At 36.8% G+C, this 124035-nt stretch overlaps 28 protein-coding genes, 2 non-coding genes and 3 pseudogenes across 55 annotated transcripts; 18 read left to right on the top strand and 15 right to left on the bottom strand.

Moving 5' to 3' along the window:
• Positions 1–362: 362 nt before the first annotated feature.
• On the top strand, positions 363–436 carry TRNAT-AGU (transfer RNA threonine (anticodon AGU)). Its single transcript has one exon. It is a non-coding gene; the product is annotated as a tRNA-Thr (tRNA).
• Positions 437–2984: 2548 nt separating this feature from the next.
• On the top strand, positions 2985–4615 carry LOC147933976 (uncharacterized). Its single transcript, XM_087472416.1, has 5 exons — positions 2985–3128; positions 3219–3806; positions 4017–4237; positions 4323–4401; positions 4478–4615. Exons 1-5 carry the CDS (start codon positions 2985–2987, stop codon positions 4613–4615), a joined length of 1170 nt encoding a protein of 389 aa, XP_087328542.1.
• Positions 4616–4791: 176 nt separating this feature from the next.
• On the top strand, positions 4792–5334 carry LOC104728003 (uncharacterized protein At4g04775 pseudogene; annotated as a pseudogene).
• A 3395-nt stretch (positions 5335–8729) lies between these two features.
• Positions 8730–10704, bottom strand: LOC104723472 (pentatricopeptide repeat-containing protein At4g16470). Of its 2 annotated transcripts, none has more exons than XM_010441848.3 (2): positions 10402–10704; positions 8730–10234 (listed from the first exon to the last, which is right to left on the bottom strand). In XM_010441848.3, the coding sequence occupies exons 1-2, from the start codon at positions 10605–10607 to the stop codon at positions 8923–8925; spliced, it is 1518 nt and encodes a 505-aa protein (XP_010440150.2). In that variant the 5' UTR covers positions 10608–10704; the 3' UTR covers positions 8730–8922. The 2 variants fall into 2 exon arrangements, with proteins under 2 accessions (XP_010440150.2, XP_087327124.1); XM_087470998.1 differs by having other exon boundaries at positions 8730–10227; positions 10402–10677.
• A 25-nt stretch (positions 10705–10729) lies between these two features.
• TRNAL-CAG (transfer RNA leucine (anticodon CAG)) lies at positions 10730–10810 on the top strand. The gene has a single exon. It is a non-coding gene; the product is annotated as a tRNA-Leu (tRNA).
• A 1609-nt stretch (positions 10811–12419) lies between these two features.
• LOC147933975 (inositol transporter 4-like) lies at positions 12420–15316 on the top strand. 3 transcript variants are annotated; one of them, XM_087473708.1, is made up of 3 exons: positions 12420–12551; positions 13288–13888; positions 13982–15316. In XM_087473708.1, the coding sequence occupies exons 2-3, from the start codon at positions 13346–13348 to the stop codon at positions 15185–15187; spliced, it is 1749 nt and encodes a 582-aa protein (XP_087329834.1). In that variant the 5' UTR covers positions 12420–12551; positions 13288–13345; the 3' UTR covers positions 15188–15316. The 3 variants fall into 3 exon arrangements, with proteins under 3 accessions (XP_087329834.1, XP_087329836.1, XP_087329835.1); XM_087473710.1 differs by having other exon boundaries at positions 12427–12605; XM_087473709.1 differs by lacking the exon at positions 12420–12551 and adding an exon at positions 12933–13028.
• A 341-nt stretch (positions 15317–15657) lies between these two features.
• On the bottom strand, positions 15658–18589 carry LOC104718722 (uncharacterized). 3 transcript variants are annotated; one of them, XM_087473712.1, is made up of 3 exons: positions 17497–18050; positions 16352–17429; positions 15658–16043 (listed from the first exon to the last, which is right to left on the bottom strand). In XM_087473712.1, exons 2-3 carry the CDS (start codon positions 17399–17401, stop codon positions 15981–15983), a joined length of 1113 nt encoding a protein of 370 aa, XP_087329838.1. In that variant the 5' UTR covers positions 17402–17429; positions 17497–18050; the 3' UTR covers positions 15658–15980. The 3 variants fall into 3 exon arrangements, with proteins under 3 accessions (XP_087329838.1, XP_087329837.1, XP_010434816.2); XM_087473711.1 differs by having other exon boundaries at positions 16352–17456; positions 17523–17913; XM_010436514.3 differs by having other exon boundaries at positions 16352–18589.
• A 2508-nt stretch (positions 18590–21097) lies between these two features.
• Positions 21098–22285, top strand: LOC147933974 (uncharacterized). Its single transcript, XM_087472415.1, has 3 exons — positions 21098–21451; positions 21563–21653; positions 21762–22285. Exons 1-3 carry the CDS (start codon positions 21098–21100, stop codon positions 22283–22285), a joined length of 969 nt encoding a protein of 322 aa, XP_087328541.1.
• Positions 22286–27607: 5322 nt separating this feature from the next.
• On the bottom strand, positions 27608–28246 carry LOC104723470 (cysteine proteinase inhibitor 4). The gene has a single exon (XM_010441845.3). The coding sequence runs from the start codon at positions 28120–28122 to the stop codon at positions 27775–27777; it is 348 nt and encodes a 115-aa protein (XP_010440147.1). The 5' UTR covers positions 28123–28246; the 3' UTR covers positions 27608–27774.
• Positions 28247–34952: 6706 nt separating this feature from the next.
• Positions 34953–35457, bottom strand: LOC104723469 (cysteine proteinase inhibitor 4). The gene has a single exon (XM_010441844.3). The coding sequence runs from the start codon at positions 35455–35457 to the stop codon at positions 35095–35097; it is 363 nt and encodes a 120-aa protein (XP_010440146.2). The 3' UTR covers positions 34953–35094.
• Positions 35458–35596: 139 nt separating this feature from the next.
• On the top strand, positions 35597–38395 carry LOC104723467 (uncharacterized). The gene is made up of 5 exons (XM_010441843.3): positions 35597–36348; positions 36547–36624; positions 36716–36800; positions 36893–36981; positions 38059–38395. Exons 1-5 carry the CDS (start codon positions 36040–36042, stop codon positions 38194–38196), a joined length of 699 nt encoding a protein of 232 aa, XP_010440145.2. The 5' UTR covers positions 35597–36039; the 3' UTR covers positions 38197–38395.
• Positions 38396–38528: 133 nt separating this feature from the next.
• Positions 38529–39020, bottom strand: LOC109127706 (protein GOLVEN 1 pseudogene; annotated as a pseudogene). The gene has a single exon (XR_015571730.1). The product of XR_015571730.1 is annotated as a protein GOLVEN 1 pseudogene (transcript).
• Positions 39021–39918: 898 nt separating this feature from the next.
• On the bottom strand, positions 39919–41964 carry LOC104723466 (autophagy-related protein 8f). Its single transcript, XM_010441842.3, has 6 exons — positions 41745–41964; positions 41277–41324; positions 41134–41189; positions 40551–40603; positions 40342–40460; positions 39919–40228 (listed from the first exon to the last, which is right to left on the bottom strand). Exons 2-6 carry the CDS (start codon positions 41311–41313, stop codon positions 40128–40130), a joined length of 366 nt encoding a protein of 121 aa, XP_010440144.1. The 5' UTR covers positions 41314–41324; positions 41745–41964; the 3' UTR covers positions 39919–40127.
• Positions 41965–42269: 305 nt separating this feature from the next.
• Positions 42270–42785, top strand: LOC147933973 (uncharacterized). The gene has a single exon (XM_087473706.1). It carries the CDS (start codon positions 42376–42378, stop codon positions 42550–42552), a length of 177 nt encoding a protein of 58 aa, XP_087329832.1. The 5' UTR covers positions 42270–42375; the 3' UTR covers positions 42553–42785.
• A 945-nt stretch (positions 42786–43730) lies between these two features.
• Positions 43731–45165, top strand: LOC104728001 (pentatricopeptide repeat-containing protein At3g60980, mitochondrial-like). The gene is made up of 3 exons (XM_087472414.1): positions 43731–44183; positions 44295–44462; positions 45046–45165. Exons 1-3 carry the CDS (start codon positions 43731–43733, stop codon positions 45163–45165), a joined length of 741 nt encoding a protein of 246 aa, XP_087328540.1.
• Positions 45166–46604: 1439 nt separating this feature from the next.
• On the top strand, positions 46605–48248 carry LOC104723465 (putative 57 kDa heat shock protein). The gene is made up of 5 exons (XM_010441841.2): positions 46605–46799; positions 46936–47280; positions 47389–47418; positions 47597–47647; positions 47755–48248. Exons 1-5 carry the CDS (start codon positions 46763–46765, stop codon positions 48078–48080), a joined length of 789 nt encoding a protein of 262 aa, XP_010440143.2. The 5' UTR covers positions 46605–46762; the 3' UTR covers positions 48081–48248.
• Positions 48249–49964: 1716 nt separating this feature from the next.
• Positions 49965–51672, top strand: LOC104723464 (putative 57 kDa heat shock protein). 2 transcript variants are annotated; one of them, XM_010441839.2, is made up of 5 exons: positions 49965–50157; positions 50304–50648; positions 50741–50770; positions 50961–51014; positions 51146–51672. In XM_010441839.2, exons 1-5 carry the CDS (start codon positions 50121–50123, stop codon positions 51418–51420), a joined length of 741 nt encoding a protein of 246 aa, XP_010440141.1. In that variant the 5' UTR covers positions 49965–50120; the 3' UTR covers positions 51421–51672. The 2 variants fall into 2 exon arrangements, with proteins under 2 accessions (XP_010440141.1, XP_087329831.1); XM_087473705.1 differs by having other exon boundaries at positions 50010–50157; positions 50307–50648.
• A 308-nt stretch (positions 51673–51980) lies between these two features.
• On the top strand, positions 51981–53433 carry LOC104728000 (putative 57 kDa heat shock protein). The gene is made up of 5 exons (XM_010447045.3): positions 51981–52085; positions 52184–52528; positions 52624–52653; positions 52760–52819; positions 52929–53433. The coding sequence occupies exons 1-5, from the start codon at positions 52043–52045 to the stop codon at positions 53252–53254; spliced, it is 804 nt and encodes a 267-aa protein (XP_010445347.1). The 5' UTR covers positions 51981–52042; the 3' UTR covers positions 53255–53433.
• Positions 53434–53461: 28 nt separating this feature from the next.
• Positions 53462–55879, bottom strand: LOC104723463 (uncharacterized). 2 transcript variants are annotated; one of them, XM_010441838.3, is made up of 2 exons: positions 54864–55879; positions 53462–53747 (listed from the first exon to the last, which is right to left on the bottom strand). In XM_010441838.3, exons 1-2 carry the CDS (start codon positions 55616–55618, stop codon positions 53741–53743), a joined length of 762 nt encoding a protein of 253 aa, XP_010440140.1. In that variant the 5' UTR covers positions 55619–55879; the 3' UTR covers positions 53462–53740. The 2 variants fall into 2 exon arrangements, with proteins under 2 accessions (XP_010440140.1, XP_019087072.1); XM_019231527.2 differs by lacking the exon at positions 53462–53747 and having other exon boundaries at positions 54860–55822.
• A 3264-nt stretch (positions 55880–59143) lies between these two features.
• Positions 59144–59791, bottom strand: LOC104723461 (pentatricopeptide repeat-containing protein At3g60980, mitochondrial-like). The gene has a single exon (XM_010441836.3). It carries the CDS (start codon positions 59789–59791, stop codon positions 59144–59146), a length of 648 nt encoding a protein of 215 aa, XP_010440138.1.
• A 1380-nt stretch (positions 59792–61171) lies between these two features.
• On the bottom strand, positions 61172–63628 carry LOC104723460 (cell division cycle 20.1, cofactor of APC complex-like). The gene is made up of 5 exons (XM_087473703.1): positions 63129–63628; positions 62624–62902; positions 62241–62510; positions 61566–62147; positions 61172–61462 (listed from the first exon to the last, which is right to left on the bottom strand). The coding sequence occupies exons 1-5, from the start codon at positions 63222–63224 to the stop codon at positions 61331–61333; spliced, it is 1359 nt and encodes a 452-aa protein (XP_087329829.1). The 5' UTR covers positions 63225–63628; the 3' UTR covers positions 61172–61330.
• Positions 63629–65733: 2105 nt separating this feature from the next.
• Positions 65734–67754, top strand: LOC104727999 (protein FAR1-RELATED SEQUENCE 5-like). Its single transcript, XM_087472413.1, has 2 exons — positions 65734–67459; positions 67629–67754. Exons 1-2 carry the CDS (start codon positions 65870–65872, stop codon positions 67752–67754), a joined length of 1716 nt encoding a protein of 571 aa, XP_087328539.1. The 5' UTR covers positions 65734–65869.
• Positions 67755–70678: 2924 nt separating this feature from the next.
• Positions 70679–71785, top strand: LOC147933972 (uncharacterized; annotated as a pseudogene).
• Positions 71786–74621: 2836 nt separating this feature from the next.
• On the top strand, positions 74622–75632 carry LOC147933971 (uncharacterized). The gene has a single exon (XM_087472412.1). The coding sequence runs from the start codon at positions 74622–74624 to the stop codon at positions 75630–75632; it is 1011 nt and encodes a 336-aa protein (XP_087328538.1).
• A 5474-nt stretch (positions 75633–81106) lies between these two features.
• On the top strand, positions 81107–84297 carry LOC104723457 (uncharacterized). Of its 13 annotated transcripts, none has more exons than XR_002034094.2 (8): positions 81126–81332; positions 81739–81824; positions 81954–82014; positions 82189–82241; positions 82328–82380; positions 82498–82584; positions 82693–82870; positions 83992–84297. XR_002034094.2 is itself a non-coding variant. In XM_087473701.1 (8 exons), exons 5-7 carry the CDS (start codon positions 82345–82347, stop codon positions 82791–82793), a joined length of 237 nt encoding a protein of 78 aa, XP_087329827.1. In that variant the 5' UTR covers positions 81199–81332; positions 81739–81824; positions 81954–82014; positions 82189–82241; positions 82328–82344; the 3' UTR covers positions 82794–82870; positions 83992–84297. The 13 variants fall into 13 exon arrangements, 7 of the variants coding, with proteins under 7 accessions (XP_087329826.1, XP_087329825.1, XP_087329823.1 ...); XR_015571727.1 differs by having other exon boundaries at positions 81137–81332; positions 82718–82870; XM_087473701.1 differs by having other exon boundaries at positions 81199–81332; positions 82498–82622; positions 82718–82870.
• Positions 84298–85083: 786 nt separating this feature from the next.
• LOC104723456 (uncharacterized) lies at positions 85084–91383 on the top strand. Of its 5 annotated transcripts, none has more exons than XR_015571725.1 (19): positions 85084–85399; positions 86024–86326; positions 86429–86620; positions 86696–86779; positions 87108–87167; positions 87350–87394; positions 87498–87697; positions 87892–88299; positions 88618–88734; positions 88820–89017; positions 89118–89207; positions 89542–89604; positions 89719–89793; positions 89877–89927; positions 90010–90087; positions 90318–90452; positions 90563–90670; positions 90847–90912; positions 91004–91383. XR_015571725.1 is itself a non-coding variant. In XM_010441832.3 (19 exons), exons 2-19 carry the CDS (start codon positions 86036–86038, stop codon positions 91070–91072), a joined length of 2337 nt encoding a protein of 778 aa, XP_010440134.2. In that variant the 5' UTR covers positions 85087–85399; positions 86024–86035; the 3' UTR covers positions 91073–91383. The 5 variants fall into 5 exon arrangements, 3 of the variants coding, with proteins under 3 accessions (XP_010440134.2, XP_010440135.2, XP_087329821.1); XM_010441832.3 differs by having other exon boundaries at positions 85087–85399; positions 88611–88734; XM_010441833.2 differs by having other exon boundaries at positions 85114–85395; positions 88611–88734.
• A 187-nt stretch (positions 91384–91570) lies between these two features.
• Positions 91571–93257, bottom strand: LOC104723455 (putative 57 kDa heat shock protein). Its single transcript, XM_010441831.3, has 5 exons — positions 93055–93257; positions 92548–92931; positions 92404–92430; positions 92237–92290; positions 91571–92106 (listed from the first exon to the last, which is right to left on the bottom strand). The coding sequence occupies exons 1-5, from the start codon at positions 93089–93091 to the stop codon at positions 91778–91780; spliced, it is 831 nt and encodes a 276-aa protein (XP_010440133.1). The 5' UTR covers positions 93092–93257; the 3' UTR covers positions 91571–91777.
• Positions 93258–95208: 1951 nt separating this feature from the next.
• LOC104723454 (putative 57 kDa heat shock protein) lies at positions 95209–97040 on the bottom strand. Its single transcript, XM_010441830.3, has 5 exons — positions 96768–97040; positions 96229–96603; positions 96097–96123; positions 95936–95989; positions 95209–95758 (listed from the first exon to the last, which is right to left on the bottom strand). Exons 1-5 carry the CDS (start codon positions 96802–96804, stop codon positions 95433–95435), a joined length of 819 nt encoding a protein of 272 aa, XP_010440132.1. The 5' UTR covers positions 96805–97040; the 3' UTR covers positions 95209–95432.
• Positions 97041–97219: 179 nt separating this feature from the next.
• On the bottom strand, positions 97220–99436 carry LOC104723453 (putative 57 kDa heat shock protein). Its single transcript, XM_019232503.2, has 8 exons — positions 99194–99436; positions 98713–99063; positions 98569–98607; positions 98407–98436; positions 98233–98256; positions 98087–98116; positions 97946–97969; positions 97220–97705 (listed from the first exon to the last, which is right to left on the bottom strand). Exons 1-8 carry the CDS (start codon positions 99234–99236, stop codon positions 97386–97388), a joined length of 861 nt encoding a protein of 286 aa, XP_019088048.1. The 5' UTR covers positions 99237–99436; the 3' UTR covers positions 97220–97385.
• Positions 99437–105198: 5762 nt separating this feature from the next.
• Positions 105199–107461, bottom strand: LOC109125164 (putative 57 kDa heat shock protein). Its single transcript, XM_019232504.2, has 8 exons — positions 107221–107461; positions 106759–107109; positions 106635–106667; positions 106484–106513; positions 106306–106326; positions 106138–106164; positions 105991–106014; positions 105199–105743 (listed from the first exon to the last, which is right to left on the bottom strand). Exons 1-8 carry the CDS (start codon positions 107261–107263, stop codon positions 105421–105423), a joined length of 852 nt encoding a protein of 283 aa, XP_019088049.1. The 5' UTR covers positions 107264–107461; the 3' UTR covers positions 105199–105420.
• A 1187-nt stretch (positions 107462–108648) lies between these two features.
• Positions 108649–110592, bottom strand: LOC104723452 (putative aspartyl protease At4g16563). The gene has a single exon (XM_010441829.3). The coding sequence runs from the start codon at positions 110406–110408 to the stop codon at positions 108894–108896; it is 1515 nt and encodes a 504-aa protein (XP_010440131.1). The 5' UTR covers positions 110409–110592; the 3' UTR covers positions 108649–108893.
• Positions 110593–114745: 4153 nt separating this feature from the next.
• On the bottom strand, positions 114746–116063 carry LOC104723451 (bifunctional adenosine 5'-phosphosulfate phosphorylase/adenylylsulfatase HINT4). The gene is made up of 6 exons (XM_019232348.2): positions 115931–116063; positions 115763–115809; positions 115499–115575; positions 115341–115404; positions 115118–115195; positions 114746–115012 (listed from the first exon to the last, which is right to left on the bottom strand). Exons 1-6 carry the CDS (start codon positions 116006–116008, stop codon positions 114913–114915), a joined length of 444 nt encoding a protein of 147 aa, XP_019087893.1. The 5' UTR covers positions 116009–116063; the 3' UTR covers positions 114746–114912.
• Positions 115859–120300, top strand: LOC104723449 (protein arginine N-methyltransferase 1.6). 2 transcript variants are annotated; one of them, XM_010441827.3, is made up of 15 exons: positions 115859–116102; positions 116230–116634; positions 116735–116942; positions 117028–117153; positions 117277–117441; positions 117522–117640; positions 117860–117939; positions 118101–118375; positions 118544–118774; positions 118946–119019; positions 119110–119203; positions 119283–119432; positions 119513–119590; positions 119688–119784; positions 120035–120300. In XM_010441827.3, exons 2-15 carry the CDS (start codon positions 116300–116302, stop codon positions 120175–120177), a joined length of 2175 nt encoding a protein of 724 aa, XP_010440129.1. In that variant the 5' UTR covers positions 115859–116102; positions 116230–116299; the 3' UTR covers positions 120178–120300. The 2 variants fall into 2 exon arrangements, 1 of the variants encoding a protein (XP_010440129.1); XR_015572584.1 differs by lacking the exon at positions 115859–116102 and having other exon boundaries at positions 116235–116634; positions 119115–119203.
• The last annotated feature ends 3735 nt before the right edge of the window (positions 120301–124035 follow it).

Here is a 124035-nt window from a genome sequence, read left to right as displayed (position 1 = left end):
TTTTTAAGTTGGGTTGTGTCTTACAGAGAAGAAAAAATAAGAAAAGTACAGATGTGAATTTTTTGTCAATGGCAATTTGATTTGGTTTTGCCGATCTATAAAATGAAAAAAAATGAGCGACTGTCGCTGCTTTAACTGGCGATTACAAATTTTTAAAATTTTGATCGCTGCGACAGAAAGTAGAGGAAATGAAAAAGAGATAAAAAAAATCTGAAAGTAATATTATGAAGAACAGTCACTGTCGCGGCAACTAACCTTCCGAACAGGGCCTATATAAAAAACGTATTTGGTAACAGGAATTCTATAAAAGAACTTTAAAAAAAAATGAACTTAATATCTTTTGGAATAACAACTATCGACTAGCTTTCATAGCTCAGTTGGTTAGAGCACCCGTTTAGTAAGCGGGAGGTCTTGAGTTCAACTCTCAATGAAAGCAACTGTCCTTTTTTTTATAAGTTGCATTTTAAAAAAAAATTCAGAGGTAAACAGAAACATTATTCCTCTAATTTTATTTGTTTCAATTTTTTTAAAAGTCCATATATATCCCTCTAATCAGCAGTTGAAATTATGTTTTAACTTTTTATAAAAAATGATCATAAATCAATTTTCACAAGATCACATATTACAGTTGTGTAGTTTTGATATATAAGAAAGTAAAATCATTTCTGCATATATTTCTAAGAGCATGATTTAAAATGTGTTATTTAATCATTTTTAAAAATTCATTTGTTTAGATTTCAAAATTTATGCGGTATAACTTGGATGATTTTAATAAATTTACTCATGAAACAGAATTTAATGAAGTATTTGAAATCCGACTTTATTAACACCAAATTTTAAATTTTATTAAGCATGGATTACAAATATCATATCCAATAATGTCATATTGTAAAGCATGATTTAGAATCATTAATTGAATAATAGACTGTAGTTGAATTTTAATTCTATTAAAATCCATGACTAAAGATAATTGCATCATATATTTAAGATCATTAAATAATTCATAGTTTCATTGATTAATTTTGCGGAGAATTTTAATTTATATCTACCCATTATATATAGGGAAAATTTTAAATAAAGGATCTTTTTCTAAAAATTTGGCCATATACATTTTTTTTATAAAAGTTTGGTTAATTAGGTTTTATTAATCGAAAATAGCCAATTATACCCTTAATTATTTTTTCAGATAAATTTTGTTGTTTTGGGGCTCTATCGAGTGGGCCTAATTTGTTGTTTTGGTTTTGACAAATTAAGGAAAATTTCACTATGTCTCGACAAAGTAAGAAACCAATAACGGTAAATTTTTTTTCTTCCAAAAGAGCTAATCGAGACAAAACCCTTCCGCCGTATCTCACCATCGTCACCATCTCACCATCGTCTCTCACCATCTCACCGTCGTCTCTCTCCATCTTGACCATCTCACCGTCGTCTCTCTCCATCTTGACCATCTCACCGTCGTCTTTCTCCATCATCACCATCTCTCTCCATCTTCACCATCTTCCGCCGATTCGATTTCTTCACCGTCTTCCGCCGTCTATCCATCTTCACTGTCTTCCGCCTTCTATCCATCTACTTCTTACTCGTTTTGGTGGTCTCCTCTTCACTATCTCAAACTCAATCCGGTTGAATTTCTCTTCTCCATTGCTCCTTGTCGATCGAATTGGGTATGTTAATTTGTGTTTTTTGTTTTGCATGTTTAAATTTTGTCCTTGTTTAATCTCGATTTCAATCTAGAATTGTCTAATGATAAGTAAATTATTAAATTTTCAGTTTGGATTTCTCTTAACCATGACTCCATGTTTATCGAATGTGGTATGTTTAATTGTGGAATTTTTTTGGGAATTTTTAACTTTTATCCTTTTGTAATCTCTTTTTCAATCCAGAATTCAAATGAACATCAAAGTTGTTTATAGAACATCATAGTTTTAGATTTGTTTAGCATATTGACCATATAATTCTTGATTTTTTTTGCATGTTGATTATTATTTTTTGTATTCTATTGACTTTAAAGAAAAAATTGTGTACCAGGGTTGATGAAACAAGATCGATAAAGCTAGTTAACAAGAACAAGAGTGATCCGTTTAGTATTCTATTTTTTTTTTCAAGTTTCTGTTAGCAGCTAAATGATTAGTAGTCATAGTTTTTTTGTTCTTAAATCATACTTTTAGTAATCTGTTTTTTTTTGTTTTGTAAAATTGAAGTCTCATATCTTTGTTGATTTATTTCAGTTTTGGCTAATTTATACTAATTCATTTTTTACTTTTTTCGGCAGGAATGGAAAAGAAGTACCCTAAACGGCTTATGGAAGATGGAAGCGAGCCACAAGTTGGACAGATAAATAACACTTGTCGAATGTCAATCTTACACAAAATCAAGAAGGAATTACCAGAAGAGTATGAGATTGTGAAGGGTGATCCAGTTTTCGCATCTGTATTTGCATTGTATGAGAATGGTCTTGGGTACTCAGCTCGGTTGATACACAGCATCATGTGTAGGCAGTTGGTGACTAAGAGAAGACATGAGCTGTGGTTTGTGTTTGGTAAGAAGCCGCTTAGATTCTCAATGCAAGAATTTCATGCAGTTACTGGTCTTAAGTACAATGCCGATTTCAGTCATGATTCAGAGAGTTGGACAGATGATAATGGGTTTTGGAGCAAATTGTTGAAGAGAGGTGGTATCATTACCATTCAAAACTTGATGAAGACCCACCTTGAAGCAGCTCCATCATGGAGAAAAAAAGAAGATAGAATTCGGTTTGTGTATGTTTGTGTGATTGCTGGGTTGGTAGTGGCTAAGGATGAGAAGAAAGCTATACCACATTCATACATCAAGCTGGTCATGGATCTAGAGAAGGTTAGGACTTATCCTTGGGGTCTTGTAGCATTTGACCATTTAGTTAGCTCTATAGTGGAAGCAAGAAAGAAACTGAAGAACCCCATTAGTTACATCCTCAATGGTTCTCATATGCTCTTCAAGTTTGGGTTATGAAAGCCATTCCTCTCATTGGACAACTTATGGGAGAGAAGATTGACACAGAGATTACAGTTAGCCGAATCTCTAATTGGAAAGGTGCTGCTAAAGTATCATATGATGAGCTCCTCCTTGTAGAGAAATCAATTGGAAATAAGGTCAGTTGACTTCTTCTTTTTTCTTTTAAGTTTAAATTTGAATACGTTGAGTTTTTTTTTGAATTGGTTTCTTTGTTATTGTTTTGTCAGGGTGTTGTTTATCCATGCATTTCCTCCACTGGAAACTTTGATGTATTGGAGTCCATTGAATATTTGAGGGGTGATGAAATTAAATATTGTGAAGTGGACAACTTGGAAGCTTTGATCAGATCTGGCTATGATTTTGGAGATCATATTTGGGAGAGTGGCGAAGGATATGGTGTGGAAGATGATAACATTGAGGATGTTGGTGTGGAACAATCTCAGACTGTTGGAGGGGACAATGAAGTTTCGGTTGGAGAGGAGAGTGGTGAGAAGCAAGCTAATATCCCAAAAGTGTCTAGCTTGAAGAAGAGGAAGAAGAAGCAAGTTGACCATGGAGCAGAGACACGGAAAATAATGGTGCTATCTCAGAGAGCATCAACTTCACATTGTTCATGTGGAGATGATATGAAGCGGTTCTATAAGGAGTTAATTGACTCTTCTTTCAAGAGTTTCACAGAGACCTTTGGGGAACAATTGCTAACAATAGAGAAAGATGTATCAGATATCAAGGCCTTGATATCCAGACCAGCAGAAGTGGATCCTAAGCCAGCAGTAGTGGATCCTAGTCCATCACGAGTGAAGCCCAAAACTTCGGTACGTAAGAAGTAGCTCAATGCCTTGTTCGATTGTAATATGTTGCGTGGTCTTTCCTTTTTGTTGTATCCTTGTTTGTATGTGTATGTTGTAAACATAAATTATTTGTTGTAACTTATGTGTTGTAACTTATGTGTCGTAAACTTATTTGTCATAATTTATGTGTTGTAACTTTAACTAAAGCCTTTCATAATTTTTTTTTTTTGACAGGTTGAACTGTTTGATTTAGATAATCTGTTGATAGACCTCAATGTAGATACACAAGACTATCTAAAGAACACAGTAGGACACTTATCTCAAAAGTCTGTTGTGACCGGATTTGATCCTACACTTAGTCCCAAAGACGCGCGTAAAGATGAACCGGATGCGGTGTTGACTTTCAGTTCTGATGATCTATGGAATGGTTTCGAAGAGTGGAGTAGGCATCTCGAGTACGTGATTCAAATATTTTTATATACATGGTATGATTTATCAAATTTTTTTTGTAATCTTACAATTGTTTTACGTTTACAAAAGCATTCAACTGGGTCCAACTTTACTTGATCAAGAATTGTTTAACCGACTCATGATGGGCTTCAAATGGCTTGAAAACGAGGTACGTGTCAATCTATTTAAATATTATATTTTATATTCTTAAAGTAAGACAGACCTGAGTCTTTAAATATTTACAGGAAATGGATGCAATGATGTATATTTTTCGGGAGCATACATCTTTAGGCCGCCTAGAGTTGGATCGTGTAGGTTTCATGAATTGTCAGTTTAGCGAGCACGTCAAGGCCGACTACAATAAGTTTAGATCGGCAGGATGAACCCACACTTGGAATCACCTTTTGTTAGAGTATGACAAAGGTGAACTGCCATCTCATGGAAAGACAGGAAAAAATTAGGGATCTTCTTTTCCAATAATTGATCTTCCTCTCCAATACTCTCTTCTTCTTCTTTCCCGATACTTTCTTCTTCTTCATCGTAAAAACTGATAGGAGCCATGAGCCAACGTTCTTCGGCTGGATCGTCAGGGTTACCGTCGAGAAGTTCTCAGGTTGGAGTTCCGTGTAGATGCTGGTGTGGTGGAGAGATTAGAACCTACACCTCAAAGACGGAAGAGAACCCCTGTAGGAGATTTTACAGATGTGTTGTTGGTGTGAAGGTAATTTACTTTTTTCAGTCCTTATTCATCACAATAGCTGAAATTTATTAAATATTGTTATCGAAACAATGATTTTAGGAGAAGAAGGAGAAACACATGTTCCGTTAGGTTGATGATGCTGTTCTAGAGGAGATTAGGATGGTTGAAAGCAAACAAAACCAACTCTTAGAGGACCTAAAAAAGATGGTAACAAACAATGTGGAGCTCCAAAAGGAGATGGTGAAGGAGATGGAAGAAAAGATGGAGAAGAATATGATTGAGATCATCAGGCAAGAGCTAATGGTTGCAAAAGAGAGTATGGAGAAGTCGAACAAGCAGAGGATTTGTGTACTAGTCGTATTGGCAGTTTCAATGGCCTGGCTTTATAAGAAGATGATATGATGTCTTTGCTTTCTGTATTTTGTTGTTATGCTTAACACTTTTTGTTAGTCTTGTTTTTTGTACTCTGGTTTTAATGAAAGTTTGATTGAAAGAAAACACCATCAAGGAATTTCAAAACACATGAGTATTATATTAGTCTTAAATCAACACCATCAACGAATTTCAAAACAAATGAGTCTATTAATCGAAAATAAAAACCATCAAACACCATCATTCATCACAAAGCAGCTGCCGTGAAATCAAAAATTCAAAAACAGGAATCTTAAGTTGATGCACAAACCATTGTTATATCACGATATCACAGGTCGTTCTGTTATGCCCTTCTTTGCCACACCGCGCACACTTATGTCTCTTTGACCCTTGTGATGATTTTATCTTGTCTTCAGCGGATTCATATCTTCTTTTTCTTCGCCGTCCTGGATGTCTTCTTGTTTCAGGTGGTCGAACTTTTGCATCTTCAACATACTGTGGGACTCGCCATTCTTCTTCAGGAACACCTATTGGATTAACAGTTTCCTCATATTGCGATCTCCATGCAGTAGTGGTATACACATCATCAGCATAAGGATATATATCCTTGCCTATATCAAAAGCTCCTTTTATAGCATGTCTACAAGGAAGAGGGACGTACCAGGATTCGCTTCTTGTAGCATGTGCAAGTATTTTGGAATCTTAGCATAACTTTTCTCAGGAATTCCTCTAACTTCGTTAACTGCATACTCCCGAGACTCCCAAGCTTGGTGATATGTTAGCTCGCAGTCGTACCTTGAACGAATAATATTAACTATATCATTCGGTTTAGGACCTTCCTTCACGCCCTCATAGCTTTGCTTAATGAGATGTCCAATTGTTCTTGCAGATGGAGTCCTACAAAATGAGTTTTTTTTTGAAGGGGCACATGTATGGTTACCCACAAACTTGTTGATTTTGAAATATGTAGACGCTTGTAAACACTCAGCCCGGAGACGCCAATTACAAGCACTATCAATGCAGCGTATACACCACCATCTCTTATCAGATTTTGTAATCCTATAGTCGCAGTTATATTTCATTGCATACATTTCCATAGTAGCCTGTAAAGCTTCCTTACTGCTGAAATATTCACCATTTTTTACCATTGAATCTTCCAACTTTAAACCAGCAGCATCACCAAAATTAGCATCAGTAGGCTTTTCTAATACATCATTAGTCGGCTTAGGTGAATTCCTTGAAATAATACCTACTGATTTTCCCACATCAACTTCCACATTACAACCATCGCTACTATCAACTGGCAACTTATTCAGATCGAACTGGACTTTACTCCTATCGCCATCAACTACTCTTTTGAATGTAACACACAACCGAATCATGTTTATCTTTTTCAGATATGCAAGAAAATTTTTCATACCTCTATCATTTGTCAATACAACAGGAGGACAATCAACTTTAACCTCTGTGGGTAGATAACTGAATTCCACATCAAACATATTTTGCTCTATTTCATAGTCTTCTGAAACCATCACCTTCAACTCTTCAAGAGATGTAGTGGGTTGCAAAGTCAGTAATCTAGCACGTTTTTCTTCATCATCAATAAATCTCCACTCCTTCTTGGCATCCAGTGTCCATACACCACAAGTAACATAAATTTGCATCATAAACAGGTAAGTGAAAGCTTTTGTGGAAGGTGGAAGAGATGGTGACCGATAACGTTAAGGTATAATGTCGATTTTTCTTAATTTGTTTAGCTTCTAAATAATTTAGAATATGTATTCTAAAATGTATTAGAACAAATCTAAACAATAATTACGAAATCTTAACCATAAATTAAGAATATTTAAAAAATATTTAAAAAATATTCACTTTCCTTATTTAATTTATTTTCTTTCTATTTTAAGGGTATTCTAAGGTTTACAGATTACAAATTCTAAAATTTCTATGATATATCTTCTACTTCTTTTAGTATATAGGGTAAAACGTAGAAAACGAATTCTGAATTGAAGTAGAATGAAGAAAAACGTAGAATTCATATTCTTAATTTTGTAGAACATACAAAATTCAGAATCTGAAATTTTTAGAACAAATTTTCCGTCTAAACTTCGTAAAACATGTACAAACTGTAGAATGAACAATCTAAATGTTTCAGAAAGAGAAAAAATCGTAGAAAGTCTATTCTAAACAATTTAGACCAAAAATCAGCAAATTACAAACTGATTTTTGACATCCAAAACATTTTTTTTTCAAATTTTTTTTTACACAGTTGTATACTAACATGGGTTTTCTGTTTGTTTATTGGTTCAAACTCCTAAAAACTTAACTATTTCTATTAGTAGGGTCATTTTCGTCATAGTTGACAATCTTAAAAAAAAGTATAGATGGCCAAATTTTTAGAAAAAGATCCTTTATTTATAATTTACCCGTATATATATGAACATAGAAGTTAAATGCATATGAAGGATTTAAGATCTATTCATGTTCATAAATTCCCATATTCTATTTTCACTTTTATACAATTCTTTGTTTTTATTTGCATACTTTTCATCCAAACTTGATAAAGAATTAAAACACTTTATTAGATCTTACAACTACAAGAACAACAACAACAAAAAGTGTTTAGTAGAACTTTCAATTATCTTCATCCAATACTTTAAATTATCCTTATATTAAAAAATTTAGTAGAACATTAAATCATTTCCTCCAAATATAGGAAGCAAAGGTGCATAATTGGAACATTAAATCATTTCTTTGGATTACTATTTATAGTTTTTTTTTATCGATGCTATTGTCTGATTTTCTTGCCTCATCTATCTCCAGAGAACAAGTCTTGGAGACAGAATGTTACATGAATCTGATATAGGTGAATACATTAGGTTGATGAATGTAGCATTTGCTACTAAGTTTAGACAGTGGATGATGATTTGCCCACCTCAAGAGGGGTGGTCTGATTTGAATTGCAAAAGTGGGACTACGTCGCTTCGTGGGTAGCTGGTAATCCTCAAAATACTTAAGCCTACTTCTAATCGAGGATGTTTATTGAACCTATGTCGTTGTGATTTTGTCTAGTTTTCTTAGATATTATAAATGACTATCTCGAAATCTACTTTGAAAGGTTTTGTCGTTGTCATGTTTTCTTAGATATTTTAAAATGAATTATAAGACTATCTCGAAATCTACTTAGAAAGGTTTTGAGAAGGTTTTGTCATCTGCTCAAAACCAAACTCTTAAAAAAGGTTTCGAAACTTGGTCTTCTACTAGCTCGCTAATGATTCTTATTGAATGTCGCTAACAAAGAGCCATTTCGGTCTCCTCCAAAGCTACTAATACCATTGTTAGTTGAGGAGTATAAGCTATCCATATCAACACGTATCTAGATATACTCTATTTTAAATGTAAAGATTGTACTTTTGTACGAGACATTAGAAGATCATACGTTTCATGCCTTTCAAAAGAACGGGTGAATCAAACCAAACATAGGTCGTACCGTACAACTACATTCATAGTAGTTTGGAAAATCCAACACCATCTTTGAATTCAAAATTCTTGTAGCTAATTGCAAGGTTGTTTTGGTCAAACAATGCAAGACAAGACGAGATATCATCAGTCGATGATTCAAACAGGACAGCAAGCGTCTAAGTCATCTGGATAGTAGTCAACATCCATAAAGAATGAGGTCATCTCATGGACCTTCTCATATATCTTTACAGAAAGTTTGTGAGACGTATCATCCTTCATGAATCTATGAACTTCCCCTTGTATTTCGATCTGGCTATACCCGGGATCTTTTTTAACTCCTGCATTCTCCATTCTCCGTCTAACCTTTGAGGCAGCATCCAGGAATCCACAACTCGCATATCCATTGGCAAACACCACGTAATTTCCCCCATTTGTTGGATCCAACTCCAACAACTTTGTAGCTGCGACTTCTAGCAGTTTCACATTCCCGTGAATCCTGCAAGCCCCAAGTAAGGAACCCCATACCGGAGCGTGCTCCTTGCAAGGTGACCTCATAACAAACTCGTACGCTTCTTGTATCCTACCAGCACGACCTAACGTATCAACCATAGCTGCATAGTGTTGTCCCTCGGGTTCAATCCCGTAATCCCTCTTCATGGAATTGAAATGCTCCCAAGCTTTATCAACAAAACCTCCATGGTTACACGCAGTGAGAACCACCAAAAATGTAACAGGATTTGGTCTACAACCATCTTCCTTCATCTTATCAAAGCACTTTAACACCTCTGAGACTTTTCCATGATAACCATACCCAGACATCAATGAAGTCCATGTAACGACGTTTCTGGTGGACAACTGATCAAATAATTTGTGGCCATCAGAGAAACTGCTGCATTTGAAGTACATATCAACAAGGGCACTATCGACTATAATGTTGGACTTGATATGGCACTTAATCATCACAGCGTGGGCTCTCATTCCGTGTTCCAGGGATGCTAACGCAGAACAAGCTCTAAACACTGAAGCAAAGGTATACTGGTCCGGAACTATTCTGTTGTGTCTCATATCATAGTATATATAAAGCCCATCTTGCTCCAGACCCTTTTGCACATACCCAGATATCATGGCGTTCCATGGAATCAAATCATCCTTACAATGCAAACAACGAAAGAGAATCCCAGCAGTTTGAAGTTCCCCAGATAAGGCGTAAAGTATCAACAACTTGACTTTCAAATACTCATTGGGAGCAAATCCTACAACAACCATCTGAGCATGTATCCGTTTCCCTTCTGTATACTCCTTCCTTTGCTTACATTCCTGCAACATCACAGCATAAGTCTCAGGCTGGACTTGCAACCACCCGCTACGCCACAATAACCCAACAGCTTCTTTCAACCTCCCAGTAACACACAGACCCTTTAGTGTCTTATCCAGCTTCTCTTTCTTTCTCTGACTCTCCACCTGAAAGCTAGAAACATGTTGCAGGTGACGAACCAAACTTAATCAAGGGAAAGATTCAGACTTTACAACATCATAGGAGATGATCATAGGGTGTGAATTAAAAACTAAGACCAGATTCATCAACGAAAAGGCAAATGATTATTCGAAATTGGGATAGGGTCTGAGAATATAAACCTGCTAATCCTCCTCTCGGCAAGCATCCGGCGTAGGATCGTGGTTGCGTTGCCGGAAAACATAGGACCACCACAAGACGAAGACTGAGACGCCTCTGTTTGTAACTCCCGAGTGTAAACAACCATGGCGAGCCTGTTCAGCGTGAAGCAGATAGAAGAAGAATAGGATTTGTGAGAAAGAGAAGACGAGATTTGTAGTGTTCTCATTCCAGTAAACGAACATTCCCATCAACGGAGATTGTTCCCATTCTTCAATTTGATTTCTCGATTTTAGGGTTCAAATAATCTGTTTATTATATTCAAGGTTATTGTACGCCATCTAGCAAAGAGTCAAGATGGCCGAGTTGGTCTAAGGCGCCAGCTTCAGGTGCTGGTCCGAAAGGGCGTGGGTTCAAATCCCACTCTTGACATTCACATTTTTTATTTTTATTTTATTTTACTTTTATAATAAACAACTTAACTCGTATCAGTTATCATCTGAGTTTAAAATATAAAAATAAATCTTTGCAAATAACAGTTTTATTAATTATTTGGAACAGTTAATTTCTATTATGTTACGTTATAAGTTTATAATTGCGATGATTTTGTTTTAAATCGATTTATAACGTCATTTGGTCGAAGATTAAGTGCTGTGTAGACAGCTATTAAAATTTGACATTGAACTGAAGAAGCAGTGTACTTCTTTTTTTACTAGTTTTTGTAATGGCACAGAACAGTTTCCATCTTTTGTTTCGATTTAAATAAATTCATTACACAAAAAACATGGTCGACAGCAAAAAAAAATATGGATAAAAATGATAATAGTTACATTTTTTTTTAAAAAAGAGTGATATATTGAGTCATTTACCTTGGCATTTCCATTGTGAAATGATTGTCTATTTATCTCGAATAAGAAATGATAGTCTGGTATAAACTTCCGAACATGATTCCTCTCTTTGTTCACAGATGTATATTATATTTATGTTTGGCACCCACAATAAGAACCAATTACATTATCCCATTTTAGGAAAATATGGGGATCGAATCCTTTTGGTGATAGAGGACTTGGTCAAGTGGAGAGGATCACTAGCCTAAATGCCTCGTCTTTCGAACATGATTCCTTGTCGTTTGAATCTACACGAAACAAAGTTAGGTTATCCACAAAAGAAAAAGACAAACAAAAAAAAAAAAGAAAAAGACCGAAGAAATAAGAAGGGTGAAAAACAAATTCTTCAATGAAAGAAAATTAAAATTGTTTTGATCGTTTTATTCATTATATATGGAATTGCTCGAGTTTGCCCGCATCATCAGGTTAAATAACACATAAGAATAACAACTTTTACATGTCACTGATTCTTAGTTTTATTAGCTACCAAAAAACAAAAGTTATAAAGAAGAACCATTAAAAAAGACTCATACGAATCCAACATATAAAGCATACAAACATTCAATGAAAGAAAAACTTGAATCCTATATAATGCAGTAATGCACATATATAATTATTAATTTCATGTTACTGAGAGATGTTTATCCAATTTCCAAACCAAAAATAAACAAAAAGTATAGGAGATAAGTAAAAGAGAGAAGATAATACTAGGAGAGAAGAAAAGAGACAGAGGAATAAAACTATTTCTATACTATTAGACAGGTAACTGTCGATGAAGTTCCTCGTACAAGTAAAAATTATTCCAACTCGAAACTTTGATAAACTTATGATGGTGTCATATTATACCAATAATAGCCAGATCCAACTGTTACAGTTATTAACTAACACAACTATAGGAGATGGGTTTTTCTTTTTTTTGACTAATGGGATTGTCAGAAGAAAACACAGCCACTAAAAAACTACATAACCATATTTTCCAGTGAATCATTCTTATCTCAAATATTGACCTAAAGTTAATCCTTAATTATTGGATATTAGACCACTTGTTTTAGCATATCACACTGTTATCTTTATCTTCTTATCTTCTTCTTCTAAATTTAGCATTTGAGTCCTGACTTTATTATCTATATATATATACAGTTTCACGTATCCTTAAGACTCACATTCTTGTGTTTGTTTCAAAGTATATTGTAAACTTCAATTCCGACGAGGAACAAAAAAACTATTTGTTTACCCAAGTATTGGCAGGAAAAACTCGTATTCAAGAGTGTTAACTTCCCTCCCAGGTAAGAAAAATTGCCCTGAAGATATCAACTCTTACAAATTCTTCCCTGCACAAGGTAAGTTTGTTAAGTTACCAAAACACAAGTTACACTTCTGGCATCCATGCATTAGGGTTGATATAGGCTCATGTTTTATGCTTTGGATTTTTTTTTTTTTACTTTAGATTAAATTACTGAGATTATTATCCACTGCAAAATAAATTTCGAGTTGTGTGCAAGGGTCAAAATGTATTTAGTTTCCAGATCAAAAAAAGGAGAAGATACTATCAAAATGTTTAACCGTTTGTAGATTTATTAATACGAAACGGTCAAAAAGATTAGGCAATGTAGGTCCCACTTATTAACTGTTGTATAATTAAGAGAATCTTATGCAAAATTCATCTCATCTTCTAATTCTATCCTCTCATCTCATCTCTTGTGTTCTAAGATTCCATTTTCATCTCATCGTACACTCAAACACCGTAACATTTTTCGTGACTGGTACGACTCAAAAAAAATCTCAAACGGATGACTTCTGTTTTTTTTTGTTTTAACTTATTATGTTTTTCCTCACTTGACTGTCTTATTCGATTTGGTCTGGTTTTAATTGTTTTGACTGTAAGATCTGTTTTAAATGGAAAGGAACAAAAAAACAAAATCTCAAAAGCTTGAATGATCATGGATTTTTTTTAATTTCCAATTTCGAATATATTCGTTGAAATCTCTTTCTCTATATTAATTTTGTTAATGGGAATCACAGGCTAACAGACTAATAATCTCTACCGAGAGAATCCATCCGGAGAGATCACAATACAACAATGGTGGAAGGAGGCATAGCTAAAGCAGACAAAACAGAGTTCACAGAGTGTTGGAGAACGACATGGAAGACACCTTACATCATGAGATTAGCTCTCTCCGCTGGTATCGGAGGTCTTCTCTTCGGTTACGATACGGGAGTCATCTCAGGAGCTCTTCTCTTCATCAGAGAAGATTTCGATGAAGTTGATAAGAAAACATGGCTTCAGTCTACTATTGTTAGTATGGCGGTGGCCGGAGCCATCGTCGGAGCTGCCGTCGGGGGTTGGATCAACGATAAGTTTGGTAGGAGGATGTCGATTCTTATCGCTGATGTTCTTTTCTTGATCGGTGCGATTGTTATGGCGCTTGCTCCTGCTCCGTGGGTTATCATCGTTGGAAGAATCTTTGTTGGGTTTGGTGTTGGTATGGCTTCGATGACGTCGCCGTTGTACATCTCTGAAGCTTCTCCGGCGAGGATTAGAGGTGCACTTGTTAGTACTAATGGTCTTCTCATCACTGGAGGACAGTTCTTCTCCTACCTTATCAATCTTGCTTTTGTCCATGTAAGTGAAAATGATTAGCTCTGTTTTATTAAACTCTGTTTTGTTTGTTATATCACCAAATGAGAAAAAGTCTCTAAATCTTGATTGAAACAGACTCCGGGAACATGGAGATGGATGTTGGGAGTTGCGGGAGTTCCGGCGATAGTTCAGTTTGTGCTTATGCTGTCTCTGCCTGAGTCTCCACGGTGGTTATACAGAAAGGATAGGATTGCGGAGTCGAGAGCAATTCTTGAGAAGATTTACCCGGCGGACGAAGTGGAGGCGGAGATGTTAGCTTTGAAAGAGTCTGTGGAGGCAGAGAAGGCGGACGAGGCGATCATCGGAGATAGCTTCAGCACTAAAATTAAAGGAGCTTTCGGGAATCCTGTTGTTAGACGTGGGCTCGCGGCTGGTATCACAGTGCAAGTGGCACAGCAGTTTGTGGGGATCAACACTGTCATGTACTACAGTCCTTCAATAGTTCAGTTCGCTGGTTACGCCTCCAACAAGACAGCTATGGCCTTGTCTCTCATTACTTCTGGCTTGAACGCGGTGGGTTCGATTGTGAGTATGATGTTTGTGGATAGGTACGGGAGAAGGAAGCTGATGATCATCTCTATGTTTGGGATCATTACATGTCTTATCATATTAGCCACTGTGTTCTCACAAGCGGCCATTCACGCCCCCAAGATTGATCCGATGGAGTCGAGGACGTTTGCTCCAAATGCTACTTGTCCAGCGTATGTCCCGCTAGCAGCCGAAAATGCTCCTCCTTCAAGGTGGAACTGCATGAAGTGTCTCAGGTCCGAATGTGGATTCTGTGCCAGCGGAGTACAGCCGTATGCACCAGGAGCATGTGTGGTGTTGTCGGATGATATGAAAGCAACTTGCGGCTCAAGAGGAAGAACATATTTCAAAGATGGATGCCCAAGCAAGTTTGGGTTCTTAGCAATAGTGTTTTTGGGTCTTTACATCATAGTGTATGCTCCAGGTATGGGCACTGTCCCGTGGATCGTCAACTCTGAGATCTATCCACTCAGATATAGAGGTGTTGGTGGAGGGATAGCTGCCGTCTCGAATTGGGTCTCCAATCTCATTGTGAGTGAGAGCTTCCTCTCACTCACCCACGCTCTCGGCTCCTCTGGGACCTTCCTTCTCTTTGCCGGCTTCTCCACAATCGGGCTCTTCTTCATTTGGCTGCTCGTTCCTGAAACCAAGGGGCTTCAGTTTGAGGAGGTTGAGAAGTTGCTTGAGGCCGGCTACAAGCCCAGTCTCTTGCGGCGGAGGAACAAGAAGGGCAAAGAGGTCGATACGGCTTAAGACGATGATGATCACTGACCTTTCTCTCTATATTTTTATTGTTATTCGCAACCAATTCCCATTTCAACATTGTATCGAAGACCTTTTAAAACTTCAAAGAAAACATGAATGAAAGCAAAGCTTCTCAAAGACCTTAAGAGCTCTTATACTAACGTGAATTTACCCCAAAAAAATGAGTTTGCAAGAGCATGCGACCAACTTAGGCAAACAGCTTTGTGTAGCCCAAAGCATCAGGTTAAATAATAAGTGAATTACTTACTTTTGAGACAAAGCCATAACTATCAATGTCAAAGTGGTGGGGCAAACAACTGTTTCAACGATAACCAATTACTATTGTAGGACAAGGCAACTAAGTGGTGCCAGATATGCTGACAAACAAATCATCTACAAAATCCACCGTCAGACTCAGACAGATCCACAGACAAGCTCGAAAGATCCAACAATAATTGATCCCAAATCGAGTAAAGCAATTGATCAAGAAATATCGATTAAAAATTGCTTAGTTCTTGAACAAACCTTTCTTTGCCTTAAAAAATCAGCATACTCCCCAAACCTCACAAACCAGAAGCCAAAACCTGAAAATGCTACACTTGCAATCCAAATAAGCACTCCCTTGAAACCCCCTCAAAAACTAGCTTAACCATCAATACATGAGAGATCAAAAAGTCAGTCAAGTTTCTGCTAATCATTTGATCTCTCTTTACAGTCTACATAAAGACAGCTATACAAAACCACCAAACATACAACTCAGTATATACATACTAGACTGATGAAACGTCCACATGGTTTCATTTCAAGGGCTTGTTGAACATCCCTCATTCCTTGGCTCCCGAAGATACCCCAGAAGTCTTTCTGCCTGCACAATACAAAACCATGTATCTTGATCAATTTCAAGCTTTTCATACATCCTACCAAACATTTGAACCAAACTGACCCTGCTAATCTATGGAATCCATATCACAATCCTCAAATGGGATCTACTAAATCTATGACTCTGGTTTCTTGGACTAGATCTGATTCGAGATCTCTTGAGAAATCACAGAACAGAGACACCACCACTGACACAATATTAAAACTCTAATCCGTAACAGAAGACTCTTTGTATCAAGCTAAAGGAACAAAGATGATGCAATGAGAAATCAGCAAAAATAGCACAGTTCTTACCTTGCGCTTAGCTCTAACACTAACAGAGCCGCTCTGAGATAGACCTACAAGCGGAGGAATCGCACCTTCCCTCACAAGCAACCCACGGTTTCTAACGCTATCAGAACAAAGCTGCAACAGCGTCAAGATCGCAAATTCTTTCCCTTTAACAGATCCATCTTCAATAGCCTCAACAAGCGCTGCGATGCCTCCTTCCTCTACAATAGCCTCTTTGCCTTCATCTATCGCTGCAAGGCTACTCAAAACCACCATCGCCTTCTCAGCCATTCCAGTTCCTTCCTCCGCTACAAGGTCCACCAACGGCTTCACCGCTCCAGCAGTAACCGCTCTCTCCTTGTTTTGCTGAAGTGTACACAGCTTGTAAAGCGTCGTCAGAGCATCCTTCTTCCCCCTGCAAGATCCGTTCAACAGAAGAGAAACCAGCGGCGGAATCGCACCGCACGCTCCGATTGAGCCTTTGTTCTCCTCCAATAGTGCCAAACTAAGCAACGCACATGCTGCGTTCTGTTTTGAAGTCTCCGTCCCCGTCTTGAGTACCCACACTAATGATTTAATCGCTCCCCCTGCGGCGATTACAGTTTTATTCTGGTCGTGTAAAGAGAGGTTCAAGAGCGCTGTGACCGCATGCTCCTGTGTCCATGGATCGTTACAACGAAGAAGCGGAATCAAAGCTTGAATAGCTCCAGATTCCCCAATCAACACACGATTGTCCGCTCGATTCTTCGCCAGGAGCCGCAGCTTCGCCGCAGCAGATCGCTTAATCGCCACCGAAGAAGAACGAAGTCCGTCGATGCATAGTTTCACAGTCGGCTGCAGATCCTCCGGCGAAATACACTCAATAATCTCCGTAGAGAAGTTCTCCCTCTGTAGAAACCCTAAACACGGCTCCGGATCCTGCTCCGCTTCGTTATCTCCGCCGTTCTCATACCTCTCAGCAGCGTCCGGCGACGGCAAGCAAGCGAGACGCTGTAGCTCCCCGGAGATATCGCTACTACAAGCGGAGAAATCACTGAAGGCCTGAGAAATGTCGAGAAACGCTTCCTCTTTCATCGAGGAAGCGGTTGAATTGAGAGAATTACTGTTTTTCAAAGCGAGCTCGCCGAGCCTCATGTCGATGACGGAAGCGGTTGAATTGAGAGAATTACTGTTTTTCAAAGCGAGCTCGCCGAGCCTCATGTCGATGACGGAATCGGAGAGGAACTCCGAGGCGTACTCAGATTTATCGCCGATTGAGCCGACGAAAGAGCAAGATTGATCACCGCTTTGGTAGAAATTAGATCTCACTGTCCTCATCGAACGGCCAGCTTGTCGGTGTAACCTCGCCGCCGACGGCGAAGAAGAACCGTAGAAGTCGGTTGATAACGGGAAGCGAGTAGAATTCGAATGAGATATCGGATCCTCCACTGAAACCATCTTCGTAAAGATCTATCTATCTGAGTGAACTCACGAATTTGTTAATTCTAATTTCTGAGAAGGCTCATTGGTAAGAGGAGGAGGCTTGAAGAAGAGAGGATGAGAAGGTTTTTAAAAGCTTGTAGCTGTTGGTATCTGGGCGACTCTTCACTCACGGGACCGTGACGAGTTTCTTTTATCACGGTTCCACGTGGCGAGATTTTGAGCTGGATGTGATTTAAATCGACGGTTTAGAAAGAGCAGCGTATTGGTTGCATGTCTGTGTTTTCACCAGCCATGTGACTGTGACTTTTAGGTGTACTACTGGGTCCAAAGGTTGTAAATTTTTAAAACTACGAAAAAGCCCCTGCAAACAGAAGAGTCGAGTTCAGAAGACACGTGGGGACAGTTGGCTTTTTTGGTAATTCCGATACACGGCTGTGTGCCGATCGGGTTTTATGAACGGCTTTGCAGGAGAGATGTTTTTACACCGTTGGATATATATCATCCAACGGTTGTTAGCGGTTTGAATGGTACACCTCGATGCCACGTGCAGTGCTTGTCGACATAGATACGCGCCCAATGACTTGGTTTTTACACTACTTCTTCAGTCTTCACCATTGGCAATGCCATCTTTGATTGATTTAGGTCGGTTTGGGTTTTCATAGCGTACCAACAAAACGAAGAATTGTGAGGTTATATTATTAGTGGTTTAAAACGTTAACATCTCACTTCTGTGGTGGATATGACTTTGATCACTCATTAAGAAAAGGATATAAAGAAAGATGTAAAACATGTTTTCTTACATCACATTATTCACTAGGATGCTGTATAATCACTCGTTATACCTATTTATCATTATCAGTTTCAATGAAAATATAAGGAAAATAATTATTCTCCTTGTACATCAACAAAAACAACAAAAAATAGTGTCCTTTAATTTAGAAAGTACTATAGAATCGGATAACTTCTCTGAAATCAAGTCTTGTACGCATGTGCATGTAATTACGTAAGTTCCAAATATTGAGTTACTCTTCTTTTCTTAACCAATCCGTTAATATATCAACTTGATGCAATAAGTAATAATACTATGTGATTTTATAGTCAACAACAAGAATAAGCTAGTGCACGTATACGATTAATAAATTAAACACGAACAATCATAAATCATGTTTAATGTTGTCTGTCAAAGGTTTTTTTTTTTTTTTTTTGTTAAATGTCTGTCAAAGGTTATATATATATAATCTCAATTTTTAGTGTTATAGCAAATTACTCCGTATTGCCTTCGAAGGCAAACCATGTCAGTGTGAACATTTAAAAAAATAATGTGATGTGTAATTATACAACATGGTGAGTTGTTCAACACCCCAACTAGAATCTAGAATGATTAATAATGCAATTAAATAAATGTGATTGTAAAGATTGTGTTTGTCCCCACCCTAACAATCGTTTTTAGACAGCCGTATAGAGAGAGTAGGTATATCCTTATTACGGCGACCAAAATAGGGGAAATACTACTATTTTATAAAGACTACGTAATCCATAATTAATTGATAAATATTCTCAAGTGTCTATTAATTAAACTATAAGTAGCCAATTTTTTGTCGTTTTTTCCAATTTAAAATTTTGATATTTGATGAATGTTTCCATCACTAAATGTCATTTTCTGCAAAGTTGGGTGTATGTATGTACATTAATCTTTACATAATTGTATGTCTACGCGTATATGCTATGTTTATTAATATTATATTCCCTCCGTTTTAAAATATAAGATATTTTAGTTTGTTTTATAATATAAGATGTTTTTAACTTTCTAAACAATTTTTAGATTAATTTTATAATATTTTATTAGTTGTTTTATATAGTTTTGTTTTTGATTGGTTAAAGTAGACATTCCTTATTATGTGTTTTTTAGCCAAAACATCTTATATTTTAAAATGAAAGAAGTATACTTTTATCTATTAATAAATGATTACTGCAAATGTTATCTAAGTAAAAAATGTTGAAGTTGACAAGCGAAAAAAAAAACAAAAGACAAATTGTTGATTGAGATATCTGGTTTAATTAATAAAAAAATTGTATCATAACCAGGAATTTGATTTTTTTTTTTTTTTTACATATTTGGTTAAATAGTTAGAAGTTTGAGATTTTTGGCAAAATTAAATGCACGAATGGGGATGACTGTTTTTAAAATAAAAATATTATGTTTGGATATCTTTGGTCAAATTCTTCAGGTGGTAGGATTCGAAAAAAATGGAGCAAGCGTTCGTGTGTTTTTAAGTCTGACTTTTGGAGAGCAATCAAAACAAATGTGTATAAAGAAAGATTAAGAAAGCTTGAAACTACAGTGAGCTACTCCTATCTTCTGAATGGTTTTGCGCAGGGTCTGATCCATCTTCAGAAAGAAATCCGGTAAGGTGACCCACTCTCCCCATATTTATTTATTCTGTGCAGTAAAGTCTTAACGGTCTCTATAAAAAAGCACAATTTGATCAATTTCTTACTGGGATCAAAGTTGGAAAGAACAGTCCAAGACTCACTCACCTCCTCTTTGTTGACGATACAATGTTCTTCTACAAGGCTGACCAACAAAACTGCTCCACTTTGACTGAGATCTTGAGAAAATATGAGGAAGCTTCGGGCCAAATGATAAATGCATCAAAATCAGCCATTATCTTCTCAGCAAAGATGTCTCCTGAAATCAAAAACAACATCAAAGAACAATTAGGGATCCAGAAGGAAGGAGGTTTGGGAAAATATCTAGGGCTCCCTGAACTTTTTGGCAGGAAAAAGAAAGACATCTTCACAACAATAGTGGATCGAATCAAACAGAGAGCCCGCAGTTGGTCTTCAAGGTTTCTATCCACCGCGGGAAAGACCACACTATTAAAATCAGTACTGGCTGCAATGCCAACATACTCTATGACCTGCTTCAAGCTCCCCTCCTCCCTGTACAAAAGAATCCAATCTGTGCATACACGATTCTGGTGGGACTCAAGTATGGAAAAGAAGAAAATGTGTTGGATCTCCTGGCAAAAACTCACACAATCCAAAGGAGAAGGAGGCTTAGGGTTCAGAGACTTACAACAATTCAATGACGCTCTTCTTGGAAAGATCAGTTGGAGAATCCTAACAAATCCAAACTGTTTGTTGGCAAAGGTCCTATTGGGAAAATACTGCCATACAACCTCCTTCCTTGATAGTGTGGCTCCTACAAACACATCACACGAATGGAGAGGAATATGCATTGGTAAGGACCTGCTCAAGTCTTAGTTGGGAAGGGTAATTGGAAATGGGACTAATACCAATCTCTAGAAAGATCCATGGATCTCCCTTACCTCTCCACTCACCCCAATGGAACCAGCTACAGAAACGACTCGGGAACTTATTGTCTCTCACCTTATCTCGCCTGTCACTTTGGACTGGGACAAAGAGAAAATCATGCAAACACTGCCAAATTATCTGGAGCAGATCCTGGAGATCAAGCTTACCAAGCTTGGTGGAAATGATGAATTTGCTTGGCTCCCCACAAACTCAGGAATATATTCTGCCAAATCTGGGTACTACGAAAGCATAACAAGGAACCAAGACTCCTCTCTGCAACAAGACATAAACAGAGACTTCAATTGGAACTCCCATATCTGGAAAGCATTGGTCTCGCCAAAAATAAAGTTCTTCATGTGGAAAATGATGAAAGGGGCATTACCAGTGGGAGAATAACTCAAAAGCAGAAACATCAATCAGGAAGCTCGCTGCCCTTTTTGTGGAGATATTGAAACCATTAACCACCTGTTTTTCACCTGTATCTTTGCGAGACAGGTATGGTACTTAACGCCTTTCAAGGATCCGATGGATCCAGATCAATTCACCACGACCAGAGCACATCTTGAAAGTCTCCATCACAGCATCTGTCTACCACCGATTGGAATTGGCTCCGGACCGCTTCATCCTTGGAATATGTGGAAGATCTGGACGGAATGAAATAGTCAAGTTTTCAACAAAAAACACGCGACACCAGGCAAAACACTTACTCAGACAATTACCTTAGCTCGTGAATGGCAGGCGACACAAATACACTCGACAGACCCCCAACCAATTCGAACCAAGCAAGTGCTCAAACCTCTGGAATCTAACGTAGTACTGTGCAAGTCAGACGCGGCGTGGGATGGGACATCGAAACTAGCTGGTCTAGGATGGATATTCTCCAATCACAGATCGAACTACCACCTTGTAGATTCAGGCAAAGCAGATCACGTTAGATCGCCTCTAATGGCTGATGGACTGGCTGCTCTCCATGCACTCAAACATGCATCAAGGCTTGGTTTCACAAAAATCTCTCTAGCTTCTGACTCAACTCAACTTATCGAAGCCATAAAATCGATGACTCCACAGAAGGAGCTCCATGGGATTCTCCAAGATATAATGATTATATCCTCTTCTTTTCTCTTTTGTGATTTTCGCTATGTTTGTCGAGAAGAAAACAGGGAAGCCGATGCGTTAGCAAAAACCTCCCTAATGAACTTTATCTATGTTCCCATTTAGGCCTTTAATGAAAAAGCTCACTTTAGCCCAAAAAAAAAGAAAGAAAGCTTGAAACTTCTTTTTTTAAAACATTCAACACTCGATCGACTCACAATTAAAACCATGTGACGAGCCTGAAAAATGAGAAGTTCTCAAAAAGGTGCAAAGATATATAACCGATACTTGTTTTTTTTTTCGTGCTAACCCTATTTTATTAAGCTTATGACATGAAACTCTTCTCTAAGGTGAGTTTTTCAGCGGTCGAGAAACTTACATGGAAAAGAAACAATACAAAAATCAATAGGTTCTTATTGAACAACAACATCCCAACATACCAAAAGGGACACAAACAAACCGATACTTGTTAAATATTTATAGGGAGATTTACTCAGATGCTATACATTTTAGGTAATATTACCAGAATCTATAAATCTTTTTTTATTACTAGGATATTTCAGGTATTTTCAAAATACCCAGCGTGCCCTTGTTTTATGTTACCGGAAAAACGTAATTACAAAAATGTCATTGCCACGTCAGACGCCACGTCAGAAATCGATGACGTGTATTAAATAACTCAGTCGTAACGCGTTACAAAGGTAATGACGGCTGAGTTATAGGTATGTTGCAGCTGATTTATGGAAAAAAAACTGAGTAAGAGCGGACGACTGACTTATAGCATAACTCAGTCAAGTGTTACAGCTGAGTTATTGAAATCTGGCTGAGCTGTCCTTACAGCTGAGTTTTCACCCGATGGTTAAGTTGTCAAAATTTTGGCTGAGTTATCACTACGACACGACTGAATTAACTTTTTCCGGCTGGCTAAGTTATGAAAACGGCTGACTTATGAGATGTACTTACGGCTGAGTTATGGTTAAAAACTATAACTCAGCCGTGATAGGCTGACTTATTGTACAACTCGGCCATTTTACGGCTGAATTAGTAGCAAAAGATTAATTATTATAATATTATTCAGTTACGACTGACTTATTAAACGATACGGCTGAGTTACATATTTTTAGTTGATGAAGCGGCTGAATTTGGCAGCCATTTTTTTGCTTTTTAATTATTGTAATGTTATTTATGTTGTGACTGAGTTATAATTTGTTTGATGGCTGAGTTATATTTAGGCTGAGTTATAATTTGTTTGATGGCGGACTTGCCACGTCGGACGCATCATCCATGTCAGCATTCCATGTCATCATCTTTCTTCTCCGAAAATACGAAACGTCGTTCTTTCGACTCTTGTTCTTCAACTGGTTAATAAGTGAACTATTTACATGGTTTTTACCTTCTTCTTCACCTTGTTCTTCTACTTCTTCTTCACTTTCTTCGTCACCTTTCTTCTACTTCTTCTTCACTTTCTTCTTCACCTTGTTATTCTACTTCTTCTTCACCTTGTTCTTCATTTTCTTTCATGGATCATGTTCTGGTAATTGTTGTTTCCGGTAATTAGGTAAAGAAACACAAATATGTATTTAACACCGACGATAGAGGGTGTAGAGTTTTGCAGATAGATGCAGAAACAACACACGACAAGCTTGTGAAGCTTGTTTTTGATGACTACGGATTGAACGCGTTAAGCCATGAGCTAAACACATGTTCTCGATGTAAAAAAGTTGGGCACAATGCGAAAACTTGTCCGATGTAGTATTATTGTAATACATTTGTTTTATTTTGTGCAATAACTCAAGCGCCAAACATTATAATTCAGCCGTCATATTAATCGACGAGACTTTTCGTTTTCCGCTTTCAGATTAATCCTTGTGATAACTCAGCCACAAAGCATTATAACTCAGCCGTCATATGAATCGAAGATACCTTTCGTTTTTCTGTAAATATTATAACTCAATCGTCAAGTAATATAAATCAACTGTTTGCTTTCAGATTATTTCTTGTGATAACTCAACCACAAAACATCATAACTCAGTCGTCATATGAATCGATGAGACCTTTCGTCTTCCTGTAAATACTATAACTCAGCCGTTAAGTTTTTTTTTTGTTGTAACGTGGATTATGAAAGATGACATGTATTATAATTTGCTGATGTGTATTTTTTATTATTTTTTAATCAAAATCGAAAAAGTAAATCTAAAAGGTAAATTATAATTACACCCAGAATACTAAACATTTGAGCAAATTTTTAAAAATTGTTATATATGAGTAATAAACCAACTATTGAATCCTTTCATATTTATAACTATTATTATGTACTGAGGAAGTATTCGTGTTTGTGTTGCAGTTTATTTGAATTCTAAATGGATATACATACGGTTGATACTATTGTGAAGAACTCGTAGGTGAGATTTAACAGATAACAGTAATGTCTCTCACTTCGTTTGACTACTCAGTACTCACTCCTTACGACCCTATGCCACATATGTTGGCTAGGTTAGGCAGAAGAAAAAGAAAAAAAAAAGACAATATGTATATAGGTGTTTCATGTAGCAAATTGTTTCTACCGATTGAACTATAAGTTAAAATCCTATAATAATTCCAAAAAACAATTATACAAACTTGGATGCAGTTTTGGTACTGATCATAGCGTTTTGATATATTATCAGTACGATGCATTATTAATCTAGTTTAGAGTTAGTTAACTAGTAATCATATCATAAAGTTAATGGTCCAAATCCAATAATAACAACAGGTACGCGTTACTCACTTTGTTCGAACCGTGTTGCTCACTTTCTTTGGACCAAAACAAAAAGCTTGGAATTCACAAAAGCAAGTCCACAATACTGTTAGAAAGAATCAATATCAATAGTTTTAGCTAGCAACTTTTTCTTTTAGTTGTTTTACTATCAAATATTTTTTAGAATCTTGTCTGTGCCTGTGATTGTGAAGCTTCCGTCCATGCTTTTGCTAAATAAGAGGATTATTTATTGGATCTCAATTCATACTACGTGTTCATCATATCCATGATTCAACTTTATGTTATATATTTTTAATTTGATAAACAAAAATTAATGTAAAAGAACTTTATATTATAGCATCAGTACTCATTTAATGGTTGGTAAAACAAGATGTCATGGAATTAGCGTTAGTCAATGAGAAGAACATTTGGCAGGACATCAACATTCCAAGTATCGGTTACGATAAGAAGTGATCCTAAAATGTTTTAATGCTCAACTATATGTGGAAGAAGTATGTAGTTCTGGATAAGTCTTTAGCTTTCATACGTAATGGTGGCGAAGAAGGAATAAAGGGACATCTCAACTTATTAGAAAGAATGGGATGGGAGTATACATTTATATGACATCATGCTTGACATCAAAGTGAGTTGGTTAAGAAAAGTTCAATAACTATTAATTAGTCAACTCTTTTTTTGTGGTCATCACATTACTAGTCACACGTGTAAATAATGTTTTATTGACCACAAGATTTTCGTATACATCTCAACATTAACACAACTAATATAATGCCACACAAACACACCACTCATGTAATGAGTAAACATGCCGCCAAATAAAATAGAAAAAAGATTATTGAAATGGAGGGAGTAAGTGGATCCAATCTTCTCATATTGAATGCATCATAATAATAATTACAAAGTTTGATTTAAACTACATGCGTGTCTTCGTTCGTTCGGACAGCCCAAAAAAGAATGTGCCGGTGTAAGGATTAATGGAATATTCATGATTAGCTTTTTTTAGTTGTTTTTTTTTTTTTACATTTCAAACGTTATCATTTTTTACCTTTTCGTTTTTTTACTTATCTGAGAATGAAGTTGAAATTCGCACGTGCGCCCTACATAAAACATATGCCGGATAGTGTACTACATTATGAAATAAAATAAGTTAAGTGGGTTTTGAAAAATAAAAGAAGACTTTAAAGTATAATAGGAAAATAAGGAAAGGAAGTGGAGATAGGAGGGCAAAGAAAGATTGACCAAATAAAGTGTATGCAAAAATTAAATATCGCAATAATGAAAGGGTCCATATACTATTCTTTTTTCCATATATCATCAGCCTTTCACTTCAAAATAAAGTCCTTCTGTTTTTGTTTTTTAACTTCTTGTTTTTGAAAAGGACAAAGTAAACTTTACGTGTGAAAACAACTCATCCTTTTATTTTTGTTTTTCCAATGAATTTACCATTTCAAGTTTTCAACAAAAGCAAGAAATAATATATACTAGATAGTTTCTAAGTTTTTTCTTTCTTTCAATTAAATTCTAGAATTTAATTAGATACTGACGTTTTGTTTTCTTTTTGATTTTCTTAAAATGCGAGTTTTTCTTAGTATTATTATAAGTTCGGAGAATACAAGAACAAGTTTTATAATTTGGATATTTTTCTGTAACTAAAAACGACATCCTCAAAAGTACCTCATAGTGGGGAAGAAAAGCTAAGTCAATTTAAAAGGTCCAATTGGCTTCCAACAAGAGCAAGAGTTTGAAATTTGGGTGGGTACGTCTATTATTAACAACTCTTACATCTACGACTCTCGCATTGCATATTTTGCGTCCAAATTACGCTTTTGTTAGAGCGCGAACAAGATTATAGTATGTATATTCGTTTTGCCAAAAACACAATAACATAATGTGTTCTTGAACCATTAGCTTAACATTGTGTAACCAAAAAATTTCTTGGAAGCTTAAGAGCCGCGGCGATCGAACACAAAATCGTCAAAACTTCTCCATTTACATATGTTAATTGCTTCAAGGATATTACAAAGTGATTCACTGGTCTTCAAAGCAAACAAGGAATGAGAGCGGAGAACATTTATTTTAAAAAACATAAAAATAATGATATAATCCCAAGTTATATGAGATTATGATATAATTTCATGTTAAACAATGATCCGTTTGAACTCTTAATTCTCTAATTATTTCCAATCTTTAATTATTTCTTCGAATCATAACATACTCACATGCAATTTGAATCTCGATCTGTGAGCAAGGTATCCAATTTTTGAATTGATGACCAGAATCCTAAATCAAAGTCATATAACTAAACGTCCGAAAACTTTTAGCATCTTATTGGAATTTCACAATGGATAATTAAGGAAGAGATCGTGCATCTTAGCTCTAAACAAAGGATTGATCTCTATAGCCAGTACAAAACAGTTCGACGCTAGACTAATTTGGTTTATTCCAAAATCTTTGCTGCAATTAATAAACTTGATTGGCTGCGTTTAGAACGTGGAACATCGCTCATTAATATGCACATCACAACAAGTTCATTATGTTCTATACTATTTAACTAGTAGCGACAGAAACAAAAAATCAAATGTGTCGTCAATACTCACGAACAACTCACGTGTCGTTGGCGTCTCCAACTGCATCAGATCGTGTCGGTTGATCTGATCCAATCCAACTCAAGAATGCATTTCAAAGTGTACACATCTCAAAAACATATATCTTATCTAATTTATTTATTCTTTCTATTCCGGCAGATATAGTACCAACAACAATAAGCAACATAAACGTCAAAATCTCAAATCATCAAACGATATAGATTGATTTAAATTATATCCGAGAGATCGATCTACGAAAATCCAAATTAAGATCTCTATACGGCCTTGAAAGACTCAAGGCTCTTTGAACGAAGCCACAGCTTTTCAACCACGACGGCCTCGTAGTTCTTGATCTGATCACCACCATTCTTGGCCGCAATTTTCAGATCGTACTTTGTACCGGAGACCACTTGCGTCGTTCCCTCGACAACCTTGACGAAAACAAGATTCTCCTTAGATTGTTTGTTATGCTCCTTGATGGCATACTTGGCGACCGCGACAACGTTCGGATCCGATAGATCCTTGATCGGATTCGCGCCACCGAGAAGACCACCTTCCACGACGGATACGAGAGGGAGGAGGATGAGAGAGAGACAAATCAACGACTTAATCATCATCATCATTTTTTTTTTGACTTTTCCTTTTCTTTTCAGGTCTTAACGGTATCGTCGGTTTGGTGTTTATTATATATATATATAGACAGAGAGACTTGTACTCGTAGAATTTGCTTTGCTTTCGCGAAATGTAAAGGCTCCACAAATATGCGGAGACGAGTGAATTGTAAATTGTTTTTTTTTTTTCCTTTAGCACCGTTAGATTTGACAACTGGATATTTTTTAACGTGGCGCAACATAATAATGTACGAACATATTAAGAGTCAACGAGGGCTGTCCCGTCACGTGAATTGGTCACAGACAGACTTGTAGTGAAGTGCCATGTTGGTTTGGGCCGATGTGGACTCGCGTCGGCAACTCGGTTTTAATATTATACGACGTCGCTTTTGTTGAAATTCCAGATGAAAGATTTAGGTGGAAAAAAAGTCAAAAGATTATAACGATCAACCTTTTTTTTTTAAACTAAATATTTGATAAATTTATAGTAATTAGGAGAAAATTTGAAAGAAGGTTGAATGCACAAAGAGGGCCTGCCTTACTTACACGTGTTGAAAAAATCTTCAAATAGAACCTTCAAAATTTACACAAGTCTTTTAGTAATCAGTATCATCATTTTCTACTTTACATCAACTTCACATATTGAATTTATATGATGGTAAACGAGGGTTCTTATAGTAACAATTGAGTCATATTAGTATTCAAGACGAATAAATACATGTCAATAATACTTTTTGTATATCAATTGAGGTCGACGCATAAGAAAATTTAAAAGTAATTAAAGTAGAGAAGACATGTAAAATAATACTTTTTGTATTTATTTTTTCTTTTTACATGTCAATCTATTTCTAAACATATGCATCTATTAATAAACATATTGCTAATATAATAAATTTGCACAAAATTTGGATGTGGATCATCTTCATCGTGTTAGATATGAAGGCCATTCAAGATGATTGTTGTTTTGTAATTATATCAATGTCATAAAGTTGAAATACGGGGATTTCAAAAAGAAAAAAAAATGGCATTGGGTAAAAGTTTTCTTGAAAATATGGTATTTTTGACAAAAATTCCTATTCCAAATCCTTTTAAAATATCGGTTCTATTCTCTATTTCTTAATACTTTATTCTTTTATTTCAGTGCTGTTACGAACCTTACTTTCCTCTTACCTACGAAGAGAGGCGGAGGTGGGAAGATAGAAAATTTGAGGAGTATCCTACGATCATAGCTAGTGTGAAATCAGCAGAGGCATATGTGTCTTCTCTTTTGGGATGTCTAAAGAATTACTTATGTGGAAGAAAGAGTTGGTAGAAGGCTGCTTCGACGAGTGTAATGGATATCCAGATCTTCCGCATTTACATGAGGACGTACAACACCAAATGTTTCATTGGATTACTATTAATTGTTATTGATTGATGCTACTATTCTCTCATTTTCTTGCTTTTTTTTTTTTGCTTTCTTAGATGGAGAAAATGCAGTGTCTTTTGTCGTTGGTTGCAAATTTTGGTGTGCTTCAAACCTGAAGTGAATCTTCTTATTAAAGATTCTTACGCTCGGTTGGTGGACCACTTTAATCATCTATACACTGCTTATCCTTCTCCCTTTCACATGGACCTTTGGAGCCACTTCATTGTACCAAGATATTCTCTCGCTGATGCCATGACTTGCCTTTTGAGAAATCTTCAACAATCAGATCTTCAAGACATAATGTTACATGGTTCTGACCTAAACCAGTACATTAAGTTGATGAATAAAGCATTTGCCTATGAGTTGAGAGAGTGGTGGAAGATTCGCCCACCTCAAGAGAGGCAGATCTGATTTCAATTGGAAAAGTGGGAATCATTTACTTCATGGGTTGCAGATCGTGGTCTTTGCGTAATCTGCAAACTCTTCCTTGACGACATTTGTAAGTTTTACAAATATAAATGGTTGATTACTGAATTCCAGATTGTTTTATACTATTATGTGCCGGTTGTTGTCAGGTATGAAGGAATGTACGACTGTTACGGGTAAGTGCTTTTATTTATTCTTTAAACTGTTAGTGTTTTCATAAACTGTACTTTTAGTTCTTCCATAAACTATGCCTTTAGTGCTTCCACAAACTGTTACAGTGCCATTCCTTAAACTGTTAGTGCTTCCTTAACTAAACACACTCGATCGATTGCAGGTGCTTGCAATCATATTTTTCATGTTCACTGCATCAGCCCATGGCTAGCAAATCATGATACCTGTCCTCTGGGTATTTCTCTTAATATCCAATATTTATTTGTCTTTTGTAGTTTTTTTGTTTATATTTTAATATTGAGTGACGTTTAGTATTTTCACAGATAAACATCAATGGCTGACGTGATAATAACCAGCAAATATGCGTCGCGCGAGGACGTTCTAACACGTCTCATCTAGGATGTTGATTGAACCTTTTTGTCGTTGTGATTTTGTTTGTATTTTCTTATATATTTTAAAATGAATTACTCGAAATCTACTTTAAAAGGTTTTGTCATCTGCTTAAAACCAAACTCTTAGAAAAGGTTTCGAAACTTTAAAAGGTTTCATCTATTGAAATTCTAGATGAAAGATTTAGGTGGGAAAAAGTCAAAGATTATATTGTTTTATTTACGATCAACTTTTGTTTAGACTAAGGTAGTGAATGGGAACTGCGTTATTACAAACACGGGACGATTTTCTATAGATTCCACTTTATTTCACCAATCAACATAATTTTGTAACTTGCAGTACGTATTTACTTTTGTTAATAAAATAGTAATTGTTCAAAGTGCGATCCAATTTTACAAAGAGAGATTGTGAAACGCATCTAACAGTAATTACGCTCCTATTTCTATGTGTTTTGGAAAAAATTTGCGGTTTTGTATGCATATGTAATTATGTATGTATTGAATGTTTATAATGTTTTTAATCAGAAATGGATTACAATCAATTATAACACAATTAAAAACATATTAAAATCAATTAATACAAGTTCAATAAAATCAACTATATTAAAATTATTTGATTCTACTTTATAATTATAAGTTTTTAAATTATTCTATTATAATATATACTCCTTTCGTTTCAAAATATAGGATTGTTTTAGTTAAAACACGCATGTTAGAAATATTTTTTTTTTTAAAGTTTAACCAATCATACCTAAGACTGCATAATATAAAATTAATCTTAAAATTGCATAAAAGTTTAACCAATTATACCCAAGACTGCATATATAAATTTATTAACATAGAACAAATGAAAATATATACTTATAATAGTTATTAATAAAAGAAAATGAAATCCGCACTGCCAATTATTTTTTCACCAATCAAACATTATTTTGTATCGTTTATTTTTGAATAACCGCACTTATCCCGCAAATACATTTGTCTCGCACGTACCGCTGTTGAACCGTACCGCACTAACAAATTTTTCGTCCCGCACTACTAAATCCGCGGTTACCATTCAGACCCTAAATATTCGATAACTTTATAGCAATTAGGAGAAAAATTGAAAGATGGTTGAATGCACAAAGTGGGTCTACCTTACTTACACATGTTGAATAAAATCTTCAAATAGAACCTTTAAAATTTACATAACTCTTTTTTTTTTTTTTTTCAACCAAACATTAATAAATTGAAAGAGAACTCCAAGATTGGTTGCCCAAACAGGAGGATAAGAGTTTACAAAAGTTGATTCAGAAGTTAAACATCTTGAAGACCGAGCAAGACAATTCGCCCTTACGTTGACGTCTCGAGGGATCATGACTAGGGTGAAGGAAGGGTAAGAAGATCGGAGCAATGCAAAATCCTCCAACAAATTGGAGAAAGCGGACCAATCGTCCGGCGTCTGCACCATCGCAACTAACTCTACACAATCCGTCTCAAAGGCCTGACAAACTACTCCAGCCTCCAGTAAAGAACCCATAGCCAAATCAGTGCTTGTAATTCTGCATGTAAGGGAGTAAGGCCTCTTCGGTGACTCCGTGCTCCCAAGAGGAGCGTTGAATCTTCTCCACTGCAACACCACCAGCCCATACCCTGAAAAGAATCCGTACTTTTCCATGAACCATCAATCTGACACCGGGGGAAGAAGCCCATGTCCTCATACTCGGCGCGTTATTCCCGAGTATGATTTGGCCTCCTCCCACAATAATTTATCATTAGCCGCTTGATTCAAGATTTCAGATGGCTCTACCTCGATACCTTAGAAAACATTTTTGTTCCTATCTTTCCAAATTGACCAGACAATCCAGGGGAGACGAATGGCTATATCCAAAGCCCCATATTGGGAAGAAGCCCGCCAGAATATGAAATCTAAATTTGCATAGATCGAGTCATATGGAAAACCTCACTGGTCTAGCACTACTGGGGACATCTCCCAAATGCACCGCGGCCGAGGGCACTCAAAGAGCGCATGGTTTATAGTCTCTACTGCAGAGTCACATCTTTTATACAGAGCATCACACCGGACACCCCGATACGCCAGCCGTTCTAACACTGGAAGAGTACGCGATCCAATCTGCCAGAAAAAGTGTTGAATCCTCGAGGGAACATCTAATTTCCATAACTGAGCCCACAAAAGCACACATATCGGCCAATACTCAACATCCGCAATTAGTTCTCGGGCCAACCGGTAACCTGATTTGACCGAATACTTCCCTGATTTAGTATAATGTCATACTAATCTTACATCATTTTATACTTTACATCAACTTCACATATTGAGTTTATATGATGGTAAACGAGGGTTCTTATAGTAACAATTGAGTCATATTAGTATTCAAGACGAATAAATACATGTCAATAATACTTTTGGTATAACAATTGAGGTTGACATGTAGAATACTACTTTTTGTATTTATTTTTTCTTTTTGCATGTCAATCTATTTCTAAATATGTGCATCTATTAGTAAACATATTGCTAATATATATTAAATTTGCATAAAATTTGGATGTGGATCATCTTCATGGTGTTAGATATGAAGATCATTCACGATGATTGTTGTTTCTTCTTCCTTTCAGCATATGATCATATTGAAATATCATCATTATATAAATCATTTTATAGTTTTAGTTCCAATAAACTCAAATATCAAAATGAAAATACCAAAATAAAAACATAAATTGGTTTATTCAGTATTAGTCCAACACATGTATCACTGTTTAGAATGTTTGTATTTACTATGTTTGAATGTATTATAACTGTTCTCATGCTAGACTTAGACTGTATAATTTGTTCAAATTTTAGCACTGAACCATCTATTGAGCTAATGGGAACATATATAGATGGATTAACAACCTAACTGAAGAATTTGATAAATCGGATAAGAAGGTAATTTGTATAAGTTCCGGAGTTGAATCTGCTAATATTATAAGTCAAATCAAGAAATCATAGTAAGCAATTTAACCTAATGCTAAAACCATCAAAATTTATTATTTTTGTTAAAAACAATGTATAATATTTTGAAGTACAAACTTGCAACATTGAAGAAAAAAACTATAACTGATTATTTAAGGTTAAAAATGCATGACTACTAACGTATGTTGTACTCTCACCATCTTGATAATTTCTTCGTTTTTTTATGCAAATGAATCCATTTTTAAAGTTGCTTTTTAATTATGACCAAGTCGAAATATAAATGTTACAAATGGTTCCATATAATTTTAGTGTCTAAAAAATCAAAATGGCGAATTGAAATCAACCCATAAGCAAGGATAGATTAGTCACTAAATGACACAGATTTATTTATTTGGGCCTACTAGAACTAAATAATCAATAATGACACTATACGACGCCGTTTGTTCGACGCGAAGACAACAAAATAAATCAACGGCTCAGATTATCCTGCTCCTTTCTTATCTACGGTAAACACGATTAAGAAGAAATCAAACCTACGGCGAAACAATACTTGCTGCGGCGAGCTGGCGACGATCAGAGAAGGCATGGAGGCGGCAGAGACGGAGCTTAAGAGACTCCAAATTGAAATCCTCAATAGAGTCTATGTTCTCGATATTAACTTATATATCATATAAGTTTATGGTTGTACATGAGAGTAGTTAAGTCTTCTTTAGCTTACTATTATGATATACTAATGTTTAGTATAAATACTCTTGTACCTCTACATTGATTCATTAATGAAAAATATTCTTTACATCAAAGTTAATGTGGTATGAGAGCCAGATTGAGGGCAATATCGGCTTGAGGGGGTATATTAACTTATATATCATATAAGTTTATGGTTCTATATGAGAGTAGTTAAGTCTCGTTTAGCTTACTATTCTGATATACTAATGTTTAGTATAAATACTCTTATACCTCTACATTGATTCATTAATGAGAAATATTATTTACATCAAAGTTAATACTCGAGGACCCTATTATCCCAGAGTTCCTCGGCCTTCTCTAGCGGATGGTGAATACGAAACGGTGGTTCGTCTATATCCCCATTTTCCGTTCCGGCGGCGTTAACAACTTTTGCATCAAATGAGTCGCTCTCCATTACTACGACTGGCCTCTCTAATCCCGCCGCGACGTCAAATATATTGGATTGCAGTGATCTAAACAACTCAAAATAGAAACTTTTGGCCAGTTTATTGGAATTTCACTATGGATTAGGAAAGAGATAACAAGGATTGATCTCTATACAAAACAGTTCGCAGCTAGACTAATTTGCTTTATTGCAAAATCGTTGCAGCGATAACTTGATCGTCTGCGTTTAGCACGTGGAAGTTTTACACATTCAGTATAATCACAACAATCTCTCGTATTATTACCGAGTAGCGACAAAAACAAAAATCAGATCGAGTCGGTCGGTCGGTCGATCCAACTCAAAATGCAAATCAGAGTGTAGAGATCTCAAAAACATATCTCCAATTTATTTGTTATTTCGAATAAACAACATAAAAAATGTCAAATTCTCAAATCATCAAACAGCCATTTATGTAAAATAGATTTAAATATTCCGAGAGATCGATCTACACCAAATTAATTAAGATCTATACGGCCTTGAAAGACTCGAGACTCTTGGAATGAAGCCACAGCTTTTCAACAACGACGGCCTCGTAGTTCTGGATCTTACCACCACCACCACTCTTGGCCGCAATTTTCAGATTGTACTTTGTACCGGAGACCACTTGCGTCGTTCCCTCGACAACCTTGACGAAAACAAGATTCCCCTTGGATTGTTTGTTATGCTCCCCGATGGCATACTTGGCGATCGCGATGACGTTCGGATCCGATAGATTCTTGATCGGCTTCTGGCTACCGTAACCACCACCGAGACGACCACCTTCCACGACGGAGACGAGAGGGATGAGGATGAGAGAGATACAGATCAACGACTTCATCATCATCATCATTTTTTATTTTGTTTTGTTTTTTCCTTAATTTTTAACCTTTTTTGTTTTTGTTTTCTGGGGGTCTTAACTGTATCGTAGGTTTGGTGTTTTATAAGCCAAGAGACTTGTGTAGATGTGTCTTTTGCTTTGGAATGTGGGCAGAGAGAGATAGGTGATAGTTCCAGAAATTAACGGAGATCCCAATCATCGTGTTACGCGGTGACGAGAGTGAGTTGTTTCTTTCACACCGTCGGATTTGACAACTGGATAATGTCCACGTGGCGCAACGACACGTTATAGAGTCAACGAGGGCTGTCCCGTCACGTGTATTTGTCACGAGACTCGTAGTGGAGTTATATTATTAGCAGAGCACTAAATGGGCCCATATAAGTTATATTGGGCCGATGTGGAATCGCGTCGGCAACTCATTATTATACGACGTCGCTTTGTAGTTTGTTGCATTGTTGATTTTGTTTAGATCAACGGCTCAGATTCTTTTGTTTCTGTTTTCTTTTCCGTAGTTATGATCACAGGTGATTACGAACGAAATTGACTTACGAGAACAATCCTTACTTTGCTGCGGCGGCGATCGGAATTTTCGAAATGGAAGACGGAGAAGGTATGAATGCTGCTGCGGCGGACCTTGAAAGACTCCAAACTGATATTCTCCGTAGAATCTCCCTTCTCGAGAGCAATGTTCTCCCACAGAGTTCCTCGGCGGCTCCGTCGCCTTCTCTACCGGTTGATGAAAACGAAACTGTGGCTCGCCTCTCCTCCATTCTCCGTTCCGGCGGCATTAACGACTTCTGCTTCAAGAGAGTCGCTCGAGATTACTACGACTGGCCTCTCGAATCTCGCCGCGACGTTCTCGGCGCTTCCTCTGTTGACCATCTCTGCAAAAGCATTGTTCTGGTACTCCTTATTCAGTGAGCTTCTTACGAATTTCGTATATTTTAGAGGTCTTCGAACAGTATTTTGATACGTGTATGTGATATGCGAAACTACACATTGACTCAAGAATCAGTGTAATCTCTATTGAAGATGCTAGTTTCGTGTTACAATCCTCTCTGCTAGTGTTTGTTTCCTGACTAAGTGCTCACAATATTACAGGTTAATACTCAAGCTTCATCGGATATTGTGGATTGCAGTGATCGAAACAACTCAAAATACTATGTGGTTGTGGTTCAGGTGGTCTTGATGGTTCTTGACTTGTTGAATTGCATTCTCACTTTTATTTCGTCTTTCATCGTATTGATCTGGTTGTTCTTTTTTATGGCAGTATACAGCCAGATTCAATGCCGAAGCAGTAAAGCAGTTTCTTTATTCACTAAATGAGGGAAAGATCCCAAAGAAAAGATTTAACTGTTAGTGCTTCTCATATTTTATGATCTATTAACTTATTTAAGTTTTTATGTTGCTTCTTTATGCTGAGGCTTGTGCTAATCTCTATGTATAGTGAGACTTGCTCCTGAGGAGACATCGATTAAACTGACAGGGTTTGAGCACAATGCGGTAACCTGTATAGGTATGAAGACAAACATACCGGTAAGTTTTGTTGTCCTCACCGTTATTTCTGTGATATAATTCAAATCTTTTGTTTGATTGAACGCTGACCGACTTTTCTACATCTTGCGTTATTTACATGTTCTGCCAATAATCTCTTGGTGTTTTGCTCATTGCTGCTCTTCACTATTAATTACATATAAGACATAGGAGTAGTATGAGAGGAACCTCTACCCACTTGTGTTTTCTTCTCCTAGACAAACCAATTTCGTGCTGTATTTTGTGTTCTGAAATACTTACAGAGAGTTTTCCCTTTCATACACATGTTCTTGCCAAGCGTTTTGCAGACACTACAGTATATTGTCCTGTCCTAGAGGCCCCGGAAGGTTTCAGTGCCCAATGGGTTACACAGCTAGGTTTTGTCTTGTTTGTTTTTCTAAGTCTGTACTGGGAGGTGTGGTGCATTATAACACAATTTGCATTAGTACGGAGCAGAAGTTAGAGTTTTCTTGTGAGCCAGCTGCTGATTGTCGTCCCACTCATTGTCTTTAGTACTTTCCCCATTGATAGTGAAAAAAATTATAACTTCCGATTTTTACAGTTCAATACCTTCTTTGCACTACCAGTACCAGAGTTAGTAATGGGTGTCAGGCAGAAAGCTAAATGACGTTATTTTTGGTCTGTGTATATATAATCTTAGGCACGTACCCTACTGCATTGATGTGTTTATCTTCCTTTCCTTATCCGGAAGTGCCCCACTTCAGACAACACACTATTTATTCTACTGTGACACATCAGTCTTTCAAAAACATCTTTACACCTTTGTATTAAGTAAATGGGCTTTCCCTTTAAGGTAATTAGTTATGTTGCTTAGGTTGCTCTCATAATGATTCCTCGATCTCAATTCGATGTGTGAAGAGTGACTTGTTATTTTTTAAGTATCCGTAGAGTTGGAAGTTTCAAACTTCAAGTTTGTATTAGTGGAGATATGGATCAAATGCATGTTTAGTATCATGTTTAGAGTATCCATTGCATATTTAGAACTTGGTTTTGAAATTGAAATGTACTTTCTATATATTGATACTGACGAGTTAGCTGGGCGGCTTTGGGAAATGTCAGGTGATATTGGATGAGGCCATAGCCAAACTTAAACCAGACTTCTTCTGGTTGGGTGGTGGAGAAATCGATCTGAAGCTCGGTGTCAGAACATCTGAATTCCTTGAATTTGTGAAACCGTTCATAGTTCCTTGTAGCTGAAATCAAGAATATTTGTAACACTATTTTTTTCTCCCTGTTATCAAATGTTACGCTTAGCTTAAGATTTTAGCTTCAATGAAGGTTTGTACCTCCCACACACATTGATATTCTTTGTAATGATACTTGAGCTACCTGCTAATTGGAGCTAAATGGCGGTAAGAGACCAAGTCTACATACCTATTAGAGTTTAGTTGCTTAATGACGGAGTATCACAGTTCTGTTACAATCTCAAATGTTGAAAAGTTCTTTTGTGCCACATCCACATGCAACAGATTATATAAAAGGATGCACCTTGTTTGTTGTATACGAGGAGAAATAAAGAACAAAAGAAGTTGGTCGTGAATATATATATAGATAGCACAAGAGTCATTACAACCACCAACACATGGTGAATGCATACATGCATATAAAAGTATGATATATAGAGAAAGGGGTATTGGATCGGGTAATTAAGACTTCTCATTGTGGATGGGAGGCTTACGATGAGGCTGAGGATAGTCCATGACCACTACTTCATCCCCTGTCTCGACTCCACCCAACACCCTCCTCCTTCCTCCACCATTGACGACGTTGTGTACCAAAGAAGCAACCCTGTGATGATGCTTATGTGACCCTAGACGACGAGCAGTGGCGCATCCAACATTGGAAGACAAAAGCAGAAGAATGAAACAGAACACCATCGCGAGTCCACTCCTCACAGAGCAAGACATGACTTCTCTTTGTCTTCTTCTTCTTCTTCGGATACTTGTATATATATTGTGTTTGTAGAAAAGACTAGAGCAGGACAAATACAGTTTGAAATGTGTTAATTGGTGTAAGAGAAGAGAAGAGGGAAGGAGTATTTGTAGGCAGAAGAGAGTAAAGAGAGTAAGACAAACAATGAATGCAGGTGGGGGAAGGGGGGTCCTTCATTATCATAACATGCTATTGTTCCTCTCTCTTTAATTTCCTTTCTTTCAATCGTCTCTCTTGTCTAATTATTCAAATATATTTTCATTCAGTTTCTGCATTTATACACATATCTATCGTATGTATATGGGTGTCTTGATCGGCCAAACCTTTTGTCTACTTGAGAGTCTTCGTGGGGTCATAATCTCATGCATTCTCATTTTCCTTTCTTCCACATTTGCTCACCTTATTCTTCGGTTCTTCCCCCTTTTCACCAGCGCCATTACTGTTTGATCGAACTATTACAAAACAGTTTGACGTGGTACTCTCCTAAGTCCTAAATAGATCACCACCTTATCATGACACTATTTGACATATCAGTCTTAGGACAAAACATAATTGTAAGTTATGAAGCCGCGTCTCTCATGTTCCACGTGACCGGTTGGGGGCTTTGATCGAGAGAATCTTTGAGGATCATAATTATTATGCATATCATCGATACTCGATAGCTAAAAACTGTGAACAAAATCAATACTTAAAAGTGTAAAATAAGAAGAAGAAGCAAGGCAGCATGGTCCGACCGTCTCTCTCCGTCAACGACAATGTGGGACCTTTACTAACATCACCGGCTACCCCTCAAACTTGTACCGACCGTGTCTGCCACGTGGCACAGTCCCCTTGTGCTTGCACTCCTATTGAGATTGGTCATATTACCTTCTCTCTATTCCTTGCAATTTGTAACCGTCATGGCCTACGACATGTGATGTCGGCTTATAGATTGAAGACAATAAAAGAACACACAACTAAGTCAAGGTAGGAGATGTGATAGATGGATTCATAAAAAAGTAGGTTATCATTGAGAGAAGTAGATAGTAGCAAAGGATATTATATACATTATTTTATGTTTACTGTACACATTAACAGCGCCCAACCAAAGGTCCTTAGAGAAGAAGTACATAGGTGGCTTGCTTAATGATTAATAAGAAGATGAAATATTCGGTGAAATAGAGATGGTTTAAATGAAATATCCAAGCAAGAGAGATCTATGGAGATCCAAATCCAAACGTGTTTTCTCCGCTGTAAGTAACATAGAGGAAACCATCATCATCCTTTTTCTCTTCGTACACGGAAGACATGAGGGCACCTGCGAAGTTATCAGATTCACCCATTTTGTAAAACGTGTATTAATCATTCATGCTCGCGTTGCTTGTATCAAGGATAGAACTCTTAGATAACACAGGAGATCTATCTGTTTACCTGTTGGAGGAAGAACATTGTCCACAAATATGAAGATAGCCTTTTCTGCACTCAGTTTGATTCTTTTGCGGATGACATACACAAATTGCCCCACTGTCAGATCAGCTGGGACTAAGTATCTGCAAATTTGAAATACAGAAGAAGCTTAGTCATCAATCACAAGTCAGGTCCGAAAGAAAAGGAAACCGATCCCCTATTAATAGACTTACTTTTTCTTGTCGATGGTTGGTATATCACTCTTCTCAGCCTTCTCAACAATCACCTGGATCCCACCAAAATACAAATGTGTGGCTATCATCACTAAAAGTCTAAAGTGTCGTTTAATTATACAAATCTATTTAATAAGCCGTAAGAATGACCAAACAAGCACTTAATAAGAATCGAGATTCAGAAAATCACATTCCAAAAAGAAAGAACTATCAAGTTCAAAGTCACAATGTTGTTATATAGACTGCAATTTAAACAACTCCATGTAGTAGTTGATACAGTGCAAACATATGTCACAAGCATGTAGCTAATCAGACAATGATAACCAGATAACCAACTGTTAGTTGGATGGACAGTTAAAGCTAATGCTATCTACAAAACAATAAGCAAAGAGACGATAAGTTCATAATCACCAAGCGAGAAACAAACAATATGAAAGGAAAGAGCCACAAAAGTGGAAACACAACAACTTAAACTCAGTGAAACACAAATGACTGGTCCGAGCAAAGAAAAGGGGACAATATGCTAATCACAGAAATCTTTGGATACGTGTAATGTGTCAATAACTCGGTATAGAGCTCTCACCGGAATTCTATCTGGATATTTCTCTCTAATCCGAGCAGCCTCTGCCCTTCTCTTCTCTGAAGGTTCAAAAAAAAACAGGATCATATTGGATCAAAGCAAGGTTTATCAAAGAACAAATCAAGAACAAAAATTAGGATCCAAACCTAAGTCATGCTCTTGCTTGAACGAGCTTTTTGCCATTCCTTCCACGCCTACACATACATAAGAAATAGGTGCCGCCAATCAGACAACCACCCCCAAAAAAAAAATCAACACTCAAAAACCGAATCATCCAGTCCCAAAAATAAACTCTGGAACTTAGATTTTAAGAATTCCCACAAACTCAGCAACCCTAAACGCAAGATTTCATCTTATCTATCAGTCGATCATGTTCCACCATGCCACTTTTTCCAAGAGTGCCGAGACTAATATCTAAATTCCCCCAAAAATACACGAAATCCAGCAGAACCCTTTTGGTATCAGACATAAAAAAGTCCACCTAAAGTCATACACAGACGAACCTAAGATCGATTGATCATCTTAAAAACCCAACCTTTTAAGTAATCTAAACGAAGTACGAGATCGCAATCAGACCAAAGAAAAAAAGAGAGGGTAAAACTCAATGATCAAACCTGTAGATTACAAAGAACGAAGCTTTCTCCCTAGAGCTCACAACGCTATCGTTGAAGATAACAACAACAACAACAACAACAATTTAACGAAAGAATATGAAAAGAAAAAGCAAATTAAGCAAGCAACCTAAAAAAAAATTCAGCGAAGCATTTAAAAATTGTATGTGATAAAGGCAAGATATTATCTACGGATGGTGCATGGTAAACACCTAAACACCTCAGCTTACGTGGTATTGCTTAATCTGTTAAGTGAAAATCTGACGGTAGATAATTAGCAATTTACTGGAGTAGAAATCCCAACCGTCCATAGATACTGACGATGTACGATAGACCTGTGCACATTAGAGTCGCGCCTCTAAAAGAGGATAAAGAAGAACCGGATATGCCGGGGATCACGTTTCTGCATACGATATGACGCATATACCCCCCCTTGAAACTGTTGGTACCTAGACTAACGAACGAAGGGTAACAAACAAGTGGAAAATTGAGCGTGTCGCTTTAAAGGCTTTAGTATAGGCCCATTTTGAATATCTTTGCAATAAACAAACCCACCCGATGAATCCGTCGACACTGAAAATCTGAAGAAGAAGAAGAAGAAGAAGAAGAACCGGGGAGTAGAGAGAGAGAGAGGATGGGCATAGGGAAGACCTTGTTCTTGTTCATGATTGGAACGGGTTATGGCGTATACGTTGCCCAAAATTACAACGTTCCCAATATTAAGAAGCTCACCAACACCGGTCTCGTCATCGTCAAGCACATCGAGGAGAATTATCGCAAACCCAATAACAACAAGGACGATGTCAATTGATCGTTCTCGATCGGGATTTTGTTGTAAAATTGATTGTGGTAGCTGATCAGGGCTTCTCTATTATTCTTTGTTTGGAAATTGAGGAAGACTAAAAAGAATTGGGGATTTTGATTAGGGTTTCTTGTTTTTCTTTTTTTTAATTAGAATTTGACAAATCTGTGGATCATTGAGTTGATTAATGGCTTCCTTCAAACTTTGTTCAAGGTTCAATGTTATGGTTTTAATTTCTATCATTTCACTCTTTATTCTAGGTTCTGTTTCTGTTGCTTTGACCATAAGACAATGGTAGCCATATTAGCAATTGTAGATCACATAATTAAGGAGTGTGTAATTCATAGCTTCTGTTGCAGTTCTCAATTGATTCCAAGGATTTGTGTCAAGTGTTTCTAGGCTCTGTGCCTACGGTTTCTCTAAGCATTATCTGTCACTGTCTTGAATGTGTTTGCATTGTGAACGTAATAAATATATCATCACATCACATTATTCAAATTTATCTCCAAGCGAACCTCATCACATATAAAAATATTTGATCAGTAATGCCTCTTCTAGTCTCGCCATTTCTTTAGAGGTCTCCAAAGAAGCAAAGAGCACAAAAACACATCTTACCACTGTTAACTGTTGTTGACGACTTGACTCACTTCATAAAGCAGATTTATTGGGCCCTATATCACGTAAATGGGCCTAAAAAGTTTAATAAGAGGCGCCGAATTACCTTTATATGTTTGCGTGTGGGAAAAGCAAGGTAATAATGTCTTCGCCGGCGATGTCAAGCAGCCGCCGGTTCATCCTCCAGAGGATGATGTTTTCATCAAAACCTTATCCGATTGGGAGGGATCTTCCTCTGAAGCAACGACCCGCCTTTAAGGGTCCATCATCACTGCTTACTCGAGTCAGGTTCCTGATCAATGACATTGAGGACCTCGACGTTGCAGCCGAGCACGCCCGTTTAGCTGCGAGGAAGAAGATGGACCCTGAAACAGCCACCTTAATCAGCAAAACCATCATCGGAGCCATGTGCAACGCTTGCTGCAATTTCGTCAGACATCGCTTTCTGCAATTTCGTCATCAAATCCCTCTGCGAGAAAGGCCGCCTTGATGACGCTCTTCGACTCTACTCCCACCTCCTCTCCAACAAACCTTCTCCGGACCACAACACGTACGACATCTTGACCAAAGCCATGGTCGATGCCGGGATGATGGACCAAGCTCTGGATCTCTTGTTGAAAGGAAGAGCTGAATTGTTCAATTTCCAAAAGCCAGGCATGTACATGAATCTTATTCGTGGCTACTTGGAACAGGGGAATCTCGACATGGCGTATCAGCTCCGGGACGACTTCAAGACTTGTTCCACACGCAATGAAATCGCAATCCTGGAATCACTATTCGTAGAGTATTTGTTCAAGCAAGGCAAGGATGAGGAGGCTATGGATCTATACAGGAGCTCAGTGACGATGAACAAGAACGGCTTGACAGAAAATGCAACTGTGGGCAATGTGTATTTAAAACTGTTGCTCAAGTACGGCAGAAAAACACAGGCCTGGCCATTGTTTGGGTATATGCTTGACAATCATTGCTGCTGGTTTCGGTTTGATGCGGATACTCTTAATTTGATGGTGAACGAGTGTTTCCAGGTGGGACGGTTCAGCGATGCGCTCAACATCTTCACCAAGGCCAAGACAAAGGTTGAGTACAACTAGCTGCCTGTGAGAGCATACCGGAACCTTATTACAAGGTTGTGTCAGAATGGGCGGCTGTCCGAGGCTGAGAGTTTGTTTGATGAATTGCTGAAAGAAGAGGTCTTGCCAGATGATGAAACTTATAAAGCAATGATTCGTGCATTTGCTGAGTCTGGAAGGGTCGAGGATGCCGTTCAAACTGCAGACAAGATGATGACTTCTAAACTCCACAGGGTTACTAAACTGTTACACTAGTTACTTCTGTTGACCTATATATAGGTTAGGTTTCTTTTGCTTTTACGTTGATTCTTTTGCTTTCATATTTCATTATGTATGTTACCTGATCGGTTTCATTAATTATATATATGTAGTTCGAGGTACATCAGTTTTTGTAAACAAACAATATAAAAGTGTCATCAATTGGAGGATGAATGAGAGAATGGAAGGTCATTCACATTTCTGTCATTAGCAACAGAGCTTCAGTGCCATTTTGTTTTGGCTTGGTCTGATCATTCTTCCACAATTTCGTTACACTTTCTTTCTTTTTTTTTTTTTTTTTTTTTTTTTTTGCTTAACTGTTAAAATGAGAAATGTTATGTGATGGCCAATTCTATATATACTTGTCGGATATGGTTTTTATTGGCGTTTGATTAATTACTTTGTTATGATGTCTTTCATTGAGGATTCTGCTGAATCTGGTTCGTGCTTCTCCTTGTTTATATCAGTTTGGTTCAAATCCTTTTACTTCTCACACACACACACATGTATATTGGAGTGAATTGTTGCAGATATGGACTCTATACCACATGTGTCACAGATGATATGTGTCCGTGGTGAGGATAATGGTGGATATAGAGATGATGAGGCTAAGAAGAAGAAGAAGGATGATGGTGGATATAGAGGTGAGAGAGGAATGGTTGAAGAGGGAGAGTACTGATGAGAAGGAAAGAGAGAGAGCCCTTTTCATGAAACATAGTCAGAAAGACGGTGGTTTTTCCCGAAGGTGAGTCTTTGATTATATTGGTGGTTCCGATTATACTCATATTTTCATAGCGTTTGCTGTTTAGTAGTTAACTGTTGCTTGATTCATGTCCCAAGTGTTGGTTTATTGCATAACGCTACTCGATGCTTGTACGTTATTAATGCTGATAGAACCACGGACCGTACATATATAGTTTGGAATGTGCTAGATTTCTGTAGATCAACAACTTACTAGGTTCTAGCCTTTTGTATATATATTACAGTTTACTGATGCATGGTTGTTTAATTTGTTAGTTTAAATGTTTGTTGGTAGCATATAGACCCTGAAAATTGGAACTATGTGGGTAATATTTACATGTTTCAATTAACATTGGGTTGTAGAACTGTTTTGGTTGCTGATAATTACGATTGTGAACCTGGCTATTCCATAGTACTTCATTTGTGCTGATAGAACCATGATAGATATAATTAAAGAGTTCGTTTTGCAGATATCGCACAGTCTATTATTGTCGTGTCCTACTAATTTTCATAGAGGCTCGGAAGGTTTTAGTGCCCAATGAGTTACACAGCTAGTCTTGTATTACTTGTTCTCTAAGCCTGCACTTGGAAGTGTGGTAGATTTCAACACAGTTTGCATTTGTTATGGACCCAATGTTAAAAGTCTTCTTGTATCAAGCTGCTGTTTGTCACAGTTTACTAAAACAAAAGGTTTAGGCTTATCGTTTTTTGTTCATACTTATATTGGACAGATCTTCACAGGTCCGACCATGTACAACTGAGTCAGTGGGTGTGATTACGTACAGAGGCATAGCATAAGCATTAGGCAAGGTCGCCATCGTCCCTAGCTAGAGGCTAAGCCATGCATGTAGACATGTAGTGTCGTCGATCCGTCTCATCATCCCTCCGTACTAATTAATACATCGCATCTCCATGCTTACGGAATTAATTAATTATCAATATTTAAAACAATGGACCATGTATATGTATCTGTTTGTCTTTTCTTTTGGATTTCTCAATATTCGAACTAATTAATATGGGCATTAATATTGCTGTAAAAGACAACTTATGTATTGAGAATTACTATATGTTTGAGGAATTACCGCTTATTACAAAAAGAAAAGAAAAAGGAGTTACTATTTCTTAAGAAACTTGCTATATACTTTGACATCAAGAAACTAGCTACTACTTGACTAGTAATTATGGCTTTATACACAATGTTACGTCAGAAGTTATTGATAACTATTAACTCCCCCATGGTTTTTGCTAATAAAGCAAAGTGAAAGACAGTTGTTTCAAAAAAGAAGAGGGCAACATGTGTCAAACTATTATTGGTGGGAAACCACAAATGAAAAAGAGACACGTGTCCCCGAGGTAGTGTTTGTCGCGTCTTCACCTGACAACTCCGTCTTGTTCCTTCCCTCTCCTAAAGATCCCAAAACCCAAAGAGAGACAGAGAGATCTATAAATGAGAAGAAACCCTAATCCCAAAGCATAGCTAGCTAGAAATCTCACCAAAAAAAGAAAACACATCATCACTCGCCGTCCGTTGAATCATGGTCGTCCCTCTTAGTTCTCTTCCTCCATCTCGTGGTTAGTAGATCTCTCAAACCAATCTCAAATTTTCACTTACATAGTTACATTTTACCCATCAAAGTTTTGTTTTTCTGGATAAAAATCTCATTTTTGTTTTTTTGTTGTTGTTGGTGTTGATGGGTTTTGTTGGCAGAAGGGTTTTACGCAATAAACAACCAGTTTCTAGCAAACGGACCAAAAGGGTTTATGGAGTTCAAGATGCTGGAGAACGAAGACATGTACGTTCGGATGGATTTTCCCGGCGTTCCAAAAGATGGTGTTAGGGTTTTTCTTGACCAGTCCAAGAAAGCTGTCTGTATCTTCGCCGACGCACCAAAGGAACACAAATACGACTACTCTTCCCGGAACTACGGTACCACTACCGGACTCGTCTGCCGATGCTGTGAAATCTCCGGCTTCATTTCCCTCATGTCCGACGGTGTTCTTAGGCTTCTCCTCACCAAGACCAACATCACTCCTCAACGCTCCTCCTGCATCTGTATGTTTTTACACTTTTCTTTCTTTATTTTAAATTACATTTATGTTGATAATAAACATTTTTTGGTTACTAACAAAAACTCTTGAATTAATTTTGTGTTTTCTGCAGCGTTTCTTGCTGGCCCAGATTTCCGAGAAGGTGTTTTTTAATTTTGTTCGATATGATCTGTCGTCTTCACCAAACTTTCTATTTTGATATATCGTCTCTGAGAACATTACAAAGTCTTCATTATTTTTGGTCAAAAAAAAGTCTTGATTTTTCCTTCACTAACGTTTGAAAATGTTGTCTTTTCTCTCTCTATCTGTGTGGGTCATAGATCTCCGTGGCGATGGTCCTCACAAATTCCCCCATGGCACAGATCCTCATGGTATATTCACATTTTTTACCCATACATATTTGTTGTATATATTGTAATAGTGTTAATTTGGCTGGTCTAAATAAGAATATTTGTTGTTGTTGTGATATGTGGAGCAGACCCGACGTTAACGGGTCGGATATTGATGCCACACCCATGTGTGAACTACGGATCTGATATGGCTTATGAGTCCAAACAGCTTCAAAACGGTGGTCTCTTCGTGCGTGTAGACATGCCGGGCGTTCCCAAAGAGAACTTCACCGTCTCAGTCGAGAATGGGAGAGTGAAGGTGACTGGTGAAGCTCCTGCTCTTAGCCACGACTCAAGTGGACGTTTCTACTCTGGTAACGTGGCTATGCTCTCCACTCCTATCGACATTCCCATCCGTAAGATCAAGACCATTGCCAAGAACGGTGTGATCCGTTTAATCATCCCTCCCGTTTGATTTCATTATATAATCATGATGATTAAGCTATATATGTTTTCTGTTTCTTTAAATTCGTGACCTTTTGTGGACTTTCTTTAGGGATTATGGTCATTATATTTTGAGCTAGCTTATGTTATCAACTCTGGATATGTTTTTAAAAAAAGACAAACTTTTTTTTGTGTCAAATATTTGGTAAACTTTGGGGTCTTCTTTAAATTGTTACCATTAAAGGTCTGTTGATTTGTAAAATGATACTAACAATTACTACAAAACTGAGTTGTCTAAGAATCAACAATAAGACAGTAACGTGTACACAAATACTACGCGATAAAGATAAAGTATGATTTAAAATAATTCTTCATGTGTGAAACCAAATAAGATTGGACGGCTGTGATTTCCGCAAGTGATAATATGTACCGTCGGATTCACTTTCAGGTTTTGAAACATTTCGTCAAAAGGTCAAAAGTCAAAAGTAAGCATGCCACGTCAGCTAAGAAGTTTAGATATTTTCCTTTGTTGCCTTTCTTCCAGAAACTACTAAACCCAAAAACCCTAAAGCACTGAAAAGCTTGATCTCTTGACTCTTTGTTGAACTCTCATCAGGGCCATGGCCGTTCCTCTAAGTCCTCAACCTCAATCTCCAGGTACGGAGGCATAGGCATTAAGGAAGGTCGCCATCTTCCCTAGCTAGAGGCAAATATCTATGCTTAGTGTCGTCCGTCTCATCATCCCTCCGTACTAATTAATTATAATTTATCGTATCTGCATGCTTACGGAATAAATTATCATATTTAAAACAATGGACCATATGCACCTGTTAGTCTTTTTCTTTGGACTTGCCAATATTTCAACTAATATGTAAGAAATAATTTCCTTTTGTGGTTTTATAGAAATTACAGTTATATATTTTCTATGGAATAATGTTATTTCCTAATAAATCTCTAGTTTGATGGAATTTGAGATTAATAAATACATGTCTTAGCTCATAATTAAAGACATCCCAAAAGAATCACACATTATATAAGTTTTAGATAGGGGAAAGAAATTTAATCTCCTAAACTAAAAAATCATGACTTGGGGAAACCGTTCATAAATAAATCTGATAAGATCATAACCGAACCAAACCAAAGAAGATGCTTAGTGGTTTCCTTAGTTTTAGGATATCAAGACCACGATTCCATATCCCATTTTATTAATTATGTTCCTTGTTTCTAGGGTTGGTTATCAATCTGTTTTGTTTCGTTTGTGTATTTAAAGACTTCAATGTCACGTTAATAGAATAGTCTTGAATTTGACAAAACAGAGTTTATCTCTTTGGTTTCTAGTTCATGTGTTAGACATAACACATCTCTTTGGCTTTGAAGAGGGACCATTCTATCAAAATCTCTGACTACAATTAGTGAAAGTAGTCGGTTAACTTCTTTTGTAATTCTATCATGTAATCAATTATGTTGCTTAAAATATCTTAGGGGTTCATGCATGTAGTACTTTAATAATATTGCTCATGCACTTACATAATATAGCTCTAAAAGACAACTTAATTATGTACTGAAAATTGTATGTTTGAGGAACTACTTCTTACAAATAAGAAAAGAAAAAAAGAGTTACAACAGTATATTCTTAAGAAACTTGCAACCTTCTTTTTTGTTTATTTTTGACATCAAGAAACTAGCTACTTTCAACTTGACTTAGTAGTTACTACTAGTAATTATGGCTGTATACACAATCTCACGTCATAGTTATCACAATGGTTAGCTAATAATAAATCACAGTGTAAGACAGTTGTTTCAAGAAAAGAGGACAACACGTGTCGAAATAATATTGGTGGAAATCACAAATGAAAAAGAGACACGTGTCTGCTAGGTAGTGTTTTGTCGTGTCTTCACCTGACAACTCCGTCTTGTTCCTTCCCTCCCATAAAGATCTCAAACCTCCCTAAATGCCAACAATTAGAGAGAGGGAAGTAGGGAACTATAGATAAGAAGAAACCCTAAATCCCGAAGCAGCTAGCTACAAATCTCACAGAACACACATCACTCGCTAGCTCGCCGTTGAACCATGGTCGTCCCTCTTAGTTCCGTTCCTCCATCTCGTGGTTAGATCTCTCAAACCAGTCTCAAATTTCGCTTACATAGTTACATTTACCACTCAAAGTTTCCTCTTTTTTTTTTGTTTTTTTTTTCTGGAAAAAAAAAATCTAATTTTGTTGTTGTTGTTGGTGTTGATGGTTGCTGCTGGCAGAAGGGTTTTACGCAATAAACAACCAGTTTCTAGTAAATGGGCCAAAAGGGTTCTATGAGTACAAGCAGCTGGAGAACGAAGACATGTTCGTTCGGATGGATCTTCCCGGCGTTCCAAAAGATGGTGTGAGGATCTCTTTTGACCAGTCCAAGAAAGCTGTTTGTATATTCGCCGACGCACCCAAGGAACACAAATACGACTACTCTCCCCGGAACTACGGTACCACCACCGGACTCGTCTGCAAATGCTGTGAAGTCTCCGGCTGCACTTCCCACATGTCCGACGGTGTTCTTAGGCTTCTCCTCACCAAGACCAAAATCACTCCTCAACGCTCCTCCTGCATCTGTATTATATATTTACCTTTTTCTCTTTTTTTTTTTTTTTTATATATATTGTTCAGTCTTTAATTCAGGGTTTTTTTTATGTGTTTTCTACAGCGTTTCTTGCTGACCCAGAATCCGGAGAAGGTATTTTTATTCGATCTGTCGTATTCACCAAACTTTCTATTTTGATATATCGTCTCTGTAACATTACAAAGTCTATTATCAAAAAAAAAACATTACAAAGTCTTCATTTTTTTTTTGGGTCAAAATTAAAAAGTCTTCATTTTTCCTTTACTAACGTTTGAAAATGTTGTCTTCTCTCTCTATCATCCAGTGGTCATAGTTCTCCGTGGCGATGGTCCTCGCACCCATGGCACAGATCCTCATGGTACGTATTCACATATTTAAACATCTATTATCTGTATACTTATTTGTTGTATACCATATAGTGTTTAGGCTGGTCTTAATAAGAACATTAATTTGTTGTTGTCGTTGTTGTGATATATATGTGGAGAGCAGATCCGAAGTTAACTGGTCGGATATTGATGCCACACCCATGTGTGAACTACGGATCTGAGATGGCTTATGAGTCCAAGCAGCTTCAAAACGGTGGTCTATACGTGCGTGTAGACATGCCAGGCGTCCCTAAAGAGAACTTCACCGTCTCAGTCGTGAATGGGAGAGTGAGAGTGACTGGTGAAGCTCCTGCTCTTAGCCATGACTCAAGTGGACGTTTCTACTCTGGTGACGTAGCTATGCTCTCAACTCCTGCCGTCAACATTCCCATCCGTTAGATCAAAACCATTGCCAAGAACGGTGTGATCCGTTTAATCATCCCCCTCCTGTTTGATATTTCATCATCATGATGATAGAAGCTATGTTTTCTGTTTCTTTAAATTCGTGACCATTTGTGGACTTTCTTTAAGGATTATGGTCATTATATTTTGAGCTAGCTTATGTTATCAACTTTGGATATGTTTTTTTAAAAAGACAATTTTTTTTTTTGTGTCAAATATTTGGTAAACTTTTGGGTCGGCTTCTTAAAATTGTTACCATTAAAGGTCTATTGATTTGTGAAATGATACTCCAACAATTACAAAATTGTTGTCAAAGAATCAACAATAAGACAGTAACGTGTACACAAATTCTATGCGAAAAAATAATTCATCAAGTGTGAAACCAAATAAGATTGGACGGCTGTGATTTCCGCAAGTGACAATAGGTACCGTCGGATTAACTTTCAGGTTTTTAAAACATTTCGTCAAAAGGTCAAAAGTAAGCATGCCACGTCAGCTAAGAAGTTTAGATATTTTCATTTGTTGCCTTCTTCTTCCATATAAAGTTCCAGAAACTACTACTAAACGCAAAAACCCTAAAGCACTGAAAAGCTTGACTACTCTTTGTTGAACTCTCATCATGGCCATGGCCGTTCCTCTTATTCCTCAACCTCAATCTCCAGGTATTATGATTCTTTTCTCAAATCTCATTCACATTTTTCACTTTTTTACGTCGCCGATTCGAACTGATTTGTTTTCTCTCTCGTTGAGAAAAAAGCAGAAGGCTTTTACGCAATCAACAACCAGTTTCTAACACATGGGCCAAAAGGGTTCTCTGAGTTCACGATGCTGGAGAACGCAGACTTGTTCGTGAGGATGGATTTGCCTGGAGTTCCTGAAGAAGGCGTGAGTGTTTCTCTTGAGCGGTCGAAGAAAGCTGTGGTTGTTTACGCCGAAGCACCAAAGGTTCAAAAACACGACTCCACAGACCGTCAATACGTTACTATGACTGGACTTGTCTGCAGATGCTGTGAGATCTCAAGGGTCACCACTCACATGTCCGATGGTGTTCTTAGACTTGTCCTCTCCAAGACTCCCATCTTTCCACAACGCTCTTCTTGCATCGGTAAATTACTCATTTCTTTTTTTTCCTCTATTTTGGTTTATTTTTATATGTTCAATAAGCTTCTGAATAAAAGTTGATGTTTTTGATTTTGACAGCATTTCTTCGTGGCCGGGGTCTCCCACAAGGTATTTTAATTTCCATTTTTATTCAGAAACTTTCTAAATCTAAAAGTCCGTCTTTTCCTACACAAACTTTTGGAAATTGGTTTACTCATGTTTATATGTTTGTTAGATCTCCGTGGCAGTGGCACTCACAGATTTCCCCATGGCCGCATTGGCACCGATCCAAATGGTATTCTCCTCTGCAACCTTATTGTTCTTATTGTTATTATATTAGTACTGAGATTGGGTGTTTAAAAACAGAGTATTTGTGTTGTATCGTGTATGTATGTGTGGATCAGACCCGGCGTTAACCGGTCCGGTATTGCAACCACATCCTTGGGTGATCCCAATATCGGTCATGGCTTATGAGTCGAAGCAGCTCCAAAACGGCAAACTGTACGTGCGCGTAGACATGCCGGGAGTTCCAAAAGAGAACTTCACTGTCTCTGTCACGAATGGGCGAGTGAAGGTGACTGGTGAAGCTCCTGCTGTTAGCCACGACTCAGGTGGCCGTTTCTACTCTGGTGACGTGGCTATGCTCTCTGCTCCTGTTGACATTCCCAGCCGTCGAGTCAAAACCATCGCCAAGAACGGTGTGATTCGCCTCCTCATCCCTCCAGTTTGATCATTTCCATGATGAATCTTCTGAGTTTGTGGATTTGTCTTTTCTAGAGTGGACCCTTTTTCTGGGATTGTGCCGTTTGTTTTGTAGATCATTTCCTTTTTATGTTTTATCAGTACTTTGGATGATGTCTCAACGACAAAACATATTTTGGTATGTTTCAACGACACAGCTTTTTGTCATATGCATTGTCCTTTATGATTCCTCTCATTTGTTTATCATTTTCCAAAGGTCTTTGTTGAATTGCAAAGCATTTTTACAAAACCTTTGCTATGGGTGTCGAATATAGGGGGCACAAATATAACTCTTTGAGCAGGAAACAATAATAAAGGTTCCACCATCAAACTCACTACACATTCTTTCTGCTTTTCTATCTGTAGAAACATCTCTATACACACCTATAGATAGACGACAAAAGGGGCTTTTGAGACGTGGAACCACCTTTAAAATCTTTGCATCAAGTCTTCTTTGTCATCCTTTTGATTTCCATCACCGCCTGCAGAAATTTCACAACTAATTTTAGCAATCATCTATGATACCCTTCTACTCAAAATTATCACTTTGGTGTGACTATTCAAAGTAGGAACCAACGGGATTTCAGCTACCAAAACAGTTCTTTAACTTCACTCTTAGTTCTGATATGTCATTGTAGCAGAAATATTAGTGTGCCTGAAGTGGTTATGAGCCTAAGGTTATATATGCACACACTCACCAAAAATAAGGCTATTTAAGTCTCTCTACCTCACACCCATTACTAATTCTGGTATTGGTAGTGCGAAGTAGATATTCAACTGTCGAAAAGAAGATTCTAGTTTTTACTATCAACGGGGGAGAGACCTATGAGTCTATGACATTGATACAAGAAAACTCTTAAAATTGGGTCCATATCAAATGCAATTTGTGTTTAAATCTACCACACTTCCTGCGTAACTCATTGGGCACTGAATCCTTCCGAGCCTCTGTTTCTATTAGGAAAGGACAATAGACTTTGATGTCTGCAAAACGAACTCTTAACTATCTACCATGATTCTATCAGCACAAATGAAGTTACTATGAAATAGACAGGTTCACAATCGTGTACTATTTAAACTACCTTTAAATCGCCTACACAATTTCACAAACTAATTACTAGATCATTCAATTAAATGCACTCTTTTCTGATGACCATAGGTTTTCTTTGCTTGTTCCACTTGGAACCAATGGGGAGCAGCAACCAAAACAGTTCTCCAACCCAATGTTGAAACAAAAATAATACCCACATAGTTCCAACTTTCAGGGTCTAAATGCTACCATCAAACATTCAAACTAACAAACAACCATGCTTCAATAAACTTTCATATATACAAAAGGCTATGACCTGGTAAACTATTGATTCATAGAACCCCAGTTATCTATCACACTCCAATCCAAACTATCTACCATGGTTCTATCAACACAAATGAAGTTACAAGCATCAAGTAGCACTACGCAATAAAACAACACTAAGGATAGGAATCAAGCAACAGTAAGTACTAATATGTACAAACACCACTACACAAATTAAGTATAAAATCATAGTAAGTATGAAACTGAAGTATGAAACCAGAACCACCAACGTAATCAAAAGACTCACCTCCGGGAAAAGCCACCGTCTCTCTGGCTCTGTTTCATGAAAAGGGCTCTCTCTCTTTCCTTCTCAACCCTCTCCCTCTTCAACCTTTCTTCTCTCAGCTCCATCAAGCTCTTCTTCCCACCACTCATCTTCTTCTTCTTAGCTTCATCACCTCTATATCCACCATCATCCTCACCACGAACACTATCATCTTCCTCATCATTACGTTTCTCAAGATACCAAGGACGCTTCACACCTTTACCAGCAACCCCATACCCCAATCTATACTTCTCCTCATCTGGATCACCCGCCCTCGCTGCAGCATCCTTAGCAGAAGCTCTCGCCGTCGCAGCCGCTTCTTTCCTCATTTTTTTCCTTCTCTGATCTTCCTCCTCCGCAGGCTTATCGTTCTTAGGGATCTCAATCGGATCAAAGATCCTAATCCCTACGAATAGATTAATATGACCAGTCTTAGGCTCCTCCGGTTCAACACTCTCCACAACAACAGCGGTGGTGGATTTAACAGCAGCAGCCACCACCGCCTCGTCTTTACCCTTCTCTGCCTCCGGAGAAGCTCGTTTGAGAGGCGCTAAGCCACGGACGTTACGGAGCACCTCGAGACGAGACTCAGCATCTCGTTTTCTAGCTTCCTCGCGTTTGATCTGCTCTTCTCTAGCGGCAGCTTCTTCGTCTTTTCGGACTTTTTCTCGGTTGTCGAAGTTGTAAACGTTCCATCGCTTCTGTGGAAGAATGTTCAAACCACCGTGACCTCCCATGGCTGGGCTAATTAATGGATAAATATCAAAAAGTTCCCACTTTCTTGCGAATTTGTGAATTCCGAAACCCCGATTTGATTTGTGAGCATCGAAAAGAAAAGATGGGGTGAGTAAGATCTTCAAATCGAATTGGAAATTTAGGGTTATCAACGCCGAGATAATTAACTTCTAAATTTTGGAATAAGTTAACTTTGAAGCCCATTACGTGATATTTTGAATCTTTGACAACTATAGGCCCAATTTAATCTCTCTGTCTCTCACGCTCAGCTATGTATCACATCTTCTTGTTATTATACCATAGAGATGATGTAGACACAGGTGTCACCGTCAAATGTCAGTATAACGGCATATGTGAACGGAATGGACTAATATAAATCAAACCGAAGATAGTTGACACGTGACAGTTATATCCGAAGAAATTAAATGTCCGAATGGTAACTAGGGTAATAGCGGCCAAATCTATCTGCCGTACAAATTTTTTAACAAAAGTAATGGGATTCTTTGGATGGTTTTTGCCGGGTTAAAATGCTCACAACTATCTCTTGATTTGGTTTGTAGATCGACATGCTCTTGACAACATCTACTGCCTTCTTAAGTTCTCCATCTATATATGAAGTTATGAACCCATTATCTCAATGGATGGCTTGAAGCCAAGAAGTTTGAAGACCCGAAGATAATGTGCATAGCTAGTCTTCCCTGAATGAGCACATGCAACCATGACATTCCAATCCATCGAGTGTGTTTTATGCAACCTCTGACGAAGATTTTCAAACATGTTGATTGCTCTTAGCCCGTATCGAAGCGGTCGTGTTTAGAAATTTCTATTTAACTTTTTTGATTTATATTTTAGTTGTATATACAATATCAAATAAAATATAACATTTCTTAGATTTTATTCTCTATTTAACATTTGTGTAATGAAAAAAAAAATATTTTGTAAATTATATATGATATTTTATATTTTAAAAATATAAGCAATGTTGTATGTTAGTTTTAAAATAAAATGTTATTAATAAACGATGTAAGGATTCATATATTTAATCTTAGTTTTATAAATTAATTTAAATTTTATAATTGTTTTAAATAGTTTGTTATTGTTTTTAAGATTTCTGAAACAATAAATAGAATCTGTTAATTAATATCATTAAATAATTTTTAAAATATTGTTTATTATTTTGTAAGCCAATATAAGTTTTTCTTTTATTAGTTATTAAATTAATTAAAGTACAATAGAATTTTTTTGTAATATGCCATTGATATAAAAGATTTTATCTAGTTTATTTACAATATTGTTTGTCTTTTCTTATACTTAAATTTTTGTTATTTTATTTTCTTGTATTAACGTTTTCAAATTTTTAAGTAAAATTGTAAATAATTTTCGACACTATGGTTATTTTTCTAATAAGTATAATTAGTTTGAAAATAATTTTAAAATTTGTTTCTCATTCTAGCGAGTGAAAATGAGATTCGTTTACAATCAGCTTTAAATAATCTCACCACATTGTTTTTAAATCCCTAGACATGTAATCATTTTCTCTTATGTTATATATGAGACTATAAATATATATGTTTTGTACAATGATTAATCACCATCTCAAATTATTGATTGTAAAATTTTATAAATGAACTCATCAACATACCATTGCAAGACACGAACAAAATTGGTACAATCGAATTTATATATGTTTAAAAATATTATACAATCTGAAGGAAGATTATTTTCTTTTTAGTTGATTTTTAGAATACGAATACTAAGGAAAACAAGGTTATACGAAGAACGCTAATAAGTATGATGGAAGACAAATGGGCTGAACATTAAACTAGATATTAACCCACGTTAAACTGGATGTACATTTTATTTAAATTAAATTTGAAATAGTTTTTTTTGTTATTTATTGTTAGCAATTCATCCAGCCAACTTACAATCAGATTATTGCTGCAAAAATTATTGTAAAAAAAATCTGTAGAAATCTTAGTTGTTTAACTGAATAGAAAATTTTTAATATCTTATTTTTAATACACTAATTTTTTATTTATCTTAATTATCTTTAAGGATCCTAACTATTTTTTTACTATTTCTAATGGCATTCTAATGTAATTTTTTATACTTTAAATGTTATTTTTATAAATGTACTTCTCAATTGATATAGTAGGATATTATGTTTTTGTTTTGAGTCTGATCTAGTGACATTAAAAATCCGTTTAAACTAATTGCACATATTGCTCTGTAATTTGCCAGAAATAAAAGTTGTAATTTATCATTTGATTTTGAATTTGAATATATAAATTAGGAATGGGGATGCTCTTTCATAGTCTCAAGACATCCCAAAGTCAAAATTTTAGATTTGTTTAGCGACACACTTTTTTCCAATTGTTACCCTTACGTACTCTTTAGCTAACACACAGTTTCAAAGGGTAAATGTGTCATATTGTATGCATAAACGTGATCCCGGCATATTTGTACACAGTATCGGAATTGTTGTAAAAAGTGGCATGTGGAACATGATCGACTGATAGATAAGATGAAATCTTGCGTTTAGTACTTAAATTTGAGTTTTTAGAGTTTCTTTTTGGGAATTGATGAATCGATGTGTTGAATTTGTTTGTTGATGGTTGTCTGATGATTGGCGTCACCTATTTCTTATGTATGTGTAGGCGTGGAAGGAATGGCAAAAAAGCTCGTTCAAGCAAGAGCATGACTTAGGTTTGGATCCTAATTTTTGTTACTGATTTGATGTTTGATTCTTGAAACCTTTGATTTGATCTAATATGATCCTGTTTTTTTGAACCTTCAGAGAAGAGAAGGGCAGAGGCTGCTCGGATTAGAGAGAGAGAAGTATCCAGATAGAATTCCGGTGAGAGCTCAATATTGATACGTTACAGATATTCAAAGTTTTGTGTGATTAGCATATTGTCCCCTTTTCTTTGCTCGGACCAGTCATTTGTGTTTCACTGAGTTTATGCAGTTTTAAGTTGTTGTGTTAGCTATGTGGTATAGTTTGCCCTTTTTGTGGCTCTTTCCTTTCACAATATTTTGTTTCTCTCTTGGTGATTATGAACTTATCGACGTTATCGTCTCTTCGCCTGATTATGAACTTATCGACGTTATCGTCTCTTGGCCTATGGTTTTGTAGGCCATGTCGAGATTCCCCTGTTCCAAGTAGCCACGAATAAGATTCATGTAACGAAATTGTGGAACATGATCAGATTAAGCTGAAGCTCTGTTGGTAATGATAAAAATATGAATGACCTTCAATTCTTTCATTCATCCTCCAATTGATGACACTTTTATTTTTTTTGTTTGTTTACAAGCTAATGGAAAGTTAAGTATTCGAACTACATAATTAATGAAACCAATCAGGTAACATAATTAATGAAATATGAAAGCCAAAAGAATCAATGTAAACCAAAAGAAACCTAGCCTAGCTCAAAATAAGTAACTAGAAAAACAATTTAGTAACCTTGTGGACTTTAGAAGTCATCATCTTGTTTGCAGTTTCAACGGCATCCTCGACCCTTCCAGACTCAACATATGCACGAATCTGGCAAGACTTCGTCTTTCACCATATCATCAAACAAACTGTCAGCCTCGGACAGCCTCCCATTCTGACACAACCTTGTAATAAGGTTCCTGTATACTCCCACAAGCTTCGAGTTGTACTTAAACTTTGCCTTGGCCTTGGTGAAGATGTTGACCGCATCGCTGAACCGTCCCATCTCGAAACACTCGTTCACCATAAAATTAAGAGCATCTGATGCATCGAACCCAACGCACAAGTTGTAATAGTTAAGCACATACCCGAACAATGGCCAGGCCTGTGTTTTTCTGCCGTACTTGAGCAACAGTTTTAAATACACATTGCCCACAGTTGCATTTTCTGTCAAGCCGTTCTTGTTCATCGTCACTGAGCTCCTGTATAGATCCATAGCCTCCTCATCCTTGCCTTGCTTGAACAAATACTCTACGAATAGTGATTCCAGGATTGCGATTTCATTGCGTGTGGAACAAGTCTTGAAGTCGTCCCGGAGCTGATACGCCATGTCGAGATTCCCCTGTTCCAAGTAGCCACGAATAAGATTCATGTACATGCCTGGCTTTTGGAAATTGAACAATTCAGCTCTTCCTTTCAACAAGAGATCCAGAGCTTGGTCCATCATCCCGGCATCGACCATGGCTTTGGTCAAGATGTCGTACGTGTTGTGGTCCGGAGAAGGTTTGTTGGAGAGGAGGTGGGAGTAGAGTCGAAGAGCGTCATCAAGGCGGCCTTTCTCGCAGAGGGATTTGATGACGAAATTGCAGAAAGCGATGTCTGACGAAATTGCAGCAAGCGTTGCACATGGCTCCGATGATGGTTTTGCTGATTAAGGTGGCTGTTTCAGGGTCCATCTTCTTCCTCGCAGCTAAACGGGCGTGCTCGGCTGCAACGTCGAGGTCCTCAATGTCATTGATCAGGAACCTGACTCGAGTAAGCAGTGATGATGGACCCTTAAAGGCGGGTCGTTGCTTCAGAGGAAGATCCCTCCCAATCGGATAAGGTTTTGATGAAAACATCATCCTCTGGAGGATGAACCGGCGGCTGCTTGACATCGCCGGCGAAGACATTTTTTTTTTAACCTACATCATCTGGACACGCCCAACATAATAAATATAATTTATAAACGATGTCGTTTGTATATGTATAAACAAATCCATATATATATATCAATAGTTAAAAGGGTTTGTATGTTTATTATTCATGATCATAGTAAATTAGGTTCTCACATGACATGAGACACCGATTCTTGTAACAGATATCAAGCAACTAACCGCTAGAATGAGCTGGGACCGGACAAATTCATCCATGTCCTGCAAATCAGTAACTGCGAACCAAATTGTAGAAGGCGTTATTTGTGAGAGCATATGGTAAAAACGAGAATGGGTAAGCCAGAGAAACAAGCATAATACCCAAGGATTTAGAAAATATATATTGAAAAATCTAGTATGAGATATAGTTGTTACCACTTAAGCAGTCCGGGCATAAGTTATGTCCCCTTGAACCTGGATAACACCTTCAATTGGAGCCATATGCTGCAAATCTTTGGCCACTATAAGAGGAAGATCTCCTTCTCTGCATCTCGTTTCAGCAACAACAAATCATTCTCAACTAGTGAGTTAGTGAGCTAGCAAGCACATTAAATAATTAAAGAGAAAACAGAGTGTGATTAAATTAAGCAATATGAAACTTACTTTTTGACTCAGCTAACGACTTTGCAGGAAGACTCAAGACCTAGATATTAAGTGAAGTGATAAGAATCAGAACGTGTTCTCTTACTGATATCCACTACGAATCAAGGAACAAGCAAAGAACCTTTTTCTAGAGCATCCCCTGCTCTCCCAAGTCAATTTCCCCATGCCTATCAATTTCTGTTTTCCCCCTGTTTAACAACTACTACACTAATCGAATCTAAGTTGTCAGCTAAGTGAGTTATCACACTCCTATGCAAAAAGAACACTGCAGTGATAAAAATAAACCATAATTAATAATCTCAGAAGCTCCAATTCAAGCTATAGACTTTCCGAAAGGAGATTGATGAATCTTTCTAACCAGATAAAGTGTACATAATTCTTATATCATCTGACACATGTAAAAAAATATGATTTTTTTGGCTTCTGTATTAACACAAGTTACACAACTGTCGATGGGTTTCCTTTTCGTGTTAGTCTTCACAATTTCAACGAATACGATTCACATGAGAAAATGGCTCCGGAGCAGCTTTTTTGGTGGTCTCTGGTACTCCAAAAACATTCCAAAATCTCAGAGTCTCGTCTCCTGCTGCTGAAGCCACGGTACAACCATCCGGACTCTGTAAAAAAATACAACAAACAAACACAACTTTTAGGACCAAAGACCTCACAACACAAAGCTACTTGGCAGCTAAAGATAAAGAAGATTTGATTTATATTTACCTGAGCCATATATAGGACTCTTGATGTATGACCACTGAGCTCAGCCATTTTCACCATAGATGGGTACTTCCAAAGTGTAAGCTGATTCTGTGTAAACCCATGTGAACTAAGCAACTCTCTTTCATTCTTGCTCCATAACAACGAACAAACTTGGGAACCAGTGTCTACTGAATTCAGGCAAGCTCCGGTGTGAGTATTCCAGAACTTGATGGTCCTGTCTCCTCCACCACCACCAGTTGCAAGCAAATTCGCTTGGAAAGGGCACCAGGCAAGAGCTTTCACTGCAGATGTATGTTCCTCAAGCCTGTGTAGCCATTGCGTGGTTGAGTTTGAGGAGGCGACAGAACGATCCCATACGTGCACCACATTGTCGTTGCCACCACTCGCTAGTTGCTGTCCAGATCCTGACCACTTCAGACCACAAACCTCATGAGTGTGACCTCTGTAAGTTTCCACAATATGTGATCTGATTCGTACATCGTTGTTGACAATCTGCCCGTCCATTCCTCCAGTAGTCAGGATGTGATTGTTCCATGCCAATGATCCAACTCTTGATTGGTGGCAACCATTCAATGTTCTCAGCTGCAGAAATATGATAAACACATCAGGTCAAGGGTTAAAAACATGACAACCAGGTTATGATATCTAAACAGAAGAAGGGATTTGAGTAATTACTTGACGGTTGGAAGCAGAATCCCAGAGCTGCACTTCAGAGTTGTTGAGTCCAATAGCAACATGACGACCATCAGGCGCCCAGTTGATACTTGTGACAGGTCCTTTCTCTTCATGAATGGTGACAAGCTCAGAAGTAGAACCAGTGGAAGCATCCCATAAGTAGACAGTGTGGTCCAAGGCTATGGCTAAGACATTTTCACTTCCCCAGTCAAGCAAGTTGAGGTAGAAATCATCAACAATGTCAGGTGCATCCAAGGTTCTCTCAGAAGTCTATAATTACAACATAGCGAATAACAACAGTCAGATCAAATACAAACTCCAAAGTAACAACAAGTAACTGGGTTCTTTTGCATTCAAACTCAATAATTAAAAACATAACATACCTGAGGAATGTATCTGCGAGGCTTTACAGATTTAGGCTGTTGGTGAAGAGAAGCAGAGTGATGGGTGGGAAGAAGATCTACAGGAGCTTGAGGTTTGTTTCTGAACGCGAGGATCCGGGTGTGGTTGAGGTTCAAGATCTCAGCCAACTGCTTCCTGTAGGCCTCCTTGGATGGTGAACTTACCGCTGCTGATTGATCCTTACCTTTTCTACCTTCCATAAGGGCGTAGTGTGCATAATCGAAATTCATAGCTGATCTGTTGGGTATGAACCTGTCCAGCTGGTGGAAGATAACATAAGCAAATCAGTACAGTTCAATCAACATCACAATTTTCAAAAATCGAAACCCTAATTCAGCAGAACAGAATCGTAACCCCCCCCCCCCCCCCCAAATCGAAACCCTAACTCGTAATGGCAGAACGGAATCATGTAAATTGAATCAAAACCCTAAATTTCAACGAGAGGAAGGGGATGATAATAATAAAGAATAAAAAGCATAAACTTACGTTTTCCTTGGAACTTTTCCTGGCAAGGAAGTGTTCTTGAAGAGAGCAACGAGTCTGCGCCTTTAAGTAAGAAGGAGTGCTCATACCTGCATCCATATTATCACCAAACACACACAGCAAAGAAGACAAACAAAAACAATCCAAACAAACAGCAAAGACACAATAGCGATGATGATATAATACGAAAAAACGGATTAAAATCAGACAAAGACGAATCAAACAAAAGCCTGCAGAGAGAGACGGAATCGTAAGTAAATTCAATCAAGATCACGCGAGAGAGAGAGATGAGTTCCGTCGCTGAAGAATGTGAGAGAGGGCAGAGCAGATTAGATTCTGATTGAGACGGTGTGGTTCGAGATTTGGGGATTTTATAAAGCCAGTCAATTTAGGGTTTTTAATTGGAAACTCTGTAACGGCTTTATTTTGGAGAGAGACGTTCAGACCCCTTCAAGACTATTTCAAAACAATTTAGAACAATACTTGGGTTCACCCCTAGTATTGTTTACCCCCGCTAATGTTAACCAATAAAAACATGTCACTAAGACTAAATTTAAACCATATATTGAATTAAAAAAATAAAATAAAAACTGTTTTGACGTCGTTAACGTCGTTGACGTCTCCCATCTTTTACATTTTTTTTTCTCGGCCCCTTATCTTATATATATATTATACAATAGTTTTAGGCTATTATTACTGATTAGGGTTTTTGTTCATCTTTAATCGGTAGGTCTACTTCATCGATACTTTTTTTTTTTGGTTAAACTTTGGATACTTTCTCTTTTTATTTTTTATTGGGTTCTTCGTAACAAACGCTAATCAGAAGTTTTTCACAAATTTACAGAGGAAGACAGAGATAATATCAATTTAGACATCTAGAAGAAGGAAAACTTCAGTGTTATACAAACATCAACTTGTCAGGTGAAGTTACGCAGATTCTCTTTTTTGTTTTGGGTGCCAATATGAAGTAGTTTCAGATTCTCTTATCATTATTAAACTAATATATTTTTAAAAATTAGTGGTGAAAATAGAGGTATTGTAATCGATACATATGTGTGAGTTTCTATATTAAAATATTTATGGATTATGTTTTTCAGGTCATCTTTTTCTCTGTTGTGTGTTGATCCGGATATATTGAAGTCTGGATTTGGTGGATGTTAACAAAGACGTACTAATTCCGCAAGGTAAGACGTAAACATCAATTAAAAGAGTTTTTTTCCTAAGTATATTTACTAGGAGATATATGTTCGAGATATATGGTGCATCAAAAGCTGAATTTTTTTTCTATAAATTAAAATATATATTAAATGTTATAGTTTTTTTTGAGACAGTTTTTGTTTGTAAATTTATAAAATAAACTGTGAGGAAATAAAACATAATTATTTATCAACCCTCAAAATTTTAATTTTACCAATCCGCCCATATGTAACATTTAATCAAAAAATTTTAATAGATTGAGTAACATATATTTGTTTAAAAAAAAATCAAATCACAACATATGCATAAAATACATATTTATTAATCATATGTATTATATAATAATTTAAAATAATTTAAAATAATTTGTTAATAAGATCAAATAAAAATGTTAAGAAATTCATAAAATTGAAAACTTAACAAAACCTTCTAAATAAAATAATTTTAAATAAATAATATGGTATAATATCAAATCTTAGTTTTTAAGGTTGATTAGTTAACAATTTTTGAAAATAATAATTATTTTTGGAAATAATAATTAAAAACTTAACAAAACCTTCTAAATAAAATAATTTTAAATAAATAATATGGTATAATATCAAATCTTAGTTTTTAAGGTTGATTAGTTAACAATTTTTAAAAATAAGAATAATTATTGAAAAGATTTTCTTAGTTTACAATTTTCTTAGATTTTCTTAGTTTACAATTTTCTTTGTTTACAATTTAAGATTTTCTTAGTTTACAATTTAATTTACAGTTTTTTTACCCTTAATAAGAAATTTTACAAAGTGGTTTTTGAAATAATAGTACATATATAGTAATATTAAATGGTTAATGCAGATTAATTGCAATGGAGAATAGTTATATAAGTGAAGATTTTTCCCCCAAGGAAGATTATGATTCAATAAGTGTAGACACCGCTTCAGTTAGTGAATCTGTAGAAAAAGAAGATAACATAGCCAACAATGAGAATTATGTCCAAACTGAAGAGGTTGTTGTTCTAGAAGCAAACAAAGAAAGTGAGCTGAAAGATGAACTATGTATTGGCATGGAGTTTAGCTCTGATGAGACTGCTCATAGAACTTACCAAAAGTATGGAGGCAGTCATGGTTTTGACATAAGGAAACAACGAAGGACGATAAAAAAAGAGAAGGTAGTAAGGCTTCGTTATGTTTGCTCAAAGGAGGGGTATAGGAAAGAAACTAATGACGAAAAATCTTATTCACAACCAATCACACGCTGTGGTTGTAATGCTCATATGACGTGCTACCTACAGAAGAACGAAAGATATAAGATTGTGTCTTTTGAGGAGAACCATAACCATGATTTAGTGAGGACACCTATGAAGCATTTGTTAAGGGGCAATCGTGCATTATCTATCTCTAAAAAAAAACATGCTGATGATGCTGAGATGTCAGGAATTTCAGCAAAAGCAACTGTTGAAATGATGAGTAGAGAAGTTGGGGGACGAGAAAATCTGGGGTTTTTGGCGAAAGACTATCAAAATTACATATACCGAAAGCGAATGGCAAAAATGGAAAAGGGAGATGTTGGAGCAGTTTTGGAATACTTTCGGAAAAAAAGAGGGTAATTCATCATTCTTTTATTCAATGCAGCTTGATGAAGATGATATGATCACTAATATCTTTTGGGCAGATGATCGGTCTTTAAGTGATTACAATCTTTTTGGAGATGTTGTTTGCTTCGACACAACTTATAAGACTAACGAGTATGATAGACCCTTTGCTCCATTTGTCGGAGTTAATCATCACAAGCAAACTGTAGTGTTTGGTGCTGCTCTTTTAGATGATGAAACTATTGAGTCGTATAGGTGGCTTTTCGAGACTTTTCTTGGAGCAATGTCTGGAAAACAACCAAAAACAATTCTGACTGATCAATGTGCAGCAATGGCGAATGCAATAGTGAAAGTATTTAATGAAACAAAACATAGGTTATGTGTTTGGCATATTTATCAGAATGCTGCAAAGAAGTTGAGTCATGTATTTCATGGAGCAGAACAATTTGCCATGGACTTTAGTAAGTGTGTATATGACCATGAGGAAGAACAAGATTGGTTATTGGCATGGAGTGATATGCTCGAGAAGCATAAATTGACGGAGGATGAATGGTTGAAGAATTTGTTTGAGCTCAAAGAAAAATGGGCAATGGTATATGGACGTCATACTTTTACAGCAGATATGGTGAGCACACAACATAGTGAAAGTATGAATAATATATTGAAAAAATATTTGAAGCGTAGTTATAACTTGTTGTGCTTATTTGGACACTATGAGAGAGTGTTGGAGGATCGAAGATACAAGGAATTGATTGCTGACTTCAATATGATGCATACCTCGCCGGTATTATGTGCTAATGTAGAAATGTTGCAACATGCACAGGAAGTGTATACACCTGAAGTTTTTAGCTTGTTCCAGAGGCAATATATAGTTATCGGTGATTATGTTGCTACAAAAGTCAGTAAGTCTGAGATGGTGTATGAATACAAAGTATCTTATCGTGGTGTGGCACGAGAGCATTTGGTTAATTATGATGCTATAAGCCAAACAATACATTGTGGTTGCATGGAGTTTTCTTTTGCTGGGATCTTATGTTGTCATGCATTGAAAGTGCTGGACAAGAAAAATGTTAGAAGAATTCCATCTACATACATTCTAACTCGATGGAGCAAAGAGGCAAAAACACGAAGAATATCTTATTATCATCCGAAGACATTTGATGAAAGAGAGAAGCAATCGATTGGAAGGCGATACAGCCATATATGTCGTACTTTCCGTGAAATTGCATCTGTTGCTGCTGATCATATAGAGTTGACGTTGTGCGCAAATGAAGATGCCATTCAATTGCTTAGAAAATTGGAGGAAAAGAAAAAAGAACTTGTGAAAGCTAATGCATGGATGCCCCAAAGCTCAGATGTTGGACTTGTGGAAGAAGAAGAAGAAGTAGAAGACAAGGAAGTTCCAAATGCACGTGGAATAAAAAGAAAAGCTTCTGTTGGACGACCAAAGAACCAAAAAGTTGGTCCCCATGGTCGATACTTGAATGTTCTTGAAGTAAAAAATCCACGTACATCAAAATCATTAAGTAATGATACAACAAAAAAAAAGTTATCATTTCAGGTATTTGATATATATTTTTTCTTTTTAATATAAATATATATATATATATATATATATTCACTTATTAATATAATTACATATATATTCACTTATTAATATAAATATAAATATATATATATATATATATATATATGTATATTAACATTTAATAAAATGATAAATGCTATAGGACACTACTCTTACTCCAGATACTCAATTATCTGTTACTACCACTAGTCCGACCTTACATCATGAGTCATTTATCTCACAAGTGTTCAAGGTAAACAATTCATTTTTACTATTTCTATGTTCTTAAATTATTTGTCATTTTTATTATTAATTTGAAGTCTTATATTTTGTAGGAATATGACAAGAGTTATGGTGGTCCATCTTAATGCTATGCTATACCACTTCTTTTTTCCCAAAATCATATAAAGCTATATCACTTTTCATTTTTCCTTTATGAAATCACATTTTTGCAAAAGTACATTAGTATTATTTTATTCTAGAATGATCTTCTTTTTATTATTTTCTTTCAAATGCGCTTTTTTTGGCTTAGGCGTACATGTTTATACTGACAAGAAAAAAAAAATTGTTGGATCGTAGAGATGAGTAACGTCCAAAATCTGTGTTCATAATGATTAATGAACAATACTTGTAAATACAAAATCTTCATTTAAATATTTGTAAAAACTAAAAGACAGGGGGCCAAGAAAAAAAAATGTAAAAGATGGGAGACATCAACGACGTTAACGACATCAAACAAAATAATACAGCTTTTGTTTTTTTTTAATTCAATATATGGTTTAAATTTAGTCTTAGGTGGCATGTTTTTATTGGTTAACATTAGAGGGGTGAACCCAAGTATTGTTCAACAATTTATTAAATTTTAAATTTAGAATTATATATTCTAAAATCATTTGCATATATATGGTAAATAACAAAATTAAAAATTATTTTAAAAGAAGAAAATAATGAATAGGGCTAAAACTTTATAAATATTAAATATATATAACTGTGAGTTTAAAAAATACAACTATCAAAATAAAAACTTAGAATAAAAAATAATATAGTATTAAGACTCAATTCTAATTAAAAAATCAAATAAAAAGTCATAATGAATCAAGACAACTCTACTTATAATTTTTATGTATTTTGAAGTATAAGATATTGCATGAAAAATTATTGTAAAAAGTAAAAAGCATCATAACAGTTATTGATATTTATATTACTCATAAACAAATATTACGAGGAAGTGATCCTAAGTGAGAATATCAAACGAACGATTGTAATAAGTAAATGCAATTTCTGATAAAATAATTTAAAAAATAAAATAAATTTCAAACAGTGAGTTCTAAACACTGTATCCGGAATACCTCACAACTTGGGACGCATCTACACGCACTATCGGATGGAACATAGATCATATTGGAAGCTTCTACAACTGCTTCCTCCAACTTTCCCTTTCTTGCTAATGTGTCGATATACATCTTGAGATGCTAGATTGGAGGTTCCATCAAAAGATTTTTGAAGACCTTACCTAATACGTAGTGTGCAAGCTTTGTCTCTCCAGAATGAGAACAAGCCACCATAATGTTCTAGTAGGTAGCACATGTCTTTATTAAAATGGATTAATAATTTTATATGAAATATTGATTAATAATTTTATTTGAAATATTGATTAATAATTTTATTTGAAATATGGATTAATAATTATCAAAAGATTTTGCTGACATGGATTAATAATTTTATTTGAAATATCTTTTTCTTTTGAAAATGCCAAAATAACAGTGTCACAATCGTATTAGTCAATATATTTTGTTAAGAGACATAGAAAAAAATTATTTTTATTATTCATTCATTTATTTTTCAAAATTCTCCTTCGTCCTCTCTCAAATTCTTTCATTCTTTATCTTAGAAAAAAGAGTAGATATGGTTTTAATCTCTTCTTATCTTTGTTATTCTATAAACCCATGATTTTGAAACCTCCTTCTCATTTTTTATTTTGAGAAACAATAGTGATAATAACGTACAGTAACACCTTGATAATTAAATAATTACTAAAATTGATAAATTTATCCATTTCCAAGTTTGACCAATGTAGTTTTAAACACAATTCAATAGAAAAAGATAAAGAATTTTGTTTTTGAAAACCTTATAGAAATATATGATACCGTCAATATTATAAATGAATAATTATATAAAATTATCAGTATATGTATATATATAAAAGAAAATTTAGTGATATGATTTTTGTGTTGATGTTGTTTCTTAAATTTACATTAGTTTTTCCTGAAATCCATTTCTAAATTTTGTAAAAATTTTGGTGTTCTTTTCAAGACATCATAACTGTTGGTTTTCTTGATTATAAAAAGTATTGATTACAATGATTTAAAATTTCTTTTAAAATATACTCCCTCATATTCGTTGAAGGTTTTTTGCACACAAATTTAGAATACTTATAATTTTGATTTTAGCTTTCATTAATAAAATTTCTAAATTTTTAATTGGTCAAAACAGTAAAACAGTTTAACTACCAAACATCTACATTGAAAAACGATAAAAATAAAATTTAAAACGAAAAATTATTATAATTTCCAATTGGTCAAAATATTATTAAACATCTACATTGAAAAAATAAAATGTAAATTATTATAAAATGAAATTTTAATTATAGAACAACAACTAATAAAATATAAAGAGAATATATTTTAAACAAAAATACTAAATTATGAACACTTCTTTATAATTTTATCGATAAATTAATAAAATTTTATGGTTCCAATAAATTAATACCTTTACTATAGTATATGACACTGGATTTTATTCTTGTATGCTACCTTAATGTTTGGTCAGTTTTTTCTCTTTTTTTTTTTTGTCGACCAAACGACTCACACTCACTTGTTGTATCTTATTTTATTCTAATAAATGTTTTCAATGTCAAATTTACATTAGAAGTGTAAGAATAAATTAATCTTCTGCAATAATACATGAAGAGCAAATTTACAAAAAAAAATGAGAGAGAGGCGATTTCTTCCTTCGTATCGTTTCATATTCTCGTCTTACCCCTTTTTTTCTGTGAGCGGTTGTTGCCGGTTATCGGCCGTTTTTCAGGGATAGATAACGGTTATACCTAACATAAATGTCCCTTCCCGAAATCTATATAAACCCTACGATGTTCTCTGTAGCCATCAGGTTGATCAGAGTGAAAATAATCCTTTTTCTTTGTTCATTTTGATTATGGCGGACAAGCTCCCACGACAAATGCAAGAGATTGCTCTAGGAATTGTGGATGCAAAAATCAGCCTCCCTGTTGACTTGGGTGAAGAAGCAATCCAAGAGACTCGCTTTAGTCTAATCGTGAAGCCAGTCAATCTTCATAAGAAAAACCTTCGTGCTCTGCTTACCACTCTGCCCAAACTCTGGGGCATTGCTGACGACGTTACAGGGCGGATTCTAGAGAATAAGAAAATCCAGTTCTTATTCCAATCGGAGGAATCCATGACGGTGATTGTAAGGCGGGGACCTTGGTCTTTTAATGATTGGATGTGTGTGACGCAAGTATGGAACCCGGCGCACAATGATAATAATCTTAAAACAATTCCGTTTTGGGTCCAGATTCGCGGAATTCCAGTCCATTTTCTTACTCTCTGAATGGTCACATACATTGGCGAATCATTGGGCCAATTCCTGGAAACAGACTTCGGTGGTGACGGAGCAGTTATGGTTGATTATGTTCGAGTCCATCTACTGTGGAACATTGAGACTCCAATTCGTTTCCAGCGTCAATTCCAGTTTGGAGACAAGACTTGCATCTTGAAGTTCCGTTACGAAAAACTTCGTAATTTCTACTCTGTATGTGGAATGCTGACCCATGATGTCTCCAACTGTCCCTTTGGCAATAATCTTCCTCCACCGCCACTAGAAGAGGATGATGATGATCCCGACTACAATCCAGAAGGTGATAACGACCACTATCCTGAGGCACTGGAACCGATTCGCCAAATAAGCCCGGCGTCAACTGAAGCAGAGGGTAACACCAATGTCTCCAAGAAAAGGAAAACAGAGGCCTCGACTTCGACTGCACATACTGAATTCCCTCTGATCTACTGTGACATGCGTCAAACTCGCGATATGGAGGATACCCAACAATGCTATGCGAAGCGAAATAACCGTCAGTCCGAAGTTCTAGAGGTTCGCAATTGGTTTCTGGTTCCAATGGATGCAACTGAGCAAGCAACAGGGAGAGGAACTCCGACTAACCCAAATACCAACGGTGGAGGTACGGTGGGCCATAAGCCATCAGAGCCGCCATTAATACAGCCTTTTGGAACTGCCGAGGCTTGAAAGGGTGTAACAACCCGTCCCGTGGACCCCACTACCCTCTGCTATCCGCCCTCATCGACCCCAAGCTGGTCCTGCAGGACATTGATCCTAACCCGTCACCGTGAAATGGAACGCACATCCAAATCCACCAGTAGGTTATTGGTGCGCCAGGCGTTCCTCGAACCCTGGTCTCCACTCTTTAACAACCCTCCCACAGGACAAGCTGTCACCAATTGATCAGAGTTCCTGGTAGTTCGACGCCTAAAAGGGATTAAGGCAACTTATTCCCCGGACATACTCTTTCTGGTTGAAACGAAGAATCCCGATGATGTCATCCGCGATGTGGTTGCTCAGTTAGATTATGATTATGTAAAGTGTGTATCTCCGTTGGGTATTGGGGGTGGTCTAGCTTTACTTTGGAAAAAGACAATATCTGTATGCTTTTATGATGTTGAAGAGAGAATCATCGATTGCAAAATCATTAATAAAGAAGTTTCTTTTTACTTCTCCTGTGTTTATGGTCATCCAATTCGTAAGCTACGACATATTCTTTGGGAAAGATTACAACGAACTGCAGCTAATAGGCAAGGTCCATGGTTGATGTGTGGTGATTTCAATGAAATCTTACATAAGAATGAGAAAAGAGGTGGAAGAGTAAGAGAGAATTGAAGCTTAACAGACTTCACGAACATGGCTAATATATGTAAAGTCTCTGGCCTTCCTTCCCAAGGGAATAACATGACCTGGGCGGGGAAGAGACGGAAGCTTACGGTACAATGTTGGCTTGACCGAGCCATGGCAAATGACTAGTGGAAAGCTACTTATCCAGCTTCTGAAATTGTTTACCTTGAAATGGTAGAATCTGATCATCGTCCAGCCGTCATTAAGATACGACGAACTACTGAGACAAGTATTAAACCTTTTCAGTTTGATACACGACTGTGTACTAACCCTGATATTGAAAGTTTAGTCGAACAGAGCTGGAATGGTATAGACACACAACATCTTTCCTTATATGAGAGAATTAAGCATTGTAGAAGAGACTTATCTGCCTGGAAAAGGAACAATGGTACAAACTCGGCTATCAGGATAAAAGAGTTAGTTAAAGAGATTGATGTGGCATTGCTCTGTTTCCCTTGATCAAATCCATGAACTACGACGCTCTTTAGCAAATGCATATAGAGATGAAGAAAAGTTCTAGCACCTGAAGAGTAGGAACTTATGGTTAAATCATGGGGATTGTAATACCCGATTCTTCCATGCAACAACAAAAAATAGAATTGCATGCAACCGCTTAACTTCAATCCAAGACTCACATGGTACCTTGATTTATGGGAATAAGGATATAGCTGCAGAAGCAATAGCCTACTTCAGTGAGCTTTTCTCAAGTAGTAATGGTGCTGCTACCTCTACTTCCCTCCGTAATATACAGACTGTCGTAACATATGAGATGAATACTGCCTTATTAGTAGAGATTACATCAAAGGAAATTAAAACTGCATTGTTCTCTATTGGTGGAACTAGAGCTCCCGGCCCTGACAGACTCAATGCTGCATTTTATCAACACTATTGGCATATTGTAGGCCCAACTATCATTCATGAAGTTCAAAATTTTTTTCTTACTGGCGAGATGCATGTAGACTGGAACCACACCAACCTGTGTCTCATTCCCAAGATTCTGGAGCCAATAACGATGAAAGACTTCCGCCCAATAAGCCTATGTAATGTTACCTACAAGATCATATCCAAAATCTTAAATAAGAGATTGAGGAACGTCTTATCTGGTGTTGTCTCAGAGAGCCAAGCAGCCTTTATCCCAGGATGCTACATCACTGATAATGTTATGATCGCTCATGAAGTGCTCCATTCTTTGAAAGTCCGTAAACGTTGTGCTAACTCCTACATGGCAGTGAAAACAGACATCAGCAAGGCATATGATCGCATTAAATGGACATTTCTCGAAGACGTGTTGATTAAGAAAGGTTTTGCTCACCAATGGATAATTGCATGTGTATGCTCTGTTTCTTTCTCTATCCTGATTAATGGAAGTCCCTACGGTTCATTCAAGCCAAGTCGGGGATTACGTCAAGGAGACCTGTTATCTCCATCTTTGTTCATTCTCTGTGCTGATGTTCTAAGCTCCTTAACGACACATGCTACACGGACTGGGAGAATCCAAGGAATTCAAATAAGCAATTGAGGACCAAGAGTTTCCCATCTCTTATTTGCTGACGACTCCTTATTTTTTATTAAGGCGGATCACCATAACAGTGTCAACCTACTCAAAATATTCAATGAATATGGGGAAGCCTCCGGACAGATAATCTATTTCGACAAGTCATCGATAACATTTGAAGCAGAGTCTACCATCATAAAAGGGAGCGTATTAAACAAACATTGCATATACCAAATATTGGAGGTGGTGGCAAATATCTTGGATTACCAGAGCAATTTGGAAGGAAGAAGAAAGAAATGATGCAATATATACACACTCAGGTCCAGAACCGTATTGATGGATGGCAAAACAAATTCCTATCACCGGTGGGTAAAGAAGTTCTAATCAAGGTTGTAGCATACGCTATGCCGGTCTACTCGATGAATTGCTTCCAGCTTCCTACTGAATTATGCTCAGAGCTAGATAGATTGATAGCAAATTTTTGTTGGGGGTCTACACGAGATAAATGGAAACTATCATGGGTAGCTTGGAAAAAACTAACAACCTCAAAAGACACAGGTGGACTTAGCTTTCGAGATTTCAAACTCTTTAACCAAGCACTTCTTGCTAACCATGTTTGGAAAATCATGAAGAGGCCAAATAGTCTGGTCTATCTTTTGCTAAAAGCAAGATATTTCAAAGATGGGAACTTTTTCTCCGCAACAAAGGGACACAAACCATATATATGGCTGGAATTCCATTCGGTTTGGACGAGACCTTCTGGCTACCGATGTTCAATTTCAAATAGGAGATGGGAAGAACACCAAACTGGGAATTGACCCTTGGCCTCCAACTACACCTCCCAGACCGCCTAGATTGGTTAATGAGAATGATATGGAGAAGAGTATTAAGCTCTTAATCCACGAATCTTCTCCACAGTGGGATGATAGGGCGTTACAAAGAATTATTGACCCCAGGGATCATCATTTGATACATAAAATTTTTCTACCTCACACACCAATAGCAGATGATTATCTCCGGAGTTGCACTAAAAACGGACAGTACACTGTCAAATCAGGATACTGGAAGACGTTATCCTTGGCAAGGGACGACAACACACCAAAAGCTCTGTTGGCTACTAACCCTGTGATGGCTAAAGGAATATGGAAATTAGATATAACGCTAAAGCTCAAGCACTTCCTATGGCGTATAGCTTCTAGATTACTTGGAGTAGCGGATAACTTAAGAAGAAGGAACATACTAGTCCACCCGTTTTGCTCCCGATGCTGTGTTAAACTGGAAACGAGTGAGCATATTCTATTTTCATGTTCTCATATTATTCCAATATGGCGAGCAGCTGGTATACCAATGCATGTTCTTGATAAGAAAAACCTAGCGTTAGAACATAAACTTCAGTATCTGATCCACCTCCATGGAGACACCAATCTTTCAAAGATTAACCAAACACTCCCGTTCTGGTTAATGTGGCACATATGGAAAAGCCGAAACGCTTTGGTATTCAACAGGAAATCAACTGATCAAGAGGCTACGGTAACACATGCGAAGCTTGATACAGAAGAATGGCTGAATGATAAAACTCCTCCAGTGAATCTGATTCCTACAAGGCAACAAAACCAACCCCAATGCCAAAAATGGAAGCCACCTGACCATGGGTGGGTGAAATGCAACTATGACGTCTCTCATCATGAATGAGACCGTGCCTCTGGCTTAGGTTGGATAATTCGGAACTCCTCAGGAATCTTTTTAGAAGGAGGAATGAGCAAATTTCAAGGACATGCTACAATAGAAGAAGTCGAATGCATGACACTATTATGGGCAATACAATCAACATGGACACTGGGATTTCGAAATGTGGAGTTCACTGGGGATAATTATAATGTCATCCGATTCATCAGGAAACGCAAGCACTCCAAGATTACAACACTATATCAATATGTTAAGGCAATATTGTCCAGTTTTTGACTCCATCAAATTTACATTTAATCGAAGAGAGCAGAATGTATGCGCAAATCTTTTAGCAAAATCGGCGACGGTTAATAGTAATCCATATATGGTGTATTCTTCATGTCCAAATTTCTTGTCTACTGCTATAAACAATGATATTAATTTTGGCTCTTAATAAAGCTATTGGAAGGAAAAAAAATAAAAATAAATGTTTTCAATGTCGTTAACGGTTTGATATTCAGTTAGAATCTAAATTTCTTTGGATATTACTGTCACATGTCAACAATTTCGGTCCGCATTATATTGGTCCATTTGTCGTTATGTTAACATTTTACTGTGACACAATGTATGGTCCATATCATCTCTGTATGAATGGTCCCAAAAAAAATGAAATCATCTCTATGAGTTAATAAAAATGTCATTATTATTGAGGATAAGATCGTATAATGTCAATAACTTATCTTTGTATTATGATAAGGACATGTAGTCCGTTAGTTTAGCGTCTTTGAACTTATCCTATTCAAGGAGTCTCATGTATAAATACACAAGTCGTGAATGTTAATAAAACAATTTGGTTGGATATCAAAACTCTACATGGTATGAGAGCCAGATATGGTGGTCTTTGTACTACCCTTGTCGCTATGGATCCTCTTTCTTCCCTTGGTGAAATTTATAGCAGAGTGATACCTGAAGAACAGAGGCTATCTTCTGTTCGTGTTCATGAACAAAAGGACGAGGCAGTGGGTTTTCTTGCTCGTACCGATGTTTCGGGTGGAAACAGACCAGACTCTATCTTAGGCAAGGGTCGTTTTGTCGTGTTCTCATTGTGGGCGTAACGGTCATGAGAAGCGCGAATGTTGGCAACTTGTTGGTTTTCCGGACTGGTGGACTGAACAAAATGAGAAGGGTAACAATGGCTGTGGTACATGTGGTCGAGGAAGAGGTGGTTGTGGTTCTGGTCCTGCCGGTGGTGGTCGTGGATGCGGTTAGATTGTTGCTGCTCATGCAATAAACTCCAACTCCTCTGTTTTCCCAGAATTTACACAAGATCACTTGCGGGCCTTATCTCAACTTCTCCAAGACAAATCCAACAATGGCAATTCAAGTCCTGCGGGTTCCGATAAATTGTCTGGTAAGATTAATCCTGGCAATGTGATCTTGGATAGAGGAGCGTCTCACCATATGACTGGGACGCTATCCCTTTTAACCAATGTCGTGCCTATCCAACAAAGTCCAGTGGGATTTGCTGATGGCAGTAAAGCGTTTGCTGTTAGTGTGGGCGTTTTCCCACTTTCGAACAATGTCAAGTTGACTAATGTTCTCTTTGTGTCGTTGTTAAACTGCACCTTGATATTTGTTTCTAAAATTCTGAAACAAACAAAGTGTCTTGCTACGTTTACTGACACAATTTGTTTTCTACAGGACCGTTTCTCAAAGACTTTGATTGGAAGCAGTGAAGAGCGTGATGGTGTGTATTACCTGACAAATGTAGCTACTGCGAAGATTTATATGGCTAAAGGGGTTCCTGATCAAGCTTTATGGCATAGGCGTTTAGGTCATCCGAGTTTTTCTGTTCTTTCGGCTTTACCTCAATTCAACCGTGTTTCCTCTACTGTTAGTTCTTCCTCTTGTGACGTGTGTTTTCCAGCTAAACAGACCAGAGAAGTGTTTCCCGATAGTTTTAATAAAACTCAAGATTGTTTTTAAATGATTCATTGTGATGTTTGGGGACCATACCGTGTTCCATCCTCTTGTGGGGCTGTTTATTTTTTAACAATTGTTGATGATTTTTCGAGAGCAGTGTGGACTTATCTTTTACTCGAAAAATCAGAGGTTCGATGTGTTCTCACTATTTTCTTGAAGTACACTGAACGACAGTTTGGAAGAACTGTTAAGACGGTATGTAGCGACAATGACACAAAGTTTATGTGTCTTGCTCCCTATTTTCGTGAAAATGGTATCATTCATCAAACATCTTGTGTTGGGATACCACAACAGAACAATCGTGTTGAACGCAATCATCGCCATATCCTTAATGTTGCTCGAGCTATGTTATTTCAAGCAAACCTACCAATTAGGTTTTGGGGTGAAGCAGTTTTAACGGCTGCGTATTTGATAAATTGCACTCCATCTTCTATTCATTCTGGTTGTTCTCCATACGAGGTTCTTCATAACAGCAAGCCAGATTATGATCAACTTCGTGTGTTTGGATCAGCTTGTTATGTTCATCGTGTAACACATGACGAGGACAAATTTGGACAGCATAGTAGGATGTGTGTATTTGTGGGTTATCCTTTTGGTAAAAAGGGTTGGAAAGTTTTTGATATTGAGCGTAATAAATTTTTGGTGTCACGAGATATTGTTTTTAAAGAGAACATATTTCCTTTTGCAACACCACACGTCCCTCCTCTGGTGTATGTGTCTCCTTCGGTGGTTCTTGGTGATGATAATTGGTTGTTTCCGACTTCGTTAGCCAGGGGGAGTTTCCTTGAAACTCCTTCCATTGATCCAGATAACGAACAAGGAGAAGCTTTACCTGTTGATGGTCTTGGTTCTACAGCGCCATCAGTTTCTTCTATTATTAATACTACAGTTGGTGTTTCCTCTATTCCAACAAAACATGTCCATGGTTCTGCGGCTACTACGACTCCTTTACCGACTGCAGTTTTATCTCCTGCAGTATTTGTTTCTCCAACGAGTTCTCATTCTGACTCTGTTTCTGCTCCTACCTTTGTTTCGGCGATTGTTCCTGTTGTACAGTTGGTCCCTGTTTCTCCACCAAAACAACGTAAAAGTACACGTACTACTCAGCCCTCTGTGAGGTTACAAGATTATGTACTCTATAATGCTACATACACACCATCGACAAATCGCGCTCTTCCCGCCTCACCAACACAGTATTCGACATCGGTCCAAGGTACGTCACCATATCCTATCACATATTTTGTGTATGATGCAAAATTTTCTCCAAGTCATCGTGCTTACTTGGCTGTTATCACTGCTAATACGGAGCCTAAGAGTTTTAAGGAGGCTGTTAAAATAAATGTTTAGAATAATGCAATGTTTAAGGAGGTTGATGCTTTGGAACTCCTTCAAACTTGGGATGTGTGTGATTTGCCTCCTAGCAAAGTCGCGATCGGCTGTCAATGGGTCTTCAAAACCAAGTACAATGTCGACGGTATGTTAGAACGTCACAAGGCTCGCCTTGTTGCTCTTGGCAATAATCAGGTTGAGGGGGAGGATTACAGGGAAAATTTTGTACTTGTTGTTTGTATCACGACAGTTCATACCCTTCTTTGCCTTGTGGCTGCTAATCAATGGGAGGTTTATCAGATGGATGTTCATAATGCTTTTCTCCATGGCGATCTTGAAGAGGAGGTTTATATGAAGCTTCCTCCTGACTTTCGGCACTCTCACCCTGAAAAAATTTGCTGCCTTCGCAAGTCTCTATATGGTTTAAAACACTTCCCGTGTTGCTGGTTTAAGAAGTTGTCTGATTCTCTCCTCAAGTTTGGTTTTGTTCAGTCCTATGATGATTACTCATTCTTTTCTTATACACACAAGAATATTGAATTGAGAGTGTTGATCTATGTTGATGACCTTATCATTTGTGGATATGATGGGTACATGCTTACAAAGTTCAAGGAGTATCTTGGTCGCTGTTTTGCTATGAAAGATTTGGGTAAACTGAAATATTTTCTTGGTATCGAAGTAAGTCGGGGGCCTGACAGTATCTTCTTGACACAACGCAAATATGCTCTCGACATCATTGATGGTACTGGTAATCTAGGTTCTCGTCCGGCTTATACCCCACAAGAACAAAATCATCATCTCGCTTCCGATGATGGTCATTTGCTTTTGGATCCTAAGCCTTATCGTCGTCTGGATGGTCGTTTGTGTTATCTCCTTCACACTCGGCCTGAGCTGTGTTATTCAGTTCACGTTTTGTCACAGTTCATGAAGTATCCGAGGGAGGTTCATTTAGAGGCTGCATTGCGGGTTGTTCGGTTTCTTAAGGGCTCCCCTAGTCAGGGTATTATGCTTAAGGCTGACACCGATTTGTCGCTCGATGTTTATTGTAATTTGGATTGGAGTTCCTGCCCAAACACTCGTCGTTCGTTAAGTGCTTATGTTGTGTTACTTGGTGGCTCACCCATTTCTTGGAAAGCAAAGGATACGGTTTCACATTCTTTCGCCGAGGCCGAATACCGAGCTATGTCGTTTGCGCTTAAGGAGATTAATTGGCTGCATAAGTTGTTAAAGGGTTTTGGTATCAACCGCGCTGCGCCTACACGTTTGTTCTGTGATAGCAAAGCAACCATTCATATCGCCTCTAATCTGGTCTTTCATGAGCGTACTAAACATCACAATGAATGATGCGGTTCGTGATGGCATCATTACTACTCAACATGTTCGTACTACTGAACAGCTAGCGGACATCTTTACAAAGGCTCTTTGTCGCGATCAGTTTCATTACCTTATGTACAAGTTGGACGTTCAGGATCTTCACACTCTAACGTGAGGGGGAGTATTGAGGATAAGATCATATAATGTTAATACCTTATCTTTGTATTATGATAAGGACATGTAGTCCATTGTTTAGCATCTTTGAACTTATCTGATTCAAAGAGTCTCATGTATAAATACACAAGTCGTGAATGTTAATAATACAAGTTGGTTGGATATCAAAACTCTACAATTATTAAATCAACGAATTGTATAAACGGAGATGCTGAGTCTCTCGGTCTCAGGTCAATGTTTATACTTGCATATGATAATGGATTTGTCTAGTTAAAAAGAAATAAAAAAAAGGAATTAAAGCGTTTATTAGAAATTTGACAAAATCAGTTACAAAAATATTTGAACATACAACAAACAGGTTTAAAAAATTTGTATGTGGTTTTATTTTGGACTTAGATATTTCTAATACATTTGTCATCATGGTTTAGTGACAACACTAACAAAACCAGTCTCTTGAAACCTGTGAAACTATCAAAACAATCAGAATATGTGAAGATTGGGATAATGTTGATTAAGGAAGATTATAATGTGCCATTCAGTCGAGTAGACAATATCACAACATCAGTCACCCAAGGCTTCTTTGACATCCAATGTTTTTTTTTTTATCAAATAGGAGGGTGAAGAAGTGCTTGGTTCTCGGTTATTTGGGTTCGGTTCGGTTGAACCAAACAGTTAACCGAAGGAAAACAAAACCTCCTGTTTATGCCTTGGATGAAATTTATTTGGATCTTAGATCTTAAAATACTTCACATTTCTCGGGGAAATATTACTAAACTCGTGGGGTTTTTAATAGTGTGTTTGTAGGATATCTACTAATAGTGTCGTGTCAGCAGCTATGATATGAAAGCATTTCTTTCGAGTCCAGGTGCTCGGGGCAAGAACTAACAAGCTTCTTCAAATTGATGAAGAATTCAACTTTTTTTGAGGGTGATCTCTGAATTCTTTTTTTTTCCCCCATTTGGATTACATGGTCGGCGAAATAGTCTCATATGAGCCCTCATCCACAGTCTCTAAATTCTGATCTGACGAGATAGTAACCAAAACCTATTAATTAGTACTTTTGCATAGAAGAAAGAAAAAAATGTTTGGAAAGTCTAAAGCTTGAATTAGAGCTATTGAGATTATTAGGGCTTATCTTATCACTGCGGTGATCTTTTTGCATAGGAGTGTAATTGAGTTGCAAACTCAACTCACTTTAGCTGACAACTTAGATCGATTAGTTTAGTTGGATTTTGATTTGGGAGAGCAGGGGATGGATGCTCTAGGAAATTCATTTCTAAAGCTTCTTTGGTATTTTTTGTTCTTAGTTTATTGCTTGCTCCTCGTTTTGTAGTGGATAGAATTAAAATAACACGTTCTGAGTGCACTTAATTTGAGTCGTCAATTATATCTTCCTGCAAAGACGTCAGCTGAGTCAAAGTAAGTTTCATATTGCTTAATTTATTACACTCTGTTTCTCTTCAACATCCTTTCTCTTAAGTTGTTTAATTGTGCTAGTTCAGTAATTCACTTGTTGAAATGATATGTTGTTACTCAAACGCTATGCAGAGAAGGAGATCTTCCTCTTATAGTGGCCATACATTTTTGCAGCCTATGGCTCCAATTGAAGGTATTATCCAGGTTCAAGGGGACATAACTTATGCCCGGACTGCTCAAGTGGCTTAATTTCTTGACTCCTATCTCATAGATTTTTCAATATATATTTTTCTATATCCTTGGGTATGCTTGGAGTTGACTTTGTTTCTTTGGCTTACCCATTTTCGTTTTATCTCAATGTCATTAGACACTTTGACGGCTGTAAAGCGGACCTGGTTGTCTGTGATGGTGCTCCAGATGGTAATACAGCATATACAATGTCTGTTTCGCCGTTCAATTTTTACCATATGCTCTCACAATCACACGTTTAACAATTTGGTTCGCAGTTACCGGTTTGCATGACATGGATGAATTTGTCCAGTCCCATCTCATTTTAGCTGTAAGTTGCTTGATTTCTGTTACAAGAGTTGGTGTGTCGTGTTAGCAGAAAATTTAGCAGTAACTTGAAGTATATGATCATGAATAATAACAAATAACAAACAACCCCTTTTGTCAGGGCTTAACTGTAACCCATGTTCTTAAAGGTGGAAAATATATTGCAAAGAGATTCCGCGGAAAAGATACAACTCTCTTGTGCTGTCAAGTAAGTTTACATGCTGTGCTCATGAATTTAACTGTCAAGTAAGTTTAGATGTTGTGCTATATTTTACTGTCACTTTTACTGATATAGTTTAATTCCTTTTATTTGTAGCTGAAGTTGTTTTTCCCAACTGTAGATTTAGTGATGAAGCTAAGAAGAAGAGATCAGTGGGAAGAAGTAGATTAAAGGAGCTGAGAGAAGAAAGGTTGTAGAGGAAGAGGATTGAGAAGGAAAGAGAGAGAGCCCTTTTCATGAAACAGAGCCAGAGAAACTGTGGTTTTTCCCGGAGGTGAGTCTTTTGATTACATTGGTGGTTCTGGTTTCACAGTTCATGATGAAATTATACTTAATTTGCGTAGTCTTCCTACATATTAGTATCTAAGTGTTGCTTGATTCCTATCCCTAGTGTTGTTTTATTGCATAGAGCTACTTGATGCTTGTACTTCTTGTGTTGATAGAACCATGGTAGATAGTTTTGAGTGTGATAGATATCTGGGGATCTAGGAATCAATAAGTTACCAGGTCTTAACCTTTTTAGTATATATGAAAGTTTAGTGAAGCATGGTTGGTAGTTAATTCGACGTTTGATGGTAGCATTTAGACCCTCAAAGTTGGAACTATGTGGGTAATTCGAACTGTTTTGTTTCAACATTGGGTTGGAGAACTGTTTTGGTTGCTGATAATCCCATTGGTTCCAAGTGGAACAAGCAAAGCAAACTTATGGTCATCAGAAAAAGAGTACATAATTGAGTGAGCTAGTAATTAGTTTGTGAAATTATGTAGGTGATTCAAAGGTATTTTTATTACCACCTATCGATATTTGTGTATAGATGTTTATTGCCTCCTGCTCAGAAGAAAGTAATAGTACACTATTCTGAACCTGGATATTGCATAGTACTCCATTTGTGCTGATAGAATCATGGTAGATAATTAAGAGTTCGTTTTGCAGACATCACAGTGTATTGTATTGCTTGTTCTCTAAGCCTGTACAGGAAGTGTGGTAGATTTTAACACACAATTTGCATTTGATATGGACCCAATGTTAAGAGTTTTTTTGTATGAAGCTGATGTTTACCCCACTTATTGTCATAGACTCATTAGGTATCTCCTCCGTTTGTAGTCAAAACTAGAATCTCCCTTTCGACAGTTCAATATCTTCTTTGAACTACCAATACCAAAGTCAGTAATAGGTGTGAGGTAGAGAGACTTAAATAGCCTTATTTTTGGTGAGTGTGTGCATATATAACCTTAGGCTCGTAACCACTTTAGACAACACACTATTTCAGCTACTGTGACATCAGTACTAAGACTGAAGTTGGTAGCTGAAATCCCGTTGGTTCCTTCGTGAATAGGCACACCAAAGTTATAATTTTGAGACGATTGCTAAAATTAGTTGTGAAATTCCTGCAGGCGGTGATGGAAATCAAAAGGATGACAAAGAAGACTTGATGCAAAGATTCAAAGATGGTTTCGACGTCTGAGATGCCCCTTCTTTTGTCGTCCATCTATATGTGTGTATAGAGATGTTTCTACAAATAGAAAAATGGAAAGGACGTGTAGTGATTTTGATGGTGGAATCATTTAGTTATTGCTTCCTGCTCTCAGAGAGTTATGTGTCCCTTAAATTTGATACTCATAGCAACAATCTTGTAAGAATGTTTTTGCAATTCGACAGAGACATTTGGAAAATGATAACAAAATGAGAGGACTCATAAAGGACATTGCAGCGTATGACAAAAAGTTGTGTGGTTTTTGATAAAGCTGATAAAGCTGATCACAAACACGATTTCTCCTTTTTTGGTTATTAGAAAGATGATCACCAACTGGTTGCAGTCTCACTCATTCACTGGTTTAGATCACAAACACGGTTTCTCCTTTTGGTTTATTAGAAAAGTGATCATAAACAGTCTCAATCATTCACTTGTTAAGTTTCTTCTCTCATATGTATTAGATCACGTCCTCTCTGACCATGAGTCTTGTCTTTGTAGGGATGGTGTGAGTGAGTCTCCGTTCAATCAAGTTCTGTCTCAGATAAAAATTATGCAGGTATGGATCATGGTTCTGGTATCGCAATCTCTCATTTAGATCATGGTTCGGCAGTCTCATTTAGTCTTGAAGATGAGCAGTGTTTGTCCATAAATACCAGACTTTGGGCCATAGCATAAGGAGAGAGATGTACAGATACTTTTAAAAACTCATAAGATTTGTTTATGTGTGTTCAAATATTAATGTATCTGGTTTTTGGTTCAGATTGAAAAGTTGCCATGTTTAACTAAAAATTTTAGAGGCTGAACTCTTGCCTTTTATTTATTTGTGAACAAGCAAAGCTATCATCGAAAGTATGTATGTAATTGGCCAAAATTAGATCAAAAATTTACAAAAATGAAAGAAAAAAAAAACGAAAGGGGCAAAATCGGTATTTCAGCAGGCAAATTCCACATTATGTCATGATTGGTCAGATAGTATCATCACGACACAAAACGACAAAACTTATTTGTAGATATTATTACGAGAAGGAGAAGAAAGAAAAGAAACTGACCGTCTCTTTGGTCTCTCTCGTTGGTCCCAGCCTTTTTTTTATTATTATTTTTTTTTTTGTTGTTGTTGTTGTTGCGATTTCTCAAAAGAAAGACCCCTTCAAAGTTGAAACCCACGAGGATCATCCTCCTACTTGTTTCATGATAAAAAGCTCTGAAGAACCCAAAAAAAAAACTAGGTCACTAAAAGTTTCAATTGGTTTCTTCTCCTTCCTCCTCCACTTATGTCCGTTTTTATTTTAAAAAAATTGTCTGCTTGATAATAAGTTCTGCGTAGGTAGGTGAGAGATCTTCTTTACCTTTTTTTTTCTTATCCTCTTTATCTGATTACTTACTCTCTGTTTTCTCTAATTCCAAAAGTTACTTTTTTTTTTTGTTTTTGTTTCTTAAGCTTTATCGGAGAGGTATCTTCAAAATTCTGTATATATTTATTTTAATTTGATACTTAACGATCTAAGGCTTTAGGGATTGTAACAGGGTTTTTAAGTCTCTAATTATTGAACAGATTGATCTAAGTTTCAGTCTTACCGACGTCGCTTTTTGTCCCTTTATGTTTTGTACTAATTCTTAATCAATCACTTAAAAAGGGGTTTAATTTTGGTGTTGTGATTTATTGCAAGAGAGTTTCTCCTCATCTACCTACCCATCACTGTCTTTGGATACCTCTGGAATAATAAGTTTTTTTTCCCCCAATTTGAGTTTTCTTCTGTTATTATCTCTTGTTTGACTCCCAATATGGACCACCTTGGTCAAATTATATATAAAGCTTGATCCTTTACAAAGTTTAGTCTCTCTTGTTTCTTAGGCAAGATTTTTTAGTTGAATCACTTATTTATTTGGTTTGTATACTCACTCAATTGTGGTTGTTGTTACTGATGATAATGGTTATTATTGTCTTGTTGTAGTCAAAGTAAGTGATGGCCAAGAATGAGGAAGGAAGTGGTAGTCCGAGCTGGGGTGCTTCGTTTTTCATGCCCACCTCAGAAGATGTCGCTATGGCTTTTGCTGCTGCTGCTTCTGCTATTAACCCGCCTAGGCCTTCTGTTGTCTTTTCCTCTAAAGATGAAGGTAGTGATAGCCCTCTGGAGAGGCTACAAAGGCAGGTGTCTAAAGCGGTTAAAAACTTTTATGAAACTCCTAAAACCAAGAGTGTAGTCTACAATCCTGAGGTTTTGACCAGCCAGAAGCGTCTATGGGCGAAATTTCAGGTGCAACTATGTGTTCTCTTTTAATGGAGAAGCAACTTATGTATTCTCTTTGATGGAAAATCATGAAGGATGGATCTGTAATCACTAACTTATTTCAAACAGGATCATAAACCACTAAAAGATCCATCAAGGCTTTTTGAAAGCGTTGTTGTGGTTGGACTTCATCCTAATTGTGATATTCAAGCACTTGAGAAGCAGTACATTGCACGAAAATCTGAAGGCTCTTCTGGAAGATTACGAAGTGCACTGGTATCTCAAAACCATTCCCGTGTAGAACCCAGTCTCGAACCACAGGTGAGGTATCATCTTTTTATATATTATTTCCTCATCTGCAAGCTGCTTAAGTCTAAGTATTTACTTTATTTTCAGGTCTTACTTGTGTACCCTCCCGATAAGCAGCCTCCAATTGAATACAAGGATCTTCATTCATTTTGCTTTCCTGGAGGCATTGAGGTGCTTAATTCACTTTTCCTTATTTCCTCATAATGCATTGTCTAGTAATAGCGCATGGTGGTCATAGTTTAAATTTTATGTTGGTTCTCTATGGATGATACGTCGCTAGTACATAACAGATACTTTTAAATTCACACACTTTTGAAGCTCTTTTAAAGTGTTAGTATGCAAGTCCTTTTTTCTAGTAGATCTCCCTTGATGACTAAATGGTTCTGTTGCATATTACCCTTGATGATTTACTAGATTATATGTAAGAACAACATACTTTATATTCCTTCTTTTTACTTGTTACGTGTTTTAAGTTCATACGGGTGGCTGTTGGTTTCAGGTCCATGCTGTTGAGAGAACTCCTTCCATGAGCGAGTTGAGTGAAATTATTCTCAGCCAGGTACTTGCCTGATATGTGGAGTGTGGATGTAAAGATTGATCTTTGTAGTGGACTCAGTTTAGTAATATTGGCAAAATATTGTGGATTTCATTATTGTGTCGAGTGCCAACTTCAATTCCAAAGCGAAGATTTATATATGAAAACACGCACTAATTTAAAATCCGGTGATGCTAACTTTGCAGGAGCATCTTAGACCAAGTGACCTTTCATTTGTATTTAGGTTACAGGTAAGCATCATCTTGGCCGAACTATCCCTCTTTGTTTTAAAACCTTTATTACATTATAGCTTCTCTATTTGGATGAGTCATTTCTGTGATATTATCCCTTCAGGTTGCTGATAATTCGACTTTGTATGGATGTTGCTTACTAGTGGAAGAGATAGTGAACAGGCCGTCCAGATTGCTCTCCACGGTTTTGGACGAACAACCTGCTTGCTCATCATTAAGTCGCTATGTTATGACAACTCGCAGATGCTATTGCATCCTTACCCGACTGCCTTTTTTCGAATTGCATTTTGGTGTATTAAATAGGTAAACTTCTGAAATCTTGTTTGCCTTCATGCAGTTCAGATTATTCCAGTGTGACATAAACAGAATCTATCATGACACAGATTCTATCATCCGACAAATATGTTTGACTTGTATTTTTCAAGAAATCCTTTAATTCCTTGTTGCAGTTTTCGCTTTTTGAAGGCGTGCTCACATTGATACTCCTTTTGATGTAGCATCTTTTTGGAAGAAAGACTGGAGCATTTGATGAGTGGCATTAGTTGTGCATCTTTAGAACCTCCGACAGATTTCAGCAATGAAAAGAGCTTAAATGATTCATCATCCCAACAAAGAGACTCTGGGGAGACAAAAGAAGAAACTGTTGAAGAAGGTTCAGAACTCACTAAAGAGGACGAAATTTCTGATAATGGGACTTGTGAGGCGAATCAGAATGTTGACCTCAACGTGGATCCAATAGAGAGAGTTGTTGAGAAGACATCTGGTTTTGCAGAGTTTAACGATCATGTCGTCAAAGATGATGATTCCTTAACACCTATTAAGCAAGGCATAGAAAGTTGTTTACCAGATCCTGGCCCACTGCATCGGTGCCCTTATTTAGATGAGATCTCTGATACTAGCACTAGGTACATCACCAAATCCTTTCCTTCATCTATAGATCGCATAACAAGCAATCCTTTAACATGTCTGTTGATTAGATATCTATTTAAGTTTTTTGGATTGTTTTTATCAAACTCTATTGCCTAACAGTACTCATATCTTTACGATGATCTTGTTGACCATATTTGTATAGTGTTACCTGTAGATACAGTGCATTAGTGGTTTGAGAATTTATGTGTATCGCGTTATGAGGATTTGCATTATTTGTTTTTTTTTTCTTTTTTTTCCTTTTCTTTTCTTTCATACTGCTGCAAAGCATATAACTTGCTTTTTGCAGCTTTCAGGCTCCTCCTTGTGAGAGGAGGCATTCTAGGACTAGTGCGGATGATACCGAGACAGATGAAGCATCCTTTTCTGGTCAAGATACAAGCAGTAATTTTGACATCCTTGATTGGGCAAAGGTTCGTCTATTTTGCCTTCTTGGAAGTTTCCTGTGTCTGCCGTCATCATACTCCTAACACTCTTAACTTAATAAACCTCTACCAGTCCAAAAAAAATGGGTCGTTGCAAATACTATGCGAGTACTACCAATTAAAATGCCCAGCAAGAGGTTCAACTATCACATTTCATCCTTTGGAGCATCTACATCCGGTTGAATACCATAGACCTGATGAGGTGGCTTTGCATACTCCTGGATCAGCAATTGACCTAAGATCATGCTGCACTAATCTAGAACTCGCGGAGGTATCAACCCAATTGTTCTGAGAATCATATAATATGCTGCATTGCATATCTAAAACATATATATGACTGTCCCGAAACGCTTATCTTCCTTGGTCTTCAGGCACACAATGCGCTCATGGCTGAGGAAGAAGCAGCTGCACTATCAACATGGGCTGTTGCTTCGTTATGTGGATCACTGCGGCTTGACAATGTGATTTCTTGCTTTTCCGTATTCTCTTTTCATGACTTTACGGTTTCTGTGATGCTGATTCGTATGTACAATATATATATATATATATATATATATATATATATAAACAACACAATCATGTTTAATGATCTCCTAGTAATCTAATATTCTTGTTTACCGGTGGTCTCATATGGTTTTCATATGCGTTATATGCTGGAACTCTGTGGACTCCGAGTTGCTTTGTTTCTTATGATGATGCTAATGCATTCTTTCTTTGGTGACTGCCATTGATTGTTTCTACTGATGCTATTGGACAGAATTACCTGAAAATCTGATATTACCCTTTTCTTTGCAGGTCCTGATGATCCTATCAGGAGCACTACTTGAGAAACAGATTGTATTTGTCTGCTCTAATTTGGTAAAGCACATACTCTGTGACATCATCTATTGATTTCAACTGTTTCAATCTTTAATACTGCATGTTCCTCTTAACTTATTTGGGTTTTTTTGGTCTTTTATGTGAAATACACAGGGAATCTTAGCCGCATCAGTTCTATCAATTATCCCAGTAATCCGTCCATTTCGGTGGCAGAGCCTTTTAATGCCGGTATTATCATGTTTCTGTCTGGTTTTCAACTGAAAAACCTGTAGGTAATCCATGTAGGATTAATGACTGGCTTTGATTTCCAGGTTTTGCCTGATGATATGCTGGAATTTTTGGACGCCCCAGTCCCTTACATAGTGAGTTTGTGATCATGACTCCTACGTTATAAGATCCGTATCATAATTCTTTATGTTGCTTAACAAGCTATGTTCATTCTAGGTTGGGGTTAAGAACAAGACAAGCGAAGTTCAGTCAAAACTAACAAATGTTATCGTCGTGGATGTTCTTAAGAACCAGGTCAGTTTCTGTCTTTGCACTCATTATCTTTTGTTAATGACCAATTGACCATGTTACCGGCTTTTATTATGGTCTTCTGAAAAAGCAAAATATCCTTCTTAGCAATCACATTAAACTCTATATATCCTGAGTTCCTTATACATATAATTTATTGATAGTGCTACATATCTTCCTTGGAAAATCATTCGGACCTGCACATGTTCACAGTCTATATTCTAATGACATTTCAGGTTAAGTCACCAAGTATGCCTCAGCTGGCTCAGTATCGAGACTTATATAATGCGCTAAGTCCCTACCATTCAAAGCTCGTTGGAGAAAGCTATCTAGCAAAGAAAAGACCAGTATATGAATGTACTGATGTGCAGGTATTTGACGCTCTCTCTTGTGTCTATTTTCTTTATCTGTTCTCTAGAGATTAGCCATGTCACGTGCTATTTCTAACCACTTGTCATCAATTGTGTTTGATTATCCGTAGGTGGATGCTGCAAAAGGCTTTCTGGGTGTCCTAAGGTCGTACCTGGATTCTCTTTGCTCTAATCTGCAGTCACACACCATAACAAATGTGCAATCCAACAACGATAAGGTTTTTTTTTCATCTACAACTAAAAGATCTCCAGCCTAAGGCGTCTTTTTTATGTCCCATTCCTTAGTTTTAGAATAGATATGTTTTGTCTATCCTCTTTAAATGATTTATCAACTTTAGACATCATGCAAGTATACTATTATGTTAAGCTTGAAGTTGTTCAATCGTTCTTTCAGGTATCACTTCTCCTGAAGGAAAGTTTCATCGACTCCTTTCCTAGTCGACAGCGCCCGTTCATGAAGGTGAGAGCCCTTTCACATTAGATGCTTCATACTTAAATAGTTTCCATAAGGACTGAACTTTGCTGATACTTTTCTGTTATGATGCGAACAGCTATTCGTGGATACACAACTCTTCTCTGTACATACAGATCTCGTTCTTTCCTTTATCCAGAAGCTATAGGAAGACTACATGTATACGCATTGCTGATGAGAACACAACACCGCTCAATAGAAGTGCCGTCGACTCTGTATTTGTAAATTACTGATTGAGAAAATTGTCTACGGAAAAAGACTTCCGTAGATGAGGAATTTGATAGAGAGATGAGACAACCATCATCGTCTTTGTATCCTTCATAAACAAACAAGTTGGTGTTTTTAAGTTTTTTACTCTTGAAATCGTAATAGTAACCATAAGATCTTTTATTTGTGCATAAGATGTAGATGTTGAAACACCATTTAAACACCATTTTGTACAAAAAAAGTTTTATGTCACGTTTCATATGTAAGTGTGAACATCTTCATAAGACTAAACGTTGATAAATTCTGTACTAATTGTCACAGGGGCCTGTGAGGTTTCAATGCCCAATATAGATGACACAGCTAGTCTTGTCTTGATTGTTTCTTTAAGTGTGGTAGATTTTAACACAATTTGCATTTGATAAAAGTTACCTTAAAACCCTTTGGAAATTGCAATTCAATAGAGACTCATGATAAAAGGGCAAAAGGGCAAAATATGTTTTGTCGTTGAGACATATCCAAAGTACTAGAACATAAAACTGGCATAATCCTTAAAACAACGAGACACTATCCCGAATAAAGGGTTCCACTCTAGAGAAAGCGAGATTTAACAGAGACCAAAACACAAAGCTCCATGACGAAATCATCATCAAACGGGAGGGATAATCAAACGGATCACACCACTCTTGGCAATGGTCTTGATCTTACGGATGGGAATGTCCACTGCAGGATTGGAGAGCACAGCCACGTCACCAGAGTAGAAACGGCCACCAGTGTCGTGGCTAAGAGCAGGAGCTTCACCAGTCACCTTCACTCTCCCATTCGCGACTGAGACGGTGAAGTTCTCTTTGGGCACGCCCGGCATGTCAACACGCACGTAAAGACCACCGTTTTGGAGCACCTTAGACTCGTAAGGCATCTGAGATCCTTCACCCACACATGGATGTGGCATCAATATCGGACCAGTGAAGTTGGGGTCTACTCCACATACATCACAAACAACAACAACAACAAAGATTACTAATTAGACCAGACCAATTAAACACTCTTCTCCTATATATACACAATGTAAGTCTTGCAGAGGAGGGGAGATTAGATATGTGAATACCATTAGGATCCGATGCGGGAATAACGTGACGAGCCGTGGCATAGCCATTGGAATCTATGACCGGAATAGAAAGAAAAAAAAAACAGAGTACTGCAAACATTAAATCTATGTAAACTTATATTTTGTGTGTGGATAAGTAAATAAAAAATTTCAATAATAAAAGTTACCTTCTCCGTCAGGACCACCAATAAACGCTGTAGAAAACAAAATTCATATATTAATCAGATAATTTATCCTCCTAAAAATCTTTTAAAGTAACTAATTAATGATAAAATAAAGTTAAGGTTTTTGTTTTGGGGATAATAGCATACAGATGCAAGGAGGAGGTGGAGTTTTGGAGTGGATCCTTTTGAGAACAAGTCGGAGAACTCCATCGGACATGTGGGAGGTGAAGCCGGAGTAGAAACCATGGCATTTGCAGACGATTTTGGAGTTGATACCTTGGATAGCAAGCTTGGGACGAAGAGTGGTTCCGTCGTAACACCGGACGGTGGCGTCGTACTTGTGCTCTTTAGGAGCGTTCCCCAAGATACAAATGGCTCTGTTCGGCTTGTCAAGGAGGACATCGATGCCGTTGTTTGGAACTCCCGGCATATCGAACCTAAGGTACATGTCATCGTTCTCCAGCGGCATGAACTCGATGAAGCTTTTCGGACCACTTACAAGAAACGGGTTGTTGATTGCGTAGAACCCATCTGCACCCATCAAAGGAAAGCACAAAAAGATTAGATTTTTATCATAAAGAAACGATTTTTATGGGTTAAAAGGAAGGAGCAAAAATGATAACTTTATGAAACTGAGGTTTTTTTTAGTTAGACCTGGAGATTGAGGAACGAGAGAGACAGGGCTGACCATGATTCAACGGCTGAGTGAAGCTTTTCTCTGAGATTTGGTTTGTGAGACTAGGGGTTGAGATCTCTCTCTCTCTTTGGGTTCTTCTTCTGGCGTTTAGGGTTTTGGGAGCTTTTATGTAGGAGGGAAGGAGTGTTGTGTTGTCTGTCTAGTGAAAGAAAGACACGACAAAACACAAATGGGACACGTGTTGCTTTACTATTTGCGATTTTCACCAATAATAATCAGACGCGTGTTGTTTTCTTTTTGTGATACAGCTTTCTTAATTACGTTGCTTTATTAGCAGAAGAAATCGTGCATTTGTTTTGTGTATAAATGACATACTTACTAATTAGTGAAGTTGAAAGTAGCAAGTTTTTTAAAAATATATATATTACCAAAAAGCAATTCGAATGGTAAAGTAATTATTTAATGAAGTATTCTTTTTATTCGTCTGAGATTTGTATTTATCTGAAAGTTGCAAGTTGAAAGTTGTAACTCTATACCATGTTTCTTTCTGTAATCGGATATGTCCATTAATGTAATACAAAACATATGTGTATCAAAGTATCAACAAGCCTCTCTAATGTAAGTCTTTTGTTTTTAGTGCTAGCCAGTAGCGAGTGTCATTGATATATATAAATCATATACGAGAGATTTAGAAAAGCACGTTCATGCATACGATCCATACTTTTTTTTTTTTTCAACAAACACTCCAAGGTTTTTGGTACTCCCCTCTAAGAGGAGCATAATACAACCAACTAACTTATACAGGAGGAAAGAAAGTCACGGTGTGTTGCTTACACAAATACACAACACCAGGATCAAGCTAAAGCAAAAGAGATAACAAGCTTGAAGACAACTAGGGTACAAATAGCAGAAGCTACGATAAGTACTAAGACTACGATAAAGAGGTATTAAAACCAAATAGATAGTGAGATCCACTAAGGAGATAGGCCACATGAAGTGATAGGAAGCTGACCAAGACCGAATCATTGGCCGCAAAACGACAATTTGCCACACTGGAATAGAGAGATTCCGATGGATTTTTAAAAACCTAACTCGCACTAAAGATAATGAATCTTCAGCTCCCTAAAAAGAAAAACAGCATGTAGGTTGGAAACGAATTCCCAAAAGTCGAGTGCCGGAGAAAAGATCCAAGTAAAAACTACCTTGCCACACCAAATGGAAATATCTGAACTAAATGGATAACATAAAACGCAGATCAAGAGGAAACTGTGTGGTCAAGGGAATGGAACTGGGAGAAAAACATGAGAGCCAACAACACCTACTAGAGCTTGCAAAAGATCTCTCCGTATAGGAGGAATTTATTGTGAAATGTCTCTCATAGAATGAGGAAAATGAACTATTTCCATTAGAACAAATAATAACCTCCATACGATTTCCATTACAACAAATATTGAACAAATATTGTGAAATGTCTCGCATACGATTCATACTATAATGAAATTATTATATATGGAATTTATGTCACATTGGAAAGATCTTTATGTTTCATAGTCATCATACCAAAGAGAGTCGTCAGTGCCACGGCGACATGTAACAATCAAACAATTAATGAGGTTAATTTTAAAACAAGTCAAAGAAAGAAAGAAAGAAACATATGGTGGAGAAAGGTATAGTCAAACGTGAATGGTACATACATACATATCAAGAGGGATGGCCACCTCCTGCAACAATGGGAATCAACAACACAAACCCATGTAAAATGTCAGATATATATATATATATATGTTACTATTTAAAAACAAATTAAAAGACTCAAAATATGACATATCTCTGATCTATTAACCGAGAGATAATAGAAGCAGAACCAAAAAAAAAAAAAAAAATACAACTCACCCAAAACAATGCGTGACGCTTCTTGACACTAATGTATGTTTCATCAAAGAAGAGGATCAAGTGCTTGGTACTGTACAGCACTATAATAATTACAATCGGTTCGTTCTCAGTTATTTAATTTTGGTTTGGTTTGACTGAACCAAACGGTTAACCCTGAAAGTTGGAACTCTATGTGGGTATAATTTACTTCTTTCAAAACTGGGGTTGGAGAACTGTTTTGGTAGCTAACTTATCCCATTGGTACCTCCTCAAAGACTTAATTATATAAGTTGACAAGATTTCTATAAAAAGCCTTTGCAATTCAATATAGAGACATTTGGAAACTGATAACAATTTAGAGTGACTCAATAAAGAGTAGAGCGTTAGACAAAATAAGTTTCTGTCGTTGGGACATCATGCAAAGTACTCATAAAACATAACCCGACATATTCCCGGGGAAAAAGGGTCCATTCCAGATGAAAGACGTCAGATATAACAAACACAAAGTCTCATCATGAAATCATCAAACTGAAGGGATGAGGAGGCGAAGCACACCGTTCTTGGCAATGGTTTTGACCCGACGGCTAGGAAGGTCAACAGGAGCGGAGAGCACAGCCACGTCACCAGAGTAGAAACGGCTAGCAGAGTCGTGGCCACGAGCAGGAGCTTCACCAGTCACCTTCACTCTCCCATTCGTGACAGAGACATTGAAGTTCTCTTTTGGAACGCCAGGCATGTCTACACGCACATATAGTTTGCCGTTTGGGAGCAGCTTCGACTCATAGGCCATCGGCGATCCTTCGTTCACACCAGCGTGTGGCATCAATATCGGACCAGTTAAGTTGGGGTCTGCTCCACATACATATATATCCACAACAACAAAGATTCCCTTTTAGAACAACCAAACTAGTCACTATACTTAAATGCAAAGATCTTAGTCTAGATCTATCTATACTAACAATTCTAATTTTTTATAAGTATAACATATATATAAGCTTGCAGAAGGGGGAATATGAGATTTAATACCATTAGGATCCGTGCCAGGGAGAAAGCCGTGACGACGAGCCGTGCAATAGCTACCTACATATACATACCGCAAATAAAAGAGAGTATATGTTTGTGTATGAAACCTACCAAATTATGGAAAGTTATTGAAAACAACAGACCGAACTGAATAAAAAAATTACCTTCTCTGTCTGAGCCACCAAGAAGCGCTATAGATAACAAAATTCATTAATTTTCCATCAGATTATCGAATTAAATAACAATAATATATAATAAACATTTATATAAAAAGAAAGGGTTTGATAAATATATACAGAAGCAAGGGCCTTGAGTAGCAATGTGGGTCTTGGTGAGGATAAGCCGGAGAACACCATCGGACATGTGGGAAGTGAAGCCGGAGATATCATGGCATTTACAGACGAGTTGGGTCTTCGTACGGCCGACTTTGAGTTTCGGTTTAAAGGTTATACCGTAGCTCCGGTGAGAGCCGTCGTGGATGTTCTCCTTGGGTGCATAGGCGTAGATCGTTACAGCTTTTTTGGACTCGTCAATGAAAACTATCACACCATCTTGTGGAACACCGGGAAGATCAAACCTGATGAAGGTGTCTTCGTTCTCCAACGTCTTAAACTCCATCAACCCTTTTGGTCCACTTTCTAGAAACGGGTTGTTGATTGCGTAAAACCCATCTAAAACCCACCCACCAATCAACACCCAACAACAACAACAAACAAACAAAAAAATGAGAACTTTATCCAGAAAAAAAAAAAACAAAAAGGAGGAATCTTTGATGTGTAAAAGAGCAAAATGTAAGTGATGAGATTTTGAGGTTAACTTGGTTAGAAGATCATACCTGGAGATTGAGGTACAGGATCAACAGGGGCGACCATGATTCAGCGTCGAGTGAGAGATTTATAGCTTAGCTAGTTACTTTAAGATTAGGGTTTTCTTCTCTCTGATCTCTCTCTCTCTCTGGGATTTTTGGGATATCTTTATGAGAGGGAAGGAAGTAGACGGTGTAGAAAGTAGTCTGGTGTGTAGAACACGACCAAAACACTAAATGGGACACGCGTCTCTTTTCTTGTTTTGTGATTTTCAACCAATACTAGTTAGACACGCATTGTCCTCCTTTTGTGAAATTAACTTTCTTACGTTTTACAGCATTTGTTAACTACGGTCGACGTCAGATTCGTGTACATTAGATATAATTATTACTAATTAGCGAAATTGTAACTTGAAAGTATATATATAAGCAAATTTCTTAAGAAATTATAACAGGCATAAGACATACTATACGAGTGAATATTATCATGAAGGTCTTAATTATATATTACTAATATTCGGGAATCCAAAAGCAAAGTCAAACAGAGGCATGAGATGGTCCATTGGAACTTCAAACAAGACAACTCCAAAAGCAAAGCATTGATGATCTTAATTAGTACTATTAAAGATGCGATGAATTTTTAAATTACTAGGGAGGGATAACGAGACGGACGACACCAAGCTTGGCGTTTATCTCGATCCGACGGCCGTCATATCCTCTAGGGACAAGGGCGACTTTGCCTAAGTAATTACGCCCACATGAGTCGTGCATTGTCGCAGGAGCTCGTCCTATGACGGTGACAACACTGTCCCCGTCAATTACCACCGCCACGCTGTTGGCGGGAACACCAGGCATGTCGATACGGATAAACAGACCACCGTTCGGGAGCTGCTTTGGCTCGACAGTACTCTTGGATCCCCCCAACACTGACGGGTGTGGTAGTATGTTCCAACCCGCGTGCGCCGGATCTGTCCATTTTGATGTAACACAAAACATATATAATCAATAAATAACCCTCTCTCTTAAGTCTTTTGTTTTAGTAATAGAGTAATTGATATACTATGTGTGATATATACGAGAAAATACACACGTTACGTTCATGCATTTGATATGATATATACTAGGCATACGATTCATCATACTCTTAACTTAATGAACCAAATATATTTAGAAATTATGTCACAATGGAGAGAGTTATAAGTTCGTACCAAGAGGGTCAGTGCCACCGGAACCTACAATGAAACAATCAATGATGTTCATTAGTTTATAACTTTATATAACCAACCAAGTTGTCTTTAATTAGGCCGCTAATTTACAACAAGATGAGAATAATATCTAATAAAATATACCTTCTGGGTCAAGTCCACGGCGATGATCAGCTGCAAGATTACAAACAAACAAACAACATAAAGATGAAATTTCAGAAAAACTAGTCAAAGAAATCATTAAAAAAAAAAAGAAAAGATATGTAGTCAAACGTATAATGTGTACATACCACCAGAAGGATGGCCATCTGCGTCTGCAACAATTGGAATCAACCCATGAAAAATGTCAGATATGTACATTACTATATAAAATAACCAAAGACTCATTTCTAGTTAAAGAGGCTCTCAAATGATAAAGACATCTTCTCTGATATCTATTAACCAGAAAAGAATAGGAATTATACCTTCTGGATTATAGTCACGACTGATGGAAGCTGCCAAAAGTCATCATATGAAAGATAAAACATACATCACATGAATAAAACAAACGATAGAGATCGATAATGACAAGTATGATCAGAAAATAATCAAAAGATTTTTAAAGTTATAAAGGAGACATTACATACCAAGGGAATGAATATCAGTAGGCATCTTTGCACCTCTAACTAAAAAATTAACAAATACCAAAACAAAAATTAATGTTTGTGAGGATGAGTAATTTCACCAAAAACAAAAGACACAATTTGAAGAGAGTAATGAAGATCACTTACAGGTACAGAAGGCAAAACCATGAAGATCGGTCTTCTTCTTGGTGAGGATGAGTCTAACGACACCGTTTTCGACAAAAGCCTGGAACTTACTGATAACGCAGCAGTCACAGATGAGTCCCGTGGCGGTACCGTACTTGCGGTGAGAAGAATCGTGTGGGCTCTCCTTCGGTGCATCTCCGGTGACGACAACAGTTTTCTCCGACGGTACGAGACGGACGAGAACAGTATCTTCCTTGACTCCTGGGAAATCAAGCTTCACGTACAGATCAGGGGTCTCTTTCAAGTACTTGAACTCAATGAACCCTTTTGGTCCGCTCGCTTGGTATGGATTGTTCGATGCGTAATACCCCTCTACACACCACACAAACAAACGCCAAAAACAGAAATAGAAACGTATCAGTCGACAAAAGATCAAAGATTTCATTATTATTAAAGAAACGATGAAAAAAATGAGAATCTGTTATGTTTTAAAGATCCATACTTTGAAGAGATTGAGGCATCGGAAGCATGTACAAGATCGGCATGGTTACGGCGGCTGAAGATCTTTTTAGGGGTTTTTTTTTTGCTTATTGAGATCTGTCTTTCTTCCCTCTCATCTCTCTCTCTCTCTCTCTGGTCTTTCTAGGGTTTTTGGAGGTTTTAAAAGAAGGCGAAGAAGCTAAATGAAGCTTTGTGAGAGAGAGAGGGGTACGGGGTGGGGCCAGGTGATAAACGACAAACTCTCTCTCTCTATTCCTACACGCGTGTCTTAATCGTATTTGCCAAAATTTTCAATTTATCATTTTATTTTATTTTGACTGATTTCAGTATATTCAAAAAACAAAAAAAAAAAACAAAACAAAACAAAATCATTAAAATGTTTCGTTTTCAATAACATATATGGTCCGTATACTGTGAAAGGTAAAGTTTCTTTAATAAGACGACGACAGACAAAAAAAAACAAAAAACAAACAAGTTGGTCATGAGCGGTAATTTGCAATTTGCAACAATATAATGTACACAATATATACCACAGTTGTTCAATTAAATATCGATCAGAGTTTAGTGTGTCACATGATTATAATATAATCCTATACCACTAATCTTCACTGACATAAGAAGAAGAAACACTTGACTAATATATGTTTAATGTACACTTAGTATAAAGTAAATTAATAATAATGGTCTTATTTATGGTTATTGTACATCGATCAAAGATGGACCAAAATTTCTGCTACGTCCTTGAACTTTGGATAAAGTTAGAAGCAACCTGTCAAATAAACTTTATTTAGAGGATAAAATTTGGGAAGCGTGATGCAATAATTTACATTTTTATAATTTATTCCTTTTGCGGTTGTCTTTAGTGGGTATTTTGGTCTCAGTCTACGTGCAGATAAACAATGGGTGTATGTATGTATAGTTAAGTTTATTATTTTATTAGAGGTTACTCCGTGCTTCCGTGCTACAACCACCCATGAATTTATTTTTATTTTTGTTTTACAATCAAATCCCATATATTGAATTATTGAAAAAAAACTCCAACAGATATTCTAGTTGTAACATCCCGACTGCCACCTCTTAGTGGACCTCATGTCCAATCCAGTCTATAGGTCCACTTTTTTTAATGGGCCTCACGTCTTCTCATTAGATCTGTGAACCCATTCATATTCGTCGGCTTTAAAGACTTGTTACCGTCCCTACAAATAACCACATGATCTTTTTTTTGTGTTTTATCCTCACTCGCACAGTTCCGACAGTCACTTCCCGGAAAGTCACCTATCCTCACACTACTCCACCATAAGCACGCTTAATTGTGGAGTTCTCTCAGGACCCTTGACCGAAAAGATAAGCTCACTTTAGTGACATAGGTGGCCAAATCAATTTTTTTAAACCTCTCCGCTAGTCGCTGAAACCGGGGTGTCACAATTCACCCCTACTAACAGATCGCAACGTCCTCGTTGCTCATCAAAACCGTCACCCTCGACTCTACACTTATCTGGGTTCGGCTCTGATACCTCTTGTAACGGCCCGAACGCCACCTCTTAGTGGGCCCCACGTCCAATCCCATTCCATGGGCCCACCATCCTTAATGGGCCTCACGTCTTCTCATTAGGCTCATGAGCCCATCCATATATGACGGCTGGTTTGCTACATCTGAGAGGCTTTAAAGACTTGTTACCATCCCTACAATCACTTTCCGGAAGGTCACTCATCCTGAGACTACTCCAGCATAAGCACGCTTAACTGTGGAGTTCTCTCAGGACCCTTGACCAAAAAAATAAGTGCACTTTGGTGACATAGGTGGCCAAATCAAGTCTTTTAAACCTTTCCACAAGTCTCTGAAACTGGGGTGTCACACCATTACTAAAAGCAAACCTTGATGTTTAATTAGTCTTGTTTACTTTATTAAATAACGAAATGTAGAAAAGATTAAAATATCTCTCTATTCTACAATTAGAATGTGTTGTTTTGGGATGCTATTAATTTGTAATACATATACGGTGAAATTTGAAATTTGTATTGTCTTCTTTTTATGTGGCTTGTATAAGTCTTTCCTTTGCAGATGAAACAACAAGTGATTTTCTTCCCTTTGCCTGCTGGTTTCTCCCAACATCAGAAGTTGTTTTACTTTTGTTGTTGTATTTCCTGTCAACATTAGACCAGTAATGTTAAAACCCAATCAAACCCCATTTAGTGGCTTTTATTTACTTAGTGAATAAATATTTTGATAGAGAGGAAGTTTTTAATATACAGTAGATGAGATAGGTATGGTGTGGATTAGGTAGTTGATTTACATTTTCGTCTAGAAAGAGACATTTAAAGCTGAGTAAGAGATTGTTTCTTCTAAAGTATGGAGCTTCCCAAAAACAATCATATTTTTACCGGTGGTCATAGTTAGAGAGGAACTCTAGAGTAGAGTATAGAGCAATTTTTTAGGTTGTAACATTTTTAAAAGCGTAGTTAGTGTGTGGGGTGGGGATGTTGATTCCCAGTAGATTGAGGAAGAGAAATTATAATAATAATAAAATTAATCAGAAATTGAATTCTATTGAATTATAATTTTATGGAAAACAGATTACTAATATTAATTGGAAATAAATAAGAAAGTAACTCAAGAGTATAGTAAATAGCAGGTTTTTTAGGTTGTAACATTTTTAAAAGCCTAGTTAGTGTGTGGGGTGGTGGTTTTAATCCACACCACACCTATCTCACCTACTGTATATTAAAAACTTCCTCTCTAACTAATAAAAAAAAATGAAAAGGTTTTTCTCAACTTTTGCTAAGGAGATGACATTTGGCTTACTATATTTCTGACACCTGTATTTTTTTGTTTGGACCTAATTAACTATAGTTTAGACCTAATTAACTACAGGCCCATAAAACCAAAAAAAAAAAACCCCATCTACATATCCTTCATTCTTTAATTAGAAACATATGCAACCCCCAAAAATCTAAAGCCACCTTATATCAGTCTGTGATTGGTTTCATCTTGGAACTTAAATTTGATTAAGTCTCTAACACATCCCCTCTAGATGATTTACCAACATTTAATTAAATTTATAGGTTTGAATTCTTGGGTTTAATTTATGTGTTTGAATCTTCTATAATTTTCACAGGCACAAACGGAATCAAATTTAAGTAAGATGGTAGGTAGGTATTATTTAAGTAAATTAGTTTATATTTTTTAAAAAATTGTTTATATAAAATTAAAATTTTGAGCTTACTTTCTGGAAAATTACGTAAGATTATGATATGGTTTTGATCTATCTATAATTTTTAGTTCGATTCTCAGTAATTATTTCAAACGTTTTGGTATTTTTGAATTACATAAAATTTAGAAGTTTTCATATTAGGAATTTCAGAATAAATTATGAACATAATCAGTTATGTTTTGATTTGAAATAATACCATCATTTTATGCATTGCCTTATACCCACTATTTTCCTCAATTTTCAATTTTGTTTATATTACTTCTCATTTTAAAAATTATTATTTTGAAATACTTGCGAATTTATGATCATTAATATTTGATTTCAATCCCTTCTCCTTCTTAAAGGCTCAAACATTTTATAAAGTTTAGTTTTCTAAAAACAACCTATTACCATACAAACACATCCTCTTTCAGACTATTGTGAAAACTAAAACATTTATTTTCTATTCTATCTTCGATTCAATCTCCAACGAACAACAAAACACCGGTAACAATAGTATCGTTGTTCGGTTCATCCATTATCGGGAAGTTCCTAACTTTAGAAGAGATATTGTCTTAGAGATAATCACCTTTTGGGGAGTTCTTTCTTCGACATTGATAAGGGCAAAATCACCTTCATCTTTGTTTTTCCTGTTGAGTGAGTGAAGGCAAAACTAAAATTTAAAATTAAATATGAATTACATTTTCTTTTTTTTTGAACAACAAAATTTAAATTACATATGTTTTTTATTTTAATATCTGGCAGAACGTTGTTTCTTCAGTTTGAATAATACCTTCAAATAGTTAGTACGTACACAAAATAAAATAAAAAACATATGAAAAGAACTATGAAACAATGGATTGCCACACTCCGGACTCACTGAAAACAACACACCGGAGTATTCCCACAGCTTCGGATGGAGGAAAATGTGACATGTGATGGTTCAACAATGTAATGCCACCCATTGCACAATACACAACTTCAACCACTTTTGCTTTACACCAAAAACAAATTGTTCCTTAAAAATTTGTTTTAAGTAATAGTAGTAAAAATAAAATAAAAATTGGTCATATTACATGGCCTCCATCCTTGTTGTCTAACGTAAGTCTCTATTTGGTTAATCACGTACAAATCTTTTGGGTCTAAATAAATGTTGTCAACTAAAATTGACGGGACATTACTTGCCTTGAAATAGTTACTAGGGAAAATATTAAAGACTATAAGATTGTTGTTCATTTTAGAAAATTATTGTAAGAATATTAGGAAAAATTGATGTGAAAATTAAGACAAAAATTGATTTAATTGGAAGCAATATATATTACATGTGGGAGAATGGGGAAAAAACAAATACAGAATTAACCAGATGTATATGAAATATAATACCTTTAGCAGAATTGTTGGAGTTAAAAATATATGTGGGTTGATGATGTTGCATTCAAATATAAATAGTCTGCCTAGAGTGTAAGAAGTTTGGCATGTGTTTCAATGGCAAATTTTTCTCAAAGAGAGATACTGCTTTTCCCGAATCAACAGATCTTCGAACTTAGATAGGCGAGTTGCATGCATGAAAGCAAGAAAAAAAATTAGTTAGAGTGGAAATTTTTAATATACAGTGTGTGGTGTGGATTAGGTAGTTGATTTACATTTTTGTCTAGAAAAAGACATTTAAAGCTGAGTAAAAGATTGTTTCTTCTAAAGTATGGAGCTTCCCTAAAACAATCCTATTTTTACTGGTGGTCATCGTTAGAGAGTGACTTTAAAGTAGAGTAGAGAGCAATTTTTTAAGGTTTTACTATTTTTAAAATTGTAGTTAGTGTGTGGGGTGTTGATTCCTAGTAGTGAGGGAAATAGATTATAATAATAATAAAAATAATCAGAGATTGAATTATATTGTATAATTTTATGGAAAATAGATTACTAATATTTAATTAGAAATAAATAAGAAAGCAATTATCAAATTACTTATTTTACTTTGATGGCAATACGTTACGTTTTCAAAAGCAGAATGCAAAACTAAAACTAAATTCGAGCTTCAATTTAAATACCGTATGGGAGACAGAGAAACATAAGGGCTGCAAGTTCAGATTTCATTTGTTTGTTTGTTAGGCAAATTTTTTAATTACTAAGGAATTAAGTTGACAATTATGATCATATTTAATTAGAAATAGATCTTAAACATTTGTGTATAATAAATTCTAAATTAAAAATAATATAAGAACATATGTCAGCTATATAAAACGCCAGATGTCATCATCTCAAACAAAGTTTAAAAAAACCTTTTCTTGTTATATAAGATTTTTCCCTAAGAAAGTTACTACATATCTTATGGAAAAAAATAATAATAAAAAAAAAATTGGGGAAAGGCACTATTGCATTGTCTACGATATATGAACGATCAATCATAATGTTATGCTATATATAAACGCGAATATGGTTCATCACTAAGCCTTATCTATAATAATAAGATAACTCTTATTGTATACTAGCTATATATATCATGATCAAAAAGGTCTATCCAAACAAAAATTGACTATATCGTATTTAAATTTTAAAGTAACAGTGTATGGGAGCGGATTAATTGATTTTTCTTTTATCAGTTAAAATTTACTTAGCATAAAAAATTAATAATATAAAAACAAAAGCTATAATTATATACCCACATAACAGTGAAATTAGTAATTTTTTTTTCTTTTTTTTTTGCTAAGCCGTAGTTCCTTAAACATAAAAATTTCTCAGTCCAAATTAAAGGTTTATCTATGTACCAGCAGTATTTTAACCATATGCATCAGACAAAGATTTAAAAATGTATCATAACAGGCATAAACATACGAGTGAATATTATCATAATTAAACGTCGTCTTACGTACATATTAAAGCCATATATACTACTACTAAAGTACTAATTAATGAGTGCTGTTGTCTGTTGAAATATTGGGGAATTCAAAAGAAAACACAAACAGATATTGTTTGAAACAAGATAATAAATTCCAAAAGCATGATCTAATCAAGTAATTAAGTAAGATGCGATGAATTTTAATTAGTAGGGAGGGATAATGAGACGGATGACACCAAGCTTGGCGATTATCTTGATCCGATGGGGGTCATAACCTCTAGGGACAATGGCGACCTTGCCTACGTAATTACGCCCACTTGAGTCGTGCATGGTCGCAGGAGCTCGTCCAATGACGTTGACAACATCGTCGCCGTCCACTGCCACCATGAAGCTGTCTCTGGGGACACCAGGCATGTCAATACGGAGAAAGAGACCACCGTTTGAGAGCTGCTTTGACTCGTAAGCACTCGTGGATCCCTCCAACACTGACGGGTGTGGTAGTATGGTCGGACCCATGAACGCCGGATCTGTCCATTAATGTAACACACAACAAAAATATGTATCAAATAAGCCTCTCTCTACATAAGTCTTTTGTTTTAGTATAGTCAGCCTGAGTATAGTGCAATTGATTTATACGACTTACTATACGAGGATCATATTATATTAAGTCATATATGTTGTATACGATTACTTATACAGTTATACCTACTCTAATAAAATTAATACTACTGGAAACTATGATTATGTCACAATGGAGAGATATAAAGTTCATACCAAAAGGGTCAGTTCCACGGCAACCTGAACAATAAAACATATAATGAAGTTAATTAATTAACCAACCACATTTATAGGTTTATGAAGTTGTCTTTAGGCTAATTTATCATAACTGAGTATATGATAAAAATATCAAATCAAATGTACCTTCTGGGTTAAGTCCACGGAGATGAGCTGCAAGATTCACAAACAAAATAAGAGAGGATTTATTATTATTTTTTATATATTTTTTTTAAAACAAGTCAAAGATATATAAAAGAAAAGGATGGTGAAAAAGGTATAGTCAAACTTCAATGTTATATTAATGGTACATACCAAGAGGATGGCCACCTGTGACTGCAACAATATTGGAATCAACACAAACCCATGAAAAAATGTCAGATACGATACTAAATAAAAGCAGTCAAGATTTCTAAAAGAAGCTCAAAAGATCGACGATTAAGACATATCATCTCTGATCTATTAACAAGAAAACAATAGAAACAAAACATACCTTCTGGGTTGTATCCACGAATGATGTTAGCTGCCCAAATTAAAAGTCACAAAACAAACATAAGATTAATAATCAAACGATATATCATAATGACATATAATTAAGAACAAATTATAATCAAAAATATTAAACAGGTAGCTAGAGACATTACCAGGTACATCAGTAGGCATCCTTGCACCTCCGACTAAATCAATACCAAAACATAAACGTAACGTCAGATTTTTGTGTTACCAAAAACGTAAGAAAGAGAAGCATTTGAAGGCTATTGAACTTACAGGAACAGAAGGTAGGAACATGAAGATTGATCTCCTTCTTGGAGAGGATGAGTCTAACGACACCATCACCAACAAAACACTGGATGTTACTGATAACACAGCAGTCACAGATGAGTCCCGTGGCGGTTCCGTACTTGCGGTGAGAAGAGTCGTGTTTGCTCTCTTTCGGTGTGTTTCCGATCACGACAACAGCTTTCCTCGATGGTTCGAGAAGGATCAAGACGCTCTCTTTAGTGATTCCTGGGAAATCAAGCCTCACGTACAGATCATGGGTCTCTTCCATGTACTTGAACTCAGTAAACCCTTTTGGTCCGCTCACTTGGTATGGATTGTTTGTTGCGTAAAACCATTCTACACACACATACACAAAAAAAAAAAAAAACGTATCGGTCTATATACAGATCAAAGATTTTTTTTAAGAGATGATGAAAATGAGAATCTTGATGTGTTAAAGATCGATACCTCGAGGCAATTGAGGCGCCGGAGCAATGTACAAGATCGGCATTGTTAGGGCGGCTGAAGAACTCGGAGTCTTTCGGTTTTTGTTTTTGATTTTTGAGATCTCTCTTACTCTCTCTCTCTGGTCTTTAGTGTTTTGGGAGGTCTTATGAAGCTATATAGCAAAGTGAAGCAGCGAGGGAGAAGAGAGTATGGCGGTGTCAGGTGAGAAACGACATACTCTCCCTGTTCATACACGTGGCCTACTCGTATTTGCCGGAAACTTCAATGACTTTAATTTTTGGTCTCGTGGGTTTGGTCTACGTGTACATAGAGATTTCGTACTGATTCGCTTTTTAGAAAATGTTCATATAGCAGCAAGTTACAGTAGCTTTAAACCAAAACAACAATTTCGCTTACACATTTTTTTTTATAACATTTAGTTACATTTTTTTCGCCAAGAAAGTTACAAATTTTATGCAAATAAAAAATAAAATAAAAAAATGGGCAAAGGCATTATTGCATTGCATATGTACGATGAATAATATGATCATAATATACGCAATAAATAAAAATTATCGTAGAGCTAGGGGTCGATTTGAAATAAATATGTTGATTATATCAGTGAGTTGTATTTGGATATATAACAATCTAGAAAGAAGGACATGCGCGTATGTGTTAGCTGTCTCAACTGGCTCTCCGGACTGCGATTTAATCCTTGAACTGAATTATCAGAATATTACTAGCTAGTGCAGTACATCGTATTGAAATTTTAAAGTGACAGTGGATGTGGAACTAATAAATTGATGTTTCATTATTATACCAGCTAAAAAATTGACTTAGAAAAAAAACAATTAATATCTGAAAAAACAAAATAATAATTTAAAATGCTAATTATCTACCCAATTTTATAGATGATGCATTCTGATACTAAATAATACAGTAAATTTGATGAACGTGATAGTAGAAAGATCATTTGTAAATATGCTTTTTATGTCATGTCATTTGAGCAGATATTATACCAAAATATCAATTTTTAGTTTTTTCTCGAGTTCTTATGTGTAAGAATGAGAAACACTTATGAGTCATCATAATACGAAGTCAAATAATTGATTGTCATTTTGTTTTTTTCTTCTTTGTTCAATCTTTAAAAGTGTGATATCTAAACCAAACAAATTATGAACACTTGTAGTAGCAGTATTGGTGGTTGCCATGCAAAACTCAAACTTTCTGAATAATTTATTATCAACTTCTTCTTGGTCACCTCGTTTATGATATTGATTTACTCTACTAGCCATTAATTAAAATCTTGGTTCCTCCCCCATAGACTAACTGCTAGTCATTCGTATAAAGTTATCTTATTTGGTGTATATTTAATACGACTATCTATTAAATTGGCTCTCAATTAATTTTTTAGAAGCGATGCTTAACCAACAAACAAATTTAATTTAATTATGACACAAACAAAAAAAATGATTTGAATTAATATTGTAAACTCTATTGACAACGTTACCAACCCTTTTTATATATGTACTTTTCGAGTATGGTTTCATCGAATTATTAAGGCTACATCTCTACTTTACTTTATTACTCCCCCAAACACATATAATTACTGTCTCGATATAAGACGAAGACCCATCAACGAAGCAGAAACATAAACCCATCCGGTTTAACGGTCAAACCGGCTTCAGTGCATGTTAGTCCTGGTTAAGCGTATCCCATAAAGATGCGCACTTTCTTTTGGCGAACCCAACTCTTCGGTTCAAGAGATCATAGACCACCTCGAACCCTTGCTGCTGATAATTCCCCAAAATAGCCCCGGTTCCACCTCGAAGCTCTGATTCATCTCCACCGTTCATCAACATCAGGCATCCGATCTTCCTCTTCTTCTCTCCTTTATCACCACCATCTCCACCGTCCATAAATTCGTAAAAGTAATTTCTCCTAGGAAGCGTAACACTGGATCCATTCCCGGCAAAATGCAAAACCAGAGCTGGAACTTTAACCGTCTGGTTTAAATAGTAACAAGGACTCATACCCGAACTCGGTTCGACCCGATCAGCCCGTTCGTGTACCCGCCCGACCCGGCTATCGAATTCCTCCACCACCGCGTTATAGAATTTCGCCGGAAGCATGGTGAACGTCGTCCCTGAGTCAACTACGATACCTCCGCCGCCGTTTTTATCAATTCTTCGTAGCATCGCCGGAGTAGGAATATTCCGTTTTCCGATTGAGATTCCTTGGAGTGAAACAGAGTAGAAGTAAGGATGCTTTGGGTTTTTAAGCAACTCCGTGAAGACGAACTCGTTCTTCTTCTTCTTCTCCTTCTTCATCTCATCATCATCATGATCGGCGACACGTTTCTCTTTTTCATCGACGAATCGGCCGAGGATGAGTGGACTCGGACGACGGACTCGTTCCGAGTCGAACGAGTGAGATACGAGACAATAAGAGAAGCTGTTACCGAGGTGAGGAGAGTGAACAGAGAGCTGAGCGGGAAGAGAGAGACGTCCACGGCCGAATCCAGCGACGCCGATAGGTTCAGCGAGAGTGGTGTGAGCGCAGCCGAAGGTGAAGTTAGAGACGGAGACGGAAGGGAGAGAGAGCGAGTCGGAGTAGAGTTTCGCGACGAGAGAGCCGTCACCGTAAGCGTAGTAGAAAGGTGGACAAGGGTAAGAAGAAGTGTTGCAGTCACCGGTCTCGATGAAATCAAGAGGGCAGTTGGAGATAGCGCAGAGGTCGGAGGAAGGAAGGGAGGAGTGAGCGGCGGAGCAAGAAGGGGAAGAGCAGGGGACGGTGATGGAAGATGAGGAGATAGGGGAGGGAGGAGAAGGAGGGATTGGTTTGGATTCACAGAGGATGCAAGTGAAAGGACGACAAGGGAACCAGACGAGGTCGCTGCCGGTGTCTAAGTAGAGGGATACGGCTGAGGAGGACGAGCCGACGGAGAGGGAGAGGAGGTAATCGCTGCCGGATGAGATAGGGAGGGAAAGTTGTTGTTTTTGGTGGTGTTTGTGGTGGTGACGGCGGAAGCGGGATGAGGAACGGGAGGAGGATGATTTGAGGAGGTGAAGAGGAGAGGAAGAGTGTTCTGAGGTTGAGAGGGAGTGAGAGAGATGGAGGAGAAGAGGTGTTGATGATGAAACAGAGAAGTAGAGACAGTAATTGAGAATTGTTGTGTAGAAGAGGAAGAAGATCAAACAAGTATTCATGGCGGATGAAACAGTGATGTCCAAGGAAACTGGTTTTGAATTTGAAGCAGAGGAGGTCAAGTGTCTTTTTTATAGGACAGAGCAAAGACAATTTACATTTTTTTTTTATTTTATTTTATAAAAACAATTAGGAAGGTGATTTAAATACGTTATTTTTGGCTGTCATATCAGCAGAACTAGATATTTATATTATATGCTTTTGAAAAAAGAGGATATTTGTACACATAATTTTGTAACGTAAACAAAGTCGTAGACTCGTAGTGTATGTGTATGTGTATTATGCCAAAGGAGTGGCATGCAGAGTTAGTCCTAGGATTAGATTTAGACAGGAAACTAACCAATAACCATTACATATAAGCACAAATCGCAGTCGTATGGTAAAGCTTTGCACTGTATAATCTTAAGTCTTAACTCATTGTCTGGCTACTCCTTATTGATGATGGGAAGAAGTCAACTGCATTGTTCATTGATGAGATGGGGGACTTTGCATGCAACCATACATTTCTACATTTATTATATCTACGATTCTTCTTTTTTTTTTTTTTTTTTTTTCTTTTTGTCCTTCTTTTAATTAGGTATTTAGGTTCCAGTTAAAATTCAAGTTCAACCATATATAATTGGCTATAACATATGAATCCAATCCACACCCTCGGATGATATTAAAGCCTTAAGAGGCTAAAACATCACCATAATAATTTTCGTGATAAAATGTTTAAAATAGTGTTGAAAGCCACATAGACGAGCCAGGTGGAACGGCAGGCCATGCCATGGACAGGGTAAAAGAGTAGAAGAAAGAGAGAGACAGAAAGGTACGTGTACCTTACTCTTTTCCACAAACACCTTCGAATCTTCACTTCTCCTTTGGTATTGTCTCACTCTCACGGTCACCTGACCATTTTCCTACATTTTAATATATTTTTACTGCATTTTTGTAAAAAAATTGCTATACTAATATGAAGGCCCTTCCTTTTTAACGAAATTAAATTACATAATTAACTGAAATGAAAGAAAAATAACTAATAGAAGATATAAAATCTATCCAAATTAATCAAACATCTAGTCGAACTGAACAAAACACCTAGACAATTTGCTAGACTACCAAATGATTAATCTTATACTTTATTTAAGCAGCCGAACCTTATCATTCATCTACAAATGTTTATAAATTTTAAGATGTAAAAAGGGATGCATTGTCCATCCCAAGAAAGTATATAGTATCTTGTTAGAATACCTATACTGATTTTAACACCTATTTTAATATCCATAATCTAAATCTAATCAATCATTAAAAGAAAATTAATTAGGTAGACTAGAACCGTAGAATACATTAGCTAATAAATTAGGTAGAGAGAATCACTAGAGGACAAAAGGCCTAATAGTGAGAGAACAAGGGACAATATATATAGAATTCACCAACCTCCTCCAGTACGAGCCGATACTTTGTTTTATTTGAAAATACGAAAATGTAATTTACAGGGTAAGTTTGGGTCGCTAAAGAGGAACCCATTGAACAATTTGGAACATAAAAAAAAAACTTGCCTTTAGTTTACTGAAAAGGTATTCAAAACTTTGAAAAACGAAACGAAACCGTGTCAATCGTTTTGGCTATGTGGGATTCGTCAGCTCTTAATTTAAGAGAGCATGGATTCTTTTTGGTTTCTTTAGGATAATTATTCGATTCACCCCTAGGGTGAACCTTTTCTTATTCACCTCCTCTTATTTATGGAAACAAATTATTGATTAAGTAAACAAATTCTGTATATCAATTAATTTTCAAATTATTAATTCTAAACCTTATATTATAGTTTTAAATTATAACATCTAAACCCAAATCACTTTTTTTATGAACCGAAATTAAAATATAAACCCTAACCACTTTTTTGTAAACCCAAATCGACATATAATTTTGTTTAATTTTAAAATCTAAACCATAACCACTATATTATAAACCCAAACCGACATATAATTTTGCTTAATTTTAAAATATAAACTCTAACCACTCTTTTGTAAACCCAAAACGACATATAATTTTGCTTAATTTTAAAATCTAAACTCTAACCACTCTTTTGTAAACCCAAATCGACATATAATTTTTCTTAATTTTAAAATCTAAATCCTAACCACTCTTTTGTAAACCCAAACCGACATATAATTTCGTTTAATTGTAAAATCTAAACCCTAAACTCTAACCACTATTTTGTAAACCCAAACCGACATATAATTTCATTTAATTATAAAATCTATACTCTAAACTCTAACCACTCTTTTGTAAACCCAAAACGATATATAATTTTGTTTAATTGTAAAAACTAAACTCTAACCACTATTTTGTAAACCCAAACCGTCATATGATTTCGTTTAATTGTAAAATATAAACTCTAATCGTTATTTTATAAATCTAAACCAACATCATTTCCTTAATAAAAAAATATACAGAATTGATTTTCTTAACTTGTTTTGTCTTTTTATTTTAATTTTAATTTATTTTATAAATATGATATAACTTGATAATTTGTTGTATTTTGATTGGTTAATTAAGAGGCGGTGAATAATAGTGGTTCATCTCCAGTAAATTTTCGTTTCTTTAAATTAAATATAAACAATATTTTAATTCTACATTTTGGATACAGCTGTTAACAGAGAGGCTATTTCGAAAAAATAAAATTAGCTGTACTCGATAAAACCAAAAAACGAGAAGGAACCAATGAAGCAAAAGCAAACCTGTGGTTCGAGACTTGAGAGTGACGTTATTATTGCAGTTTTCTCTAACTCTGGTTCGTCACTCCAAGAAGAAAAGGTTCAAGCCTGTCTTCTTCGCCAGAGCTGTTTTCCTCACAAGCGCCAGCTTTAGCCTTTTTTTCTAATAGCTTTCTTGCGTCACCATAAACACACAAGTTATTAGAGAGATTTGACATAATTAAAAAGCTAGTCGATACATGAGATTACTACTTTTTTCCATAAATTGTGTACACTTCATTTGGTTAATCTACAAATACTTAGACAGGTGGTAGTATCTATCATAAGGTCTCACAATGGTCAACAAATTGAATAGTAACATATTGAGAGACCTATAAGAGTTGTATTACCAAACAGACAAGAAGACGAATTCACCAACCTCTTCATCTATAATCATTGCCAATCAACCAAACAGTTTTGATATTTTATTGTCAAAATTATCTGCTTTTAGAAGTGCATGATCACCTCCAACTTTGTTCAAAGGCATTAACAAAAATATAAGGACAGGACCAATCACAGTTAAAAATATCAGGAAAATATGAAGCTTTGTTGATGTGTATATGTCGTATACACAAGTTATTAACTAAAAAACAGACTAGGAACCAAACAAAGAGTTGGTATTTGACAGGGGTGGTTGAGCATTACAAGTAAATCCATCCAAAAAACTTATAATTTGTGGGCCTAAATCCTTCGAGACAATGGCAAATCAAGAATTTCAATTATTTGCATAAGTTTCGTACTCATCATCTAGGACATAAAACCATTAAGTAGTTTTGTTGGTTTGTTAGCTCAAATTCTCGAGTTCTAGTGGTTCTTATCAAAACATCACCAGAATGTTATACCATAACAAATCTTTTAGTTTTACTTGTTCTCAGAAAAACCTATCATTTAAACTACAAAAAAAACTTGTCTTAAGAAATAGTAGTACTCTAGCCAGAACATCAATCAAAGAAGCTAGAGGGTAAAGGGGCATTGCAACTGCAAGCTGTACTTCTATCTAACTGCGCAAGTTACATGTGAACATAGAAGATTTGATCTCACTGGAATCTATTACTTAGATAGGCTCAAGTTTTTAGTTGTGATAACATCAAAATCTATCCGCGCTATTTGATACCTATAGATCCTCCTGAAAGGGATAACAAGCAATCTGAACAGCCTGAGTATAGCCTATAGTTTTTTTCTCACTACTGTTCCCATACCACAGTGCTTAATACGTTCCTAAGATTTGTTACATAACTTAGTATTTCCACCTAACAGAAAGGTCATAAATGTACAAATTTCTTCAAAACGTGGTTACCTGTTCTGCGGATAACTATGCTGTTGCAAGAACACAACTGCACCAGTTAAGCTGCAGTTTGTCTCATGCACTGTGAAACCAGTACCTCCCCTACATTTAGAGATGTCAGAGCATCAACCCAACACAAGAAGGCCCACATATATCAGAGATCCTCTATGGAATCAAGGGGTCTAAGCCCCCGGCTAAGTCTACATCTTACGGCAGTAACTCCAGAGATTATATCAGAATTCTTCATGTATACGTCTCATAACCATTAAGTATGGATACAATGAGATTGCCGTCACTGCGTACAACTATTTAACAGTTGCCAGAAATAACATTTAAATTACTTGACACATCCTTCTTTCATATACAAAATCCTCAATAATATTTGGCATTCCATTACAAATTTGCCAGGAAAGAATAGAAAAGAGATATTGCACAACTTAAGAGAAGAGAAGCAACACAATGCAGTTAGGTAAGTTGGTTCAGTTACACCTTTGAAAGAAGAGGCCTTAACTTCTCCAACAGTGTCTCTGCTTCAATAAATCCACCCAAAGGTCCCAAAGACTTGTACTTGATGGATTTCCATCTGTTTTGATGGCAAAATATGTTAAGAAAGCCATGGGAAAGTAAGAGAGAGATAGATGCAAAGAATATCCCAAGAAAGATCAATGAGCATGAAGCATATCAGTACCTGGGCACAAAAGGTAATGCAAAACAATGGAGATGGAGATGATCAACACTGTTAAATGGTGGCTGGTGAAAACCAAATCTGAGAGAAAGTACATATCAGATGAATGCTATACAAGTTACCACAAGGAGAAGAAAGACATGAATATCATGTTTCAAGCAGTACAACTATAATTGGTTTGAAAAGCCTAACTCAAAATCCATAGTTGGTAACTAAGAACACTCACCTATGAATGCTTTGAGGTGCATCTTTATGCAACAGGTCTTGCCCCACACTAAGCATGTGCTTTACTGCTCAAATCATAAAACAAGCATCCTTATCGAAACTTTAAACATAGATATAACAGGAAATGATGTATGTATATTATATGTTTTGATAACCAACCTAAGGAGTAGTCTTCATCTCTTCTCTGAAGGTCTTTCACAGTAGGAATGTGTTCTTTTGGAATTACCAAGTAGTGCCTACAAATCATTGTTTGCCTCTTATTAGTAAAATGGCAGCTAAGGAGATGCACAAGTGATCACATTAGATAAGGCTAAGTAAACGGAATCAAACTAAATTCACAAGCATCTAACAACCATAAACTTAGCCACACTTCTTCCAAACTAAATTCACAGTGTTTCGATGGAACAGACACAAATTACAAACCTCTGAGCGGATGGCTTAATATCTTGAAACGCGATGACCTTCTCATCCTGAAAAAATAAAAACCATCGCAAAGAAACCAAACTTAACTTCAATTTAGGCTCTGATCATTGATTATATTCTCGAGACCCAAACAACAACAAGAGAGTTGAGAGAAGATAAGAACTCAACGGTGTGAAGGAGACGAGTTGAGGTCTGATTGTGCACGATCTCACAGAAGATACACGCTTGATTCGTTCCTCCCGCCATTTCTTCTTCCTTAAATTCCAAATCGCAGCACAAACAAATTCGAAAACTGGGATTTCTCTCGATTTCAAAGTTGAGCAAATGGGAAAGTTGTTGTGTGAGTTCTTTCCATCTTAACCCCCATAAATATTTTGTATTGATGATTTAACCCCTAAATTCTTGTTCCTGAGGTAAGAAAGTTTAATTTTCAAAACTATGGGGTTTAATTGAAATACATAGAACAGTATGAGGACATAAATCAACAAAACAAAGGCCGGAGAATCTCCTCTCACTACGACGACTAAACCGGCGTTAATGTCGTCGTCTCTGTCTTCACTTCTTCCCAAAACCTTCATTCCCTTTCGCTCCTTCCGTCGTCACTCACTGACTCGCCTAAGAAGCTCCGTCTTCATTGCTCGAACAATGAGCTCTCAGTCTAGTCAACGCGTCTTCCAGCTCAGACAAGACCCACTCACCGGCGATTCCGAGTGGGTTGTCATCGAAGACAATGACCAACCCGGAACTTCCTCAGACGGTCTCCTCTCCACGACGTCGTATCTCGACATGCTCAATGATACTCGCCGCAACAGAGCTTATCGTCTCGCTATTGAGAAAACCATCACTCAACCTTGCCACGTCCTTGACATTGGGTACTTCTTCTCATTTTCCATTTTTCAAAATTAGTGTTTTATAAACCTCTTAGATTGAACTATGGAGAATGTGAGATTTGTGTGTGTGTGTGTGTTATAGTGCTGGAACTGGGTTGTTATCGATGATGGCTGCGAGAGCAATGGGAGAAGAAGGAATGGTGACAGCGTGTGAGTCATACTTACCGATGGTTAAGCTTATGAGGAAGGTTTTGCATAAGAATGGTATGACGAAGAACATTAACCTTATCAACAAACGATCTGATGAGATTGAAGTTGGATCAGACATTGCTTCACGAGCTGACGTTCTTGTGAGTATTCAAAGATCCATACTTTTTTTTCAGTATGAATTTCAGAGGAAATATAAGTTTCTTTCAATGCTCTTCTTTCAATTAGGTAAGTGAAATATTGGACTCTGAGTTACTTGGTGAAGGTCTGATCCCAAGTTTGCAACATGCTCATGACATGTTGCTTGTTGACAATCCAAAAGCAGTGCCATACCGAGCTACTACTTATTGCCAGGTTCGTTTCTTGATTTATCATGAGCTCTTTTGTCCTTGAGTTTTTATCGAGATTTGTGGTTTGTCTTCATTGTTCATCTTGAGTGCCTGATTGAATTTGCTTCTTTTTCTTTACAATGTGAAGCTTGTTGAAAGTGAATTCTTATGTAACATGCACAATCTACGAAATAACGAGGCTAAAGTATCTGATGGTGTTCGTCTAGTTCCTCCTGGCTTAGAGAGTCTTTTTGGTATCAAGTCACAACAGTATAGCATGCATGTTGATGCTATTGAGAACGATATCAAACTGGTACTACTATCCTAAATTTTCCCCTGCAGTTTTGCAATAAGTTTTTTTAGTTTATACACTCACTTCATATATTCATCCAGTTGTCAGACCCCGTCAAAATATTTGAATTTGACTTTTGGAAACGGCCAGAAAGTAATGGAGAGCTTGATGTGCACATAGAAGCAACAACCGCGGGTAGTGTTCATGCTATAATTTCATGGTAATATGTCCTTTACTCTCTTTCTTCTTTTCCTTTTTGGGGCGTTTGAACTGCTTATATTTTCGCAATACTGGCGTAGTTAGTTCTCTACAATGAAAATATACACTTTTGCTTTCTGGTGATGCATATATATGCTAAGATGCCTAGGCAAAGGGCACAAGATCTGTCCTGTTTTTCCAGTATGATATGAGGAATCTTTTTTTTTTTGGGTTGGTTCAGGTGGGTTCTGCAGCTTGATAGTGAAGGAACAATCTTCTACTCTACCGCTCCGAGATGGATAGATTCAAGTCCTGAGATAGGTGAATTACTCCTTCCTCTGGAATTCATGTGCAGTTACTGGTTGTAGAGGAATCCCTTTTCTTGATTTCTTCCCAGACTTGCACTACATTCAGCTCCATTGGGATCCAAGATGTCTTGATCTCATTTTTACCAATTCTGATTTCGTTTTTTACTAATACAGGTGTTAGGGAATGGTGTGACCATTGGAAACAGTGTGTTTGGTTTACTCCAGGAGCAGGTGTGTCCTTATCCAAAGGAGAAAAGGTTAATTTGCATGCTGCTCATACTTGTACTAACATCTTGTACAATCTGAAGAAGACTCAAAGCTTGACACATGAGATGACACACTCTCCTTTAAGTACTGGAGATGTACACCTCACATTACCACCCGAAAGAGTCGCAATATATGGTGATAGTAGATACAGGCAGTCCATGTTTGAGGCCACTAGAAACGCTGTAGGTTCTAAACTTCTTTGTCTGTCTTGCATTTACAAAGTATTCCTCTGAAAACTGCACAAAGTTGTGGTAATATTTTGACTTGTTGATGCTAATAAAGAAAAACACTATACTATTTCTCTCCTACATTCCAGTGCACACTTTAATGGTTCTTCATCTCTTTTCCAGTTACAGGGAAATTCTAATCCACAATGTCTCGTCATTGATGATAGTCTCCTATTACCACTTATGGCTCTGCATGCCTCCAACAGATCACGGGTGATATCATTGTCACCTGGGCTGCAAGAGAATGCTGCCAGATACTTTGAAGCCATTGCTGATTCAAATGGTTTTTCAAAAGATCGTTTTGAATATTTCAGAGAAGTAAAGTCAAATTTGGCGGAAGCGTATCCAAGCAAGGTAAACTTTCACAAGATGTATATCATATTCAAAATTCATAAAAAGTTATGACTTGTTGTTGGACTCTTGAAAAGTTATGTCCCTTTCGTTCAGTCTTTGTGCTTAGTCATCCAATTTTCTGAATGATTTTTGGGTTTCATTTTGATAAGTGTCTCTATGCTTTATCAACAGATTGATCTGCTGATTGGAGAGCCATATTTCTGCGGACTTGAAAGTGGGCTTCCGTGGCAGAACCTTAGATTCTGGTATATGTTGTTATTGAGTTGGTCATTTAGCTTTGTCAAAGAAGCCAGTTTGTTAACAATAGCCTGATTCTCTTTCTGGTATGCGTGAAGGAAAGACAGAACTCTTTGTGATTCTGTCCTGTCAGAAGATGCAGTGGTAATGCCGTATAAGGGAGTTTTGAGAGGTTGTGCTATGTATCTTCCTGTAAGTACTGTATCGTTTCTTAGCAAATATAAAACAGAAAGTGTTTGCTTCTATATTCATGAATTGGCTTCTGGTGCAGGATCTTTGGAAGAGCCGCTGTTGCCTTGGCAGCGTAGAAGGGTTTGACCATGCTCTGGTGAATACAACCTTAGGGGGGTGCGGTGATCTACCTACTGGTAGAGACAGTCCTTGTTTGCCCTTTTTTATCTGGCAATGTGGAGAGACAAAGGTAAACACAAGTTCTTAGATTTATGTATTGACAAACGTTGGGAAATGTAAAGATTGTTCCTTTTCTTGGGAAATTTTCAGAAACTTAGCAAGGAATTTACAGTCATGGAGTTTGACTTCACCAAGCCCATCACAGGTCCATGTTCTGGGGAAGTTCAGGTATGTCTGTTGGAGATTCATATACATGCAGTTTGGCATCATTAGTACAAATAACTTTAATATATGATTTTAAGAAATGCTTGTTACCTGCAAACAGATGGAGTTTATAGAACCTGGTGTATGCCATGGAATCGCATTGTGGATGGATTGGGTGATGGATAAAGAAAACTCAACCGTGATCTCAACAGGACCAGGTACAATACTCACAACTCTTTGCACTGGCCAATCATTTATTGCTTTAAGGGGATAATGCTTACGGTTACGCTGTGATTTGGATTTAATTTGACAACTAAAGGAAGTTGCTGATGGATTGTCCTTTAATGTGTTTTAGCAAAGGATTGGCCTTTCCAACATGTTAGTTTCAGGGATTGCATGATCTATAGGGTGAATAATTAGCAATTATGAGATTAAAGCAAACGTTTTGATGAAATTGTCTGCGTACAGATGAAAGGTATTGGAAGCAAGGAGTGAAGCTACTCGAGAAACCAGTCACAGTGAGAGTGGAAGGTCCCTCATCCATAGGAATCCAAGCGTCCTTAGATTTATCTTCAAACGGCGAGCTCATCATCATACATACTCTCTCTTGACTATTTTTGTAAGACCATTCTTAACTTATATGTCTGAATAGCTCTCCGATCCTGTTCGACTCTTTTTTTTGGCCAACGAGGAGGCCTAAGTTCAAGAGTTAGAAAGTATAAGCTTTACAAGTAGATCCTTCTCCTTTGATTGATAGTTACGGTTCATCAATTAATGTCAAAGATCAAGATCATGCGCTTAAACGTGTTCTGAGTTAAACTTAAATTACAAACTTTGACCGTAAGTGCAGGTATGTTAGTTGGAGATTCAAAAGTTTACATACACAGTTTGCAGAGGCATCAGTAGTACAAATAACATATAGAGAAACACTCTAAAGAAAAACTTAAGACCCGATTAGTTCTTTTTTTTGTTGTTCCGACTGATTTTATAAGATGAAAGCAATTCAACAATATCATAAAAAGTAGAACAGAGCAACAACCGTAAACAGAGCAATGACCCGACTAGTTCATGACTCTAATCAATATATTTTGATTGACAACTTGTTCCTTCCTTACCTTTTCTTTTTTTCTTTCTTTCTAGTTTTACTTTAGGATTGATTATCATATTTGAATACACAATCTGAGTGATATAGAAAGTAAACTAAAACCAAATTTTATAATAACCGAATCTTACTCCACATCTTATATATATATATATATATATATATATATATATATATATATATATATTTGGAGATATTTATAAAATATTTATACATATTTACAATCATGCCATTAATATTAATTATTAATTTATTTTTCATTTAATTAATTAATATTAAATTTCTATTTTTGAAAACAAGATTTCCCATCCTAAATAAATTTTCAAAACAATAGGAATCACTCTCTTTAACATTAAGTATTAAGTTTATAATTAATTTAAAGTTGTAAACTAGAAAATCTCGAAGGAGATTTTATCTTCTTCTTATTATTATGCCAATTGAATGTTACATATATATAGGAAGGGACAAAGCCAAAGTATATCAGGAATACTAAACCGACTAAGACTAAGAGGTGGTGGCCGATGGGCCTTATGGGCTTGGACGTATATGGCCCGTGTATGGACCGGTTATGGAAATCCACCGTCCGTGTTTTACAACACTCCCCCTTGGATGACATAACCGTGCAAATGCTAAGGGATCTCCGTAATGCGCTTGGGAGTGCTGCCTCATTAAAACCTTACCAGGAAAACTCATTGGGACAAAACCATGGTGAAAGAAAAATAGTACAACACGCATTACTCCCCCTGTTCTAAGCATCACTAGAAGTCCTTAAGTCTCCGCATCCCAATCTGGTACGTGAGCTTCTTGAATGTCGATGTCGGTAATGACTTGGTGAAGAGATTGGCTGAATTGTCGCAAGACGAAACTTGTACCACTTGAACTTCTCCGGCCTTTTGTCGTTCATGTGTGAAGAAGAACTTTGGTAAAATATGCTTCGTCTGATCTCCCTTGATATATCCTTCCTTGAGCTGTGCGATGCAGGCTGTATTGTCTTCATAGATAACCGTTGGTTCCTTATCGTCGGCCATGCCACAATCTGTCCTGATATGTTGAGTCATCAACCTCAACCATACACACTCACAGCTGGCTTCATGCATAGCTAAGATTTCCGCATGATTAGATGACGTGGCTGCAATGGTTTGCTTCATAGAACGCCACAAAATAGCTGTACCACCGTGTGTAAATACATAGCCGGTTTGAGACCTTGCATTATGTGGATCCGATAGATAACATGCATCAGCAAAACCAATTAAACCTTCTTTGTTATAGTTAGTATAATATAAACCCAAATCAAGCGTTCCTTGTAGGTAACGCAATACATGTTTGATACCGTTCTAGTGCCTTTGGGTTGGACATGAGCTAAATCTAGCTAGGAGGTTCACGGCAAAACATATGTCTGGTCTAGTGTGACTAGCCAAGAACATTAACGCTCCTATAGCACTGAGGTATGGCACTTCAGGACCGAGAATTTCTTCATCGTCCTTCTTTGGACCAAATGGATCATTTTCCAAATTTAAATTTCTCACAACCATTGGGCTAGGAAATGGGTGAGCTTGGTCCATATTAAACCTCTTGAGTACCTTTTCAGTATATGCCATTTGATGCACAAGGATTCCATCATTTATGTACTCAAGCTGCAATCCCAAACAGAATTTAGTCTTGCCTAGGTCTTTCATCTCGAATTCTTTCTTTAGATATTCGACTGTTTGGGCGATTTCTCCAGAGGTTCCTAGGATATTTAAATCATCCATATATACTGCTATGATTACAAACCCTTTGTTTGCAAACTTCTTTATAAAAATACATGGACTGATGGGATCATTCTTATAGCCTTCTTTAGCTAGGTACTCACTCAATCTATTGTACCACATACGCCCACTTTGTTTCAGTCCATAAAGGGATTTGTTTAGCCTTATGCAGTATTGTTCTCGAGAACCGCTCTTATCTTTGATCTCAATACTCTCTGGTAATCTCATATATATTTCATTATCCAGTGGACCATACAAATATGCGGTCATAACATCCATTAACCGCAAATCCAGTTTTTCTCTTATAGCCAGATTTAGTAAATATCTAAAAGTCGTTGCATCCATCACATGGGAGTATGTCTCCTCATAATCTATTCCGGGTCTTTGAGAGAATCCTTTTGGTACAAGCCGTGCTTTATATCTCACGATTTCATTATTCTCATTTCTCTTCCTTACAAAGACCCACTTATGTCCAACTGGCTTTATATCGAATGGTGTCCTTAAGATCGGACCAAATACATTCTTTTTCTTTAATGAATTTAACTCCACGTCAATGGCTTCTTTCCATTTTAACCATTCTGGTCTTTGAGTGTACTCTAATATGGACGTGGGTTCATGATCCTCATTTATTTCAAGTGCTACCTTGTATGCAAATATTTCATCGATGTCGACATCTTTCCGGTTCCATTGAATTCCATACATGATATAATTTATTGAGATCTCATTATTATCAATACCTTCAGGACCTTGAGGTTCAGCGTCCCAAACCTCATTCGGTACCTTAGGATTTGCCGCGGCCATGTCTGTAATTTCCTTAACCTCGGTTTGATTTGCACCTTTCTTAGATTTCTGAGGGTTCTTATCTTTGGAACCTATTGGTCTACCACGTTTCAAACGGGCCTTAGACTCTGTAGCAACTTGATTATTGTGCTCCTTTTGAAATCAATACGTACTGGTGCATTACAAGCTGGTATGTACGATTTTATCTCTTAGGGTCAGCAAAAGAATCTGGCAATTGATTAGCTAGCTTTTGCAAATGTATTATCTTTAGGACCTCTGCATCACATGCTAGAGTCCGAGGATCTTGCCAATTTAAGGATGTTTGATTCCATGAAATTTCTTTGACCAGCTTGTGTGTCTCTCCACCTAATTTGGGAAAGTCAGTTTCATCAAATTGACAGTCCGCATATCTGGCCTTAAATAAATCACTCATAGTTGGCTCAAGATACTTAATAGTGGTGGGAGAATCATATCCAACATATATTCCCATCCTCCTTTGAGGTCCCATCTTAGTTCTCTGTGGTGGAGCAATCAGTACATAAATGGCACACCCGAATGTTTTTAGATGGGATATGTCTGGCTCATGACCCGTTAATAATTGGGATGGTGAATATTTATGCTCACTAGATGGCCTGATGCGTATAAGCTCTGCTGCATGTAATACTGTGTGTCCCCAAGCCAACACAGGAAGCTGCGACCTCATGAGTAATGGTCGAGCAATTAATTGGATCCGTTTAATGAAGGATTCAGCTAATCCATTTTGTGTAAGGACATGTGCCACAGGATGTTCCACACTCACCCCCATGGACATACAATATTCATTAAACGCTTGGGATGTA

This window comes from Camelina sativa, chromosome 11, assembly GCF_030686135.1.
Source record: "Camelina sativa cultivar CO46 ecotype springtype chromosome 11, ASM3068613v1".
NCBI lineage: Eukaryota > Viridiplantae > Streptophyta > Magnoliopsida > Brassicales > Brassicaceae > Camelina > Camelina sativa.
The sequence above is the reverse complement of the archived record's forward strand: the minus strand, read 5'-3'. Positions and strand labels throughout refer to the sequence as shown.

What these genes read in the sequence shown, in the direction of transcription:
- LOC147933976 (XM_087472416.1), top strand. Translation starts at nt 2,985, where the DNA reads ATGAAAGCCATTCCTCTCATTGGACAACTTATGGGAGAGAAGATTGAC. An exon ending in AGAAATCAATTGGAAATAAG is followed by an intron (nt 3,129 to 3,218) that starts GTCAGTTGACTT and finishes TTGTTTTGTCAG; the next exon opens with GGTGTTGTTTATCCATGCAT. An exon ending in TCAAATGGCTTGAAAACGAG is followed by an intron (nt 4,402 to 4,477) that starts GTACGTGTCAAT and finishes AAATATTTACAG; the next exon opens with GAAATGGATGCAATGATGTA.
- LOC104723470 (XM_010441845.3), bottom strand. Translation starts at nt 28,122, where the DNA reads ATGATGATGATGATTAAGTCGTTGATTTGTCTCTCTCTCATCCTCCTC.
- LOC104723453 (XM_019232503.2), bottom strand. Translation starts at nt 99,236, where the DNA reads ATGCCGATCTTGTACATGCTTCCGATGCCTCAATCTCTTCAAA. An exon ending in TGGTTTTGCCTTCTGTACCT is followed by an intron (nt 98,608 to 98,712) that starts GTAAGTGATCTT and finishes TTAATTTTTTAG; the next exon opens with TTAGAGGTGCAAAGATGCCT. An exon ending in TCGTGACTATAATCCAGAAG is followed by an intron (nt 98,257 to 98,406) that starts GTATAATTCCTA and finishes CAATTGTTGCAG; the next exon opens with ACGCAGATGGCCATCCTTCT.
- LOC104723465 (XM_010441841.2), top strand. Translation starts at nt 46,763, where the DNA reads ATGGTCGTCCCTCTTAGTTCTCTTCCTCCATCTCGTG. An exon ending in TTCTCTTCCTCCATCTCGTG is followed by an intron (nt 46,800 to 46,935) that starts GTTAGTAGATCT and finishes TTTTGTTGGCAG; the next exon opens with AAGGGTTTTACGCAATAAAC. An exon ending in TCAACGCTCCTCCTGCATCT is followed by an intron (nt 47,281 to 47,388) that starts GTATGTTTTTAC and finishes TGTTTTCTGCAG; the next exon opens with CGTTTCTTGCTGGCCCAGAT.
- LOC104723456 (XM_010441832.3), top strand. Translation starts at nt 86,036, where the DNA reads ATGGCCAAGAATGAGGAAGGAAGTGGTAGTCCGAGCTGGGGTGCTTCG. An exon ending in CATTTTGGTGTATTAAATAG is followed by an intron (nt 87,698 to 87,891) that starts GTAAACTTCTGA and finishes CTTTTGATGTAG; the next exon opens with CATCTTTTTGGAAGAAAGAC. An exon ending in TGCAATCCAACAACGATAAG is followed by an intron (nt 90,671 to 90,846) that starts GTTTTTTTTTCA and finishes TCGTTCTTTCAG; the next exon opens with GTATCACTTCTCCTGAAGGA.
- LOC104723467 (XM_010441843.3), top strand. Translation starts at nt 36,040, where the DNA reads ATGGAAGACGGAGAAGGTATGAATGCTGCTGCGGCGGACCTTGAAAGA. An exon ending in CCCAAAGAAAAGATTTAACT is followed by an intron (nt 36,801 to 36,892) that starts GTTAGTGCTTCT and finishes CTCTATGTATAG; the next exon opens with TGAGACTTGCTCCTGAGGAG. An exon ending in GTATGAAGACAAACATACCG is followed by an intron (nt 36,982 to 38,058) that starts GTAAGTTTTGTT and finishes GGGAAATGTCAG; the next exon opens with GTGATATTGGATGAGGCCAT.
- LOC104723461 (XM_010441836.3), bottom strand. Translation starts at nt 59,791, where the DNA reads ATGGTCGATGCCGGGATGATGGACCAAGCTCTGGATCTCTTGTTGAAA.
- LOC104723472 (XM_010441848.3), bottom strand. Translation starts at nt 10,607, where the DNA reads ATGAGAACACTACAAATCTCGTCTTCTCTTTCTCACAAATCCTATTCT. An exon ending in GCCGAGAGGAGGATTAGCAG is followed by an intron (nt 10,235 to 10,401) that starts GTTTATATTCTC and finishes ACATGTTTCTAG; the next exon opens with CTTTCAGGTGGAGAGTCAGA.
- LOC104723449 (XM_010441827.3), top strand. Translation starts at nt 116,300, where the DNA reads ATGTCGTCGTCTCTGTCTTCACTTCTTCCCAAAACCTTCATTCCCTTT. An exon ending in TTGAGGCCACTAGAAACGCT is followed by an intron (nt 118,376 to 118,543) that starts GTAGGTTCTAAA and finishes TCTCTTTTCCAG; the next exon opens with TTACAGGGAAATTCTAATCC. An exon ending in GTTGTGCTATGTATCTTCCT is followed by an intron (nt 119,204 to 119,282) that starts GTAAGTACTGTA and finishes CTTCTGGTGCAG; the next exon opens with GATCTTTGGAAGAGCCGCTG.
- LOC104723452 (XM_010441829.3), bottom strand. Translation starts at nt 110,408, where the DNA reads ATGAATACTTGTTTGATCTTCTTCCTCTTCTACACAACAATTCTCAAT.
- LOC147933974 (XM_087472415.1), top strand. Translation starts at nt 21,098, where the DNA reads ATGGAACCAGCTACAGAAACGACTCGGGAACTTATTGTCTCTCACCTT. An exon ending in TGATGAAAGGGGCATTACCA is followed by an intron (nt 21,452 to 21,562) that starts GTGGGAGAATAA and finishes TTTGCGAGACAG; the next exon opens with GTATGGTACTTAACGCCTTT. An exon ending in AAGTCTCCATCACAGCATCT is followed by an intron (nt 21,654 to 21,761) that starts GTCTACCACCGA and finishes ACGCGACACCAG; the next exon opens with GCAAAACACTTACTCAGACA.
- LOC104728000 (XM_010447045.3), top strand. Translation starts at nt 52,043, where the DNA reads ATGGCCATGGCCGTTCCTCTTATTCCTCAACCTCAATCTCCAG. An exon ending in TCCTCAACCTCAATCTCCAG is followed by an intron (nt 52,086 to 52,183) that starts GTATTATGATTC and finishes AGAAAAAAGCAG; the next exon opens with AAGGCTTTTACGCAATCAAC. An exon ending in TGGCCGGGGTCTCCCACAAG is followed by an intron (nt 52,654 to 52,759) that starts GTATTTTAATTT and finishes TATGTTTGTTAG; the next exon opens with ATCTCCGTGGCAGTGGCACT.
- LOC104728001 (XM_087472414.1), top strand. Translation starts at nt 43,731, where the DNA reads ATGGTCGATGCCGGGATGATGGACCAAGCTCTGGATCTCTTGTTGAAA. An exon ending in TGGTGAACGAGTGTTTCCAG is followed by an intron (nt 44,184 to 44,294) that starts GTGGGACGGTTC and finishes AGGTTGTGTCAG; the next exon opens with AATGGGCGGCTGTCCGAGGC. An exon ending in TGACTTCTAAACTCCACAGG is followed by an intron (nt 44,463 to 45,045) that starts GTTACTAAACTG and finishes CATGTGTCACAG; the next exon opens with ATGATATGTGTCCGTGGTGA.
- LOC104723457 (XM_087473696.1), top strand. Translation starts at nt 82,127, where the DNA reads ATGCTTGGAGTTGACTTTGTTTCTTTGGCTTACCCATTTTCGTTTTAT. An exon ending in AGTCCCATCTCATTTTAGCT is followed by an intron (nt 82,381 to 82,497) that starts GTAAGTTGCTTG and finishes CCCTTTTGTCAG; the next exon opens with GGCTTAACTGTAACCCATGT. An exon ending in CTCATGAATTTAACTGTCAA is followed by an intron (nt 82,623 to 82,717) that starts GTAAGTTTAGAT and finishes TCCCAACTGTAG; the next exon opens with ATTTAGTGATGAAGCTAAGA.
- LOC147933975 (XM_087473708.1), top strand. Translation starts at nt 13,346, where the DNA reads ATGGTGGAAGGAGGCATAGCTAAAGCAGACAAAACAGAGTTCACAGAG. An exon ending in TCAATCTTGCTTTTGTCCAT is followed by an intron (nt 13,889 to 13,981) that starts GTAAGTGAAAAT and finishes TGATTGAAACAG; the next exon opens with ACTCCGGGAACATGGAGATG.
- LOC104723460 (XM_087473703.1), bottom strand. Translation starts at nt 63,224, where the DNA reads ATGGATGCAGGTATGAGCACTCCTTCTTACTTAAAGGCGCAGACTCGT. An exon ending in CTCGCAGATACATTCCTCAG is followed by an intron (nt 62,511 to 62,623) that starts GTATGTTATGTT and finishes TTGTAATTATAG; the next exon opens with ACTTCTGAGAGAACCTTGGA. An exon ending in GAGTCCTATATATGGCTCAG is followed by an intron (nt 61,463 to 61,565) that starts GTAAATATAAAT and finishes ATTTTTTTACAG; the next exon opens with AGTCCGGATGGTTGTACCGT.
- LOC147933971 (XM_087472412.1), top strand. Translation starts at nt 74,622, where the DNA reads ATGGGAACTTTTTCTCCGCAACAAAGGGACACAAACCATATATATGGC.
- LOC104723451 (XM_019232348.2), bottom strand. Translation starts at nt 116,008, where the DNA reads ATGGCGGGAGGAACGAATCAAGCGTGTATCTTCTGTGAGATCGTGCAC. An exon ending in ATTAAGCCATCCGCTCAGAG is followed by an intron (nt 115,576 to 115,762) that starts GTTTGTAATTTG and finishes AATGATTTGTAG; the next exon opens with GCACTACTTGGTAATTCCAA. An exon ending in GCACCTCAAAGCATTCATAG is followed by an intron (nt 115,196 to 115,340) that starts GTGAGTGTTCTT and finishes ACTTTCTCTCAG; the next exon opens with ATTTGGTTTTCACCAGCCAC.
- LOC104723466 (XM_010441842.3), bottom strand. Translation starts at nt 41,313, where the DNA reads ATGGCAAAAAGCTCGTTCAAGCAAGAGCATGACTTAG. An exon ending in CAAGCAAGAGCATGACTTAG is followed by an intron (nt 41,190 to 41,276) that starts GTTTGGATCCTA and finishes TTGAACCTTCAG; the next exon opens with AGAAGAGAAGGGCAGAGGCT. An exon ending in AATATCCAGATAGAATTCCG is followed by an intron (nt 40,604 to 41,133) that starts GTGAGAGCTCTA and finishes GGTGGGATCCAG; the next exon opens with GTGATTGTTGAGAAGGCTGA.
- LOC104723469 (XM_010441844.3), bottom strand. Translation starts at nt 35,457, where the DNA reads ATGATGATGATGATGAAGTCGTTGATCTGTATCTCTCTCATCCTCATC.
- LOC147933973 (XM_087473706.1), top strand. Translation starts at nt 42,376, where the DNA reads ATGGGCATAGGGAAGACCTTGTTCTTGTTCATGATTGGAACGGGTTAT.
- LOC104723455 (XM_010441831.3), bottom strand. Translation starts at nt 93,091, where the DNA reads ATGGTCAGCCCTGTCTCTCTCGTTCCTCAATCTCCAG. An exon ending in TCTCGTTCCTCAATCTCCAG is followed by an intron (nt 92,932 to 93,054) that starts GTCTAACTAAAA and finishes TGATGGGTGCAG; the next exon opens with ATGGGTTCTACGCAATCAAC. An exon ending in TCCACCTCCTCCTTGCATCT is followed by an intron (nt 92,431 to 92,547) that starts GTATGCTATTAT and finishes TGTTTTCTACAG; the next exon opens with CGTTTATTGGTGGTCCTGAC.
- LOC104723464 (XM_010441839.2), top strand. Translation starts at nt 50,121, where the DNA reads ATGGTCGTCCCTCTTAGTTCCGTTCCTCCATCTCGTG. An exon ending in TTCCGTTCCTCCATCTCGTG is followed by an intron (nt 50,158 to 50,303) that starts GTTAGATCTCTC and finishes TGCTGCTGGCAG; the next exon opens with AAGGGTTTTACGCAATAAAC. An exon ending in TGACCCAGAATCCGGAGAAG is followed by an intron (nt 50,771 to 50,960) that starts GTATTTTTATTC and finishes TCTATCATCCAG; the next exon opens with TGGTCATAGTTCTCCGTGGC.
- LOC104723454 (XM_010441830.3), bottom strand. Translation starts at nt 96,804, where the DNA reads ATGGTCGCCCCTGTTGATCCTGTACCTCAATCTCCAG. An exon ending in TACTCAAGGCCCTTGCTTCT is followed by an intron (nt 96,124 to 96,228) that starts GTATATATTTAT and finishes TGTTATCTATAG; the next exon opens with CGCTTCTTGGTGGCTCAGAC. An exon ending in TGGTGGCTCAGACAGAGAAG is followed by an intron (nt 95,990 to 96,096) that starts GTAATTTTTTTA and finishes ATGTATATGTAG; the next exon opens with GTAGCTATTGCACGGCTCGT.
- LOC104727999 (XM_087472413.1), top strand. Translation starts at nt 65,870, where the DNA reads ATGTTGGAGCAGTTTTGGAATACTTTCGGAAAAAAAGAGGGTAATTCA. An exon ending in AAAAAAAGTTATCATTTCAG is followed by an intron (nt 67,460 to 67,628) that starts GTATTTGATATA and finishes TAAATGCTATAG; the next exon opens with GACACTACTCTTACTCCAGA.
- LOC104723463 (XM_010441838.3), bottom strand. Translation starts at nt 55,618, where the DNA reads ATGGGAGGTCACGGTGGTTTGAACATTCTTCCACAGAAGCGATGGAAC.
- LOC109125164 (XM_019232504.2), bottom strand. Translation starts at nt 107,263, where the DNA reads ATGCCGATCTTGTACATTGCTCCGGCGCCTCAATTGCCTCGAG. An exon ending in GATGCCTACTGATGTACCTG is followed by an intron (nt 106,514 to 106,634) that starts GTAATGTCTCTA and finishes TAATTTGGGCAG; the next exon opens with CTAACATCATTCGTGGATAC. An exon ending in CCGTGGAACTGACCCTTTTG is followed by an intron (nt 105,744 to 105,990) that starts GTATGAACTTTA and finishes ATTAATGGACAG; the next exon opens with ATCCGGCGTTCATGGGTCCG.
- LOC104718722 (XM_010436514.3), bottom strand. Translation starts at nt 17,764, where the DNA reads ATGGTTTCAGTGGAGGATCCGATATCTCATTCGAATTCTACTCGCTTC. An exon ending in GTGTTAGAGCTAAGCGCAAG is followed by an intron (nt 16,044 to 16,351) that starts GTAAGAACTGTG and finishes TGTATTGTGCAG; the next exon opens with GCAGAAAGACTTCTGGGGTA.